Here is a 144,179-nt window from a genome sequence, read left to right on the forward strand (position 1 = left end):
TTTCCGGATAACAGATCGTTCTGTAATTTGGATCTTCATACCTTAAGTCTACTAGAGAATCATGTAAACATTAAATAAACCCAATAGGCTGGTTTTGCCTCCAATAAGGATTAATTATATCTTAGTTGGGATCAAGTACAAGATACTGTTTTATTATTACAGAGAAAAGGGAAATAATTTTTAAAAATTTGGATTATTTGGATAAAATGGAGTCTATGGGAGACAGGCATTCTGTAATTCGGAGCTTTCTGGATGATGGGTTTCCAGATAACGGATCCCATACCTGTACCACCAAGGAGAATCTCAGGAACAAAAAAAAACCTCACATGCATAAAATATTGTGGCTGATTGAGTTTAGACCAGTCGTGAGTGAAGGTGAGGGCAGGGCATTGTGAGAATCGTGTCTGTTAAACTCATATAGAGAAATGGGAGCAAGACACACAGCAATTGCTGCAGCACAACCTGGATTCATGTGAAGCTTCACAGCAGGTTGTCATATGCCAGAAAGCTTGTTTCCTGCTGCAAAGACGGCAAGATAAACCAGCATATGCAGGAGACACATTTTATGGGCTTGATATATCCAGTGTTAATGGTTTATACTTGTTATAATGAAGCCAATTACAAGTGTATTTAGAAAAAGGAATCCACTGTAGGAAACAAGTATAAAGGATTTCAGGTGCTCCCGTTACATTTCAAATGTAACAAAAAAGGAAAACCAGCACATGACATTCATTGTACTAAATGGCAATTTAATTGTATGGCAGAATAAACCTGTTGTGGTTCGATACTATCAACTCAAACCTTGATCATTCCCTCATCTCAGGCATGAAGATATTTCACATGGTGCTTGATGTGATCATTTATGAAAGTGGTGATAAAGAAGTAGCTGTGATCATATCCCTGCAATGAGAAAAAAAGACAAAATATATAAACCACACACATACATTGAAATCCTATCTGGTTCTGGGCCTAAAGATCTAACAAGCAATGTGTTAATTCTTACCAGGAGGGACACGATGTTGAAATGAATAAAGAGACAGGATCAGAACTAATATCACTTGCTCTGTCAGCTCTGGGGTTGTGTGTTGCCTTTAAACCAGCAAGAGCTGCAGGAAATGATATTCCCTAATTATGTGATCTGTGTTCTGTTTGATGGAACTCATCTGCGGTAATTAACAGCACTAAATAAAAGGCTTTTAAGGAGAATTGAATAGAGAGATTTCTGCTGACATTTTCTGAAATCTCTGCTTTGTGCAGTTGTCACTGAAAGGCTCTTTATTTGGAGCTTTGATGTTTAATGGAAAAGCTAAAGCTATACATTGAGTACATATGATACAGAGGGAAAACCATTCATTAAAAGATGAATGGAAAATGAAATTCACTGCACTTACTCTTTATTTGTTTGGTGGACGAATTTGAGCCTAATATTGCTTCTAGCTGCTGCTTGGCCTTTAGGTCAGGGACCTCAGGTGTGTTATTATTGGCCCGCCTGTCTTTTTAGAGCTTCTGAGTGAAAGGTAAGTGCAACGTGGACTCAGCAGTCAGATTGCTGCAGGACTAATGGTTTAAACTGCACTACAGGTTAACCGCAGAGACACACGCTCAGATTCAGGGAGATTTAGTCGCCTGGCGATAAATCTCCTCTTCTTAGGGGCGACTCATCTCTCCGAACTGCCTTCCACAGGCTAGAATCGAAATCACTGGGGGGATGGCAATTGGTGCGATTCGTTTTCCGAAGTCGCCGGAAGTTCCCCTGTGAGCCAACTTCGGGCGACTTCAGAAAATGAAGCGCACCAATTGCCATCCCCCCGGGGATTACATTTTAGCCGGCAGAAGGCAGTTTGGGGAGATGAGTTTTTCCCGAAGAAGAGTTTTGTGGCTGGACGACTAATCTCCCTGAATCTGAGCGTGTGTTTCTGCCCTTAGACGTGGCACATGAGCTTACATATAAACGTGTTACTAACACCTTACTGAACCTTTCAATCTTCTTTATAAATGAAACAGTATTTCTGGGATCTGAATGCGTGGTGTTAATTCACACATTAAAGGAACAGTAACACCAAAAATTTTTATTGTTTTAAAGTAATGAAAATATAGTGTAGTGTTGTGCTGCTCTGGTACAACTGGTGTGTTTGCTTCAGAAACACTACTATAGTTTATATAAACACACTGCTGTATAGCAATGGGGGCAGCCATTCAAGCACAGGTTACATAGAAGATAACAGATACGTCCTGAAGAATACTACAGAGCTTATCTGATATGTATCTTGTACAATTTGTCCTTTTTCAGTTTTGAATGGCTGCCCCCATAGCTACACAGCAGTCTGTTTTTTATATAAAATAGAGTTTCTGAAGCAAACACACCAGTTTTACGAGTGCAGCACAACAGTACAAAACTTTAGTTTTTTGGTGTTACTGTTCCTTAGAGGTCAAGAACAGAGATTAATAGGCGAGGCCCGTTGGAGCCCTGCAGTTGCTCTGTATGGTTTAGCTTGTGAATACATATAGAAAGTTAATGGTTTCTAAAAAGGTTCACGCCAGTAAGAGTCAGCGAATGTCGCTTCAGTCAGTCTGGCAGGATTCTGTCCATAAACACAGACTATTCTCCCATCCTCTCATGTTGATTGGTTGGGAGACAAGGGAGTCACTGGTTTACTATCAAGTTCAGGACCCCCAGACTGATGCTTTATAGTAGAACTAATTGCCTACCAAATTGCTTGACTTGGGGATACCACAGCTCTGGGATTCAAACATATATTAAGACAAGATGGCTGCCTCTTGGCAGAGTTTCTTTTTCATATAGTTCATTAATGCAGATTATAAAATATATATATATGACACCGGCAGTTAATGGTCAGTTGAAACAGTTGGTCGGCATCCACTTTTGTATCTAACTATTTTCTTTCTACAGAAATATTGGGATATTTTTGGAGTTTTACACAACATATTGAGGTCTTATATTACAGGGATCCTGTCATTGGAAAACATGTTTTTTTCAAAACACATCAGTTAATAGTGCTACTCCAGCAGAATTCTGCACTGAAATCCATTTCTCAAAACAGCAAACAGATTTTTTTATATTCAATTTTGAAATCTGACATGGGGCTAGACATATTGTCAATTTGTGTGTGACTTGTGCCTGCACTCTAGGAGAGAAATGCTTTCTGGCAGGCTGCTGTTTTTCCTTCTCAATGTAACTGAATGTGTCTCAGTGAGACATGGGTTTTTACTATTGAGTGTTGTTCTTAGATCTACCAGGCAGCTGTTATCTTGTGTTAGGGAGCTGCTATCTGGTTACCTTCCCATTGTTCTTTTGTTTGGCTGCTGGGGGGGGGAAGGGAGGGGGGTGATATCACTCCAACTTGCAGTACAGCAGTAAAGAGTGATTGAAGTTTATCAGAGCACAAGTCACATGACCAGGGGCAGCTGGGAAATTGACAAAATGTCTAGCCCAATGTCAGATTTCAAAATTGAATATAAAAAAATCTGTTTGCTCTTTTGAGAAATGGATTTCAGTACAGAATTCTGCTGGAGCAGCACCAGTAAGTGATTGATTTTGAAATTTTTTTTTTTCCCATGACAGTATCCCTTAAATCAATAAATTCTCTGCATCCGAACATTTTCTCAACTTGCCTCTTGCAGCCTAAAAACAACGGGGATCTTGCGCTCTGTGCAAGCGGCAATGAAGTTGTCTGGCAGTAACTGGCCGGCAGCGAGGAACTGGTCATCTTTTCCTTGATCAATTAATATATCCAGTTTTGGGCCAGAATAATTCTTCACCAGTTGGGTTGCATCATATGCCTGAGGGAGGAATACACAACGGTCACATTGTCTTGTTATCATGCAGATACTGAGTCAGGAATGTGTTAACATGACACCACTTACTTTTGTATATCTATAACAGACAGGGTGTTATTTATTAAATTCCAAATGCCAAAAATCCGAAAAATTTGTTTTTTTACTATAAAATCAGAATTTTTTGTGGAATTTTTTTTTTTGAATTTTTCAGAATTTATTATACCCCAAGGATGGAAAAAGTCTGAATCCGAAAATCCGCATCTCAGAACTGCCGAGGTTGTATAAAAGTCAATGGCAGAAGTCCCGACAATACCTTGATCTGCGCAATAATCCGAAGATTTCTTGGTGTTCTGGCAAAAATTTTGAGTTTTTCGTGTGGAAAATCCGAAGAATTTGTACGCTTGAATCTTTTGTTTTTTTTTCCTGCACAGGAAATTTTCAGGAAAATGTATTGATAAATAAGGGGAAAAACCCCGTGCGTATTTGGTTGGAGTCGTTTTCAGAAAATAATGAGATAAATTCGGACTTTGATAAATGGGCCTCCCCGTCCCACACGTTTAGTTAAGTTATAGAATAAGCCATTGATTACAATTCTCTGCCCCTGGTTATTTCAACCAAACCTCTCTATTTACATGAGGATATAAATATGCACAGTAACAATGTTTGTTGTGTTGTATCAAACACCTTCCTTAACCCTTAAACTAAATGGCCTAAAAAGGCCATTTGAGAGACACAATCTCTCTCTGGTAAAGCCCTACTGATTCCATGTTTGAATGATTTCTATTGATTTCTAATGCGAGTTCCTGTAGATTCCATACTGTATGCAGAGTCCATTATTACGAATGGACATTATTATGAAAAGAACATTTTCAGTGCATCTACCTTTTCAGCATACGTTCTAACATAAGCATTCTAATGGACTAAGCACTATTACTCATCACCTTCTGAGTTCTAATATGCTTTATGGGTCTTTAGAATGTCTGACTGGTGATACAGTTTTATTTTTCAATTGCAGCTTAATTGTTCTTTTGCATCTGTTGCAATCATTATCGCTTTTAAATAACTTTTCTGTCCTTTTTCTTTGTTACTTTTCCAGGTTATTAAAGGGGAACTATCGCGAAAATGAAAATTTGAGTTAAGCTTCCTCATACTGAAGTAAGAAATATTCTAAATACAATCAATTAAAATTTCTGCATTGTTTCTGAAATAATGAAGTTAATCTTCACTATTCCTCTCTCAGCATTTGTTTATCCTCATTCTGTCTTCATGCTGCAGTTGGGTGTCAGATGAATGATCCAATATATCTTAAAGGGGGGCTTCCCTTTCCTAGTAGATATATCAGAGCTCACTCAAATAACTGATTCTAGTACAAACAAAATCTAATAAAATAACTGCCTTTTGCACAAATTCTGCATGTAGAGAGACATTATGTCTGGTGATTTTAATAGAGTGAGCAGATGCTGAAAGGAATAGTGAAGATAAACTTTATTATTTCAGAAACGGTACAGAATTTCTAATTGGTTGTATTTAGAAAGTCTCTTATTTCAGTATGATGCAGCTTATATTAAATTTTCATTTTTTGCGATAGTTCCCTTTAAAATGAAATTTTCGATATAAATAATACTATATGATTTAAATGGCACCCTGGGCTGTATTTAGGTCCGTTGCTGCCTAAGCACCACATCTCAGCCCAGCCTGTTCCTTTGGTGATTGGTCTTGCTGTACTGTGAACACACAGATCAAAGAAGATCAAAGTAGCCCCCATCCTCCTCAACTCCACCACTGGATCTTGTCACAAGTATAAAGCAGCAGGCTGGGTAATTTTTGTTTTTTAAAGCAATTCTTTATTTACCATATAGCCACTCGATGCCTACCCTCTAAATCTGCTTCTCTAGGCACAGGCGCTTATATGGTAAATACGGCCCTGAGGATACCTGTACTCATTCAGGGCTTTAATCTAATAATTAAATTTAAATAAAGTGTTCATGGTTCTACATTATAGTGGCATTCTTAAAGCTTGTCCCAATTTCTATGCAAAAGTAAGTTCCCTTTCTTTTAAAGTTAAGTAAAACTTTTGAATTTAAAGTTAATTATTAAAGCAACAGTTCAGTGTAATAATAAAGGCTGCACAAAATAAAAAATGTTTCTAATATAGTTAGTTAGCCAAAAATGTAATGTATAAAGGCTGGAGTAGATGTGTAACATAACAGAACAGAAATCTACTTCCTGCTTTTCAGCTCTCTAACTCTGAGTTAAGCTGGCCATAGATGCAAAGATCCGATCGTACGAATCATCGTACGATCGGACTCTCCCATCTCCCGACCCGCCACTCACCATTCAGATCAAAGTCTTACCAGTCAGATTAGTAAAAGAACAGATCAGCAATGTTCTGCCCCTGACAGCAATCATATGATATCTATGTCCAACCAAAGCTAGTGACAGTCTCCCACTGAAAATCGTACGATCGGCAATACACGCAGAGATATTATCGGCAGCCGACAGAAATTTTCTAACCTGTCCGATCGACCAAACGACCGATCTCCGCCGGACGAAAAATGTCTGGACTCTCCACACACGTTCCGAAAATCGTACGAATCCTCGATTCGTACGATCAGATCTTTGCGTCTATGGCCAGCTTAAGTGAGTGACTTGAAAGGGGGTCACATGGGACATAAGTGTTAAGTCACTGATTGGTTACTAACTGGTAACCAATCAGTGGAAACCAAGAGAGCTGAAAAGCAGGAAGTAGTGTTCAGGCTATTATGTTACACATCCAGTCACTCCAGCCTTTATACATTACATTTCTGGCAAACTAACTATATTAGAAACATTTTTTATTTTGCACATCTATTTACCCAGTTTTTATTTCTATACTGAACAATTCCTTTAAAGTTACACATTATAAATGCTAATCCAGACATGAACCCCTGTTTTGTTGTGGTGGAAAAAACAAACAGTGACTGGATTACCAGTTCTCCATGAGAGCAGAGTATTAAGTAACCTACTTTGTATTATATCTTTGTTCCACCCATCCCCACAAACAAAACACATTTTAAGCAAGTATTTTAGTAAAATGGATAGAAGAAGAGTACAGAGGAGGCTTCTCCAGCACTTACTGTGACTATTAGCGTTTAGTTGTAGCCGGCTTGTGTTACCCATGACTAAAGCAGCAGTGAAATGCCAAATTTAGTGTGAATCCCAAATTTTAAAAAAAAAGGTAGTTAAATAAGAAGGGCTGTTACACATCCATTAATTATTTTTAACCTTAACCTCAACCTGTTACTGTGGTTTGAGAATGAAACAGATGAAAATTCAGTTAATGATAATACTGATGTTACTTGCCTCCCATTTGCCGGTGTCTGGTCCCAGGTAGCCGCTGAATGCTTTTTGGCCCCACGGGCACTGAATGGGATTACAGATGGGTGCAAATGCTGACACGGTCTGATAAAAACCACAAAAGGAAAGGAATACGGCATTTGTTATCATGCACAGCATATGTCTGTTAAACATGAAGATTATCACTTTGGTCCCTAATTCCACATACAGACGTCAAGCTTTCACTTCTAATTTGCCTTTGGAGCCTAATTAACAATAATAGAAAGCAATTGGCACATTTGTATAGTACGCATCATGCCGAGCTGGAAATGCAATTAGCACAGCTGGTGCTTGAGGCAATTTGGAAATAAGAAGTGAGATTCCATGAATCAATTATCCCTGTAATAGAGTTCATGAAATAGGAGGCAGGGTCCAACAAAGTTCCAGTGAATCATCATACGCTTAATTATATTTTCTGATTTTACAAACACAGAAATGACGGCTCTTACAAAAGGCCCAGGGAGCGTGCAAGGTTCAACGGGTTCATTTCCTTCCTTTCTGGGAAAGTAGCGCAGCGGTAAAGAAAAGCTACATGGAAAGACAAATGGAAAAGTAATGCTACAGCCAGACAAGACTGGGAATTAAAATGTATAAGGACAGCTATAAAGTATAAATCAATTTCTACACAATAGAAATATCATAATAGGGAAAAAAACCTTAAAGCAAAATAAAAAAAAGTTTTTTTTGTTTTTATCTATTATCTGGAATGTTTGGGACTGTGGATTTTCCCATTTTATTGCAAGACCCAATAACATAACATTGGATAAATTTGACATCACCATGGGCATACGCCAGTCTATTTCTCATCAAGTACCAGGCAGTGGAAGGACCAGGAGAATGTTATGACTTTCCACCAAATCGATTCTTGGTCTGCTGACCCTGATTCCTGTAGCTGCTAAACTATTTCTATTTTTCTCATGACTTTGATATTTTGTGTTGGTTACACCATTGTTTCCTTCTGTAGGATGGGAAAGCACTCTACACCCTTCAACTCTGATTGTTTTAAGCTCTGCTCTAAAAGGATATCTATATGAGAAGGTGTGGGAGGAGTCTGCCTGAGCAATGTCTGAATGGCTAAAATATGGGCTGCTAAATAAACAGTTTCTATTGCCTCAACCCCCGAGGTGCTGAGAGATTGATTAAGGCCATATTAAGTCTTCAGTTATCATAATCTCTCAGAAGCTCCAACTATCTTAACCTAGCCTGGTAGATGCAGTTGATGGTCATAGCATTATAGTGCCATTGCACACAGTGTTCCCACAGATTGTTCTCCATGTTATTGTCCAAAGCATCTCTGAAGGACATGGGGTGTTGCAAGGGTGGTGGTATACTGAGGTAGAGGCGGTGTTATTTAATTGTATTTGTCAGACTTGACAAATTTGTAAGTTGTGAAAAATGTTCTGACCAATATGAACCATCAACCCCTGCGTGTCAATTACGTATTGATTAATCAGTGTACTTTAACATTTTCCAGTGACTAAAGTGCTTAGACTTTTCTAGTTCCCAAAATCCAGTCACCCTTTGATGGCATAATGATTTGCTAGCTGGAGAAAATCTCCCAGACATGTTCATTCCACAGAACCCTCAACATTTATAGGAGATAAACAAATGCCTGTCTTTTCCTTTTGGCTGAAGCTGTTTTGAGCTCTGACCCAAGGATTGTTGAATGGATAATGAATCCAGACTTTTTCTTTTCCATTTTTCTTTCCATGAAGAAGATTGTAGCTTTTCTTTACCGCTTGCGGTACTTTCCCAGAAAGTAATATTCCCATGCAATTATTGTCTGATTCCAACGTTGATTTCTAGATGTGTCCGGTGTAGAGGCAGGTGTAGCAACAGGTTGTAGCAAAGGGGTTCTCTGTGGAACATTTGGATTAAGTGGTAAGTTTTCCCTTTTACTTAGCCTTATGCATATGTTCAAGCAGCACCAGTAAGAATTCTGGTAAAGACATAATGACTGCCTCTTAAACGCCAGGAGATAAAGATCCTGCTTTTGTATGGGCCCTGACAAGCCCTGACAAACAAAGGCCTGATGCAGGATAGTTGGCTGACGTGCTGATGCTGGTATTTAATAACAAGGTTCTATGGTTTGATCAGGCAATCGTGCATCAGTCATACAAAAGAGATGGGTTTGATCAATGCACAATCCCAGGTCCAGTTTCAGAAGTTGACAAGCCACCATACAGCGTCACAATAAACCCCATATGGTGCTCCCTATCTATTTAGCTCTGGTCATATTCCATAGGCTGGCACCTCACTGCATAGTAGCATTTCCCTGGTCCCGTTTCACTATTCATTTAGTATCAATACAAGTGCATGTATTTTTACAAAAACAGGGGCTTTCGGTTACAAAGTTATGATCCATTTATTAGTAGTATTCTGTATAAGCAAATTATTCTTTAAAGAGCAACAAAATGCTTGCTTTATAATGTGTGCCACTATATATCTAAACTATAGGTCTATAAAACATGTACAAGTATTTCTCAACTGGAATACACAACCCTTCTCTAAAGATGTATAGCCCACATAAGAAATATTACCTTATATTTCCCTGGGTTTTTTAGCGCACAGATTAATGCACCATGCCCTCCCATAGAATGGCCAAAAATGGAGGCCCGATCTGGATCCGCTGGGAAATTACCATTTATAAGATGTGGAAGCTGAAATAGAGAAATGTTATACTTAACACTATCTATATAATACACTTATAATTAAAGCTACAAGCCACAATTGTCAACTGACTGGCAAGAAAACATAGAAAATAGTTAGCATTTTAAATTAAATTTACACAGCAATTGGTTTTTTTTCTACAGCTAATCTGTAATAATTTACAGTGACTAAGATTTAGGGGGTTATTTATTAAAGATCAAATTTTTGTGGTGGGGCTTTTAAAGGGGAAAACTCACTTTTTTGAGGGAAAAAACCTTAAATTTTTATACCTCGAAGCTCGTAAAAGTACGAATCCTAAAATACTCCATCTCAAACCTGTCAATGTCCTGTAGAAGTCAATGGGAGATGTCCCCTAATTTGAAGATATCACTGTCTGTGATGGGTTTCGTACACCAATAACTCAAAAAAAAATAGAGCGAGTCAAAAATTTTAAATTCATACTATTTGAGTATTATTACAATTTTATTGAGACTTTTTCTGAACCTAATTTTTTCGAGTTATTTTATTAATTAATAAGGTAAAATCGTAGATGGGAGTTTGGTTGAGTTTGTTTTATTTAAATTATGAGAAAAATATGAGCTTTAGTAAATAACCGCCTTAATAATGACATGATTTGACTCTCAATATGACAGAGCCTACAAAATGTGCTGTTCTTTTTATAAAACACTGTATCTCCCAGCACAAACACCATCTGTTCCCCCTTTAAGAACCCTGGAGCAATATCTCCTGTCTATATCTGCTGAGGGGCATCTATCTGTCAGTCACTGTAAAGTCAGCATTCAGTGTAGATTCTCAAAAACTAAACATCTCATTAAGACAACTTGATATACATTAAGACCATCTCCCCCTTATCCTTCTGTTCAGTTTTGTAATATTTTAGCCAGTGCTAATATTTATTTAGCATTACGTAGGACAATAAATGCAAATTGAGATTCTTATGTACTACACAATCTCATGCTCATACATACAATCACTATGCATATATCCCCACCAAAACAGAAAGAGCCAACATTAGCTAGTCACAGCATACCTACCATTTGCACACATAGTCCTTATTAGTTTATTTACTGTAAAGCCCCATTTAGGACTATGGAACAGTGTGTATCCTTTGATTATCATCTTTTCATTCTAGTATATTTTCAGCATCAACTTTCCTCAACTTACCTCATCTACTACATATGAATACATTCTGTAGTTTGTTTTCCAAATATCTTCAGTGGCATTGACATAGAAGCCAGCTCCTGTACCAAAATCCCAGCTCTCCTCTTCTCCATCTATATTGCAGCCACCTATAAATCAAATCATGGAAAAAAGACAAATGTGTAGTTAACCTACCTACCTGGAAGGCAGCCTATTTGAAAAAAAACAAAAAACAAATTTGTTTGTGGGATTTGTGCAATATTGCAATTTGCAACCATAACGGACATTTAAGCTTTGCATAATGCTCCAGCATATTAAACATTTCTTTGAAAGTTGATGATAAACTAAACATCAGCAAGGATTAGGCTATAAATACGATAAATTAGTTTACTGTGGCGGAGTGAGGACCCCTCATTTTTATTTGTATCCTCATGCTCTATGGGTCTGTACCCAGAAGAGTTGACTTCAACCGTAAATGCAGAATAACACACAGGAGGATGAATTAAATTGAAACTTGTGTTAGATTGCCACATAATGTGTGAAAATCTACTGCATGTAAAACAAAGGGGACAAAACTGCAAAGCAAACTCAAAGTCCTTTATGTGGATATAAAGAGGAAAAATTATGTTTTCATCCCAGGAGACAAAACTTTTAATGCAAGACAATCCTTGTGGACTGACTAAGTCTAGAGTTACAGTATACGGTTTGTTATCAACAAAAATCCTTCTCAATTAAGAAGACCCCCAGTGTATTTATTTAGTATTCTACCGAAGTGCGTAACCTTGAATTTTTCAATATTGAACCTCATTTGCCAATTTGCTGTTCAATTCTGTTAGAAAATCAAACTTCCCTGAAAAGCAGCAACGTCCTGCATGGAATAAAGTCTGTGTATTTTATTTTTGAAGTGATGATACGATATATGTTTTGATTTTAAAATTAAACACCAAAGAAAAACAAGACACATGCCACATAGCTAACACAAAGATCAGATGTGCATTGTATGGCTGCAAATTATTTATATTATTTTTTACCTAACAAAAGTAATTGATCACTGTCCTGTTAAATCTTCTGGTGAGGCTCAATAGACATGGTGGTTCTTGAGTTAAAGGGGACCTGTCACCCTTAACAATAATTCCAAATCCTTTTTTATGATGTTAAGTCAAGCAAAATAAACTTCACTTACATTAATAAATTATTTAAATATTGTTTCTTTTAGTCTTGGAATTCACAATCACTTGAAACAGGCAGAGACATTTTGTGGACATAGTTATTAAGACACGCTTTATATCATGCCAAAATCTTGTTTATGCACCAAAATGGGGCACCTGATGCCCATGCCCATGCACTGGCTACAACATTAAATGATGGAGATGGAGGGGAAAATGTAAGGAATGCAGTGACATCTAGATATTGCAGAATGGAAAGTAAAAGTAATTGCCTGCCCATCTCTATGCCTAAGGCATAGAGGCAGGGCAGGCAATATGATTGACAGCTGAGAGTTTTAAATGAGTTTATAACCAGCATGGTTGTTTTAATAAAAAAATGAATTTGGTTTCATGATTCATTTTAAAAGGACTTTTCAGGTGTGGGTGACGGGTCCCCTTTAAGACATATGGTGAATTTTCATACATTCCACTACACAGCGTGTCTGCTCTGTGGGTTTCCAGTCCCAGAGAGAAAGAATGCTCATGATGTCAGTTTGGCTTTTGAGGAAGTGGCTATGGCCACAAAACACGTTAAGTGTGTTAGTAGTTTGTGCACTCCATATTTTTAAAAATGATCCAAAAAAGAGATGGTTTTAGTGCCGCTGGTGCTTCCTGTAAAATTATTTTGTTTGGATTGATTACACTTTGGGGGCAGTTTCACGTAAGCAGCACAGCGGAATGGCACTCTTGGATCAGTGAGTGATCCCACAATTGCAACCATGATGCCTGTTTAGTCTATATTTCAGAAGCCACGCTCACTGCTTATGGGCAGTTCCAGTTGGTACACACAGTGATTTACTTTAAAGGCTCTTGAAAATGTTTATAAAACAACCTTCATTTGTCTATTTCTACTGGATTACCTTATGCATTTACCATACAAATAGTCCCACAGCAAGAGACCCATCTGCTATCTTTAGACATTTTGCAATTATTATATCCAAAACATTTAGGCAGGTACATTTTGCTCATTTTAATAGCAACACCCTAAATATTTACATTTTTAGGTAACAATTCTATGACTACCCACACTTATCAATAGATTGCTATGCAACATAAAGGAAACCTTACGTGGGCTGGTATCAGGTGCTACAATGATAAGTCCATGCTCTGAGGCAGCTTGATGAAAAGCTGCTTTTGTGATAAAATTTTGCTCTGTACATGTTAATCCTGTTGGATAGAAGAGGAAGAAAATTATTTAATGGAAAATACTTCAAGATAAACATCTGTTAAAAACTCTTTATGTATAATATATATATATATAAATATCCACAGCAATGACTCAGCACTCACAGAACTTGCTTACAAAATTAAAAACACCTGAATATGGGACTGAAATATTGATTTTGTCAAAAACAACAAATTTATTCTCAATGTTTCGGCTCTAGTTCTTGAGCCGTCTTCAGGAAAATTGTGCATACAAACATACAGCATTTAAATACCCAAAAAGACCGCCAAAGGATCAGTGACGTGTAATATAGGGGGTGTGGATTTAGTGACACGCAAAATGACGTAATTAGGGATCCATCCAAGCCTATTCTGTGTAAAAACACCAAATTTGCCTAAACATGCTATTGTCAATAAAAATAAAAAATAAATAAATAAAGAATGGGCAGTAAAACCGGGCAACCGCCCGATCTTTTAGTGCATAAAATTAAGGAAAGAACCTTATAGACTAAATTGCCGTGTCCATCACTCGTCCCTCTTGCAGGGGAAGTGAAGCTACAACGGACACACTCCTCCGTGGACCGGACTCAAGCTCGCACATACCTGTATATATATCGCCCCCACTGCAGGTACAGAATAATGTATGAACAATATATACATATAACAATTTTTATAAACATTAAGTTGCGGTGCAATGAGGTTGTGACCACAAAATTCACATAGACAAATACAAGAGTCCTCTACACTCAACCCATTATCAATATATTAAGACACCGAAACATTTTGTGCCTTAAGCTACTAAAAATGCCTTACCCTTTAAACAAAACAAGGATTGTTTGTCCATATATTGCAATATATTTAAGCTGGCCAACTACGTCAAAATCATCCCATATCTGGCCAGTCCTATGCTCAATTTTATCTGATTCATTAAGAATTGTATTGCTTCATTTTTAAACATTAGTGGTGAGCACAACTTTCCCTTGTTTGTTATAGTTTATACAGGAGCAGTGAAACTACATGGATCACTCCTACAGCAATTATCGGCACAGCTCACTGATGTACATGTAACTACCTTAAAAAGGCAAAATCACAAGCTGGAATTGTACCATTGTTTTAGTTTTCCTCCCAGATGTCCCCTGTGCTAATTCTAGGAGGGCACATATGCAGTACAGAAATATTGGAAAAGTTTTGCACTGTGTTTGCTCACCCAAGCCCAAAAGGGGGCGTCTGGAAGACCACAACACACCCTAAACTGTACCCCTAGCTGGTGCATTTTTTAAAGCAGAGGAAAGTCAGCCTGTGGCAGCTGGTAAGTGCCTAGAATCACTAGAGGTGCCTAAGAACTTGGAACCCCTCCAGTGAATTTATATTTCCTTCAGATTCTGGTAAAGTGTGAGATCCCCATAAAGGCATATCACATAGTAAGTTAGCTCCAAGGGAGCATGCACTCAGCAAGGGAGCATGTTCAGCAAAGGAATTATGAATTCAGATCTTCAGCTTGAACGTAATATACCCTTATATCATTATGTAAACGTATGCAAAGTATGCTTTTGCAAGCGCAGCCCAAATTCCTTTTGCACCACTTTATTTGCACATCTTTGTATTTTCCTACTTCTACACTCATTACGTAAAATGCCTGGAACTTGCTTAAAAGGGATACTGTTATCACATAATTACACCCTTTCTTCATTAATCCCATTTAATTATTTACACAACCTTAAATATGCCGTGTTATTCTCTGTAACAGTTCTGTTACAGATTTCATCTATTTATATATTTTAAAATGTCAGTATTCCTGTCTCTGCAAAGTGCCTCTCATAAATACTGACACGCAGACCTCTGCAGACAGCAGCGCCGTCAGTTTTTAAGTGCTTAATTGATGCGGACGAGTGAGACACTTGTTCTGATGTGGATTGTAAAAGTACAATCTCCGCCACAATGAATTTCAGGACAGCTAATCATTTTGTGATGAAAGGGAGGGAAAGAATCATGAATTCAAGCATAACATTAGAGCACAAGAGCACAAAAGTGACTCCAGTTTTGTTCTGAAGTAGATTCTTTTAGCAAAACTGCACTACTTTAGACAATATTTACACATATAGACACAATAAAGCACTTTTTATTTCTATGATAGTGTCCCTGTAAGCTGTATATAAACAAAAGATATAATGTCTATGTGCAGACAGTTTGTTAACACAATAGTACAGCCCTATGCAGAGTAACCTTCACGGATCTCATATTAATAATAAATTATAGGTCCAGTGGCTGCTGGGGGGGGGGCACTAAGGGTCCTGACCAATGCTCAGTTTCAGTACAAGTGTGAGGGACAGGGTATTAAATCTGTTGTGGGGCTTGTATTTCTCAGTTAAACAACTGGTAATTCTACCTAAGTTATGTGATAAACTGCTTGGCTAGCAGTGGGTTAAATGATACTGCTGTGTTAGTTCAGGTGAAGCAGTCAGACAAGCTCAGGAACTTTGGTACAATTACTAGAACATGGCAGGTAACACTGCCCTGCTCCTCACCTGCGCTCAGCAAGACAGGAAGAGGGAAAACAGGAACAGGAAATGAATCATAAGGCAATGGCAAAACAGCAGGAATGCCCTTAAATAAAATGTCCACAAAAGCTGGTTACTATATTCCTCCTTTTTAGCAAAAAGTAGATCTAAACAATAGTGTATATAAACAATCAGTTATACAGTAACTCAATTCTAAAAGATTTTAAAGGAGAAGGAAAGTCTTCTTGCACTTGGGGGTGCCAAATGTTAGGCACTCCCAAGTGATTATATTGACTTACCTGAATCCCCGTACCGGTGCTCCTATCAGCAGAAAACTGCACTTGCCCAGGGTTCTTCCAGTGAGCACCACGAAGCGATCCTCTTCTGTCTTCCTCTTTCTTTGTGCGGCTGTGCATGCGCAGTAGAGCGGAAAGCCAAACTTTAACTGAAAAATCGGCTATTTTGATCAACTGCGCATGCGTCTGCCCGAGGAAATTTGAAGAAAGAAGAAGCTGGAAGAGTATTGATCCGTGCTGCTCACTGGTATAAGCCCGGGCCGGTGCAGTTTTCTGCTGATAGGAGCAGCGGCCCCGGGGTTTCAGGTATGTAAATACAATCACTTGGGGGTGCCTAACATTTGGCACCCCCAAGTGCAAGATGATTTTCCTTCTCCTTTAAGGCTGGAAATGTCCAAGTTAGCAATAACATAGTGATGTTATAGGTCCAATCTCTCAGGAGGCTTGCGTGCATGTATTGAAATACCTCTGTTCAACCTCAGGGACTGTAGCACTGTTTGGACTGGGTAAAGTGTTGGCAGCTTCACCCAGATGCTGTGAGGGAGCTACAGGTGCTTGAAAGTCCATAGTAGAAAATGAATTATTTCCCATGCCAATGTAGCCCATGTCCATGGATGAAGGGGTGCAATGGCTGGCTGATTTTGTACAGAAGCACACTGACTTACAAACATTTCTATGTCCTGATCCAGATCTGGCCACCAGATGTAACCACAAGCTTGTGCTTTCATCCTGTTTACACCTGGATGGCCCTCATGGAGTTCATACAAGGAACTGAATGGGTCGCACACCCTTGCTCAGATAAGCCTGCTGCACAATATTAGAGGATCCAGCACCCTCATAATCAGTATAGGAAGGAAATATCGGCACACAAGTCATTCAAGTTGCAGGAGTGCCCTGCTTGTTTATTGTGCAGAAATGTAACGTTTCGGGGACATGCCCCTTTGTCAAGCATCCTCATGGAGTTCATGCAAGAGCCTCTGCTGATATTTTGGAGGTTTGACAACTTGTATTCCCCATAGTATGCAACCTTGATCTATGGAAAGCTCATCTCTCTTTTCAAAATATGGCTTAAGCATTTTGTCAGAACTGTAGTTGGGCCAACCTTTGGAAGTAAAATTCCATCCATGTCACCACTGTGAAAAACTGCTTGGCTAGCAGCGGATTAAATGATACTGCTGTGTTAGATCAGGTGAAGCAGTCAGACAAGCACAGGAACTTTGGTACCTTTATTACAACATGGTAGGTAACACAGCCCTGCTCCACACTTGCTCTCAGCTTAGACAGGAAGAGGGAAAACAGGAACAGGAAATGAATCATAAGGCAGTGGCAAAACAGCAGGAATGCCCTTAACCAAAAAAAGTTATAGCACCCTTTATGTTTCATATAACAGCACAGTAAAGCACTGCACTCGCTCTGTAAGGCTTGGGACTTTTTAAGGTCAGCAGCATTGGAAGGCCTTCCTATTCACACACCGTAGCAAAAACGTAACAGTGGTTCATTTCTGAGATTCATAAGAGAGTGCTCAAATAGATCTGTTCATATTAGGGGATTATCTGCAACAATAGGTCTGAGGCACAGTAATACATACCTGAAAGCCAGTAAACAACAGGACATTTTGTGCTTTCAGCTTTCTGAGGCAAATAAATTCCAAACTTCATCTTGCATTTCAGTTCAGTGCTGGTAAAATAGAAGTAATTTAAGTGTAAGAGATATGTTGATAAAAAAAGTACTATGATATCCTAACACTTTGCATATTTATTCGCTAACCCTTGTCTCAAGCCTTGTACCTAGATCTCCCTCTCCGAGCAAGAGCTAAGAGCGTTTATCAAATGCACAAATATTTATACACTGATTTTATCTCCTGACATATTTAGCAGCATCTGCATATTTTCTGGAGACACAAACATCCTAAAAACCATGGTTATGAAAATTCACTACAGTGCACTACCTGAGAAGCAGGTTAACCGGAAACCCATAGGCCCAAAGTGACCTGCAGGTGTGTGCTTGATCAACTGGCAAGAAAAAAAATTGAAGCAAGGTGTCTAGCTGTGAGAAGGTTACCTGTGGTCTAGTGGGGCGCCGTGTGACGTCAATTCACAAATCCTGTTCTATATTGCGATATCGGTGTGTTTGACCTGGCCTGTGACCCCGACTAATCCTCTGTTCCTGGATCTGTACCGCATTATCTAACTGTTACCAACCCGGCCTGGCTTTCGATTACACTTCTTGTTTCCCGTTCTACTACCTCATGCTCGGTTCCTTCGCTCGCTCAGAACTCTCTCCTTGGGCTTCTCACATTAAGACCTGGCGGCATCCAAGTAGCGGAGGGCTTGTCCCGAAGCCAAAGGCGGCTGTTATAGGGAGAAGGTTGAACCGTGGAGTCTGTTCTGAGTTTGGTAAATCCTGCATTACACTAGCGTTTGGTGATGTTGCGCCAACCACTCCCCTAAGGTGGCTTATCTCACCCATCTATAATGTCATTAAAGGAACGTTGGGGCGATTGCAGTTCATAAATAGGAAGGGGACTTATCCAGAAGGTGCAGGGTGGTGTTTAAACAAAGATTAACCCACAAGTCCACCTGCCCCAGCATCACTAAAACCTGTTCCACCCCATGGCCATTGATTAACATGCACAGACCTGACCCCACAGCAATGCATATCTGTTAGTAAGCATATGGTAGTGTGGTAGGTATGCATATTATGGAAAAAAATAATAACACAGATGATACTGGGGAGGTGAAATAAATACTGTAGAATTAATGACTGTTTGCCCAGAGCAGATGTACATGTCAACATATATATAAATCAGCAGCATACATTGTATTAAACACTGCCATGCAGATCTGTTTGAGGACCACGGTTTCCCATGGAGTCAAATGTGCTGGATCTTTGGTTCAACCTCCCTACTGTTCGTAATCAAGTGTATCATTCCAATGTAATTTAACAAATTCCTGCCATATGGGCTAATCAGCCAAGGGACCAGGCTTTCTTATAGATCCATCAGCAGTTATGCCAGTAAATCTTTTACCAATGCATAGTTTATTTTTCGAATTGTCCATAGCCACGACAAGCCCTTTTCCCCTAGCAAAAGTAAGTGCACTACTGTAAATCATTTTCTTATGTTTAAAATCAGTGGTACATTCCAAGCACTCATCACTGTGTGTTATTCTCAAACATGACTTAGTTCTCAGAAATTTGTACACCAGGTATGTTAAAGACTTCCTTCAGCTTCTCCAGAATATCGAGGTTCCCTATTGAATAAAACATCAGTTGTCACTGGATATGATGTGCGACATTTTCAAAGCCTTCTTGGTGAAAGGTATATTAAAAGAGACATTCACCTTTACATAAACACCTAGTATAATGTGGAATAGGCGTAATTTAGGCAATATGCCAACTGTCTGATTTTTGTTTTCCTTATATGCCATCAGTGGCCCCAGCAGCCAGAAAGCTAATTATTTGTGAAGCTAGAGTTTCACAGTTATTTTGTACTAGTTATGTTAGTAATGCCTGATTTCCAGCGACCCTAGCAACAATGTGTAGGGGCCCCTAGGGGTTAATCTGCCCTGCAGCTTTAAGGCCCCCACCTTTTTCTTAGAATGATCTGCCAGGAGAGGTGTGACAGCTTCCTGCTACAGTGCACTATAGTGTGTGTGAGGAGTGGCCTCTTCCTCTTTCACCTCTGGATGCTGATCCAGCTGGGTGTGCTCAGGGGGACTGAGTACAGAAGGCCCAGAAGAAGGCATGTGTCCAAGTCGGGACCAGGCAACCCCGTGAATGGGTATTGAACCCGAAACGTTGTGTTTACCACTGCCTGGAATAAAAAGTTCCTCTTCCTTCTCCTATACTTGGATCGAGTGAATGAGGAATAGACTATAGGGCAGACATGTCATTTATAAAGATGATATTACATTTTAGCCCAAATTGAAACCAGCACCATATATTATTCAATTTTGCCTACAATATTAGGATGGGTTTTTAGCTACACCATATGTCTACTTATCACAGAATTTCTTTTTTCTGTAATAAGTTAATTTTCCCCTGAGTTAATATGTTTTAATGTACATAAAGTCAATGCAAAACTATCAATATCCAGAAAAGCAGAACCACATTTTTGGCACATCCTTTTCATCAAAAATGCAGGATACAGAAATATACTATGCACTTCTATTATGCAAAAAAAAAAAAAAACACTGTTTTTCCTAAAATCTTAACATTTTGGGTAGTCTGGTGTATATCTCTTGCAGTTGTGAAATTCTACCTGCACCAAATCCTATATCAGCACCAGGATGTCAAAGCAACAACATGCACAATAGTGCAAGAGAAGTATTTGGTTCCTGGAGATTTTTCATTTTCATGTGTTTTGGATTATTTGTATTATATTAAATAAAGAATTCATATTCATAATGATTAATTGACAAGTAACTCATGTATAGTACATTTCATTTGGTGCAATTCATTTATTAATTTTAAATTCATTCACGTTTAACCTAGGTCAAACAGATGATCACATCAAGATGCTGCAGAGTAATTCTCAATAATAAAGGGACTACACTATTTAATGTACCCTGAATAATGTGCGACTCAACAACGCTGTCAAAGTAAGGGCAAACCGCTTCCCTGAAAGATAGGAGTGAAGCAGCAATATCAGGACTTCCACCAGCAGTATCTAACAGGAGCAGCGAAAACAGGAAGTGACCTTAGAAAGGCACTCGTGAATCTCGCGGCAAAAAAAGACGCCGGTCACTGGCCTATTTAAACCGTGGACAGCGGCACGGTCCTCACTTATGCCCCTAACAAAGCTGTTTTCACCGCGAAACGCATTGGGCGGTGTAGGTGGAAGATGGTGGGGATAGCTCCCACTCTTCCCAACGTAGACAGGCAGAATTGGCACAAAGGGAAGGGAGGTTACTGGTGGCGACATGACTGGGAAACATAACCCTAAATTAGCCTTGATTTAATATGAATTATGAAAGCTTAGAGACAACCAACGTCTCTATCCACCACCTAGCCACTCTACGCTACGTTTTTTAAATATGTGTTACGTTTTAGACACATTAAGATAACTATTTCCTGAACTAGTTGGCTTGCTACATTGTAGATGAAATAGTGGTCTTATCACATTTCAATCTAATTTGTTGCAGTTTTGTTTCAATTCAGTATTATGTGTTATGCCAACCTGCGGTATATGGTTTCTAGATAATTTACCTTGCTCTATATACCAGTTTATATTTAATAAAACCAGATAGGCATGAAATAATCTGTAAAATAAATATTCAGTTACAATTTCTTACCTGTCATGTTCAAACACCTTTTGGAATCCCTCAAAACACTTGTTGCTTGAAATCTCCTTTAAGGCCATTTTAAACCCTGCAGAGACAAATGTATGCAATTAAATAAGCTAAAAAAAAAACATCGTTTAGATTTTGAATGAATGATGTAGGTTATATCGTGAGGAGGAACATGGTGAATTCAATTTTACAAATAAACTTAAGAAGAAAGATTTTCAAGCTGTGATTTCAGTTTGCCACACGGTATTGTGGCATTTATTGACAGTGGGGCAGATTCACTAAGGGTCGAATTTCGAAGTTAAAAATACTTCGAAATTCGACCCTCAAATTGAAATCCTTCGACTTCGAATATCGAAGTCGAAGGATTTAGCGCTAATCCTGCGATCGATCGATCGAAGGATTTTTCGTTCGATCGAATGATTAAATCCTTCGAACGATTAAATCATTCGAACGATTTTAATCCAACGATCGAAGGAAAATCCTTCGATCAAAAAAAGGTTAGCAAACCTATGGGGACCTTCCCCATAGGCTAACATTGACTTCGGTAGCTTTTAGCCGCCGAAGTAGGGGGTCGAAGTTTTTTTTAAAGGGAAAGTACTTCGACTATCGAATGGTCGAATAGTCGAACGATTTTTACTTCGATTAGTTCGATTTCGTTCGAATTCGAACGAATTTAACCAATTCGATGGTCGAAGTACCCAAAAAATACTTCGAAATTCGAATTTTTTTCATTCGAATCCTTCACTCGAGCTTAGTGAATCGGCCCCAGTGTGTTATCTTGTTGCTTGTCTGCTCAACAACATATCCACATGCTCTCGCTGTAATTCTTCAACTGAAACACATGATTTATACTACTGTAAATAAAGCCAAATTGCCAAAAGAAACATGTAAATTACAGTACATTACTTTTGTGGAAACAGAACATAAACTCCAAAGCTCTGTGCATTAGGTTAGCAATATTGTTTTGGCCTCAAGTAATGTCCCAGATCTGAGGCGTCAAATGCAGTGTCAAAAATAACTATAGATGTGGCAAGTCTACATGCATGTCCAATAAAGTACATTTTATATAACTAAACAATACATTGACTGCTGAAACATTTTAATTCATCTCCAAACCAAAGACATTGATCTTATTTAAGATAAATACTGATTTCTTAGTAACATAACATAAAACCCAACATCTCCTTGATGTCAATTGCAGAATGTTTGCTTTTGCTAAGAGTTGTAAATCACGCTCAAAGAACTTACATTCTGGACTAGCAGTTTTTACATTCAATTTCAACAAAACCATATATGATTTTTTAAAATACATTGGCATACATTATTTTGCATAGGGAGCAACTTGCGCTTTTACAGTCATGTGGAAAAAAAACACAATTATACCTCATGTATGAGGTAGAATATAAAGATAAAGGTGATGCATGCCTTATCCTTTTGTGGAAAAGGTAAGTATACCTGTGGTTGTGAAACTTGGTGTTTCTTTTAACTGCCAGTCTATGACAGAATGTTTCCCCTTTTCTTCACGCAGAACTTTTTCAGCTGCTTGCATGCACAAGAAGCCCCCTACAAAATCTCAGTTCCCCTCACAGCATCCCAATGATATTTTGATTCAGGCTTTGGCCATTCTAGAACCCTCCCTTTCTTTTTTTACTGAATTGTTCAGGGCCACTGTAATGTTGAATGGACAACGTTCGGTTGAGCGTCAATCTTCTGAAACATGGTCTCAAATTATCCTCAAGAACCCTCTATAATAAAAAATTCAAATAAGATTCTGTTCTGGTGAGCTGCCCAGGCCCCGATTCAACAAAACTGCCCCAAACCATAACATTTTCACCACCATGCTTTATAGGTGGTATCAGGTTCTTCTAGCAAAATGCTGGTTTTTGCTAAAGCATATCTTCTGGTAGTGTCCAGTGCCCCATACAGCAACATTTTCTGGGCCCCCTGGTCCCGCCCCAAGGCCCACCCCACCCCAGATCCCGATCACACCACTGTAAAAAGTCCACACAGACATCAGCGCTAAAAATAGTAAACCCCCCCAACTCATAAGTTATAAAAAGTCATTGGTGGTCGGGGCCACCTTAAAAGTTAAAAATAAAATTGGTGGCCAGGATCCCACATAAAAGCTTTTAAAAAAAACATTGGTGTTCAGGGCCCCCCTACAAGTTAAAAAAAATCATTGGTTGTCAAGGCCCCCCCTACAAGTTAATAAAAAAACATTGGTGCCAGGGCCCCCCATAAAAGCTTTTAAAAAAACATTGGTAGTCAAGAGCCTCCTACAAGTTAAAAAAAAATCATTGGTCGCCAGGGCCCCCCATAAATTAAAATAAAAAACATTGGCGCCAGGGCCCCCCATAAAAGGTTTAAAAGAAAAACATTGGTGGTCAGGGCCCCCTTACACTTTAAAGAGAAACACTGGTGACCAGGGGCCCCATAGAATATTTTAAATGAACACTGGTGGTGTCCAGTGGAACTTACCCTAGGTTCTTATTCAGCTTCTTTGGTGGCTTAGGGTCTTTTCATGGTTTTGGGTCTTTTTACAGCTTCAAGATTTCAACTACAGGTCTTTTCATGGCTTCAGGACTTCCAACTACAGGTCTTTTCATGGCTTCAGGACTTCCAACTACAGGTCTTTTCATGGCTTCAGGACTTCCAACTACAGGTCTTTTCATGGCTTCAGGACTTCAGCTTTAGGGTCTTTTCGTGGCTTAGGCTCCTTTTGCAGCTTCATCGATTCAGCTCTTATGTGACTTCGGTGGCGCATCACTTCGGCACTGTTAAGGGGGGCTCAGCTAATTTGAAAAGTGCAGCAGAGCCAGGACCCCTTTAAGCCCAGTACAACTATATTCCCTGATGGCGGCCCTGGGTACTGTGGCCAGATCACTGTATGTTTTTCTTGTCTGTCTAGAGGACATTGTTCTAGATGTCCTGGTCTTTGCCAAGGTTTTCATGGGCAAAGTTTATTTCTGCTCTGATGTTCTAAACAGCAAAAGTTTCCTCCTGGAACTACCAAATATTTTATCAAAGATTTCAGAAAACAAAGTGAAAGTAAGCCCTAATTATGTCTAAGAGGGTACAAGCGTTAAAGCCTGCATTTTTGGTTGAAACAGTGCTATACATTTTCTATTCCCCCACTAGAAGTGCCATCTTAGCGCAAAGCACACGGCAGATTTTAGGCCCATGGCTGCAATGAGTTGTGTATATTGTCATCTGCTGAACAGTCTATGAATTAAAAGGCCAGTCTAGACCACTTTGAACAATACTACACTGGTCACATATAAATTTAATTTGATGATAGATCTAAACACCTAAAACATGTCAGAAACACTTCTAGCTCAGTGCCTACACCAACAAAATGGGGAACCAAAGAAACAACTTTCTACTTTATATTAACAGGAGGGAGTGTCTGCTACCTACAGTCATGCTACCATAAACTTGCACATGATCCAATACCCAGATTGCAGGTTTTGGACAATAAATCCATTGCATTCTCTCTCTGAAAGAAATAAAGCAAAGACTCTAGCTTTTTATAGAAGCATTTTACAACATCTCTAAACTTTAAAGACATAATCCCACGCTCCACATGGCACCATGACACAGAATTGACACATGAAATAATTCTTTCATGTGCAACGGTGCAGTATAGTGAATGTTAATTATACCTCAGCTGTCTCAATATATTAGATAGAAAGCATAAATTTGGGGAAAATGCCTCTTAAAGTGCAATGACATATGACATGCCTTTACATACCATAATCATTACATTTTACTGATACAGGTCATATTATTATAATGTTGTTAGAATAACACCCATATATTCTAAAAGTAGAAGTATGTGCAACTCCAGTGTAATGTCAGTGAATATTTGTTCATCTCCTGCATGAAGATGAATTAAAATATGTTATAAGACCAATTTATAATTTGGTAAAAGTAAATGTACAAGATCTTAAAAAATCTGACAAAATATTTGTTGAATCTTAGGAAAAAGGGCCAACAAACTCATGTGCTCCTATTGATAGGCTGCTTTAGCCACAACTGACCACTCTAAAATTATTAAGAAACCAGGGAAAAGAAGCAAAAACACAGAGCCGGCCAAAAATAATATACGGCTTTCAAAGTTTCACAAATTCAAACTGTGGGAATGCAACATTCTTTTAAACAGAACCAGTGCATAATGTAAAAGTAATTTTATTTTCGTAACAGTTTAAATTAGCATAAATATGTTTTTACTCTGCGTTTTGCTTGTTTTTGATTTGTCTACTTTTTTTCAATTTCACTCTGCTAGTAATTGGCCAAGCTACAGTAATTAAAAGTGAAAATACACCGGCTCAATAATGGGGCTCATTTTACAGGAGCTAAGATTTCACATGCAGTAATGCTAGCATAGCTGCCTTACTGAATTGCATCACAAGAAAATATTGATTAATGCACCAAAGAAGAGCACAAGTTAGCTTTATACACAGTGAGTAACCCTTCAGAACTTAAAAGACAAAATTATTCTTGAATTTTCTTATTTGTTCTCATCAATGAGAGTCTGACCCAGAGTACAGAAAATGATAAACAAACCTCTTTTAATTGAAACTGTCAAAAGCCATTGGTAATTTTAAAATGAAATGGAAAATTTCTTAGAATTTTATATTACAGGTATGGGATCTATTATTCAAAAACTCATTATCTAGAAAGTTCTGAATCTCCCTTACACTCCTTTTTATCCAAATAATCCGAATTTTTAATAATGATTTCCTTTTTCTCTGAAATAATCAAACAGTACCTTCTACTGAATCCAATCCAATCTAAGATATAATAACCCTTACTGGAGGCAAAACCAGCCTATTGGGTTTATTTAGGGGCAGATTTATCAAAATCCAAATCACAAAAAGTTTGTGAAAAAACACTGAACAAGAAAAAAAATGCTGACTAAACTCATGCAATTTTTTTCTCAAATACTAGCTTATTTATGAAAAAACGCAACAAAATATTCCCCATGTGTTTTTTCGTGGAAAAAAAGTTGCATGCCAACAAGAATCTCATTGTCTCAATCTTTTTCAATGAGGCTGAAAATCTCGAATGTTTTAATAAACTGGGAAAATAAAAAAAGTTGTCAGAGAACATGCCCATTGACTGCTATACAACCTCGCCACCTTTTACTTGCCATGTTTTTTCTGGAGACTTTTTGTGGTTTATTCATTAATAAATGGTGACTATTCGAGGTAACAAAGAATATTCCCGAGTATATTCATTGGATCGTGTTTTTACCACTGCATTTTTTTCTCGAATCGTGAAAAAAAATCCAACTATATTTTTAAAAAAATCAGCCCCTTAATGTTTAAATTATTTTATAGTAGACTTAAGGTATGGAGATCTAAATTACGGAAAGATCCCTTATCTGGAAAACCCCAGTTCCCGAGCATTCTGGATAACAGGTCCCATACCTGTGTTTCATTACATCATTGACATAGATGTCTATAGTAATGTAACTCAAGAATTCTCCAAAACCCTTGAGAATTAACGAGTAAATGTAATTGGGAAATATTTCAATGCAAACCTATGCTCATGTGATCATTTGTCTCCCCAGCGGCCAGGGAGGTCAGGGTGTTGTTCAAGATGTCGCGGGGATCACCTATGGGTCAGGGCCCACTGGATTTTTTCCTGGCATCCCACCAGTCCAGTCCGACCCTGCCTTCCTGTAATTCAGAGGTTTCTGGATAACGGGTTTGCCTATATCAGCCCTGTGGCATCAGCGACAACTTCAGGATCCCAATAACTCTTCATTCACTAGTACTGAAGTGATGACAGGCAGAGAGGGGCGTTATGTTAACAACTATTTTCCACAAAATGGCAATGGAGGACACACACCCCGTGTGCCATTGTCTTTGCAATAGCGCTAACAAGTTACGCAGTGCTTTACCTTAAATTATAACAAATAGGGATTAGATGGTGAATAACAAATTATGGTTTACAGAGTTCAATAGGATTAGAGGGACCTACATGCAAGAGTTTACAAACTAAATGTTAGGGTACAATTGAGACATAAGCATTTTAGAAACAATGATTCATGATTGGCTAATTAATGTACACTGAATAAGCTTCTTTATACAGGTGGGTCTTTAAGGAGCGTTTGAAAGTTTGGAAGGAAGAAGAAAGTCTGACAGCTCGGGCCAGAGAGTTCCAGAGACAAGCAGAGGCCAGAGAGAAGTCTTGAAGACGAGAATGGCCAGAAGTGATGAGAGGTTGCTTGAAGGAGTGTACTTGGAGATCAGAGATGAAATATAGTGAGAGGCGTCACTGTTAAGGGCCTTGAATGTAAGTGTGAGAATTTGATTCTAGAGGAGATTGGGAGCCAGTGAAGGGATATTCATATGGGAGCAGCTGATGTTGAGCAGTGAGATAGATGAACGATAAAGAATGAGTCTACCAGCAGCATTTAGAACGGATTGGAGTTGTGAAAGGCGACTTGTTGGAATACCTGTGAGAAGTAGGTTGCAGTAATCAAGGTGGATGATGATGAGAGACTGAATCAGTGTTTTGGTTGAGTTGGAACCGAGATATGGTTGTATTCGGGCAATGTTGAGCAGCTGAATAAGTGAAAAAGACAGATTTGAGTCTAGGATAACTCCTAGGCAGCGTGCCTGTGTGGTCCAATCAAAGTCGTTGTTGTTTACTGTAAGTGATATCTGAGGGACAGGGGAAGATCTTGGTGGAAATATAATCAATTCTGTTTTTGGAAGATTGAGTTTCAGGTGGTGCTGTGAAATCCAGGAGTAGACTGCAGAAAGGCTGTAACTTGGGCAAGGACAGAAGGAGAGAGGTCAGGAGTAGACAAGTAGAGTTGGGTGTCATCAGCATAAAGGTGATACTGAAGTCCAAACGACTGAATACGTTTTCCTAGAGAAGTAGTATCCACTAAAAACCTGCAATGTAACTGCTGTTGTTGGATCCTGAGGGTGAGTACTGTAATCAGAGACATTTCTCGTTTAAAGTGATACTGACACTAAAAAAACTACTTTTTAAAATAAGAATGTATTAAAAGTGACCTATAGGTCATGTTGATCGTTTTTTGCCGACAGATCTGTTTTTGTAAGTTATTGTTAGCTGAAGTTTCTAAACCTGACTGTTTTGCCAACCTGATTGTCACATCTTAGCCTGTCAGTCAATGTTTCTAATGCTAACGGACTCCAGCTGCACAAATATGGCAGCCCCTTCATACAGGTACATGGGGCATCAGACAGGTAATGTAAAAGCATTATGCAAATACTTAATGGCAAAGTTATAAGTAGCTTTCAAAGGCAATATTATGATAGATGTAAAGAAAGAGTTTAATTTCTGTTGTCAGTATCTCTTTAAGTGTTGCTGCCAAAACTCTACTGAATTGTAACTTAATCCATATAAACTGATTAAGAATCAATGGCTCCCATCTGAGTTATTTTAAACACTGTGCAGTGCATACCTTCTTTCATAATGCACGAAGTATTGAGCATGGCTAATTTGCATATAAACATTTGGCATGCTGACAATTTCTTGTCGTTCTCTGCTCTGTTTGTGGGGGGCTTGAATAGTAAATGTATTCTACCCTCTTGGCAGCCTGGATTTTTATGTAACAGCCTCTAGTACCTACTGTATTATAATTCTCTTCTTCTCAGATTGAGGGCTCCTGAGTTTACAGACTTATTGACAATCTCATTTGTTTTCTAAGGGGTGAGTTTCATAACTGAAATGAGTGCTTTTTTTTGGATATTGTATATATAATGAATGTTGTCTTTTTCCAGCACCCCCTGTATTACCACAGAATCTACATGGTATTAGATCCTGTGATTATAGACCTCTGGATGGTGTAGAAAATGTTTGGAAAAAGTTACTGGAACTTTATCTTCAGCCGATTAAAAATACAGTAGATGCAGTCCTCCTTTAAACTATGGAATCTCTCGTTTCTGCTGCTATTCTCCTGAAAATCCCTCTGCACTTCTTGTAAATAATCATAGAGAGCAGTTTCAACTTAAATCAGATTTTGAATGAGATTTTCAGCCCCTGGTGAAATTCAGCATAATCCTCTTGATATATTGATATAATATTGAATATTGATCTAATGGAACCACTCATTTCTGATTTGAGATCTGCATTAGAATGTGACTCTCCTGGTGAAAAGAAGGCTAAGAAAACAAGTTATTCAGTTATTTTTGTTACCTTTGCCTGAGTTTCGGAAGAATGAAATCGAGGAGGACTGAAAATCAGCCTGCTAAAATAGGTTAGACCAGCCATATCCATCATTTGTTTAGCTAAGGCTTCTCATGATCTGGAAAAGGCACTACAGAGCAAAGTGGATAGGAAATTTATCAAAATTGATTTCATGTGGATGCAGTCTTGGAATCTTTCATCTACATCCTTGTAGATGCCTTATAAGTCTTGGCTTTAGATGGTATTTTAAAAGAGGTTGAGCCTGGAAAGTGGCCACGTTATTCTTTTTAGTAGCAAAAATAGATGGGTGAAGTCTGACTCCATTAAAACCTGCTGAGACATGGCAAGCCAAGTTTTATGCAGCAAATTAAAAAAAAATCATATTATACTTACCAGAATTTTTTTTCATGAACTGAAACATAGCAGTAGGCATTGCACCCTCATTTTCTAGGTTTTAAAACACACAGAAGGGAAGGTGTGGGTAAGGAAATTCTTAAATAGCTTTGTAATTTCCTTTCCTGGCATGGGATTACCCGATGCATGGCCATTATCAAGTTTCAGTTCAGGAAAAGGAAATGACAGTTTGTATATAAAATGTATCATATTTACAATAAGAACCATATAAAAAAGGGAACATATATTTTAGATGTAAGTTATTACAATGGTATAGAACTTTAAAAATACTTTAAAACGGGTTGTTCCTAATCAGAGGACACAGACAGGTAACATAGTAATCCAATAGTTGCCCAAGAAGCAATAGGTTATATAAACTTGAATGATCTGTACAAGAATATGTTCTGTCATGTAAGTAAGGGAAGTACAGGTTACATATTTACTATTATATGTGAAAGGTCACCATAGTGCAGTAAATGTTTTTAAAATAGGGCTAAAGACAACCTTGGACTCCATTTGTTGAAAACTCCCATTGTTCTGGTCTGTTTCTGTAGGAATGTTGAGAGCAGTTATAATATATTGGAGTTGATTTACTAATTTAGGTGCTAAAGTGTACAAATATGTTGCCTGTATCAATCAGTTATTTGCTTTCATTTTCTAACCTGCAGTAGACTTATTGCTGGCGGAGGCACTTGCACAATTAAGGACCCACAGTATGTTGCTAAATTAGCCCCATGGTTTCATACATGTTGCCTATCCCTGATAAAGGTGATGGCATATGGTATGTTTTGTCACTGTGCTAAATCATCTCCAGTAAAGGCAACAAAATGGCAGAAAACTCCTTTGTATAGATGTCAATGTGGATCTCTGAATTTTGATTCCTTCCTCACCTCAACCACTCCCAACCTCCGAATGCAATTTACTGCAGTACATTATGCACCCATACGGTCTTCTTTAATGACTGCACTGAATAAGGGGTATGACACTTTTTCCCCAGCTGTGTTACAAGAATAATACCCTGTAGTTTCTGGGGTATGGTGTCCCTTTTAGAACATCCTTCTGCATTTTAGCACTGCTCCTTGCACCCACCTCCCAGTCATTCGTTCTGCGCACACAGCTTTATGCATCCTCCTCTAAACTGCTTTTCATACCTCCACAGTGGACAGCTTTACCACACTGGTCTCCCAGTTTTTATCTTGCACGTTTCCTAGTCCATGTGCCTTTACCATCAGCTGTAGCACCTCCTCCTCATGCCTATATGTGCCATCCACCTTCAGTTGTCAGCCATTTTGTCTCATACTTCATTCTTGGGGTCCCCCCTTTAACTGGCACACTTGCTCCTTGCCCTCACCTTTCAGCTACCCATGAGCCATACACCTGACACACATTTTCCAAGAGAAAAAGACCATAGTCAGGCTGGACTGGAGATCTCTAGATTCTGATAGAGGGTTTGCTGTAAGATCCTATGCAATATCAAAGGTAGAGCGCTTAAACCCCTGAATAAATACATTTTGCAGTATCAGGTGCTATGCTGAAGGACCCACTCCTGCTTCCAGGGTCAGACAATCCAATGAAGACAGATGTCAGCAGCACACTGTAGATTTGAAGAAGTGTGAAGTTTATTGTATCAAAAACATTCAAAACAGGGTGTTTCAGGCCACCTGGGCCCTTTATTAAGGCTTGATAAAGGGCCCAGGTGCCCCGAAACATTGCCCTGTTTTGAATGTTTTTGATACCATAAACCGAAACGTTGCCCGTCTTCAGATCTACAGTGTAATGCTGACATCTGTCTTCATTTGCTGTAAGATCCTAGACACACCATTTATTGGGCCTACTTTGAATCCAAATCCAGGCCTGATACAAAACATGGTTTTGCCACCCCATGTACACTATGACTGGAGCATTTCATAACACAAAGGTCGCCTCAATATAACACACATATATGGGCCTTTATATCAAGCTGTGTAGAAAATTATGCCCACAGCAACCAATCAGCAATTATATTTCAACAGTTAAATGGGACCTGTCACCCAAAAAAATTATTCAAAATACTATTTTATCACATCAGTCAAGCAAAATGAACTTTAATTACACTATATAAATTATTTGAATCTTGTTTCCTCCAGTCTGGGAATTCATAATTACAGCAAGCAGGCAGGAGCCATTTTGTGGACACTGTTATTAAGGCAAGTCTTGTATCATCTCAGAATCTTGTTTGTGCACCAGAATGGGGGACCTGATGTCCATCCCTATGCCCTGGATACACAATTAAATGGTAAAGAGAGAGGGGGCAATGTGGGGAGAGCATCAATTTCTAGGAAGTGCTGAATGGAAAGTGAAAGTAATTGTCTGCCCCACCTTTATGCACAGGGCATAGAGGAGGGGCAGACAATATTTGATTGACAGCTGAGATGTTGAAATGAACTTACAACAGCTATGAATGCTTTAATAAAAAATAGAAATTGGATTTCATGTTTAATTTGAAAAGGACTTTTATTATACAGCTTTTTATGTCTGGGTGACAGGTCCACTTTAAAAACAAAAGCAACAATCTGACTGGTTGCTATGAGCAACATCACCGGTAATTTTTCACTCCACTATTGACGCAGAATATTAAATAGAGCCCTTAAGTACACACCAACAACTGTATAACATGGAACGGCATAATCACCTACTGTAATATCACCTTATTGTCATATACACTATATTGCCAGGGGACTTGCTTAGACGTGATTGGCTGACAGGAAAAAAACATCTGCAACCTTCTATTGGTTGCTGATTAGACCGCCCTCTGGACATCGCTGAGGAGATTGGGAGTGGGGCATGCCATTGTGACAGGAGGGGGGAGCAGGCGGGACGGAATTGATAAATGTGGGCAGAACAGCGCTAGACACGGGAAGACATGATACCGTTGTGCGGATATGTCCAGCAGACAGCTATCTTTAGCTCGCGGAGCATGGCTCAGCCGGCCCATTGGTTGCTCGTTGCACCGTGCTGACACGCCCCCTCCCTCCAGATTCTAGAACTTTGTGACCCTCAGATAAATGCAAGAAACTGTCAATCGCAAGCGTTAGACGGCAGGTTATATTATTACTGTGTCTGCACATAGGCGCACGGTGTCTAATGAAAGAGAATTGGCACTCTCTAGTACACCACGGACTCCATTTACTACGCGCCTAATAGGTTACAGTAAAGGACGCGTTCTCTTATTTGGCGCCACAGTGTGATCTCTTGCCAACGTTCACTCACGGCTTCTCATGTCAGTTACATAAGTTACCTCACCTGCTGCAAATCAGCTCCACACTCTCCCAGAACTCCGTGCGACTAGTGAGCCGAGGAAACCGAGAGCCGAATCTACTCTCCACTGACCCCTTCAGGCCGGGAGGATCGAATTAAACAATGACAGATTCTACATGCTGAGGAGAATGCCTGTAATCTAGACCTGAGTACTTTCTGTATTTCCAAAGGCAAATAAATCGGGTCGCGTGTTTTTAAATGGTCAAAAGCACCGTGTTCTGGGCTTGTGTTACACAAAGAAATAACCTCAGCACGACGCTCAACTTATTGACTCACCAAACCAGCCGAAAGCCATTTCCAAAGTATCCCAAAATTAGCCCAAATGTGAAAAAAAGTAAATAAAATAATGTGTGAAAATAAGCCCAGACTTCTGATACTCCGAATCACTGTACTTCTCCATTGGCCACCCTCCAATGACACCCCTGGTGTATGACATTGTGTATTAGGACAACTGATGTTCCCTGTGGCTAAACAAAGCATGCGGCCTAAGGAAAATCTAGAAAAACACTTTAGCCAGATCTGGATGAACTAGACATGCCATAAACTTTACACTGTAGAAAGTAGCCGAACACTATAGAAAATGGATTCAGCATAATACATTACAAAACATTCAGGTGTAACTACTAGGGTTGCCACCTTTTCTGGAAAAAAAATACCGGCCTTCCTGTATATTTATCTTTTTTGCCTATTAATAACATTGGGATCAAACATAATTTTTACCGGCCAGGTGGCAACCCTAGGGTGCAAGCAGGCAGGGCCGCTCCGGGCATGAGGCAAGGTGAGACTCTTGCCTCAGGCGGCACGGAGTGGCCAGTTACCAAAGACGGCAAAAATCCGCCTCTGGTAACTTTAAGAGACGATTTTCCATTTTTTAAAACGGAAATTCGGCTCTTTTAGTGCAGCGAGCGCAATAGCGCTCACTGCACTAGCGATGTGGCCGCTCCGATGCTGGAAGTTAGAAGAGCGGAGCAGGAGGGGGGCGGCATTGGGGCTGCTGCCTCAGGCGGCAGCAGCCCCTGAAACATGCCCACACCCACTTTGGGGTCCACTGGCGACGGCTCAACGCAATTACAGACAGAAGATTAAAGTTATTCCACGTGCGCAGGTAAAGAGGGGAGACATGTAGGGGCCTCGAGGACAAATTCTGCACCCTGGCCCGTCCAACCCTAGCTATGCCACTATGTTAAAACCAAAAATAATTGCTGTGAATAGGGTTGCCTCCTGGCCGGTAAAAATGTTGCTTGATGCCAACGTTATTTATAGGGAAAAACCATAAAAATAAAGGAATGCCGGTATTTTTTTCCAGAAAAGGTGGCAACCCTTGCAGTGAAGGACAGCAATATACAAGTTAAGTGGGGGTTTTACTTGATTGTAAAGCACTCCCAAAAGGTGATGATGCCTCTGAGGATGGTTATGATTGGATTTCTGCATCCTCACTCAGTCTGAGTTGGATGGCTGGCGCTGACTACAGATCCCTGTTGATATTCATTTTATTATCAGAATGTGGGCTTAATTAGGGGTGGCCTCATCCAGGACTGAGTCAAATCCTGGCACTTACTGCAGGATTTAGATCTTTCTCTGAAACGACTTATTTTGGAAATCATGATCTATATTGCTTTTGGGAAGGCTCTGCAGCCCATAGTTGGATTTTATGATTCTTTGTTACCTTAGGCGAAAATCCTACCATCAAGAGTAGAATTGAAAAGCCACCAACCCACATCGAAGTTTTGATCTCTGCAGGGGTTAACAAAGAAAAATAAACTTTTTAAGCCCTTCCAAACCTTTTTTTCTTAAAAATGACTTTTTAAAAACAAAATGCTCAAAATAGGAATTAATGTATATTTACTTTACATTTTCTGAAGCGGTTTGTTGCTGAGCTAGCTACAACATGCCCAGCACTACCTACTACTGTCAAACCCTGTGTTCCTGCAGATCACTATTATCCCGAAATGACCAAGCAGTTAGTTTTATTGCCAATGGAAAGTGTGACTGTTTGTTTTGCCTTTTTCCTTGTAAATAGCTACCTTTCAGATAGTTAGCCAGACCAGCATGACAACAGTCTTAGTCTCTTCATCCTGGCTCCTGCTGGGGCCCAGACATTTATGCATCATGCAGTGGAATGTTGTCTGGCTGCCATTGGCTATTGCTTGCTAGTACATAAACCGCCTCACTGCTTTACATTCACATCACAATCTATACCGGATTGATTGACATTTGGGAGGTGTGCTGTTTTGCCTAAAGGTACTTTCTGTCATTTATCGGCCCCAGATGTACATTATGTCAGCCCATGACTTTTTTTCCCTTTCTAAGTAGCATAATCAGCAATGTGATTCAACTAAATAGGTTTGGGAAATCTAAAATTAAGTTACAAGTCAAGCAAAGGCATTATAAGAGGGTAAGGTACACAGTGCCTCCATGCTAAAATGGTGCTTAAAGTAGTGATCAAGCAGTTCTGGGATGCTTGTAATAATTTCTGGGTTGCTTGATTCATTTTAAATGAAATGCAGCCAATGCAGTCTTCTAGCTGTATTATCTAAAACCGTGCCTGATTTTCCACTTGGTCTGTTAACTGGATACAGTCTCCTATTAAGCAGTCCAGTTGGTTTGTAACTGAATAAGATGTAAGTGTAGTATGAGTATTCATGTGGGAAATTGCCTTCAAGTCAATGTCATTTGTAGACACCAGAAATGGATGTTGAATTTAACATTAAAAATTATTCTGTTACATTCCTTTAAAAAAAAAAATGATTCTGTTACATTCTCCTTGCCTGTGTCTATGGAATGCATGTCAGGAGAAAATACAGTGCTAAAGAACATTAGTCTAATTATTTGTATGTACTTTCTTATTTTTAAAAGCTCACAATTATATTCTAGAAGTATTATTTCTGTGCCATGCCTATTCTGCAAAGAGCCCTCTTTCCTCTCTTCAGCTATGGCAGCACACAACTACACTGACATTTTGTAAAGATACTGTACCACTTTTTTTACTATAAAGTTGCAACTCACCTTGTATTATTTCTTCTTATTTTCACTATATTCTTTTTCTTCTGTTCTCCATTTTGACTTATTAGCACCCTCTATAGTTTGCAAAGTGTTCTGTAGGGGTTGTTGTAAGTTTTATGTTATTTGCATCATTATATTGTTATGTTAAAATTTCTTTGGAGGTAGTTGAAGAGTGGATCAATCTACACCAAAGGACTTATTTGCTATGAACATGGGAACTACAGCTCATTTTGGTGCTGAATTTTAGCAGCAGCTAGGTAGAGAAGAAGCACCTTTTTTAAAATGTCAGTTGTCTGTTCGGTAAGTTTAAGGTTGTTCACTTTTCAGTTAACTTTTAGTATGACGTAGAGAGTGGTATTCTAAAACAATTTGCAATTGGTTTTCAGCTTTGTATTCAGCAGCTCTCACTTTGCAATTTCTGGGTGCTAGGGTCCAAATAACATGAACAACAATGCATTGATTTGAATAAGAGACCGGGATAAGAACAGGAAAGGGCCTGAATAGAAATATGAGCAATAAAAAGTAACAATAAAAATAAATTTGTAACCTTACAGAGCATTTGTTTTTTTAGATGGGGTCAGTGACTCCTATTTGAATGCTGTAAAAAGTCAGAAGAAAGAGGCAAATAATTAAAAAGACCAATTGAAAGGTTGCTTAAAATTGTCTGTTCTACAACATACTAAAAGTTACTTAAAGGTGAACCACCCCTTTAAGTTGTTTGGCTGGGTATTTGTAATTAAGATGTTCATCCCTGCAAATGTAATTGCTATGATCATTTCTACAATTCTACAATTGCCTTCTAAAATCCATACCACTAGCAACATTCTGTCATGATTGGTTTCTATTCTGTCAAATATTGTAGCTTGTTGCAGCGATAATGGGTTTTAAGCTGATTTTGGTAGATATTAAATCCAGTGACCAGCAATAACTAGAGTAGACATAATGTGAACCAGACTAAGGTGACTGTTAAAACTAATTTTCAAAATGAAATTGGCCTGTTCTAAACACACACTGCATGACGTGTCATGGGATTATTATTCACACAACATTATCCTTCATGGCAGGATGTCATGGGGATGGGCTCTGTGCACCAAATGCATCAATATTTCTCTCTTTTACACACATATACACACATATATATATATATATATATATATATATATATATATATATATATATATATATATATATATATATATATATATATATATATATGAGAATGGAAAGATAAGCAGTGATTTTTGCTAATAGTGAGACTTATGGGCATAACTAATATGTTTAATTAAAACAGAGGTGACTGGTGAATAATAATAAGAGCATTATTCTTTTTATTACATTTTTACAGAACACGTATTTTTGTCAGATGCTGTGATTATAGCTAGACTAATCAGGATTTTATAGTCCTTTCAGTGAATTAACCAAATATTCTATTTTCCCACTACAAAATCAGTTTGAATCAGTGCTTTATCCATGGAAACCTCAATATTGCAGCATAAAACTGAAAGTTCAGTGGAAACTAGCTTTCACAACACAGAAAGGACAGATATAGGGTGTGCCATGTTATTGAGCTGCCACTGTACATTTACTAAAACATCCATTACTTTCCATTTCAATTTGGTCACACATCACTTTCAAGCAAGGAAATCATCACAAAACACATCAGTTCAAAACAATTCTTATTTATGTCTCTGCAATAAATACACTTGGAAGTGAGTCCTACAAGGCATCCCTACTACCCAGCTATTGCCATCTGCTGTACCTTGTCACTACAAATGAACGGAGCGTCTGTCAATTTTTTATCTTGGGATTCTTCCATCAACACGTTTACAGTGCAATCATCTATTGACTCTAGCAGAAACATTTATTATAGATAATAGAAGTCTACTCAACGCTTCTTCTGTTTTACCTGCCAGAGATTTAGTCATAAAATTCTAGTTTTAAGCCGAAAAAGTTGAATTGGCATACATTTTTTTTTTAATTGTAACAAATTAGAGTGAATTTTTGATGTTTGCAGAGAAAGAGATGGAGGAGAAGAGACAGAGATAAGTATATGAAAAGAAATAAGGATAGGTACTGGGGCATTGACAGAGATAGGGGATGGGGGCACCAACATGTATAGTAAAATATGGATAGATATATGGACAGAGTTAGGGATGGATATGGCTAGTCATAAGGAACAGAACGATAAGGATGAAGGGAGGAGAGTTGGGACAGAGGTGGGGTGATAGTAAGTGACAAAGGGGACAGTGAGAGGAATAGAGGGAAAAAATTGTAATAAGGAAACCAGGTGATTGTGTTTTAAGCATTGTCACATATAGTAAACACCAGTAACAAATTTGATTAGGGCCCTGGCTCAAGGGGAAGAAGTTTTCAGGATATTTGTTTTGTTTATGAGAAGATGGAATTATTTATACTGGATTGTTGCCATTTGGCCCTACCCGTGAGGAAGGTTGATGCCATTTGATGTTTAACCTGGTCATCGCCAAGATATTTGCCACAACATTAGAATGGATGCCATTCCCATGACAATAAATTACTAACAGGAATTGATGTGCAGTAGTCAATGACTGGTGAGCAAGAGTGGGGACAGTATAGGCAATTTTTATGAATTGAAATTACTTGGTAAAATAGGGATAAATTAACTACAAAGAAGAGTATGGTGCCTTCTAAACGAAAGGTTAGGCTTCTTGTTCATCTGTGTTTTATACACAATTGTAGGCATTCTGAGTGGTTACATATTAAAACTTCACGAGTGCTTTCAGCGTCACCAATTTGGAGTCTCAAACATATTGTAATTTAACAATTATGTAATGTGCAACACACCAAAAGAGCTGACTATGCCTATAAAATGCAAATGTAAATAAGGTTTTGTGCAGTGGGGCATTTAATCAGGAAGTAGAAGCCCTCACATCAGGAGGTCAGTTTTCGACATTAATACATAACATCCTGGGGACATCTGACAAAAAAATGCTTACCTGCCAAATAAGTTTCTTGCTTCCTCATTGCCGAAATAAAATTATGATTACTCCATAGCCTGCCAAGAGGTTTTCTACTCTTACGTAATAATGAGTTAAACATGATTAAAAATTATACCCTCAAAAAAATCCCTCAAAGTTTTACTTTTATCTTTAGTCACCCCCATTCTTTTGCCCTCCTTAGCTGCAAACGTCAAAAAAATCAAGGAAGGTTACTTCCCATTTTATGGGACCATCATTTCAAAAAAGTTTATATTTTGACATAGGAATTTGTTGCTGCACCTTAAGTTTTGATAGTGTCTACTCTACTGTGAAAGAATAATCTGGAATTCTTTACAAGGTATACCATAGTGTGAAATGCAAAGAACCTGCTTTACGAAATGTTATAAACAGAGGCATTATTATAATTATTAAAACAACAAGGGTCAAATGTTAAAAATATCACATATGTTCAAGTTTAATTATGTCTTTTTTTATGTCAAAATGATTTCATTACAGCACATATGAAACATTAAGAAAAATAACTGCATTGATTTAATTTATAATATTGCTCAAAAATATACAATGCACTTTCCCTCCGTAAATGAATCATCTGAACATTTTGAAAATGAGAAACACCAAGAGATTTAGCAGATGGAAAAGAGAAGACATGTTGTACATTCAAAGTTTATGTTTCAATCTTAAATTCAATTCAATAGTCTAATGGATTTTTGAACAAATATAGCTGTAATATTACAATTAACCATTTATCCAATTGATCAGATGCGCAACCTTTAATTTTCCTTTGCTATAAAGTTGCAAGAGGCTTATTGTATAGTTACACATAATTTTACCTCCAAGTGCTATGGGCTAAGATTTCACATGCCTTAAAGGGAACATTTACTGGAAAATAGTATAAGCTGACATTCAATTTATTTTCATACAGGTATGCCAGAAAACATATAGGAATAAGATATTCTGCTCAAGGAGCCTTCGTTATCTGCATATTTAGTCCTGTGAGCTACCATATTCTTTCTCATCAGATAAATCTTTTAAATCTCATCAACAGACACCTATAAAACGGGCAAAATAAACCTATAATATGGGAGAATACTTGCTTCTCTGTACTAGAATGGGTTTAGGAAGTATATGATCATTTGGAATTCCATAGGACCTGTTTACTAACCTGCAATGCCATCCATTTGGTTCCTTAGCTTTGCTTTTACCATGTAAATAATTGTAAAAAAAATATTTGCAAAATATGTGAAAAATAGTATATTTGTCTATGGTGGTAGGTTTGAGCATGTGACATTTAGTTTAAAAGTTAGCTGCTAATTTCACTTTTACAGGTCTTTTTACAATAGTAAACGTGCAATCAAATTCCTTCCTCAGAAATTGTCAAACCAATCATATGGAGAAAATGCTCAATGAAAAAAAGATCATTGCTACAAAGGGATTTTCACCAAATGTTATGCCGATTTGACCATTAATAAACAGACTGAATGATGTTGAACTATGCCTGATATCTCAGGAGGAAACTGAACTCTTCTCCACAAAATATCATGCACATTTGTGTGTTCTCAATGTTCAAAATAAAATACATAGGGATTTCCACATTGTCATATACTCTCTAGATCCACATTTCCTTTTAATTTTGTTGCTAATTATGTGATAAGGCAAGCGACCAAAAGGGCCCATTAACCTAGACCCACTTTATACCTACTTTATAACTGTGTTTACCTGTACAAAGGTATCTTAATATCTTTATGGGTAGCTTTTTATAATAATGATAATATTTATAGTGTCCCTTAGAAGTGGCATACCAAAATGTGGCCTACTGAGGTACCCTCTATTGTACATTATCCTATGACAGCGGTCCTGCGCTGTCGGGTGAAGAAATACCACCCAGTGCTTCAAATTGTTATCTCAGCATGGGCATGAGTTTCTTTCTTCCAGCACCAATTGTATTCATGTGTTCCTTTTAAAGTGCTTGTTGACAGTAAAACAATTGAGTGTTTTGTAGTAAGACATCTACATGCCTTAACCATAACATCAACCTGACTGGCTTGTTTGCAGCCTCTTTTAAAATAAATATACCACTGATGATAATGCTGTTTTCTATATTTACATCAATCTTTACCCTGTTTTCCGTAAAAACAAAAACAAATGAGTATGCTTATATATTAGATGTCCCTTATTACGCACACTTTTTTATTTTTAAACTATTTTTCTTACACTCCCTGACCATTGCCCTTTCAGTGTATGTAACATATTTGTTGTCATTTTCTACATGTGCCACAGTCACAAACAACTAACATTTTCATTTAGTGGTGCCACACCAGTCTTAGAAGCTTTATCTAAAGGTTGTAACCCAATAGTAACCAATGAATAGTCATTGGTCTTCATTTTGCCTTTCTTTAAGCTTTTCATCTGTGCAAGCTGGAGCTGACTTGAGTTGTAGGCCAATGCCGGGATGGTGTTCACTAAGATTAACTGTAAAGGCTTCTTTTCCTCCCTGTAGCGACACTGAATGTAGCGTGAAAACGCAGAGCGATAGGTTTGGTTGAAAAGTGTATACACCAGTGGGTTAACGGCTGAAGACAAGTAGCCAATCCAAACAAAAACCTTCAGCAGTTCCCCAATTATATGCTCATTGCAAGATTCCTTGCAAAACACGGCCATCACATTAGTGATGAAAAATGGACACCACATAATGACAAAAAGACAAAAGACAATTCCTAGGACCTTAGAGGCTTTTTGTTCATTACTGATAGACTGCATAGTTTTTCTCCCATAAGGAGCAAGTTCCTTTTGCAAAGAGCGCTGGAATAATTTTTCTGAGGAAATTGAGCTTTGAGGGAGGAAGCTAAACAAAGCCAGTTTGCTCTTAGCTCCAAGGTTGTTAATACACAAAGTAGCTTCTTTCTGGAGTGATTTTATTGTTAGAAAGTATGTGATCACCATGATGATTAAAGGTATAAAAAATGCCACAAAGGAGCCAATGATGATGAAATTTTCATCTGACAAGGAACAGTTTTCTTGGTCAAATACTTTACTGTCATCTTGTAGGCCAAACACAGGCACCGGCATTGAAATACCTGCAATAGATGAAAAAAAAAATATGTAGAACTGTTGTTTTTAAACTTGTGCAAATAATTTACATGGGGAGAGCAAACTAAAAGCATAGGGGTAGGCTGATCACATTTGACATTTTGACATTGCAATGAGTAGAAGAAGAATCCCTCCCTCCAACCTTGGGCCCTCCAATAGCCTCCCACCAGTTAGAGTTGATCTTGGAGGATCAAAGTGCCAAAAGATGGTGTCTGCCATCTCGCTGAGCAACTCCACTTCTGATATTAACAGTTACTGGGGAGAGATAGGCTGTTGGAGGGAGCCTGGGGTGGGAGGGTTTTGTTCTTAAAGTTTTTTTTAACTAGCAATAATGTTATTGTGTAGCATGTGGAAGTATGGGGCTTCTACTAGAAGGAAATAAAAGATATGAGCTTTGACTGGGTAAGGAGGGAATATATATCTCAATTTGATGGTGTATTTTCTTGGGTAATATGATGCTACTGCTTAAGTGAGGGTTGCTGTATTTGAAAACTATGCTTTGACTCTGTCCTTGTCATTTTCTCTTATGGTAAATTTGGATTTGCTTTTTTACATGATATCATTAGAATAAGAACATTCAGAATATCTAGCAAACAGTATATGAGATGGTTAGGTATACATACTTATGTTATCATTACACAAGCCAACAGACATTGCAGGAATTAACCTGTCATGCAACAAATATGTTGCATGCCTATTGCCCACTGCCCCATCAATACAGTGGTCTGCACACATAATTTAATACAGAAAGACCAGCAATACATGTCCTATGGCACGGTGTAAAAGCATTCTTAAAGAAAAAGCACTTTATATTAAATGTGAATGTATATTATATTTCCACTTCAGCTGGAGAGTCTGGTGTTATTTTTTAGTATTAACACCCCACATTTAGCCATGACAATAAAAAGGAGCCTGCAATCTAACAACAAGTTTCTAATTTCTCAGACACAGACCAACATATTTTTGGTTTTTTGTAAGTGGGAAATCTGAAACCAAATTTCATTAAATGAAATTAATTAGCAAAAACAAATTAAGCTAATTGAATTATTGTGCTAAGTAAGTTATATTCCTCAATGTCATGCACACTTTGCCATGAATAATAATTAACATCAATGCATAAGTAGAAAATATATCTTTTTAATGACTTTCTCTATCAATAGCCTATAATAAATATTAAACCAGGGCTTTATTCAACATCTAAAAGCTGATGAGTTCATGTAGAAGTCAATGGGAGCTATATTTGCAAAATTCAAGCTATTTTTTAATTCAAGTTTTGAGATGAATTTGAAATTTGTCAAAATACATTTTCAAAATAAAGTATTGAATTTGATTTTGATACAGAGGAGAACAAATCTTGTGAAACAGTTGGTAACAAAGTCTTATGCAATTTTATGTCATCAAATTTATATAATTTATAGATATATACAATGATCAAAATAGCTTAAAGGGAAATCATAAAAAGAGGTGATTATTTTTGTTTAAGTTTTATTTTTGCATATATATATATATATATATATAGATTTGTTCATAAGGATCCGCACACCAATGTTTTTCATCAAAATAAGTGTTTTATTCGGTACATAGATCCGCCGTTTCGGCCCACATATATATATATATATATATATAGATAATAGATAGATAATTTGTTTCAGGGTTTTCCTCTGGGAGATATATACACCACTTGTTAGTTAGCAAGTCTCAAAGGCAACTTTGTTTATTTTGTGAGAAACAGAAATGGAAGTGAAAATTGAAAGAAATTTGAATTGAAGCACCTGGGGATAAAAAAGCTATTTTTATCAGCCCATGTAAGGGAATGCTTCTCGGTAACTTATAATATCGGTAACTTATAATATCCTTATATTTTACAAAAGGGGGGAACTTTATTCACTATATAATGACTTGGAACCTCAAGAAAAATATAATGGTATGTGTTATATACAATGTGTTTGTATCTCTTCAACACCCTCAATTCCTTATAAAAATAGCTAAAGTAACTATAATCGTGCAGTTATAAAGTAACACCAAATCTGCATAGAAATTTTAGGGGGCAAATTCACTAAGCAGTGAAAATGCGCTAGCGATGCCTTCGCCGCACTTCGCCAGGCGAATTTTCGACAGGGCGCTGCTAATTCACTAAAATCCGAAGTTGCGCTCAGGGAGGCATACGGTAGCGAATTTGCGCAAGCGTTAATTCGTCATGCAAAGCGAATTTACGCTAGCGATGCCTAATTTGCATACAACGCCAAGTTAAACTTGAATGGACGTATATGTAGCAGCAAATACATTACATTACACTACACAAGCCTGGGAAACCTTCTTAAAATAAAATAGAGTTGTTATTTTGCCCTACACATGTGCCCACTGTATAGTTTAGGTGCCATATGTTAGGAAATGTAGGGGGGAAGGAGGGTACCCCCCAAAAAAATGACGATCTTTTTCAGCCTATCATCCTTAAAAAAGGAAAAAAACGCCAGCGTTTATTGGGACTTAGAAAAAATTTCAACTATTTTTGAAGCAATCCCTATCTACTCTATTGCACTTCACCTGGTCTGAGGTGGCGAAGGCAAGTCTGGCGCAAGAGGTAACGTTCAGTAAAATGCGCAAGTTAGTGAATTAGCGTAGTTACATTGACCCTTCGCCAAAGCGCAACTTCGCCTGGTGTAAAGGTGCGAAGTAGAGCTAGAGTAGGTCCACTTCGCTAGCGAATTTACGTCAGCGCCCGTTAGTAAATTGGCGAAGTAACGAAATGAAATGACGCTGGCGAATTTACGCTAACGTTAGGCGCTTAGCGCTTTTAGTGAATTTGCCCCCTGGTCTCTTATATAATTAAATACACCAAAACAATCCAGGCAAGAACTACAATTTGTAGCATAGATAACACATTTTTATTATTATTATTATTATTCACTATTATTTTTTACTCTAGTTGAAATAACATTAAAGACAGAGCAAAATTATCAGTTTTTCATATTGTATGATTGGAGCCTTTACAAATAACAGGTAAAACATTTCCACATTTGCATATTGCTGACATTTTACCAAGAAACAAGGTTAGTAATTAAAACAGGACTTCCCAATTAATTTTTGAGGACTTTAACTGGACAGGTATTTAAATTATTTTCAGCTAAGAAGTGGGTCAGACAAGATAACTGATTAATTAACTATATACTATTTATACTTAAATAGATGTGGATTTAAATTTTGGCCTATTAGGACACTTGAAATTTGAATCAGCCCTAATTCATAGAGATCAATAAAGGCAGAGATCATAGAGTCAGAATAGAATAATAATAGAATAGCATAATATACTTATTTTGATTAAAGGGATCTAGGTCTGCTAAAGAAAGGCCAAGCTGGCATGGATGTGCTATGGTTAGCAGGAATCCAGCATGGCAGTGCTGGGTTCCTGAGTTTCATTCCAACGAAGGCACGATCTGCAGGGACTTAGCATGTTCTCCTCATGTCTGTGTTTTCTCCAGATGTTCAGGTTTTCTCAAACCATCCAAAACAAACCGGGAGCTTAACTGACTACTAATGAAACAGATGCCAGTGTGCATTTGTTCATGTGATAAGACATTAACCCCCAATTTGTAATAAAAGCCAAATTTGCCAAGTAGCAGTTACCCATAGCAACCAATAAGATGTTTGTTCTTTTAAATTAGAGACCAGTAAATTGTTCATGCTGATTAGTTGCTGTGGGTTACTGCTTCTGGGCAAATGTATGCCTTTTATTACATAGCCCTAGATTTTAAGCTCTACCAGAGTGGGAATATTGAACAAACTCTGTAAATCACTATATAAATAAAACATAAAAATAATATTTTGGAGATGGTAAAAATATACAAAACAGTGATATGGCTGAATAAAGAATGTCAGATTCAGTGTTCGTGGCAATTTTGTTTCAATCCTATATGTGTTAATATTGATGTGACTGATGGAGTGGGCTCTATCCATCATTCAGCCTAGTGGACGGCTTTCAATGATGACCCATGATCCTCTATTTTAAATGGATTTCAATAATCAAATATAACTGGGAATAAATAAAAATTCCTAGTTGAAAACTTCAGAAAAATAACAATTCATGATTTACCTGATTTCCATAATTATCTTTATTTCACCAAATGCCCTTTTTCTAGCTTTTTTCCTACTGATTTCTCACAGTTCATCATTCTTGTGAATGCTGAGCCTTTTGCACAACCCTTTGACATAAACAGGCTATTGCGTCTGAATGTGTTTGTTTTAATAGCCTAGCCAACATGAAAGTAATAATAAATAAATCCTTAGGAAAATAGGCGACTTTGCTAGAAGCAATCAGGTAACCGCCAAAAAAAGGCATAAAGTATATACTGAAGCCAGGGCCATTTGGTCACTTTAAGCATAATATGTTCCATACTGATACTGCCAGCTCCTCTTAAATGTGAAATAAACTAAATTAAAATAAACATAGCTATAAATGCTGTATTCTATGTACTGAACTCAATATAACGACCTAGAGGTTTAGCAGCCTTAAACCAGTAATGATACAGGCCTTTAAATTTGTCCACAGGAGAAACCTTTCTTGGATCTTGATAAAAGCATATTTTAAATGTCAGTGGCAACACACATGTTCAGTGTGTTTAGCGCAGCTGTCTGAGTTTCTAAGCTTGGACATTGTAGTTAATCATCAAGCAGAAAATGAAGTTTGTATGAAATAAAAGCTGATGCTGCAGAGCTGATATTGGCATGGTATCCCCTATCTGCAAACCCGTTATCCAGAAACTGCCAAATTACAGGAAGAAAGGTTCAGACTGGGCCAGTGGGACACCAGGAAAAAATCTAGGGGGCCCTAGCCCAGAGGTAATCCCCACAGCATCTTGAACAATACCCTGAACACCCCGGCCGCTGAAAGAAATTGGTAGGTACATCAGCTATAAGTAATCATTCTGGACACTCACAAAGATGAGAAGCATTTAAATTAGATTTTTTAAATTTCAGATCACAATTTTTTAATGGGTTTGAAAGTTTGAAAAGGGCAATTAAAAAAGGTCAACAGCTAAAAGCTGAAGGGCTTTTGTATAAGTTAATGTGAGGTTTATTTTCAGACCGAGGAAAAACTGCAATCAAGTTCAAAATTCAAAATTCCTCAAGGCTCTGTTCTGGGCCCTTAATATTTTCTACATATACTTCCTTTCTTTGCAAACGAATCAATTTATATGGTTTCCAATACCACCTCTGCTGACGATACTCAACCCAGAGCTCTTAACTCCAGTCTCATCAAGCCTGTCTGCTATCTCTGCTTAGATGTCACAACGCTATCATAAAGGAACAGTAACATCAAAAAATTTAAGTGTTTTTAAGTAATACAAATATAATGCAGTGTTGCCCTGCACTGGTAAAACTGCTGTGTTTGCTTCAGAATCACTACTATTGTTTATATAAATAAGCTGCTGTGTAGCAATGGGGGCAGCCATTCAAAGGAGAAAAGGCTCAGGTTACAGAGCAGATAGCAGATAAACTCTGTAGAACATAATGGTATTGTCTGTTATCCACTATTTAACCTGTGCCATATAGCCTTTTTTTTTTAATTTCCACCATTGCTACACAGCAGCTTGTTTATATGAACTATAGTAGTGTTTCTGAAGCAAACAGGTCAGTTTTACTAGTGCAGGGCAACAGTACATGATATTTTGATTACTTTAAAACACTTTCATATTTTCATTTTTGGTGTTACTGTTCCTTTAAATGAAACCTCTCTAAAACTGAAAACTGAAACAGTTCTCTTTCTCCCAGCTAACACCCATAACATCCCTTATCTGTCATATTTAACAATTCCACTATCACCCTGTCTCCCAAGGCCTGGTGCCTTGGGGTTATCTTAGATTCTGCCCTGTCCTTCACTCCTCACATCCAGTCACTGATTAACTCATGTCACTTTCACCTAAGGAACATATCCAAATTAAGATCATTAATCACCCAATCGGCCAATTTCTTATTCACTCTCTTATCATATCGCATATAATTGGCCATCCGTGACAGAGACTGTCACTTGCTTCAGTCCATAATGAATAATGCTGCCAGGTTTATGCCACTCTGTCAATCCCTGCACTGGCTTCCGCTACCTTTCACAATAATTTTTTTACAATACTCTTTGTATTTGTTTGTTTTTTTATTTGTTATTTTTCCTTATAGGAAGCAAATCCACCCTACTGGTTTTATTTAATGTTTAAATAATTTTCTAGTAGACGTAAGGTATGAAGATCCAATTTACGGAAAGATCCATTATCCAGAACACCCCAGGTTCTGAACATGCTGGATAACAGGTCCCATACCTGTACCACTGTGCACCAAGTCGAGAATCCTGGCAGAAACCCATGGCCAGTTCCCTCTTGCCAGAGCTGCCTTTAGGGTAATGCAAATAGCATTCTGGATAACAGGTTCCATACATGTATATGCAATATCTTACATGTATATGCAAAAGCTTGTGCTTACTTCTGATCTTGCCCATTAACCACACCGTGGGGCACATTTACTAAAGAGAGAATATTGTTTTTCTGACAAATTTTCGTTAAAAATACAATTTGCAACATCGCCTATTTACCAAAAGACGAGCAATACACTTAGCTAGCAAATTACCTTGTCACTAGTGAACTTTTAATGCGGTGTGCCGGGCAAAATTTTGCTCAGACAAGCAATCATAAATCCACTAATTTATCAATTTTGACCATTTTGGTTTGTTACTAGGGATGCACCAAATCCACTCTTTTTCGGATTCGACCGAAAAAGGGAAATTGCGTGATTTTTTGTCACAAAACAAGGAAGTAAAATTTTTTTCCCTTTCCCACCCCCAATTTGCATATGCAAATTAGGATTTGGAATTCGGCCAAATCTTTCGCGAAGGATTTGGGAGTTTGGTCGAATCCAAAATAGTGGATTTGGTGCATCCCTAATAACAAACCAAAATGTTCACATTGGTTTCTGCCAGGCTTCTCAACTTGGTGCACAGTGGTACAGTTATGGGACCTGTTATCCAGCATGTTCAGAACCTGGAGCGTTCTGGAAAATGGATCTTTCCGTAAATTGGATCTTCATACCTTACGTCTACTAGAAAATTATTTAAACATTAAATAAACCCAATAGGGTGGATTTGCTTCCTATAAGGAAAAATAATAAATAAAAAATCGAACAAATACAAAAAGTATCCTAATCAAATTAGGATTTGGTTTGGCCGGGCAGAAGGATATGGCTGAATCCGAATCCTGCTGAAAAAGGCCGAATCCTGTGGAATCCCAAACCGAATCCTGGATTCGGTGCATCCCTATTTGTTACCCTTTTCACAAAAATCTATTTTGCCAGGTTCTGACTGGCAAATTAATTAAATGAAGCTACATCCTCAACATTATGTTTTCAGTGACATAATCTCCTGTATTCCAAAGAAGTCATAAGCAAAAGTCAAATCTTTGCAGTTTTTTCATACTGACGTTATGTTTACAAGTTTTTTTTAACATTTGAAGCTCATGCCATATTTGTTTTAGGGTGGGCTCATGACCTTTATATACCAACTGAATTTAAATTGACTTAAGCATAAGTTAACAAAGTTTTGTTGGAAGGAAGTAACACTAGAGAAAATTTATTATGAAATTTTCACGCTAACAAATGATCGCTGATGAAAGCACGCCAGCGTTCTCTTGTAGAGATGTAATTGCGCATTTTGATTAATATGCGTATTCGTCACAAAATAACGTCTGACGTAGTTGCACAAACTCTGGCGGAGACTTCCAAGCGAAAATTTGCCTTTTAAGTAAATTGCCTTGTGTCTCAACCCCTTCTCCTCTTTGTATTGTAAGCTCTTTTGGTCAGGGACCGCTTCACCTTTTGTATTGGTTACTGGTTGATATGTATGTAAGTAATGTATGTTCTTTGTTTAAACCGATTTATTGTACAGGGCTGCAGAATATGTTGGTGCTCTAACATTGCACGTTAATTAATAATAATAATAATGTATTCTTATAACGTACATGCTCATAAAGAATTCATGCACTTTTTTGTTCCTCTAAGATCTCAGAGATTTTCCTGCATGCAATAAAACAAAGCCATTTAAGGCATTTTTATACTGTAACTGTACATATAAGGCAGAGATGCAGTAGATGAAATTGTTAGATGGCAGGCATGTTGTTTTTCAATTTTTCAAAGAAATGGAGAAATGGCATGTTTAAAATTCACACTATAAAATAGTACTATTGATATTTTGCTTTGCTAAAACTGAAATTTTGCGCTGCAATTTTAGGTTATAAAGATCCTACTTTGGATACTTGGAAATCAGTATTAAATAAAACAGTACAGTATTTTTAAACTCAAACTTTTGACTAGGAATTATAGTATCATTGCATGTGTGCATCACTGGGGGCAATCAGTTTTTGAAGCTAATGATTAAACAAAATGATTTAACTGCCAGCCATTTGTTGTAGTAGTGTTTGAAATTAACAATTTAATTAACTTCTCTAATAGGAGTCAGAGTTAAAAATAGAATCCACCACTGCCTGTGGTCATGACTGCTCCTTTTCAGTAGCACCACTGCTGCTGCTGCTGCTTCTACAGCCTGTAAGAACATAGCAAACATGAACATTTTACCATTTAATTTATATAATATCATCTTTACTTGTTGGCCTCTCTTAGAAAATGTTATAGTTCCTTTGGAAAAATCTGTTTATAGATATAGTGATATATAACAATGAGATATATTTCAAATGGTAGAAATTAAGGGGCAGATTTATCAAGGGTCGAATTTCGAAGTGTAAAAATACGACCATCGAATTGAATCCTATGAAATTCAAATTCGTAGGATTTTTAGCATCGTACAATCGTATTCCGATCGTACTTCGAATCGTACGATTTGAACTATTTTATCGTACGATTTTCCTTCGAATGCCAAAAACTTAGAAAATTGCTCTGGAAGGTCCCCATAGGCTAACATAGCACTTCGGCAGGTTTAAGTTGGCGAAGTATTGAAGTAGAAGTTTTTTTTAAAGAGACAGTACTTTGACTATCGAATGGTCGAATATTCAAACGATTTTTACTTTGATTCGAAGTCTAAGTAAATTTGAAGTCATAGTATCCTATTCGATGGTCGAAGTATCCAAAAAATTACTTCGAAATTCAAACTTTTTGTACTTCGAAAATTCACTCGAACTTAGTAAATCTGCCCCTTAAAGTACAAAAGTAAATATACTACAAGTATGGGATCTGTTATCCTGAAACCCATTATCCAGATCCGAATCTCCCATAGACTCCATTTTATCTATTGAGTAAATTCAAAGTCATAGTATCCTATTCGATGGTCAAAGTATCCAAAAAATTGCTTTAAATTCGAACTTTTTGTACTTCGAAAATTCACTCGAACTCAGTAAATCTGCCCCTTAAAGTACAAAAGTAAATATACTACAAGTATGGGATCGTTATCCTGAAACCCATTATCCAGATCCGAATCTCCCATAGACTCCATTTTATCTATTGAGTCTATTTAATGTTTTCATAATTTTCTAGTAGACTTAAGGTATGAAGATCCAAATTACAGAAAGATCCATTATCGTGGTCCCAAACATTCTGGATAACAGGTCCCATACCTGAAACCCATGGCCAGTTCCCTCTTGCCAGAGCTGCCTTTAGGGTCATGTAAATAGGGGGCGCCTTTGCTAGACAAAATGGTGACTTTAATGATTTATTAAATTGTCTTTCTGAAAATAAGGCTTTATTTTCTCCAGTCTTAACATTTAACCCATGTTCAGCTTTCTCTTTATGGTTCCCCAAACTGTGGGGCTTATTTTTTTAATGCAATATGGTACAGAGTGGTTACGTTTGTTCCAGCACAGAAAGCAATTTTCATAATCCTTTTCCCCACATTCGATATGCATCAGGGAATCAGCATTCTGATAGGTGAGCAGCCCATGGCACATAAAGGCATACCACTGGTTGAAGCAGTACAAGCCATTCTGATGAATTGACATCGGTATCAAACTTGATAAGTGCATCAGTTTTAAGCCTTCCTGATGGTCAGGGAAGTGATGTTAAATGGAAAAAATATTGAACTGCTCAAAATGTTTTTAGATTCCCCAGTTTGATTTCATAAATTTCTGTGCATCTTGGCAAGGTTGGGCACAACCTGAAATACACATGGGGCAGATTTATCAAAATGTGAGATTCGCATTTACCATGGAAAATAATCGCCCACTTTCTATTCATTCCTAGATATTGTTGAACCACAAAAATTCCAAAACCTCATGCTTTGCACAATTTGAAAAATAGCACGGAATAACAGCTCGGTATATCTGTGACCTAGATAAACTTTTCTTAACTAATAACTGGTTTGAAACAGTACATACTTTAGCTATTCATTAATTTTAAGAGACAACAGATAATTTAGCTCAAAGATCCATCTGGCTTCTTTCTGCAATGAAAGCCAAGCCACGTCATGTTCTATAAGAGACTCTCTTTCCCAAACATTGTCAAGTTTTTATGGATCCCATATGGTAGGTGTTCAGTTATAAAGTTATTTTGTTTTCATGTTCTGTATTCAATGTTCTAAGCATGCTGCAAAACTTTCGTAGACAACATTATTACAATATCACATCACAATAATTAATAGAAAATAAAGGGATAGCATTGCTCTTACAAATTAATGTAGCTGTAGTGGATGTTTAAAAACTCTAACAAATTTTTTTATAACTTTTTTCAGTTTTCTATATTTTTCACAATTTATTTTTGTGTTCCTCAGCCTACACATGCTGTGAATCAGTAACAGATTTGACTAAACTGGCTGAATGCAATAGTTCCCATAATACAATTCACACCTATAAATTTCCATGCATATGGATTGAGGCAAACTTGGTGATATCATTCCCTTAGATTTAGAAAATTTTCTTCAATTTTATGCAGGGGGAAACACCTCCAGAGAGCTTTATAAAAGCAATGTATTGATAGTACCAGAAAGTGTTTCAATGTAAACCTAATATTGTCTGTAAATCAAAGTGATATGCTTACTACGCTTAGTTTCCTAAGCATTTAGCTCTGGGAGGCACGAAAGGCGTAGGGCCACAGAGAGATATTGATCTTTTAATGCAAGAAATACTTGTTTATGCTAATTTTTGCAGCTCTTGTGGAGTTTTTAGGTGCCTGGATGCTCCTTGTTATTTGCTGCTAGTTATCTGCTCCTCAAGCTGAGAGTCCTGGACCACATGTTGTGTTTCACATAATGGGACAGATTCAATTCAGTGAGAAAAAGGTTTACCACGTGAAAAAACTCATGGATTAGATTCAATTTGAGATGCAATTCAATAAAAAGAACTTATATTACGGTTTATCACGTGAAAACCGTGAAGTCTAAGGGAAAAAACTGTAACTGAATTAGGAGAAAAGTTTTTTATCCTTGAATTGAATCTTATCCATGAGTTTTCACGTGATAAACCAAGAGATAACTTTTTCTCACTGAACTGAATCTGGCCCCAATTTCTCTTGTGCTCCTGTTTGTTGTTTTCTTATCGGAAACCTACAAATCACCCCATCCCTTATCAGCCAAATTGTGTTAAAAATTAATAAGCCAAGATTCTTCCAATTCTTTGCAATCCATGTGAAAATCTGTACTCATCTCTTAAGCTCTAGTCTAACAGGCTATTGGACATAATCACTTCCTAAAAAGGTTCAGCTGTAAACTTTTTATGTGTTAAAATGAATGATGCCAGCAGGCGTATATCATCAAAATAAACAAAAATCTCGCTGAAACAGCTAATGCAGGTTTTCTATAACAAAAAAGAGGAATGCAGCAGGTTTTTCAGAATATTCACTGAGACACATTGTTCTAAATATAGATGTACAACTTAACTGACATAATTATACTTTCAGATATCGGCAAACAGTAAATCTCTGGAGCTGCTTGCAAAGTCTCAGATGCATATTGGATTTGTGGGAAGTGTCACTGAAGAAAGAAGGAAGTGACTTTTAGAAATTAAAAGTACCGCAAAAAATAAGATGATGTCTAAAACATCAACTTAAAGCTTCCCTTCTGCAAATCGAGCTGGGAAAAAAAGATAAGCAGCCTGAAAAATGTAATAAAAAGGACAGTCCTTGGTTATAATTATATAACTTTGTACATGTTGTATAACCAAAGATATGCTATGTATGGATATGAATCACTGATTTATACTGAATGTAAACTTATGTACGAAATGTTATGTAACCTTTCATATTAATATCTAGCATGACTAAGTGCATTTAAAAAACAAAACAAAAGAAGCTTGAAAATTAATAAAATGTATTGAAAGAAAAAAAAAAGGATAGCCCTTTAGGCTCTTTTATTTATATTTTATTCTAAGGGTTTATATGGGTAATGTAATAAAAAGTAATGCATTTGCTCACATCTAGTAACCCATATCTGACCAAAAAATGCTAAACCGCTGAATGGTTGCTATGGTTACTCAACAAGTAGCAAACTTGAGGCCATTTATTACATTATCCCTTATGTGTCTGTATACGTGTGGGTTTAAAAAATATAGTGTATTGGCTCCTCAAGTTCTTATATAGTTAAAGATCGTATTGACCACAACTTTCACCACAACCTGTGTTTTCATTAATACATAAATTAACAAAGGTTATAGGCAATCCCTCCTAGTTAGTAGGAATGGTTTACCACGGAGTCCTCAGGAAACATATTTGCTCCAGGGCACTCAATGTAAAGAACTTGTAATATTTAAGCTTGCTGCTCAGTTTGAGGAGTCCCACTAAACTGGTCCCTAACTATGCCCCTATTTATTTGTAGACAGGAGGTTCAACAATGGGAAGCTTGATTGCACATTTCAAGAGAAGTTGGTGCAGGTTCAATAAATAGTATGGTTAGATTCATCTGGATACTACACCCAACTCATACTAGAATTGCAACTATAATCATCAGAGGCCATGTAAAAAATAGAGAAATTAGTCAAGATGGAATAGCTGAACTTGCCGCATGGAGACAAAGAGAATACTCCTTGGAACACACCACCATTTCTCCTTTTCACACTGAGCAGAGGTGGAAATTGTCTCCAGAAGGACTCAGAGCAAACCATTTCCCATTAGAAACTTCCTTACTTCTGTTTTTTTAACCTTGTTCTCTAAGTCTAACAATAATGAAAACACAAAGCTCTTTACAAGGTGCAATAATAATTCCATATGATCGAGAGATTACTGCAAATAACAAGATGGGGGGGTGCGCGTTAATCATTTCACATAGATGGACAGATTGACACAAGTCTGCTCACATGAATTAATTTAGAGTGGGTGGAGAGGAGACAACAGAGGTTGAATTGCTGAACTATAAATATAAACATTTACCATACTGTACTGATACCAACCCATAAGTGTTCAGAGTCTTTAGATTTTATTAATACAACAAATCATTTCAGATTAAAATCATATATAGGTATGACAGTGTTGATGTGGACGACCTATGGATATGTGGGAGAGAAGAAGAAGATTTAAGCTTATTGTCATTCAAGGGGAAGGGAATATGTGTGCACAAGGGATAATGAATTAGTAACACCACACCCTGAAGCATGAAAGGATATGTGATTAAGATATTATCGTGTGTTCACATTTTCTGACATGCTCTTTTCTTCTGTATAATGGAAGGAAATTGATATTGTGCAGTCTGAACTATCTATTCAACATATAATTTTTGCTTCTGGTCTAACAGAAAAATAAATAAAGAACCCCTAGCAAAAACAGGTGGGGTTGATTATGCAAGCCATGCTGAATACAGAGATAGTTTACATTTAACAGTTCCCCTGTCAGCTTAACTTGCGAAGACAATATGTTCCCTGTAATATTTTTTAAACAGTGGCACTGCAATTATTAGTGTAATTATTAAACAATGGTGGTGTAGCAGTATCTGAAGAAGGGGTTGTGCTGTTGTAAATTCATGTTGGTGTAATGTACCTGCCATAGTTAGTACACCTAACGCTTTCGGGATTATCTCCCTTAGGCTATGACTAAGTGGCAGATTCACTAAACTGGCGTAAATTCGCTAGTGTTACTTCACACCCTTACGCCTGGCGAATTTGCACAACGGACGTAACTACTCAAATTCACTAACACGCGCATTGTACTGAACGCTACCTTTTACGCTAGACTTCCTTCGCCACCTCAGACCAGGCGAAGCGCAATAGAGTAGATAGGAATTGCTTCAAAAAAAGTTCAAATTTTTTCTAAGTCCCAAAAACCGCTGGCGTTTTTTCTATATTATGGGTGATAGGCTGAAAAAGATCGAAATTTTTTTTGGGGCTCCCCTCCTTCCCCCCTACATTTCCTAACTCATGGCAACTTAACTATACAGTAGGCACATGTGTAGGGCAAAAAAAAATTTTTATTTGATGTTTTGAAGGTTTCCCAGGCATTTGTAGTGATTGTACATATTCCTCCATTGAAATTTGAATTTGGCGCCGTATGCAAATTAAACATCGCTAGCGTAACTTTGCTTCACTTAGCAAATTAACGCTAGAACAACTTTGCAACCTTTTGCTACCCCTGAGCGCAACTTCGGATTTCAGTGAATTTGCGGAGCACTGGCGAAGTGCGGCGAAGTTACGCCTGGCGCAACTACGAATCTTAGTGAATAAGAGAGATAATCCCGAAATGCGTTAGGTGTACTATCAGCACTGCTACAATAAAGCCTTTTTCCAGAGGTACAGTCCAATGAGTTTGCTATGTTAATACAGTATGGACACTGAGCACCTGGCTAAAGGAAGCGTGGTGAGCTGGAGCGGTCTCTTATGGTTTTGTTTATTTATAATGTACCTGCCACTAGCCTTAGACTGGGTCCCTAGGAGAACCTTTAGAGGAGGCTGAAATCCATACAAATCACCTACAGGTGTCAGACTGGGCCAGCGAGATACTGGGAAAAAACCTGGTGGCAGGGCCGGATTTACATAGTGGGCGCCCCTAGGCCCACTGCCGTTTGTCGCCCCTGTCCCCTCCCCTTTTATCATCTGGACCGGAGCAATGGGGATTGGCGCATAGGAAATTTAACAAAATGGTTGTATCTCCAGCACATTCCCACTGTTTTTGAATCAATATGGGTGTGGTTGGGCAGCATGCCGCCCCCCTAAAATCCTGCCACCCTAGGCCCGGGCCTAGGTGGCCTTTCCACAAATCCGGGCCTGCCTGGTGGACCCTGTCCCTGCTGGCCCAAGCCTGTTCCCCTAGATCGTGGCAGCAATTAAGGAGGAGGAGCAAATAGCTTGTAATCTGTACATGGTGCACAGAGGGGGAATGTGCTCTTGAATGCAGTGAGGAGGTTGTACACGGGTTTGGGTAGTGGGCCCTTGATGTTGAAGCCCAGATGGACCAAGACATCCTCAGTCTGACACTGCCTACTACATTATAATTAAACAGTACTGTGTAACCAGGGACCATGCTGTGAGAGCTGAATTTTCTTTGTTATCAATGCGGGCACTGCTGTCACTCCTGTATTTGGAGGTGCCAGTACCTACTCCCTCTCTTTGTATATAACTTTTTTGGGTTGCTAATGCCCACTCCCTTTCAATGAACATAATATGCCTGAAGTGCCACTCCCCACAGCCTCTCATTGTATATAATGTGCTTGAAAAGAGTTATTTATTAACAGAAGCTCAAATGGACTTGATGCTATTCAAAAGGTCAGTGCGTCCATATATACAGTACTCCTTGGCAATTGTGGAAAGCAGCAATTTGCTGAATTCATGTAAGTGCATATATAGACATAAAGGAACCCAATAATTACTGTGAGCCTGGACCTGCCGGTAATACCAGGGTTCAGTGACAGAAATCAAACACAGATGCAGGTTGAAAAATGGATTTGCATGGGTTTCGTAAATACGATTTTGTGTCAGTACATTTTCCTTCTATCTGCGTTGAGTACAACTAAGTTATGTGCACATTGTTCTAAAATTTACTCAGATTTGCTTCCATTTCAGTAAATCATGAAAAGGTTTTGGTGCATTTGTGCCTGAATGCTGTCACTTCAACCTAACAGTTGGTTGCAGCTAGTGATGCATCCCCATAAGGGTCCCTTGGCATTACAGGCAAGTCAAGGCTGACAGTAATTGCAAGGTTCCTTTGTGTTAATGTGTGCTTAATTTTGAGCTTGTTTAAGTATGCAGTGGGTACTTGCATCATATGCATAATATTATATAAAATTAAAAAGAGTGGGTATCCACAGTGCCAGTATCCACTGATTGGGATACCATTACCTGCCTCCGTATATAATGTATATTGTGGGCCAGAACCTTTAATTATATAAAATACCTAGGGTTCCAGTGCCAATGCTTGGTGTGCCCATTGTTCACTGCTGGCAACTATATTTATACTGTATATATATATGCTTGGGTGCCAGTGATAACTGCCATTTACTGTATTATTTTCTTAAGGTGCAGTTCCCATTGCTCTCTTACAAAAGGATGATGAAGATGCTATTTCCTATTGCTATCACCCATTGCTTTTCGTGAATTGAATATTATGAGTGTCATGTCAGTACCCACAGTTCTCAGTGTATAATGTACCAAATGGCAAGTTGCCATCTTCTGCTAGATCAGGTTTTAGTAGCTTAAGGATGTACTCATTTCATTGAAACTGTCTGAATAAAGAAAACATGACAAATTCACCAACATACAATTCTCTGTGCTGCTCTATCTGGTCTGGGGTCAGGTTTCCACTTCTAGTCATTGCACTATTAGGGGGTAATTAATGTCAACTGGTCAGAGTAAACCAAATATTTTTAATGGTAGGTCACCAACCCTATCTTAAAATCAGGGAATGGCTGAACCAAGTGAAAATGTATAATTGTAACGAACCTATGCCTGTGAGTACAGCTACAGAGATGGTGTTGTTTGGGTTATTCTCTAACCCCCTGGCAAGTGGTCAGGGGTTTGGGTGGTCATAAGGGTAATGTAATGACTCCCCCCCAGAGGTTGGCATTGGAGGTCAGTATTGACCTGCAATATGTCTATATACAAACATTCTCATTGTGTGTTCTGCATCTAATCTACTTACCCACAGAAATTGTCCATACAGCTATTATCTTGGCAAAAGCCTTGGTCCTTGAGTTAAAGCGACTGTGATGGATAGGATTTCTTATTGCAATGTACCGGTCCAGAGAAATAGCGCAGAGATGCATGATAGAGGCAGTAGAGAAGAGTACATCCAAATAAATCCATACAGGACAAAGTTTTCGGGGTAAAGGCCATTCATAATCTACAAAAGAGAAAAACATTATCAAAAAGGCCAGATTCTAGTCTGTGCATGAATAATTATTCTTGCAGACTAGAATCTGTGTTGTTGAATAAATATGCATATTGCTACATTCTTTGATGTAATGACTGTTTCTTATACAGAGGAATGTTTTAATGATTCCTTTAAATGGCTGAGAAACTACTCACTAGGAATTCTACATAATAATAAGAATTCTATTTTATAAAATCCATGGCTTGACGACTGAATAAACACAGAAGGGCAATCCACTGAGCGCATATCTGATAAGTCAAGAAACCTTGAATTTATAATTTTTGGATTGTGGCTGGACTGAGGTAAACAGAAATGCAAACTCTGTATTACTGGGGCACAATCAAGGTAGAGCAAGTGAAAAAGTTAAGGGAAAACTGGAAAATGCTCTAGGCTATAGAAGTGCCAAAACAGTTTTTAAAACAGAAAAACGTATTTATAGCTATAGCTTCTGATAAAAATGTAATTTGGTAAAATTTCAAGTACCAGCTCCATCTGCTGATAATCTATTCCATGTACTTATTAGCCTTTCTATGCTATCTGAAATTACTGTTTCATTTTCACTGATTCATTTCCTTCTCTCCTCTTGTTCATAAAATGCACTTTAGATTATTATTTCTGATCCTACCCCTGTTACCTAAATCTTTCTGTGTTATAACTTCTCTTACTTTTTTTTTACATGTTAAGCTACTCAATTCCTTCTTGATTAGTATTGCCTTACACTATGCCAGCAGCCCCTCGCTTGTAGTGTATTAATGTATTTATGACATACAGGTTGTAGAGCTGGAGATAATACTCAGGGTCAGGTCTCAACAGTGACCTATAACAAGTCAATATAACCTCCCTTGAGTGCTGCTTGCTGGCTCCTTAGCAACCAGGGAGATATCTTGTAGTACTGTTGGAAACAAGACCTAGAACTGTGGGTCCTCAGTCCCCAGTAGATTACTAAAACTAGGGAAATATTGCACCTTCATTTAACCCATTACAGTCCAAGAATGATTTGATATGTAACTGTTCTTATATACATCCACTATTTATATGCAACACTTAATACATTATTTTGCATTCCCAGATGTGCTCATTTATTTTGCATTCATTGTTTTCAAACATGCTAGTAATACATTCCCAGTCAATACTGTACTGAGCACATACTGCCTGCTGCTCATCAGGTAGGACTGCCAATCCCAAATCTTAAAGCACATCAGGACACAGTAAACATTTTTATTATCCAAAAAAATGCTGATTTTTTTTAAACAGCAATACATTTTAAAAAATCCACAACATACTATGCATCCACAACAAACAAGAAAAAAACCCAGTTCACCCTTATTGATCATGTTCCGTTGTCTAATAGAACATAACAGAATAACCAAAAGTAGAATAAATGCTAAATAAATCTATATTATTTTAAAACATTGCTTTATTCACTGTGTTGTACTTAGAGTCTTATCTAAAAATCCCTCAGCCCCCACCCATTAATTACTTGGTTGCCAGATGAAGAACTTGTGAAATGTTCTGAATAAAATGAAGGCAAACAATAAGCAGAGTCCAGATGGTATGGATCTGAATGTACTTTAAAGAATTAGCCAAAGTAGCCTGCTGTGGGATTGGTGGAAAACATTAATAACATTGTGAAACTAAAACTGTACAAATACATGTTTACTTGTACATAAAAATAATATGAAATATTCAATAGAAAAGTTCTACAAATTGATTCATTTTGTTCTGAAATTGTACAGTCAATTTTTGTCTGGGCAGTCTTGGTTTATGGCAGATATTCTACATACAGATTAATGAATGGCTCATTTACCTGCCTGGATATTCTACATACAGATTAATGAATGGCTCATTTACCTGCCTCTGATTCATATGTATAAGAGGGTAAGTGATAAAAGAAGATTGGTTTTTAAAGAAACAGTGGAATGTTTAGCCTAGGCATATGAATCACATCACTATTCACAACAAAAAACATTTTTTTTAAAAAATATAGTTTTATCCTCTGTGTGTTATACTCCTGCCTTGTTGTATCTATAATATTGTTACAAACTAAAGAGTGTCTGAGCAGATACTGGATAGGGGCTTGAACTAATCTTTAATGGGCTTTTTAAACTTTAATGGGCTTTTGTATGTTTGTATTAGCTAATAAAACATTTCCAATCCCTCTGCAGCATTGACATCACTCAAAATGTCATTTTCGTTTTTGCAAAGAAAAACAGAGTATTTTCATTATTTTATTTGTGTTTTAAGAAGTTTTCCATGAAGAGTTACACTCTTAGAGGCATATAAACAAATACAGTGCAATGTTATGGTACTTTTTTTTGACTTTACATATAAGGGAATCATGAATGAGTTTACATAGAAAGGAATCATAAATGACAGTACCATTAACTATGTGTGCATTAAATCAACATCCAAGCCATTTATGTATAACAAGCTGAAAACGTGAAGGAAGATACATTGCTGCACTATAAAAGGATTTGTGCAGAGGCAAGTACACAAGTTGCTAACAACAACATTTATCTATTTCTACTGTACTAAGTAGAATGTCAACTGCCTTCTAGCAAGAGGATCAACGTTGCTCCCTTGTTTTAACTCAGTGGTAGAGAGTCTAACTCTGCAGAAAAATAGCGATGGTTGTATACTGTGCCTGTATTAATAAAATAAATTTTTCCTGACTTGAAATCCCCATTAAGTTCAGCAGTGGATAACATGGAAAATCAATAAGTAAATTTTAATGAAGTTTACAAAATCCCCCACATCTACGCGTTTCCGTTCTCCTTGAACTGTCATCAGGACAGTTGATGCAGTAAAAAAGTATTTATTTAGGCAAAAAAACATCACAGCAAAGAGACTTACGTGTTTCGTGCCTTAGAGGTACTTAATCATAGGCTGAACAGACATAACAACATGTGGTCATATTTAAACACAAAGGAACTAATCACCATCATGCATTGAACTGCCAATTGGTAAAAAGGGGGCAGTGGTTAGATATAGACCAATTAGACACATGTTTAGAAGGGCCAATCCAAAGCATGATCGTAGATAGGGTATATCTAACAATATATACACACACACACACACACATATATATATATATATATATATACTTCCAGACGAGTATCCTAACTCCAAGGCAAATAATTTCAGCAAAAGGAGGGGTGCACGGTAATTATGTATACACCAATTATTCTTAGTCCAGCACTCCCTGTTATAAAAGTTTATTGTTACATCGTATCAATGCCCCATATTGACTTTTTTAACAGAGTGCTGGTCTGAGAATAATTGGTATATATATATCTATATTATATTATCTGTTTTAGACAAAGCATGAAACATTGTATTCCAAATTCATACCATGTGGCTGTCTAGTTTCCAAAAAGAATATCCACTTTGCTTCTTGCTTTAGAAGTTTGTCTAGAATGCTTCCCCCTCTAATTTGTGTAGACACTCTTTCTATAAGAATTACGGAAAAAAATGAAAGAGATCTGTCTGTGCATGTGGCACATTATATATATATATGTGTCTATATTGTTAGATATACCCTATCTACTATCATGCTTTGGATTGGCCCTTCTAAACATGTGTCTAATTGGTCTATTTTTAACCACTGCCCCTTTTTTCCAATTGGCAGTTCAATGCATGATGGTGATTGGTTCCTTTTTGTTTAAATATGACCATTGTTATGTCTATGTTATGCCTATGATTAAGTGCCTCTAAGGCACGAAACGCATAAGGCTCTTTGCTGTGATGTTTTTTGCCTAAATAAATACTTTTTTACTGCATCAACTTGTAGAGTGTGGTTCGGATTGTGCCAGCATTTTTCTATTTTGCAAGGGATTGTATTGTGTTTTGTAACTTTAGTGATTCTACAGTAAAAATTCTGTATTTTTGTAAGAACTGATAGTGCAGCTTCCCCTTAGGAATATTGAGTTCAAAGTTTCTTTAACCTCCCACCGTATGCAAATTAGCGAACGCTAGCGCAACTTTGCTTCACTTGCCACAGTAACGCTAGTGCTACTTTGCCAGCGTTTGGCACCCTGGATGCAACTTCGGATTTTAGCGAATAAGCGTTGTCCTGGCGAATTTACGCCTGGCGAAGTGTTGAGATGTGAGCGAAGTGGACGCTAGCGCAAATTCAGCGCTTAGTGAATCTGCCCCTAGATCTACAGGGTTAACAAACCGTTGGCATCTTTGCTAAACCTTAATATTACTGTAATGCCTGCATCAAAACTGTGAATTCTTCCATTATCCATCTATCTATCCATCCATCAGAGCATACGCTTTCAACTGTTGATGTGCAGGTCAGGAAAAACTCAACAAACACTCAACACACAAAACCTTAACCCGCACATGACCCTAACCTGCAAAATGATGCAACTGTATGATCCGCCCCCAATCAGTACCCACATCTTCTCACTCTGTATTCTACTTATGCATGCCCCTTTGGTTCCAAGACAGGGAATCTTCAGATACAGAGCAGAAGTATACTTCCCTGTCCCTCCCGCACCCAACCCTAACCCGCAAGGGTCATCCAAATTTTAACATTATCCCACCCAAACAGTAGTCAACACATGGGTCCATGGGTTTCTGGTCAACCAGCACGTCACTGCTTTAAACCATTTAATAAGTCCAAATACAGCCCAGGATGAAAGATCTAACCTGTCTCAACTTTTGTCTATCACCATATTAAAATATTCCTTTATCAGTATTGGAGCAGGAATAAGAAACCTTTTTTTAAACATTCTATATATTGTTCAGGGTATATCTATCTCAAAAACCAATTAAGATGGACAAATCTCTTAAACTGAGAAACTAACTTGAACAGTGGGATGACTCATTTTTTTATGAATCCTGTTGAAGTGTTTCCTGTAAACAAGAGGGCTCTTTACTTTTATATGATTTAATTTCTCCCTGTTGAATTTTAACACAATGACATTGCACAATAGGTACCTAATCCCTATAGTTTTAATTTTAGTTTGCAAGCCTAACACCTAAAATGTTTCCAGTACTCTTTTTAATCTTGTTGTAGAAGATAGAATAAAGCCCTTATCCTTAATAAGATTCACCCAAAAAACAGTACATTTTCCCTCCATTTTCAATCTTCATAGAAGATTAGGGATGTAGCGAACGTCGGAAAAAAAGTTCGCGAACATATTCGCGAACTTGCGTCAAAAATGCGAACGGTTCGCGAACGTCGCGAACCCCATAGACTTCAATGGGAAGGCGAATTTTAAAAGCTAGAAAAGACATTTCTGGCCAGAAAAATGATTTTAAAGTTGTTTAAAGGGTGCAACGACCTGGACAGTGGCATGCCAGAGGGGGATCAAGGGCAAAAATGTATCTGAAAAATCCATTGTTGACACAGCGCTGCGTTTTGTGCTGTAAAGGGCAGAAATCACACTACGTCACTCAGGTGATGTTTCTGGACACAGAATGTGAAAAAGCTCACACAGCTAGGTGGCACTTGGTTAAAGACTGGGCAAACAATGCCTGCAAGGGCAACGTATACAGTAGTGGATACGGAATATATTATTGCTGCTTGAAAAACGTCACTCAGGTGGTGTTTCTGGAGACGGTATTATTATTGATATTTAGACAGAATGTGAACAAGCTCACACAGCTAGATGGCAGTGGTTTGAAAATGAAGAACACACTGGGCAAATAATGCCTACAAGATCAACGTATACACTACAGCAGTGGTGGATACGGAATATATTATTGCTGCTTGAAAAACGTCACTCAGGTGGTGTTTCTGGAGACGGTATTATTATTGATATTTAGACAGAATGTGAACAAGCTCACACAGCTAAGTGGCAGTGGTTTGAAAATGAAGAACACACTGGGCAAATAATGCCTACAAGGTCAACGTATACACTACAGCAGTGGTGGATACGGAATATATTATTGCTGCTTGAAAAACGTCACTCAGGTGGTGTTTCTGGAGACGGTATTATTATTGATATTTAGACAGAATGTGAAAAAGCTCACACAGCTAGATGGCCACTGGGCAAATAATGCCTGCAAGTGCACTACTATTGGTGCACTACTATGAAGAACAGCAAACAGCACTGGACACCTTAAAGAACAGTAAGATAAGTAAAATAAAAAAAAAATTATATGTATATTAAAAAAAAAAAATATTCTCGGGTTGGTGCTGCTGAACTACTAGGAGCAGCACAGTAGCACACCAGTCCCACTCCCCAACACAGCTAGACTAATAGCACTTGGCTGTTAAAGTAGCAAAGTAAAACAACAAAAAAGAAAATAAAAGCAGTCCTTACAAGGACTATTGGGTTATTACAGCAGTCAGCAGATGAGATCAGAAGAGATCAGTGCCCACAGCAGGCAGCTACATACAGAGCACTGCAGTAGAAGGTAGATTACTAGCCAGCAAAGCTACCCTAAAATGTCCCTCAAATCCCTGCAGACTTCTGTCCCTCCAATACAGAGCAGTATCAAGTAGATTACTAGCCAGCAAACTTACTATCAACTGTCCCTCAAATCAGTGAAATCACTAGCAGCTCTCTCCCTACACTAGCTCTTCCAAGCACACACAGGCAGAATGAAAAAACGCTGCAGGGCTTCAGTTTATATATGGAAGGGGAGTGGTCCAGGGGGTGTGGGGGTGGTCCAGGAGGGAGAGCTTCCTGATTGGCTGCCATGTATCTGCTGGTCTGGGGTGAGAGGTCAAAAAAAAGTGCCAGGTAAGGCGAACCCAAAATGGCGAACGTCGCGCGACGTTCGCGAACATTTGGCGAGCGCGAACAGCCGATGTTCGCGCGAACAAGTTCGCCGGCGAACAGTCCGCGACATCCCTATAGAAGATAGCATTATGTCCTCATCCTCACAATCACCCCATATACAATATATTTTCTCTCCTGAACTATCCCCCCATCTTTATCCTTCCTACCCTAATCAATCTGCACCCAGTGTATGGGAATATACTACAGCAAACATAAAATGGAAATATTAAGGTCACACTCCCTTATCACTATCACCCTAAGAAGAAGTCAGTGTGGTGGCCTAACGTTAAAATGGGGCATAGCCAACAAGGGCTGTAATGGAGCCTCCATAGCAGGTACTAGTCTTTAGGGTTTCTCATATCCTGTGATATTATAAAACTGCGGAAACAAATACAGTGCCCTGAACTCATCACAATTCTGCAGGAACATTTTAAGTCATTTTTTATGAACAACTAAGAGGGCAAATAACATCTTAGTCTGTTTTTGGAGATCAAAGAAATTGCAAAGGAACATGATTCTGTTAAAAAAATGTAATTTAAAAGGGCAATTTATAATCAATGTGACTGCAAAGACGTCTCCCATAACCCAGAGACATTAAATAACATTACTAATTCTCTATAACTATAGATGGGGCACCTTAGCTATCATGCTATATAATGTTTCAATCATTATATTTAACAGAGAGATCTTTTGGGAAAATAGAGCATTATAAATAATTTCTTATTGTGATCTTAAAGGTACATTGTTCATCATAGCTCGCTCATGTGGTGACAGTTTTCATGCTGAGGTTTTACTTAAACAATATAGTGCAACTTAGCCTTTGTCAGGACTTTGGCCTGAATAGGTGCATCCTTGCCTGCCAGTACACAGGTTATACAAAGTACTTACAGTATATATACATGTAATATATATATATCATCTATCTCTCTCTCTGTCACTCTGGCGCAACTACGCACTCTAACGCCAGACGAATTTTCGCCCTTGCGAAAGAGCGTTACTACGCAAATTCACTAAGTTTTTGATTTTACTGACCGTTACCTCTATCGCCAGACTTGCCTTCGCTATCTCAGACCAGGTGAAGTGCAATGTAATAGATAGGACTTACTTTAAATTTCGTTGTAATACTCCCAAACAACACTGGCGTCTTTTCCTTTTAACAGGGTCATAAGCTGAAAAAGATTGAAAATTTTTTGGGGTACCCTCCTTTCCCCCTACAATTGATAACATATGGCACCTAAACTATCTGTGGGCTCATGTGTAGGGCAATATAACAACTCTATATAATTTTATTAAGGTTTCCTGGCCTTATGTAGCATATTGTATTTGCTGCAGCATATATGGGCATTGTACGTCGTATGCAAATTAGCCAACGCTAACGTAACTTCGAACTGCTGAACGTATTTTCGCTAGTGCAACTTCGCCAAGCATTCAGTAACCTGCGTGCAACTTCGGATCTTCGTGAATTATCGTTGTCCAGGCGAATTTAAGCCTGGCGAAGTGTTGCAATGTGCGCGAAGCCAGCGCTGGCGAATTTTCGCTGGTAAGTAAATGTGCCCCTATCTGTTTCCAACTATCTATCTATCTATCTATCTATCTATCTATCTATCTATCTATCTATCTATCTATCTATCTATCTATCCAAGATAACTACTATTTCCCTCCAATGAGTTCAGAGACATGAAGCAGCCAGCAAGGGGAGCTGTATCTCTGAGTTTTGTTTTACTCCAATATATCTATTCATTGTTGATCACTGCATGCCACTTGCATCACCCCACTTAATTTGCTTTTGAATACACAGCAGTGTCCGTATTAACTCAGGCTTGCTATTGCTTAAGATGATGTAAAATGCACATTTAATTGAAGTCTCTGCTTGATGTTAATCCTCATGATCTCCCAATTCAATGTTATGTTAGGATTACAGTACAATGAAAAAGCTCAGGCATTCTGTATTTCATCACACATGACTGTAAAGAAAAGAAAGAAAACAAGTGACGGTTGTGATGTTTAAATGCTATATTGTGAGTCAACTAAAGGTTTCAAAAGATCTTGCTGGAGACTTTACCAAGTAACTATTGCTTACAGCAACCAGCCCTTGTAAGCTCAAGTAATAAACCTCTGCTCTAATTTTGCATATAATTACTGCTTAAAAAAGAGAGAGAGGCAAATGTAGACTCTAGAGAGAAAGGGGATAAGATAAGTACATATTATCTGTTTTATGTATTTTGTATTAAGTAATTATTATTTTTGGTTATTCTTGTGATACTCAGCTAATAGCAAAGTGATATGCTTCAGAACAAAATATTAAATGTTTATAAACACATATGTCTTGTAACCCTTCTTAGAAATGGCATGCAAAATGCTACAAATATATAGGGCATCATCAACCTCCAATAGAAATTACATTATTAACTGTTTTCAAGGGAAATCCTGGGGCAGTGCAATACCTTAACCCTGTCTCTGCTGACAATCATTGTATTGATTCACTTGTAGATTTTGAATAAATAAAATGGTGTAGGGTCTTCTTGCAAAGAAACAATGGGTGAAACATCACTGCATACTGTATAACAACTGGTCCTGTACTTACCATTCAATATGTTCAGCATAGAAACAGGCATGACTAGAAAGCCCAGAAGCATATCAGCTATAGCAAGGGACATGAGAAAGTAATTGGTGGCATTTTGTAGCTTTTTCTCCAGAGACACTGCCATTATGACAAGAATATTCCCAACAATGGTAACCACTATAACAGTGACTGTCAAAAGGGCTGGCCAGTTCTTTTCCAAAGAAAATTTGCTTCCTTCTGTAGTGAGATGTGTTAGGTTTTCTGAAGCCATAGTCCAGTTTAATATATCGGAAGTATTAACTCCTGTTGCTAACATGTCACTCCTGTAGAACCTTCTGTCGTGGTTTATTTCGAATAAGGAGCTCTTGGTGATATTCACAAAGTTCTCCTTATTAAGCATATCCATGTTTAAACCTGAGTTCTGCAGAGAGAAAATCTGGAGGAAGAAGAGGGAGTAACTTTTTTCCAACATTGGTCTCTTTTGGATCCACAGAGATAAAAAACAGAATTATGGTCCTGAAAATACCACCAGATCCCCAAGTGTTCCATGCCATCTGCTGTGATTTGTAAGAAACATTCCCCGAGGTCCACTCTTATTTTGTCCTTTTTTTTCTCCTGCTTCTGTGTCATGCAAACAGAGAGGAATTCAGTACATCACAGTACCTATTGCTGATAGCAAATGATGCAGGTCTGGATCGTTAAAGTGCAAATGTATGTCCAGCAATGATATTTCTCCTTGTTTTTCCATATTTTACTTGTATTCCTGGCTTGTGATCCACAAACTAAAATAAAGATAGAGTGGTAGAATGAAATTAAGAAAAGCTTAATAATAAGAGTAATTAAGAGTAATATAACCCTTTAAAATGTCTATAGTTACTATTAAGCAAACAATGTATGTGCTTCATACTGTACTGAGTATATCAACCAGTTGTTTGTAAAACTGATCCAAACCAATAAACAAACATTCCCATCTGTAAATAGAATTGCAAACACTAACCTGTAAAGCATTATTTACTTACTTTACATATTCCACAGAAGACAATAAGTGAATTCCATGTTCCACTATGTTCCGTACAAAGCGATGTTACAGCTTCCCCCTGTTCTTCATAAATGCCTTCCAGCCAGTTTCATCCCTTCCAAACGTATGTCAGGCTGAAGCTGTATGGATTTTTTGGTCTCCCCTTGCAGGGCTGCTTGGCTTTTGCTTTCTTTCTTTAGAAGCTGTTAGAAAGTGTTTTACATGCAGAAATTCCAGTTTTTCTTAGGAGGAAACAGACATGCCAAAGGTTTTACACGGGAGGAAAAGCAGCCCTCACTAGAATACACACTGATTGAAACAGGGCTGTAATTTTTTTGCAGAAAGCCTGCTTCAGTTTTTTTTCTTCAGACCTCCCACTATATACATGCTGGGTAGCAACTGCATAAAGGGGGATTCTTTAACATCTCTGCTGTTTGCCATGTTTAGCAAACAAAAAATCTTTTCTCTTAATAACGATGGTGGAAATAGTGGTTTTCTCATATACTAATCAACTGTGAAATGAACTTATGTATGCTGGGTGCTTCAATTAATCAGAGGTTGCCCTAGCTACATTATCACAGTTATCTTCTGTCACTCTAATAAGTGATGGCTGCACAGTTTAGTCTCCAATTCGTGTCTGTACCCATCCGAGAAAACTGTACACTGTATGGGGAAGGGAACTTCTTCCTTTCTTGTCTCGAGATGCATTGCACATCTTACATGTACTTGTATACAGATGTATAATGTGTGTACTTGCAATGCTATTCCCCCAGCTGTACTAATAATGTATTGTAAGAAAATTGCAATGCTGCATAAACAAGTTGTTCTATATATAAAAATATACAAGTACTTTCAAAGATCTTTCATTATTTAAGTACAGAAGTTTAAAATAATTTAAAACCTCAATATAATCTCACCAAAACTGAAGCACCTATAGTACATGGAATTAGTATCTGGTGCACAGAGAGGGAAGAACATATTGGGGTTTTCTAATCACCTGTCACAACTGCACTTTGCACAGACAGTGATAGCCAGATTGGCACATAACTGTTTGTACTAGCGATGTGCGGGTGGAGAAAAACTCGTCCCGCACCTGACCTTGCACACAACCCCGCCTATTTATATACACGTGCCCACCCTGCTGTGATGTCATGGAAAGGTTTGGGGCATGTCGGCACGAGTATATAATAAGGAGCATGTCCAAGTGGAAGTGGGGCACTACTAAGTTGCAAGTGTTGTGCGGAATTCGTCCCGAACCTTCTCGACCCACAGGCTTTGGATCGGCCCGCACATCACTAGTTTGTATCCATAGCCCTGGAGATTTTAGGGGTCATTTACAACTGCTAGTTCAATTGCGGTTCCACAAATTTCCCTGCAGTTAGTTGGGCCGAAAGAAGAGGGTGCACATGTCACCTTCACGCTGAATGCCGGAAATTATGCCAACCGACTTCAGTCATAGCTGCAATTCTCCCTAGTGGCCACTTCTGGGGAAAAAAACATGCCTCACTGCACTTGCGGTCGTAAATTACCTCCTTTATCTCAAATTTTTTTTTGCTTTGCTTAAAATGACTTTTACAGTAAGAAGTTTTAGTTATACAAAAATCTTGGTACAAGCTAAAATTGCTGCATATGTGTCACATAATATTTTCCTTGTCAGAAAAGATATATGTCTTCCCAGTGTCTGTGACTGAATATACAGAATACAAATCAGCATGGACAATGTAAGTGTAATCTGTGAAATAGAAGTTAGAGGAGAGCACGCATAGACGCAGATACTGCTAAAACATTTTATTATTGACTACAAATCACACGACATGTTTCAGGCATGGCCCTTTCTCAAGTTACACTCAAGTTGTAGTCAATAATAAAATGTTTTAGCAGTATCTGCTTCTATGAGTGCACTCCTCTAACTACTATTTCACGAATTAATATGGGATTGTGGTAACCCTTCATTGAGGATTGAACACTAACAAATTTATTCTTGCACCGGCAGAGCGAAAGAACAATCTCCCTGTTGTTTACAATGTAAGTGTAATGTAAGTGTATAGAGTCTTAATAATGTATTTATGGTTCTATAGTATGTTGCTTTCTACTCAGCTGCCAAGCAAATCAAAGGTTTATCGTTTTTCTCTTTTCAGTGCTGCTGAAGCTGTAGAATGGTTAGTAACTCTTACTCAGAGACATAATGGCTTCCTCTGCCCAGCACCTTTTGTAATGCGCCAAGGTGTTTGCGCTGGACCTGCAGAATTAGGTTATGCTTTTTGTTTTGCTTCTATGCTGGAATGAGAGCTCTTTGCCCCCTTCTACTGTAGAGGTGTAATGTGTGCTGCATCCACTAGATGTCAGGGAATGCTGTTTGTGTCTTGCTATAGAAACTCATAGTTATAAGCTTTGCCAGTGCACTCTCTATCTGAAAACAAATCTAATTAATATAAATGGGCCCTGAGAAGAGCTGGTTTAAATAGAAGGGCTACCGCTTCAACGTGTATATCATTTATGTCTCTTACCCATTAGCCTAATACCAATGCCATAATTGCTTTCTTAGATTTCCAACATTGCTACCCCTTCTAATTTTCCATGGCACATTGGTCTTACATAGTGGTCCATCTGTGACATGAGGGACTGTAAGAGCATTATATAATATTTACTATTTTATGTGGACATACCTCTGTAATTTGGTAATTAATCATTAATATATTTAGTTTATTTCTGACTTTATTTCACTCCTGCTACTCTTTAGGCAGAGTGGTGGAGTTAAAGGATCTCCAGGTTGACCCATTATTCTGACACACTTTTAGAAATCTTGGGTGCTGGTCATAAAGTCTAGAAAGTGTCTGGAAAAGCACAAAGGGTCACCAGTGGGGACACATAGAAGTCACGTAGATAGATGGGTCAAAGAAGGGGGCCCAGGCTGTGTAAAGTGGGTGTATTTGGGCAGATGATGACACAATTTGTGCGGATTGGGTGTGGGGTTGGCTGGGTTGGGGTCAGAAAAATGTACAAACATCCATTTTTGCTTCTATCTATCTCACAGTCTAAGGGGCATATATATCATGCTGTTTAAAATATTAAAGAAAACATCACTGGTGATGTTGCCCATACCAACCCAAACGATACAGCAATTAGATTTCAACAGTCATCTACAAGTTAGAATACAAAACCAAATTTTTTCACGAGAAAATATAATGAAAAAAAGAGTTCTACATTTTTTACTCCACAATTTCTGTAACTTTATAACATTTAAAGATTATATCAGTTATCACTAGACCACTACTGTGATTTATTGTAATTTGTGCTTTGTATTTCTTTCATTTACTGTTACTTATTCAGGAACACACAGTTTGGCTAATATCATACATAGCATAGCGTTTAGCATTACTAATGTCGGGAACTGATCAATGTGTTCCCATTTATAGTGCATACCCTAAGGTTTTTTGCCAGCAGCTTCCCCAAGGGAAGGGAAAGAAGTGGAACCCAAGGTAAACCTGTGGTTCAGGGAGTATAATTCAGCTCTTTTAACAGGTCTCTCTAGGAGAGATAGCCAGGCATAGGGCTACCTATATGAACAGGTCTTTGCTCCACCAATAACTATAGCAGGGATTAGATTCCCAAGGGCATTGTTGCCTAGTCAGGGAACCAGAGACAGGTTATAGGGACTAGATAGATTCCCACCTGGGTTCCACTTAAGATGTGTCCCTCGAGGAAACATTTTGAGTTGTACTTATTAATCAGTGTCTGTGTTATGCACCGTTGCAATATTCTCCCTTGTGGATCCGTTTTAATAAACTAGTTCTGATTATTGTTCAAAGAACCAATAGCACCCTTTTATAATACTACTGACTACAGTGTATTACACCCTGCCTCCCCACCATTGCTATAGCTCACTACATACGAATTACATGTCTCATCCACAGCAAATATTGGGGTATAGCTCATAGTGCTGCTCCTTTCACAATAGTCTTACACCAATATTCACATCCTATGCAGAGTTTTAAACAATCCCTCAAAACGAAGATTTTTTAAGCACATTATTTTAAAATGGCATGAACACCTAACTGGACTAACCATCTGTAATTGATTTAGTAATGTTTTTATACCAGCCTACAAGCCTGTTAGCCCCTTTGCTATTGAAAGAACTTAAAATAGAACAACAACCCCTCAACAGTGGGGTCATAAGAGTGAGGCGAAACTCTAAGGAGACAACATGCTATTGACAAACTCATCCACAAACTGGAGATTCCCTGCTAGATTCCCTGCAGTCTTCATCAATGCTTTTTTTGCTGCAATGCTAACAGGGAACCTATTCACTTTAGTGATCTAACTAGCAATAAGTACAGAAACAAGTCAGAACTCAGGCAAATGGTCAGGGCAGGCAGCATGAAACATAAACAGAGGACAGACAGGGTTCAATGACCAAAAAAAAACACATAGAATAACAGATTTGAGTAGGAACTGATAATTTGTAGTCAGCTTGGGAACAACAGGATGTCATGCAAATGCTTCTTTCCAGGCAGCTGTCTTTTTTAATTCATGACTGGGTTTCTAAACAGGGAATAGGGATAAGTGCATTCATTGGCACAAAACCAATGAAGTGCAATTATGCTAACTTAACTTTTGATTTAATTTGACAATTTTTAAAAACATTTTAATAAATAATTTTCCAAGAAAATGCAATATCAGATAGTGTAAAGTATATTAAAGAGATTCTGCCATGGGAAAACGTGTTTTTTTTTTTTTTTTTTTCAAAAAAAAGAATTCTGCACTGAAATCCTTTTTTTCAAAAGAGCAAACAGATTTTTAAAATCTGACATGGGGCTAGACATGTTGTCAGTTTCCAATGTGCCCTCATCATGCTCTGATAGACTTCAGTCACTCATTACTGCTTCATTGCATGTTGGAGTGATATCACCCCTCCCTCTACCATTAGCAGTCTATCCTCAGAACAATGGGAAGGTAACCAGATAACAGTTCCTTGACACCTGCATTGCTAAGAAAAAATGCTCCCATGCCCCACCTAGTGATAGATATGAAAAATAGTAGAAACAATAGCTTATCTGAAAGTAGTTCCATTGTGAGGTGCTGACGCTTTCTGAAAACACATGACCTTAGACGGCTGCCTACCCACCAAACAACTAAAATACATTTATTGTTACATAAATAAACTTTTAAATGGTAGAATGAAGTACTTGCAATGTATTCAATGTAATTTAGTAATAAACTATGCCATACAGATCATGACAGAATGGATTGGAACAGATTAAAGATTAATTAAAAAATTGTCAGAAAATACACAGCTCACTTTGGGATATATTAGGGAAAAATCCTGATTTCAGATGACAAAAGCATTTGCAGCTAAATTGTTTTTATCTCAGCAGTTTAGATTAATTGTTAGCATTTGCCCTTTCTTAGAAATCAGAACTGAATGACTGGCGTACAGTCCGTTGATATGTCTCTGGAGTCCAACTTTGTATTTATTTATTTCTGATTTCTTTAAAGAGTCTTTCAAAAATAAATATTTTATAGATGAACATTGTTTATGACTGACGTGTATGCACGGTTCCCTAAATGTATACAAAAAAAAGATCACATGGGATTTACTTTGAAGACAGAATTTTTTATTTCAACAAATTATAAAAATGAAACCACTTTTTCAAGAAACCAATACAAAGAAAACATTTGTGTCGTTGTAAAACTTTAAAAAAACAAACAGAGTCTCTAGGAGGCAACTTGTCAAATTGCATACTTCTGTAAGGCATCTGAAAAGGCACTAACCATTTAAAGGCACTAAGAAATTAGGACTGGATATGCAGAATTCAGTAGGGTTCTTTGCAGAATGGAAAGAATATTTTTCAGAATGCCAGGAGATGTATGCCCACTGCACTCAGATACTGAAGACACACAACATTTGGGAACACAGTGCTCTCTGCTCTACAATACAGTATTAATACAAACAGCTGGCAGATACTACAATAAATACACACAGTAACAAATATTAATTTGCACGTTAAGAGGCACAAAAGTAAGAAAGTCCATACCCCTTAGGGTTTATAAGGTCTAATTTGTTAATTTGTAGATTACATACAAATGGGTGCAATTTGCACTTTTAAACGAAGGGGCAGAACACAAGTGTGTCATGGATGTACACTTTTACACTGTCTTCAATTGTGCGAGATTCAGCTGATTTTGGTGAAACATCTAATGGAAGTTATTAAATCTTACAGTCAAGGAGGCAGGATAGCGATTTTGTAGTGTATTAAAGGAAAACAATACCCTCTATACAGATATATCACATAAAACAACCCCTATATAATTTATTATTTGTTATTTATATAGTGCAACATATTCTCATTGGTGCCTGCCTTAATTCCCAAATTTTTCACACAAACTATGGTCAATATTTTTCAGGAGCCACTTAACCTGCCTGTATATTTTTGTTTTGAGTTAAAGGAGACTGCAGTACCCAGAGGAAACCAATAAAGGCTAATCGGACAGAAAGCTGGCCATGCACCAGGAGATCTACTCCTTTAGCAATGTCAGTTTCATTTTGCAAGGCTTTGAGTGGAAAGGCCACTGCTTAGACAACAGATAAACAATGACTTGAAAGAGATAAGGCAGGTATGCTAACTCCATCATCTTATCATTTTTATTTATAGTGTTAACAGTTCTTTAAATTTGTAATGGAAAAGCAGCGGTGTATAGAATAACACTGCAAAATGGCAAAGTTTTGTTTTTCTTTCTAAATTGCTAGGGCACGGGCTACAATGCAGATGTGGATGTTGATGTATGATCATGCTTTTTTCGATTGTTCCTCAGTCTAGAGTGAAGCACTACCAGCTAATAGAGACACTGTGCTGAGTGTGCTCACTGCTAAACATTTATAATAATAAACACAGGGGTGCAATGATGGGGTAACTGCAGAATTCATACAGATAGCCATAGTAATAACAAGTGGACATAAACACAATTTGTGCATAAAGCAACTAAAAATGCTCTTTCTCCTATAAATAAAAAATGTATTGTTTGTCCATACATTGCAATAATTTCAATATGATCAACAACATCAATCTTTGGTCCTAGACTAACTTTCATCTGATTTATTTAAAATGTCTTCATTACAATGTGCATTTTATAATGTAGTGGTGTTTAGTGCTGAGTATAACTGTGCCTTTTGCTATTAATTAGCTAGACTGGGATATCCAATGAAATCCTACAATAATAAAGAAAAGAAACACATGCACATAGTAACACAAAGAAATACTGAAAGGTTGCTTTTGCCTAAAGGGATTCTGTCACAGGAAAGCATGTATTTTTAAAAACTTATCAGATAATAGTGCTGCTCCAGCAGAATTCTGAAATCCATTTTTGAATCGGGCTAGTCATGCTGTCATTTTCCCAGGTGCCCCCATTCATGTGACTTGTGCTCTGATAAACCTCAATCACTCTTTACTGCTGCACTGCAAGTTGGAGCCCCCCCCCAGCAGCCCATCAGCAGAATAATGGGAATGTAACAAGATAACAGCTCCCTGACACAAGATTACAACTCCTTGGCAGATACGAGATTAGCACTCAGTAGGTAAAATCCAAGTCCCACTACGACTCCAGTTACATTGAGTAGGAGAAACAATAGCCTGCCTGAAAGCAGTTCCATCATGAAGTGCTGGCTCTTTCTGAAAGCACAGGATCCAGCAAAATGACCTGAGATTGCTGCCTACACACCAATATTACATCTAGAAATTAAAACTATACCATAGAAATCATGACAGAAACCAACAGTGGTGAGACTTTCTTTCAGTTCCTTGAAGGTCCAACTTTAGTCCAGGGTAACCCTGATATCATGAAACCAGTATAGAAATCAGATAAAAAATTGTAGAACAGCAAGTGCATGCTCACACACAGTCTCAACCTAACTGACCTAGGCTCCAGGTATTTCTAGGAAAGCAAATTGCCATTCTCCCCATTTCTTCCCATAACTGGCCTTTATGCCTTCATATTGGAATTCTTGTATCTTAAGAAAAGTTTTGACAAGCAAACCCAGAGAATTGTCACACTTTGCTTTTATTTCTAATAAAGTGGAGTTTGAGACCACTCAAAACTATGGTAGAAAGTGTTTTCAATAATCACCGGTGATTCCCATAATGAGTAGCAATAAATAGAAAAAAAAAGACCCACTTCTGACATTATCCTAAGAAAACATTTTCATTAGGGATAATGGGTCAAATGTGTTTCAGTGTGTACAGCGTACACTATTCTTTAATATATGTGTTTTTCTTATTCAGTTGCACTTGATTTGTAGCTGAGTTTCCTCATTCATTGTACAAACAACACTATATGAAATAACTTCAATGCACATTACAGTTAACAATGTACCCTTTGTAATAGCTTGTTAGTTTTCGAAACATAAATAAAGACTGACGTAGAAGAAATCAACCAATTTATGGTTATTTATTAAGAATCTTATAAAAATAAATAGGTTATAGATTAATATGTATAGTGATTGAAATGTATACACTTATTTCCTGAAAAGCACAAATGAAACATCCTCCCAGATTGACTTAGAAGAATGTGTTTTACATTTGAGCAGGATATCATTATGAAAACATGTGGCAGTATACTGTACCTAGCCATGATAATGATACAAATAATGTACTCATATTATAGAGGAACAACAAAATAAACAAATGAATCTGTAAACGCAAAGCCCTCAGGACTCATCTTCTTCCTCATAAACATCCTATAAAATTAACAAATAAGCGAATCAGACAACATGATTCTAACAAGACTTTTTCATTTAGGGGACATATTGTATAAAAAACAAGAATGTATTATTGCATTACACTCCTATAAATAAAGAATAACTGAGTTTAGAAAAGTTATGCTTTGTCCTGCTACAGTTTCCTGCTGTATAATAAGCACTCTGCATTTTGTGATTTTTCCTATGAGAAATCATAGGAAAAGTCATAGAGAAATCAAATTGACATAGCACAATTAATAATGCTGTCTTGTGCACAATGCTTTGTTGGTATCTCCCTGAAACATAGACACTACCTGTTTATTGGTAGTACTGCTCATCTTAAAAGACATTTCAGCAACGAAGCCATATGTGCCATTATGGAGTCCATACACTGTCTGACCTTCAGGGCATCTGATCAGCCCACTTTGTAAACAAATGGATATTTGCCATAGACGGGGAAGGCTGAATGCTATTAGTTTGAACCAACAACTGGAACAATTGGAAGGAAGAGAAGAGAGCATCACCAGCTGATATGGTGCATTGTGAGATGAAACCTTTTAGCATAGGCTGTTCAACAGGTTTGAAGGAAGGTCTTTTGAACCTGAACCTTAAAGGAGAAGGAAAGCTCCAAGACAGTTTATTGCCAACATATTAGCCACAATAGTGCAAGCTAGAATGCTATATTTATTCTGCAGAATGCTTAACCATACCTGAGTAAACAGCTCTAGACACTGTCTCTGTTTGTTTAGGATAGACGCTGCCATATAACCTTGGTGTGATATCACTTCCTGCCTGAGTCTCTCCCTGCTCACTTACAGCTCTGAGCTCAGATTACAGCAGGGATGGGAGGAGGGAGGGGGAGAGGAGCAAACTGAGCATGCTCAAGCCCTGCCCTCGAGGTTTCAGCTGAAAACAGGAAGTCTGATACAGAAGTCCATGTGTACACAATAGAAGGAAAGAAATGTGGTGTTTCTTTTAACAGAGGACTCAGAGCAGCATTACTCTGAGTGTTTACTGGTGTATTTATATAGACCTTTCTGATAAAGCTTACTTAATTTTAGCCTTTCCTTCTCCTTTAAGCTGACATGCAGAGGGTTAGGAAGTGTAGTTGATATCAGTCAATCTGTCCAAAGAAATGTGTTTGGCCAGTTTTAGCCTTAAAGCCATAATTATATATCATCAGCACAAATTTATAATAACATATATAGAAAGCCAAATTACTTATCATCAACAGTTAACGTATCACATATTTGTACTTGGAGAGAAAACTGTCTAAAGGCTAGATTACAAAGGATGCTGGCAAATGGATCATTTTTTAATTGGACCAGTTTGGATAGTGGAGAACCACAGGGGGGCTATCCATTTTATTTATTTAACATATCTCTGTTTATTGGTTTTCATAGTGAAGTATACATGTTTCAACATTGAATAAAGGAGGTAGAGTATCAGCATCGTATTACAAACAATATATTTTGACAGTTCACATGTCTGATCAGCTGAAACAATGTTGATAATATATTGTTGTACATAACCTTTAAACTAAAAAAAATATATATTATACAAATGTGGCTTCATAACTTTTGTTGAACCATAATCTCAAACAGTTGTACTATTATGTTCTGGTAATATGGAACACTGTGTCCTATACGCATCAACGAAACAATAAAAAGTGTACTGAATGGCCCCATTGATTATTATCGTATGGGTAGGAGGTAACATTATCTAAGTTGTAATGGGAAGGAAGAGGACTTTTTGAAATCTTCCCAAGGTTGCCATATAGTGTTATGGTTCTCTCTTTTGTTCTCAACTATCGCTGTTGCATTTCTTGGATATAGTTGAATCGAAATAGAAATTGAGACACAGAGGGGCAAATTCACTAAGCGCCGAACGCTAGCGTCAATTCGCTAGCGTTGGACATTTTCGTTACTTCGCAAATTCACTAACGAACGCTGGCGTAAATTCGCTAGTGTTACTTCGCACCCTTACGCCTGGCGAATTTTCACTTCAGACGTAACTACGCAAATTCACTAACGCGTGCAGTGTACTGAACGCTACCTTTTATGCTAGACTTCTTTCGCCACCTCAGACCAGGCGAAGCGTAATAGAGTAGATAGGGATTGCTTCAAAAAAAGTTCAAATTTTTTCTAAGTCCCAAAAAACGCTGGCGTTTTTTCTATATTATGGGTGATAGGCTGAAAAAGATCGAAAAATTTTTTGGGGCTCCCCTTCTTCCCCCCTACATTTCCTAACTCATGGCAACTTAACTATACAGTGGGCACATGTGTAGGGCAAAAAAAAAAAATTATTTGATGTTTTGAAGGTTTCCCAGGCATTTGTAGTGATTCTACGTATTCCTCCATTGAAATTTGAATTTGGCGCCGTATGCAAATTAACCATCGCTAGTGTAACTTCGCTTCGCTTAGCGAATCAACGCTAGCGCAACTTCGCAAACCTTACACTACCCCTGTGCGCAACTTCGGATTTTAGTGAATTTGCGGAGCTCTGGCGAAACTACGCCTGGCGAAGTGTGGCGAAGTGCGGCGAAGTTACGCCTGGCGCAACTACGAATTTTAGTGAATTTGCCCCAGAGAGAGTTGGAGAAATCCAATTAAGTGCTATAACCCATCGTGCTGCTGACCATATTTGCCACAATAAATAATTAGGCGATTTGTCAAGACCAGGGAATGGATAGTTCAATAAGATGTGTTCTGGGGCTCGTAATATTGCGCTGTGAAATATCTCCGATGCTATACGAACTATGTCATTACAGTATTTTTCTACAATCAAACAAGTCCACCAAGAGTGTTTATAATCTCCGCACTCTCCACATCCTCTAAAGCATTGTGGAGTTGAAGTGGAACAAATGGCATGTTTACGTTTCGGTGTAAAATACCATTGTGAAAGTACTTTCTATGCCATTTCACGTATAGCAATATTAGGTGATAATTTATGTGTTGAGTGCAATGCTGTAGACCAATTTTGTGGAGTCCATGTGAAAGCGAAATCTTTTTCCCATGCTTGCATAAAGGTAGTGGAAGAGGATGATGGAACCTCAATTACATCGAGTAGATTGTAGAAATATTTCCTTTAGTGACTATTGCATTTTTACAAAGATGTTCAAATTGGGATCCTGAAAGGGAGGGTTTACGTTGCAATTGGGAAAAGTAGATCCTTGGTTCTTTTTAAAGGAGAACTATCACGATAATGAAAATTTAATATAAGCTTCATCATACTAATATAAGAAATTTTCAAAATAAAATCAATTAAAAATGATGAACTGTTTCTGAAATAATCAAGTTACTCTTCACTCTCCTCCTCTCAGCATATGTTTCTATTAATTCTGGCTGCCTACAGGAGTTGGGAGTTAAGTCTTATACAGCCTTTGGGGCTTATTTTGCCTAGAAGATTTCTGACAGCTCACTCTTTTAAAATCACCAGAAATCTTGTTTCCCCCACATGCAGTTTTTGTGCCAAAGTCAGTTATTTTGTCACATTTTGTTAGTGCTGGATTTGGTTATATTAGTTAGTTTTAATACATCTACTACAAAAGGGAGCCCCCTTAAAAGATATTTAAGATCTAACTGTCAATGAAAATCTGACACCCAACTCCTTCATGAAGACAGAATGAAGAGAAACAGATGCTGAGAGAGGGATAGTGAAGATAAACTTGATTATTCCAGAAATGGTAGATCATTTTTAATTGGTTATATTTCTTATATAAGTATGCTGACACATATTGAATTATCATTTTTCGTGATAGTTCCCCTTTAAGTTTGGCATTGTGTCTCTATTTTTGCTCCTGTGAAAGGAGCCGTCTGAGGCCCTGCAATGCTGCCCCTAGCGCATACCTTTCTTGCTCCAGAGGGGGGTCCAGGGGGTGCATCTCTAGTGTAGAGGGCTCAATTGCACTCTCTTGCAGTAGAAAAGCAGTTCCAGTTTAAAAACCAAAAATTTGGCTTTTAAATGTTCTCTATGTTCTCTCAATGTTGATACAAGGTTATTCATTTGGAAAGTATGTTGAGGGCCTTCTTAATTGACTGGGTGTTTTTATGGACATCAGTCTGTGCAACCCTAGGCAGTGTCAGCCTGGCATATAAAATGGCACTCACTCTAGCAATGAAAACATAATTTCCCTCTCTATAGATCCCTGTTAAGGCTTTACCTTGAGTTTTCAATGCAAGTCAGGGTTCCAGTCTTTAAGAAAGATATTAATGAGCTGGAGAGAGTGCAGCAATGTTCAACTGGATTGATAGCTGGAAACCAATAGAAAAGGCTACATTGGGGTTGTTTTCTTTGGACAAAAATCATTTTATTTAGTCTTTTCCCAAACATAGTTTTTGGAGTTATTTTATTGATAAATAAGATAAAATCGTAATTGGAAGTTTGGTCGAGCTTGGTTTAATAAAAAGATGAGAATATTTGCGTAGTAAGTAACCTCCTTAGTGTGATGACATGGTCATGGAAGAGAATAGCATATTCTTTTATACCTCTTAGGCACAACAGTTTGTAAGGCAGATTTAGCAGATGACAATCCTGTACACTATATCAAGAAAATAATTTCTTGCGCTATTTTTATGTCAGCTTTATAATATAGAATTATTATTTTCATTATGTTGTATTTATATTGAGAGTAAGGCAAAATGTGAAGGAAATGTGAATTTTAACTCAGAACTTAAATTATATTATCTATTATTCACAATGTAAGACATTTGGATGTTTTAGTAACATATTTTTGCTATTCTGTTAGAGTGAATAAGAGCCTTCATCTCATACTCACTTACGCTTGCAACTGGTTATAGCCTTTACAGTAAGGATTATGATCTTCCTATCATACATGATGTATAATGCATAGTCTATTATCTATATGAGAATAGAATAATAAGCCCAGGGAACAGCAGGTTTCAGAAATCCATGTGAAATAGAATTCAATTAATATCCTATACTAACGAACAACAGGTCTCTACTAAAAGAGCAGTAGAATGGGGTGGAAATTAATGAAAAAATGGTCTATAATGGGGATCTTTTTTTACTCATGAGCAACATTCAGATGTAAGATTTGGAGAGCAACAAAAGCATGAAAATATTCATGAGTGGTGCAAATAAGTGCTGTGATTTGGTAGCCCCTATGTGGACTAGTAGCCTACAGGAGGCTCTGTTTGGCAGTACACCTGTTTTTATGCAACCAAAACTTGCCTCCAAACCTTGAATTAAAAACTAAGCACCTGCTGTGGCTAAAAATACCGTAATGAATCAAAATCCATAACAGTTGTAATGATACCTCTTGTATGCTTCCATTATATTTAATGCATGCTGAGCTGCTTCAAGTTCAAATGTTAGCACTCGGTTAATTGAATACAAAGCTTCTGCTGGAATTGCACGTGTGTAAATAGGCACCATGTGTTATGCTGCAGCGTCAGTGAAGTTCAAAAAATACTTCCTTATATGCCATTTCTAAGTTGCCATAAAGAAATGTTTTTAATTCAACAGGATGAATTCCTTCTTTGAGGTAAAGCTAACTTCCTGACAGAATTTTGTCAGCCTCTGTTCAGAGATATTTTGCTGAAATTTCAGAGATCTCTGTATTTGAGTAGACAATCATACTTGTTTGATTTTTAAAACACTACAGCGATACATATTTATGAATCATCAGGTAACTAATGGTACACAATCATTTGAAGGCACCTCTGGGTGCTCCAGTTTCGTTCCATACTCCAAAATCATACAGGTTAATTGGCTTTTTATAAAAGTAACCCTATTGCTTGTAGTTTGTTGTGTGAATGTCTTAGGGACCTTAAATTTACTAGCTTCACCAAGGCAGGTCCTGATGTGAATGTTAGAGTCTCTATAAGGCTCAACTATACTACATGTTGGTGAGAAAATATAAAGGGCAATAATACAACTAATAGTTGGTATATTCCATAAGAATGGACACTGCACCCAATGACACTGCATAGGTAACTGACCCTAGAAGGATATTTTTAGGCGTTTCAAGAGAAAGCACCTTTTTTGGGATGTGCCCTCTATTGACAAGTGTAGACTTTTGTTTATTCCCACACTAGGGGGCTGATTTATTAAGGTTCAATTTTGGGTTTTTACCATGATTTATGTTTTTTTGCACTAAAACTCACAAACTTGAATTATAGCTTCAAATCAAGCATTTATTGAACTAAAAAAAACTTGAATGTAAAATGTCAGCATCTAAAAGCTTGCAAGGTCACGTAGAAGTCCATGGGATCCGTCCTAGGCAAAATTTATGCTAATTATTAAATTTGCGTTTTTCCAAAAAAAATTTGAGCTTGTAAACCCACAAATTCAAGGTGTTCAAGTTTTTTTTCCATGATTTTATTCAATTGAGTTTTTTTATATTTAGATTTGTAATAAAAAAGCTAATTGTATTTTTCTAAAAATTTTATTTAGTTTATTCAAAGTAGAAAAAACCCTCTGTTAATTACACAAATTCAATTTTGATACACAGGCTTACTATTTAGCTTGTATATTTGTTGGGCCAGCTATGTCGTTAACATATCTCTGCAGTATATGTAGGACTATATAAATAAAGTGAGGATAAACTCAGATGTAGAAGATCCCTATTAGTGATGGGCGAATTTCTCCCGTTTCGCCGAAAAATTAGAGAATTTCCAGCAAAATTCGAGAAACTGTGAATATTTCACAAAACTTGTAAATTGAGGTCCGTGTCAATTTTGACGCTTGCGTTAAAGTCAATGGGCGTCTGAATAGTGTTTTGACGCAACCAACTTTTTGTGTGTCCAAAATTTTTTGACGCCGGCAAACTTTTGCCGGAGTTTCACGAGTTGAAATTCACCGCAAATTCGCAGCCAGCCGACAGCCGAATTTATTCACCCAACACTAATCCCTACATAAGATAACAGTAACATCATACAATGACCTTTTAATAGTATTATTAATTTCAAGTACTGTCACCTCTTTTCTGAGCCATATTCGACATGTATGGATACAAATCAGTTGCTGGACAATTTAAATCCCTTTATGTCTTCCCTCCCTCCTCTCCTCTGTTTGACAGAAGTGTCAATCTTTTTCTTTACTTGGCAGACACTTGAATTTAATTTCTGCTTTACTCGCAGTTATTTGCACAGTACATGTATTTTTTTTCTTAAAATGCTAGTTTGTATTGCCTACTTTATCTAGCGATTGCCAGAGTTGGACCAAAGCCATTGCATATAATATAGTCTTTGAACACATATTTCTTCTCTATGGTTGATTTCTTGTAAATTTAGCAGAAAGGAGTTTATGAGGCAGAGGAATGCTTACTTAATCGGTAGGTAATGGAAAATATTTATAGCCTCTGTGTGAGGAACACTTCAGACAGGGGATTATATATACTTATTTTATATTTACTAAATAACAGCATTTTCTGTGATATATTTTTATTTCAAAGCACTGAACCTTTTTTTTTTTCATTTGTCTTGGAAAACACTTTTGAATAAAGTATTGAAAGATGCCTAGCTGTTTAATCCTCCCAGTTTAAAAAGATGAGTCATATTTTGCAGAAATAACAGCTTTTAAGTTTTTTTGGGCTGTACCAGCTTTACACTCAAATAATATAGATGTGTTAGGATCATGCTGTCGGACTGATTCTTCATCAGCAGGGACTGGGAATGTTGTTATAATGAAAGAAGGTTTGGTGCAAAATACAAGTTAAATAGTAGAAGTGGACATGTTTGAGCGGTAAAAAACTGAAGCTTGGTTGAAAGTTCATCTTTTGGCTGGACAGTGATTATAAACATACAACCAAAACAACAATGATATGGCTAAAGAACAAAAAAATGTAATGGTCTCCTGATCTCAGTCCAATGGACAATCTGTGGCACCATTTGAAAACCGATATGCACAAGCTTCATCCATCTTACCTAAATGACCTGGTGCTAATCTACTTTGAAAAACATGCCAAAATCAGTTTTCAAAAATGGTACCTACCCCAGTGACTTAAAGCTGTATTACTGCAAAAGGTGATTTACTACAAAAAAATTGGGGATTTAATGCTTTTGAGCATTTTAGATTTTTCTTGGCATAAAACAGTGTCACATTAATAAAAATTAAATGGAGCTGAATTTGAAACATTAAATTCGAATTCAAAAAGACCAACTGAAATGAAATCAAAGAGTTTTTTTTGGCCGAATAGGTTTGTTTTCGATCGAATAGGTCCGTGTTCAGCCACATTTGAATCTTACGAATAGAAGTAATAATGCATTCGATCAAATTCGAATCAAAGTTTTTCCCAAAAAAACCTTTGATTTTTCAAAGTCCACGATTGACTCCAGATAGGCTCTAGGACGTCCCCCATAGCCTAAAACAGCAATTCGGCAGGTTTTAGATGGCGAATGGTCAAAGTCGAATTTTTAAAAAGATGTAAACAAAAATAGCTCAAAATGCGAATTTTCGAAAATTCACCTCGACCTTTGATAAATCTGCCCCTAAGTGCTTTAAAATAAAAAAATTCTGTGTAAATCTGAAGAAATAGTAACTCTGATCTAAATACATTTGCTAGACACTGTTTTTCAGACCTAAACTGAACATGAAGGGAAGTTGAATTAATTCTATTCCTGGTTTCATCAAGATTCTGTATACTCTTCACTAGGAGGCAAATAACAATATGCAATTCATCTGGTGTGTCACTAGCTGTGCTAAATCATTTCAGTGCACTCTCTAATCAAATGGAATCTACTGCCAGCAAAGAATGAAATAGAATAAAATAGAATAAAATCAGAGCATTAAAGTGTCAATGGTATTCCTAATATAATGGATGTCATGGATTGCTCCTATGTGACATTTCTCAACCTACAGGTAGAGAGTAAAACTGAAAACACTTTCAGTCCATGGTCCATTCCACTGATGTTGTGCTAAAAATAATGAGCATTGGGTCGAATATTTAAGATGTTATAATAAATTAGTACTTCCCCGTTCTATATGAGAACCGGTTTTAACATCATATGAAAAAGTTTGGGAACACCTCTCAGCCTGCATAATAAATTACTCCACTTTCAACAAAAAAGATAACAGTGGTATGTCTTTCATTTCCCAGGAACATCTGAATACTGGGGTGTTTTCTGAACAAAGATTTTTAGTGAAGCAGTATTCAGTTGTATGGAATTAAATCAAATGTGAAAAACTGGCTGTGCAAAAATGTGAGTACCCTTGTAATTTTAATAATTTGAATGCATGTAACAGCTCAATACTGATTACTAGTAACACCAAATTGGTTGGATTAGCTTGTGAAGCCTGGAACTTCATAGGCAGGTGTGTCCAATCATGAGAAAAGGTATTTAAGGTGGCCAATTGCAAGTTGTGCTTCTGTTTGACTCTCCTGTCAAGAGTGACAGCATGGGATCCTCAAAGCAACTCTCAAAAGATCTGAAAACAAAGGTTGTTCCGTATTATGGTTTAGGAGAAGGCTACAAAAAGCTATCTCAGCGGTTTAAACTGTCAGTTTCAACTGTAAGGAATGTAATCAGGAAATGGAAGGCCACAAGCACAGTTGCTGTAAAACCCAGGTCTGGAGGCCAAAAAAAATACAAGAGTGGCATATGTGGAGTATTGTGAGAATGGTTACAGACATCCCAAAGATCACCTCCAAACACCTGCAGATGGTGTATCTGTGCATCGTTCTACAATTCAGTGCAATTTGCACAAAGAACAGCTATACGGCAGAGGGATGAGAAATGTCAGTGATATTTCAGTGGCTATACTTAGGGGCATATTTATTCAGGGTCGAATTTCGAATTGAAAAAACTTCAGAAATTCAAAAAGACCAACCGAAATGAAGTTGGACTTTTTTTTTTGGTCGAATAGGTCAGTTTTCGATCGAATAGGTCCGTATTCAGCCGAATTAGAAGCGTACGAATCGCAGGAATATCGTATTTGATCGAATTTGATTCAAAGTTTTTCCCAAAGTCCACCAATTGACTCCAAATAGGTTCTATGAGGTCCCAATAGGCTTAAACAGCAATTCGGAAGGTTTTAGATGGTGAATGGTCGAAGTTAAATTTTTAAAGAGACAGTACATGATAAATTTCGATATTCGAATTTTCGATTTTTTTTTCAAATTCAAATCGAATTTGGACTATTCCCAAATCAAAGTATACAAAAAATAGCTTGAAATTTGAATTTATTTCATGAGAAAATTCACCTCGACCTTTGATAAATCTGCCCCTTAGTGTGCACTACCATAAAGAAAATAGAATGATAATGTAAAGTTTGTATAATTATATAGCAAGCTAATAGTTCAATCATAGGTTAACTGGAGGCTGTGTTTCCATAGCCAGTGGGGAGAGAATCCTCTCAACATCAGTAATTGAAATAAATGAAAAACTGCAAAGGAGAACACTCCAGAGCCACCAGTTTCTACAGCACATAATCTGATCTGATGTACTTATGCTATCCTTCTGTGCTAAATAGCCAGTGACATGCAATCAATTTTTCCAAAGCTTACTGTTACAGATAACTCCTGCACCTTGTATCATTTCTACTCTAACATCTTCAGTAAGCTGGCAGTTTTCTAATAGCATAGGAGAGTATGTGAGGACTTGAATCTAAATATATTGGCACAACTAGTTCATGGATGTCTGTTATGGAACAGTCTTTTTCTCCATTGTTTACTCCATGAGTATCATTTGACATTTCACATACTCTGGTCTTTCTGGAGAAAATGTTTTACATTAAATAATTGGTTGGTTACCCATGTGGTTGGAAAAACTAGTACAGGGCCATACCTGGTCAGGAATCTGCTAGTTTTGACACATTGGAAATTATAAGTGCTTCATATTTTGGATTAAGTTGTTTTACTTAATGGAAAATTCTATAAATTCTAAATTCTATAAATTGGAAAATTTGTGTACATTTTTTGGGTTTGAAAACCACAATGTTTACATAGACTTATTTTCTCATACATTACAAAGCTGATTTTAGGTAATTAATTTTTATCAGGCCGATTATATACTGTATAGGGCAAAAGCTCATCATGGGGAAAATGCAGATTTATCAAGGGTCTTATTTCGAGTTCATGGAAGTTATTTAAAACTCCCATTAACTGCAATTTATAAAAAATTCAAATTTTTGAAACTCGGGTGAGTGGGATCGACCCACAAATTGGAATCCCTATTCGAATTTGACAGTTTTGGCATAAAAAACACAAAAATTAGAATTTGAACATTCAAATTTTCACTTCAACCTTTAATAAATCTGACCCTTAGGGGCCCTTAAAAATTAAAATGTTTAGCTATTTTTGTGTACCTCAACTAGGGAATAGTCCAAATTCGATTTAAAAAAATTCGAAAATTGAATATCGAAATTTATCATGTACTGTCTATTTAAAAAAAATCAAATTTTTTTTTGGGGGGGAAAACTTTGATTCAAATTCTATTGAATGCGCTATTACTTCTATTAGTACGATTTGAATTCGGCGGAATACGGGCCTATTCGATCTAAAATGGACCTATTCGGCCAAAAAAAAAACAGACTTCATTTTGGTTGGTCTTTTTGAATTCGAATTTCAAAGTTTTTCAAATTCCAAATTCGACTCTTGATAAATATGCCCCTTAAAGTATAAATATATTAGTCAAACTAATTTGATGGCACAGCCAGTGTAATGAAAATGTATTCTTCGGTTTCATCTGTAAAAACATACTTAACATTTTTGCCGTTATACCATTAACATTTCAGTTTTCAAAACTGTTATACACCCCTTCTCGAATTGCGGCCAAATCATGTTGATTTTGATTGGTGTTGCCTGTGATCTGTGCCCTGTAACAGTAATGGTTCAAGACAGGTACATTTCTGCTTTTGGACAAACAGTTTAAACATTAGTTAGTCTTCAAAACATTGAGAAATTGTCTATAAAATCAAAGATTATATAGGAATTGTATTAATTAATTAATTGAAAACAATGATCAAATGAATGGTGAAACACTAATTACATGTGCCGCATATATCGGGGGCCCCAATATCACACACCATTTCTATATGTTTTTAAGAAATGGAAACTTTTTTTTAAAGTTGGAATTTTCTGGTCCGAAACTAACACATGCCAAAAAGTTATATATTTCCTGAAAAAGTACATATTAAAATACATTAAGAAAAGTAATGTGTTTATCACATTGACAAGGAGTTGTCTCAACAGGATCACTTTTTTACAGTCCATGGAACACTAATAACTTACCTTCTTCCAGGAATTGTGTATGAAAGTAATTAAAAGAATTTCAACATTGGCTAGAATGGCAATATGGAGCACATATTTTTCCGTGGTGCAGCATAAACTCTATATAAGGATTGTAAATGTAGGATCAGAAATATGAGCAAAAAAACAATCAATACGGAAACGTATTGTAGATGTGTGAAACACACAAGGAAAAATCAATGAAGGGATACGGCTAAGCAAAGGGACACAATTTGATCTGTAGATATGCTTTATTCATATGAATCACACACTTTGTGAGAATTTAGTACAAATCATTTTACATAAAATACATCAAGTAGGTTTTTTCCACTTGTGTTGCCATGACTTTCATCACAATAAGAGTTTCTTGCCAATGCGTGTACTTGAATTAGGAATGGATATATCTCAAAATCACAGTGGGTAATAGACAGTTTTCTTTTGCATGTTGCTATTCGAGAAGCGCTTTAGAATTCCAGTCTTATACTCTCAAAGTCATTGTAAGACCCCTGCCATTGCATAAAACACTGCCAATAATTTGCAAAATACAACTCTTTAGGGAGGGAAACAATTTTTCCCCATCCAATACACTATAACTAAAAACCATTTTACTGGTCCTGCTTAAATGGGTCACAGTCCTCTTGGATCTGTGTTTCTGTATTTTATTTTCATTTCTGTGCTTTTGTCTTTCAAATACATCTGGAGTTAAAATATGTAATAAATCTTTTATAATGGAACATAAATGAGTCACTGCAACTCCTTGGGATAAATTACAGTGCTCTGTTGATAAGTTTAGTCAAAGGCTTTGGATATGACCGTGATGCCTGCTGAATCCTATTTCTCATTTGACTATGAACTATTAAAAAATGTCACTGATTTTCTTGCATAGTAATAAAATTGTTTAGTGACTGGCAATTTGTAATTGCTTATTAGTATGCAATTAAGCAGGGGCATTTCGGTAAGTAACGCCGCCTGGGGTGGCGTTCGCAATGCCGCCCCCCCTGCCGCCCGTCACGCTTACCTTTATAGCTGACGAGGGGTCTAGTGCAGGCCGCATTAATAGTGCAGAATGCGAAATTGCGCTCTCTGCACTAGAAAAGCCGAATTTCTGGTTTAAAAATTGGAAATTCAGCTCATTAAGTTACCAGGAGCGGCTTTTTGCCGCCCCTGGTAACGTCTGCGGAGCTGCCGCCTGAGGCAAGGTGCTCATCTAGCCTCATGGCTGAAAAGCCCCTGCAATTAAGACATCATATAGTTTCACTGACACCAATATTAAAACAAGACATGTCAATCATGTTCAGTCTTTGCAAAAGGTATAGCCAAATGGCTACTGGGTTGGTAATTTCAACTCTATTAGGGGCAGATTTATCAAAGGTCTAATTTATTTAACTTTAATAAATTCGTATGTACTCACAACTCGAATGGGAGGTTATTTATGAAAAAAACATCAATTTCTAATATTTAATTGAATCCGAATGACCAGAAAATTCGATTCGAATTTAAATCGAGTTTTCCTCCGAAAAACTTGAATGTCAGGAAGGCTATTAACATCTACAAATGGTTCAATGCTGACATAAGTATATATTTGGGGGAAATATTGTGGATTATTAGGTGCTGTTGCTGACACAGATACAGATTGGGGGTAACAATATGATGGATATTTTGGGTTATGCTGGCACAGGTACAGATTGGGGGCAATCTGATTGACTGCCATTGGCACAGGTACAAATGGGGGCAACATGATGGCTGCTGGCACAGGAACAGGGGGCAATATGAATGGTAAGGTGGGGGGCACTGATTGAAGCCCTTGCCTAGGGTGCCAAATTACCGTGGCCTGGCCCTGGCTAGTGCATCCAGGGTTTGGTTTAAAATCATGCTTGAAATGTGTTTTTTAGTTGGTTGACTGTGTAGGTTCTCTGTCGTGTTTTTTTCATTGCTAACATCACACGTGTGCACTACAAGTTTGTTAATTGACAGACATTCCCGTACATTGACAGATCTCATTATTTCCTGACTGAAATTTTCAATCCTGTTTATTTGATTTCCAGGCCAATGTTATAGGGCTGATTTTAGCATTTATTGTTCTTTTTTTATATGATTAAAAAGCCAACAAAATGTAGCGGATATTAAATAAATCATTTTCATCGAGATTCTATTATTCATTATCATCCCTTAGACATTTTTTATTTTTGTAAATTCTTTATTTACTTTTCAGTTTTAGGGTCAGGGCACAAACTCAGATTGGGGAAGATTAGTCGCCTGGTGACAAATCTCCTCTTCTTCGGAGCAACTAATCTCCCAAACTGCTTCCCGACAACTAGAATGTAAATCGCCAGCGGGATGGCACTCGGATCGCTTCATTTTCCAAAGTCGCCCGAAGTTTACATTCTAGCCAGTGGGAGGCAGTTTGGGGTGATTAGTCGCCGGGCGACTAATCTCCCTGAATCTGAGCATGTGCCCTGACCCGTATGGGAAGGGACTTACAGAAAGGAAGGGGAGGGGTATGGGGGGGTTATACTGTATACATGGCAATTGTCAGTATACAATTTTATTGCATTCCATACATTACTAGCTCAACATTCAATAATATATGTCACCTTATTCATAAGGATGAGGGGGGGGAGCATCAACTGGGGGGGCATCCCTGAGTTATTTACTTGATTGCTTGAAAAAACTGGATTGCTGGAAAAAAACTGGATTGTTTGAAAAAAATGTAAACTTGATTTTTTTTTTGCTGTGCCTTTTTGTAGCTTGCTATCATATTTAAGGAAAACTCAAATCACATCAAAAAACAACATTATTCTATTCATTTTTAAAGATTACTTTTTACAAAAGTTCAAACTATAAACAAAATAGACACATTGAAAATACATGACTTATATAAAGCTCCACAATTTATAATTACCAAAAATATTTCACTTGTATTAAACATTTAATACATCTTTCCATTGATATTTTAGTTAGGGATCCCCTTCTAACAATTATTTCCTGCTGCAAACAATGCCATGTGAGCCCAAGGCTGACAGTAGGAGCAACTGTACTTGTTGAAAATTCTAACCTTGAAATAACAGGAATGAGAATTTTCAACAATAAAAAGCAGATTCCTTAAAGATTGAGCAATTTAGAAGTACTTGAACAATCTCAAAGCCAGACAGTCTGTGTTCATCTGCTTTGATTGATAAGCAGCTCCCTGTAAGCCTATAGGTACTTCATGTCTAAGGTTTAATGGCACTTGCAGAGCTAAGGTAATTGTACCACTGAAGACAAGTCGCAATAAATTATAGTCTGTCTGGTTTTGGAATTGTTCCTTTGCCTCCAGGCAATTATATAGCACTCTATATGTTCATTGTATACTGTTCAGGAAGCCCACCTATGTTGGTAAATACACATAAAAAACATCCATAAAATAAATAAAACAGATGGTAAACTGAATATACTGTATATTTTTATTACAATGCATTTAATTACATACAAACATTCATACAATAAAAACATTTTACACACAACTAGTGCATGCTAGATATCTGAAATTTCTGAAAACAAAAGAACTTCATAGTTTGGCATCAAAGTAACAATAGAGATGTAAACTGATTGGTCTTTTAAATTAGCATTCACGTCACCCAGTATCACGCAAACCTTCTTATGGTGGCCGTACATGGGCCGTGAAAAGCTGGCAACAGACAAAGTCAGCGGCTTATTGGCCAGGATATGGGGCCCTCCGATGGGCTTCAGTGATCGATATCTGTTTGAAAATCACCAATCTGTTGATTGGTCAGGTTTAAGAGTCTTTTCGGATCGAGGATTACATCAGTTCGTGTATGTGGTCCTCAATCGAACCACCTGCATCCCTAGGTCCCATGTTTGGATCAGCACAATATCGCCCTCTCAAGGTAGGTATATCGGTGCAAGATCTGCCCTTTTGGCAACCTCTCCAAACAAGCAGATCTGCCCTTGTATGGCCACCTTTAGATATTGGAAGCTGCGGTTCATAACAGATATGAAGACATTCCAAAGCCGACAGACAGGGTAATTGGTGATGAACTTGACCCTATTCTGTTGTGTGACTGTGATAAGGACCTAAGATTGAAACCTCTACAGGGACAGGAATTGATGTGAATGCTGAGCAAGCTATGTAAATGTGCCAATAATATACATTGTATATATATATATATATATATATATATATATATATATATATATATATATATATATATATATATATATATATATATATATATATATATATATTTATAAAGGATAATACATATACTGTACATTTATAAGGAGAAACTTTCTGCATGAATAAGGTACTGGCTACATTAGTACATACCAATCTGTGGTTTGGATGAATGACTTTGGAGTTCATCAGGATTTGGATTTTACCATCTGTAGCAAGATAGCCCTTAATGTCTTTTCTTTCTTTTTTTAAAATCAGCTTTTAAGGCTTTACAGATTTAGGCTGGCAAATATGTAGTCTTAAGCTGTATTTATAATAATATTCTCTGCTTAATATTGTGCCATTCTGTCCCTATTATATAGCACTGTCATTCCAGACAAATATGCCACAAAGGGATTTTTTACCCAAAAATATGACATAAAGTGTTGTTTTCCTTGTAATGCAGGTTTTATAGCAGTCCAAGTGAGAACAGATTACAGATGGATAATTTACACGTGTGTTGGGAGCTTTCTCTTGATTTAAAGGCAGCGTGCTTTCTGTGCGTCATTTGTGATTTGTCTAGATGCTGTTTTCAAGCCCTGAGCATATTTTGCACCTAAATAGAAACATAAATTCTACATTGAATCGATACCTGTAATCAGCTTCCCTGCTGAGCACTAAGTGCAGCTTGCCAGTCCCTGGAGCATCAACATCATGTGTTTTATGATTCTGTACATTTAGCTTAGAGATAGTAGTGAAACAGGAATATACAGTGAATAACTGTGGTGTTAAAGGGAGATTAATGGCCAGTTTTACTAACATAGATAACTAACTTACTAACATAGATAAACATTTAGAAAAGGCTATAAAATGAAGAAAAATTATGTAGGTAACGTTGCAGTTTTTTTGTAAGAACAGCCATCGGGCTCGTTTTCCAACACACGAGCATATTTTGAGCTCAGCACCAACCCGTAGAAACCAATCAGTCATTAGCTGCTGTTAAAACAATAAAAGAAAAAAATTCATTGGTTGCCATTGGTACTGCCCTGGTGCACATTTGGGGCACAGAAAAATAATATAAATATACAGTAATGTAAATATACAGTTAAAGAGTTTAGAGTATGTGGGGGTGTGTGTATGGATGCTGGGTTTTCATTTGGAGGGGTTGAACTTGATGGACTTTGTCTTTTTTCAACCCAATTTAACTATGTAACTATGTATTTTTTAAAGGGTTGCAACATTCTGTGAGGTGTTAGTCTATTATTATTATTATAATTATTATTTACATGTGTTTTTTTTAGAGCACCAACATATTGCACAGAACTGTAAAATAAATGTGTTTATACGAAATAAGAAATCACATGAATTACATACATAGAACATACAGAGTTACATACATAATGACCAGTACTGGTACAAAAGGTGAGGAAGGCCCTGTGCAAAGAGCTTACAATCTAAATAGCTAAACAGAAGAAACAGGGTAGACTTCTCTAAATAAGTGTTTTAAGAAATCTTTTGAAAGCAGAAAGGTTGGGAGAAAGACAGACTGTGGAAGAGAGTTGCAGAGGAGGGGTGCAGCCCTTACAAAGTCTTGAATGCGAGCATGTGAGGAGGTAATGAGAGAAGAATTGAGGAGCAGATCAGTAGAGGAGCAAAGTCAGCGGTTGGGTAAGTATCTACAGATGAGTTGAGAGCTATATTTAAGCAGGACTGCTGGATGCTGTGAAGGAAGTTCTATTCACAGTATGACCTTACTCCCTTGACCACTTTGGCATGTGTTGGACCATGACATGTAGGAAGTGGGACTTTACTGCAGTTGGGACCGTGAATGTTGGGGTGTGTCTGTGCATTTATATATTCACAGCTTTTAATTTTGGTATTGAAAGTTGTGGAGTCTTCCACAATTTAGCAATTAGTTGTTTGGCTGCTGTGAAAATAAATGTGATTAATTTTCCGGAATTACCATTAATATTGGGTATCCAGTTGTTAAATAAAGCTATCAATGGGTCTTCCTGAATTTTAATCTGAGTAATAGAATCAATTATTCCAAAAACTCTTGACCAAAATCTCTGTACTAGAGGGCATTGCCACCATATATGGGCTATCGTTCCTTCTCCTCCACAATTCCTGAAACAAACCGAGGATTGGGATGGAAACATTTTATGTAGACGTGAAGGAGTTAAGTACCATCGGCTAAGGACCTTGTAAGAAGTTTCAACTTGACCTAAATTAATGGAACATTTACTTGTTCCTTCCCACATCTTCTCCCGCGCTTTTGGGTCTAAAGTTTGCCATAATTCCTGCTCCCAGGTTTTTGTCCTAATAATATTTTCATTCTAATTGTGTGAGCTTCCAACTACAAGCTGACGTAAGATTATACTTATATTTTATGTTGCAGCTTACTACTCTGTACTTTTCTGACCTTTACTGACTAATGTACGTTACAGTTACACATAATCCACAATAAGTATGGTTCGTCCTTAAGCAGCAAATTGTGACTGATGCTTCAATAACAAATATTATGCTGACCAAGCTGAACAACCAGCTGTTTCATGCAGACAGCACTGTATATTCCCTTTAGGCTGTTTTCTGTAGCATTAAAAATCATGTTCCCTTAAGGAAACAAGTTTTGCATTGCTTGTTTTGCTCTGGAAAAAGTAATTAAATGCTGATATGTTATCAGATCTCTTCATGCAGAACAATGTGGTATGTGGATATACCCAGAAAACATCTCTACATATATAAATCAATTCACAATAAGATTAAAGGACAAATAAAGTATAATTGACCTAGGGGTGTCAATATATTAGGCATACCCCAGTGAGTTTAATATCTAACATTTGTCCCTAGGCTGAGGGGATCCATTGCACATAGCTAGATTTTGTGCATGCACAGAATAGTAAAGTATTGATTATTTATTATGCTGCTAATGTGCAAGTATAGTTAAGCTCAAGGGATTCTCTGCTTTTTTTTCTGGCTGAGAAAATCCCAGAATTGGCACCATTTTGTTGCAAAACCATTCAGGCAGGCTGCATTTTTTTTCTTTCCTGGATTTAAAGTTTTCCCGGAATTTACAATGTTTTGATGCGGCCCCCTGGGAACTGAAATGGAATTATGCTGTCCTCGATCTTTAGGTTTCCTGAATTGTTGGGGGCTTGAAGTGTAATGACTATTATATACTATTGAATAGGATATATTATACAAAATGCATTGAGGGTCGATAAGGGGTAATGCCATAATGGAGCAACATGTTTTTAAAATAATATTTATACATTAAAAACACCAGTAGAATCTTTTTGACATAGATTTACAGTATGAAAGCAGAGTACAAGGTACAATTTTTATGAACAGGACACTGAAAAAAATTGGTACTGCTGTATTTAAGAGCATTTCTCTCACTGGGGTGGGTATTCAAGCTTTTATAAATTTTTTGAAAACAACTGCATTTTTAGCGGACTGAGTTTGTAAAGACTTTACAGTTAGGGAAGTTAATCTCTGACTGATTCGTATAGGCTATATATATCTAAACATACTTCATACACGTCTAATCCTACAAACCTTATTCACATAAAGCCAGCACCCTCTCTGCCTTTCTCTCCTTCACTTCTTTTGAAGTCCACAGCATACGTTTGTTCTCTCCAATCTCTCTGCGTGTTGCTGTCATATATCGCCCCCCTGGTCCCTACTCTACTTTCTTGGATAACTTTGCTGCTTGGCTTCCATACTTTCTCTCCAGCGAGACACCTGCTCTCATTTTAGGTGACTTCAACATCCCCTTTGACAACTCTGCTTCTCCTGCCACCTCTAAACTCCTCTCTCTAACAACTTCATTTGGTCTCTCTCAGTGGACTCTCTTACCCACATCGAGGGTCATGCTCTTGATCTTATATTCTGCCACTCGTGTCGCTCATCCAACCTTACTAACTCTCCTTACCCCCTATCTGACCATCACCTACTCTCCTTTCAGATAATACTTTCATGTGCACTATCACAAACATCTCTCTCTACCCACACATACAGAAACCTTAATGCCTTTGACCCACAACAATTATCAACAGTATCAGCACAACCCATCTCTCATGTTAACAATCTTTCCTGTCCCAATGTGGCAGCTACAACGATGCCCTTTCAACGGCTCTTGACTCCCTTGTACCTTCTACCACCCGTCACAGCCGACCAGCTAAACGCCAACCCTGGCACACTGGTGTAACTCGGTACCTCAGAAGATATCGTCGATCAGCTGAGCGACGGTGGAGAAAGTCACAAACTGATCCTGACTTCATCCACTTCAAATTCATGCTCTCCTGCTACAATCGAGCTCTATCATTAGCTAAGGAACAATACTTCTCTTCTTTAATCTCCACTCTGTCCTCTAAACCACAGTGACTGTTTGCCACATTTAACTCACTCCTATGCCCCTCTCCACCCCTCCACCAATTAATGTAACTTCCCAAGATCTTGCTCATTTCTTTAATGAAAAAATCATTCTCATTAGGCTGAGCATACCGTCTGACAACAATCTCAGACTAACATGCAGTCCACTCACATCCACTTTGCACTCCTTCACCCCTGCAACTCTAGATGAAGTTAGCAAACTTGTAGCCTGCTCAAAACCCACAACCTGTTCCCTTGATCCCCATACCCTCTCTCATCCAATCTCTGATACACTCTCTCCTGCACTTACCAACCTATTTAATTGTTCACTCTCTACTGGTACTTTTCCATCCTTATACAAACAAGCACTAATCACTCCTATCCTCAAAAAACCTTCCCTTGATCCCAGCTCTCCCGCTAACTATCGTCAAGTTTCCCTTTTTCCAACCGCATCCAAATTACTAGAAAGTTGTTTACAAACGCCTGATCCAGCATCTCACTCACAACTCCCTTCTCGGTATATATATATATATAGTCCAATAATTTTATAATGATGTAAAGCGTGAAAGTAGCTGGGTGCCCAATGTAAGAGGGCTACCAACAAGTCCCCACAATCATACTGCCAAAAAAGTTTGAAGAACAAGGCACTCCAGCAGAAAGATATAGCAGAATCTTTTATTAAAAATCAAAAAGATGTAATCTAACTCAATGGGTCTTCATCAGAGACACCTGTATTTGTATTTTTTTTATGCATGCGCCCCTGACGAAGACCCCATTACTGGGATTGAAACGCATTGGGGTAATATCTTTTTGATATTTAATAAAAGATTTTCTATATCTTTTTGCTTGAGTGCCCTGTTCCTCTTAATATATTGGCATAATGATGTATGGAGTCACAATACTGTGTTGACTTCATGAGGTTATTGCATAAGCTGTCATGGTGATGTCACTGCATTGCTCCAATTGCAGAGATCTGTGCAGGCCAACAGCTACAAGTGTAGTTCAGGTCCCCAATTTTCTTGCAGTCAGTTATGCATAACACCACTTTCAATAAAGGTATTTGCAACAAAATGTGCTCCTTGAACTTCCGTATAGTTATGTTGCTCACTCCTTCCTGCCTTCTGGTCTGAATTGAATGTTGCTGAGCCTATGAATGCAGGGGAACTATGGAGCTACCACCATAGTGCCTTGCACCAATCTACACAGTTTAAAACAGGGAGCACACATCACTTGCACACGGAACACTGTTAATAATGCCAGACAACTGAGAAACTGTGAACTGTCCATTAACAGTTGCACTCACTTTGCTGAAATTACGCTATAATTCTGGGAAAAACACAAGGCAACTGAGTTTGCAATTGCACTTTACTCACAGCACTTGCAAATATGGCTTCAAGACTTTTCTCAAATATAATTGTAATTAATATTTCAAGCATGACTGTACTTTGTTTAATATATATGAAAAATTGTTTCTAACAATGAACTGAATATCATAGGACATAACAGCTATGTTTTATGGGCTCCTTAGTAGTCACTTTGTTTTGTAAAGGAAAAGAAAGAATGAATTTATCTATTAATGAGAAATTTTGCTATTCATAACCATTTTTAGCGGTTTCTGAGTTAATAGCAGGTTTAGACTACAAATTCAATGCTTTTTGCTCACAGATCTCACTGAAAGTTAGACTGTCAGTGATCTTAGGGGTAAATTTACTAAGCTGCGAAAATTCACCAGTGACTGCTTTGCAGCCAGCGCAACATTTCACAAAGGTGAAACAAAGCCAAAAACTGACATTGCCAGTCTGAATACGTTTACATAAATGAATTCTTTGGGTTTATATCCCCTTTAAAATATGTCCTGTCTATCTGAGTGCTTTTGAGTCTTTATATATAGCAACATGGTTACTGCTTTGTAGTATACACAGGGGCTATACCTATGCATGACTCTCATAGCAATGAAAGTAAATATATTGGATATGGAGTCAAACAATCATAATGACAATAGGTGGTCAGAATATTCAATCGAAGGTTGCTGCTGTTGGATGAGTCACAAAAAATGTATGACTTGCATATGAATTAAAAAACATGGATGTCTTACAAGAGAAGATGAGGGCTAATAATTATTGGTACACAGAGTTGAACCAAGTAAGTATATATATATATATATATATATATATATATATATATATATATATATATATATATATATATATATATATATATATATATATATAATTTATATAATTAGGGTTGACCAACATATAATCCTTCAGTTTGCCTACAATTCTCAGCCCCCACCGATAGTCTTCAACAAATGAGGGCAACCTGAAGCTCCCCATTAATTTTGTGAGAAAATACATTTTCCTTTCTTTGTTCCCCCTCTTGGAAACAGCTGGGCACCTGCTGCTAAGCAGTTGCTTTTATTCTGTGAATATTATTGTGTCAGTTATGCAGTCGAAGGTTTATTTGCATCACATAACTAAAATGCTGCTGTTGAACTGTTTAAAAAAATCCTGTGATGAGTTCAACTGAAATAAAAATGGAAAGAGAATTCTTAAATAAACATGTTTGCTCTTTCAGGCATTTGTTCTTTAATTCCACAAAAGGACCATATGCTTCTGTTTTAGCTGCATGATGTCAAGAGGCTTCAGGGTAAAGGAAAAAGAGGAATGTTCTTAACTCATTGAGCAGTTTCTTTCAGCGTGTTCATCTTACACAAATTCTCAGTGCCATGCTGTGGCTTTTATTCAAGAATGTGCACAAAGACGCTGGACATATTTATGTTGGAATCATTATAAGTGGAGCATTGATTTTGTCATAACAGAACCAGTCCTGCACAAAACGATCGCTTTCTTCCAGTTTTGTGTAAATGATTTACATGACCGCTAATCTCAACTGTTAAGAAGAGGCTTATACGTCTTTTTGATTCATAATTGCACTTGTTTATACAAATTCCAATCTTTTTCAAACTAATATTTTTTAGTAGACATTTCAATTAAAGCAACAGTTATACATAATGTAGATTATTTTTATTATATTGATGCTTTACAAATAGCAATATCAATTTGACTAGCTTGTCTTCCTATGAACACTGATCCATGTTTAATAAATACAGCAAAATGAGTAGACTTCTCTGATACACCTACTGTGGAGAGACGTCAAGGTGCACGGCTGGGACTGCAAGATTTTAAGAATAGAAGGGGAATGGACTAGGTTGTGGAAAGTATAGACTCAAATTCTAGCTAGTGTCCTGTATAGATGTGCACTATTCATTCTAGGGCAGAGGTCTTCAGTCTCTGTTGGTTTTCATTCCCTTTTGTGGTCAAACATTGGATGACCCCTTAGCTCATAAGATGGGTCCAGATATAGGAACACATGGTCATAACCTACACTTCCAACAATATTCATGACCATAAATAAGTGTTCACCCTCAAACCTTCCCCTAAGTTGCCTATAGTCTGTGCTAGCCCTTCCCATCGCTTAAGCCACCCCATCAGTTTGGGAGCCACTGATCGATGGTATAGGTGCTTATATTGCCCTGGGTCATAAACTATTGGAAAGGTATCCAAACTTGTTGTGCAAACAGGAGCCTGCTCAAATGCTGGAGAGAAAGTCTGAAAACCGTTGGCTTATGGCAAGACTCAGGCAATATATGCTTACACCCACGCCAATCAGTTACGGTACACAAAAAAATGAGAATGAAAATACCCTTTAATAAACATTTAAATAAATGGTAAAATGTATATCATATGAAAAGAAGAATAGATGGATACCCTTATTTACTTATTTAACAGGGATAATATTATCCTGATAGTTACTGCTAAGGTACACCTGAAAGCCACAAATCCACTGCCCCTTAGAAATGTTGTTGGAGAAGCCAGAGAGAAAAGATAAGAGCAATGGCCACTTCAACCCACACCCGCAAGGACCCAGACCAAGCTGATATTGACAGATAATCGCCAACGCAAGTTTCACTTAGAAGCTTTCTCAAGGCGAAGTGTAATGCATGATATACTAAGGGGCTGATTTATGATTATTTGATCTTCGGGTTAAGGTAAAACTAAGAAGAAAACACAAGCAACGTTTTCCTGTTTTCTGGCATCAGTTGCTTTATCTCCCCATCATGTGGGATTTCATTTCCACATCTGAATTTTTTGACACAATTGTTTTTTGTTTCTTTTAAATATCTTTTTATTTATGAAAATAAAGGCAGTACATGTCACAGGCAGTATATCTCAGACAATGGCATTACAATAAATTGTTAATAAAACACAGTTCCATGCATGAAAGGAAAAAAAATTGCGCAGTATCTTATTTGGTAGAGATCGCAGTACAGTGAAATGCATTACACATTCTTAAAAGTACTTTACATTCCCAGGGGTTATCAATATTATATTTTATCATTTTAGATAACGGTACAGCAATACATTTTTATAAATCTCTTGCCTAACTAAAAGTAGAGGGATTTTTCAACTCACATAATACAGATCCTGCACTATAAACCCACTTTATTGATTTGTTAGTTTCTCGACAATACTTTCTGGTGGCTCCTATTTATCAATTGGTGGGTCTGAAGAATCATTTTTTTCGTATACCTAGAGATTCCCTGGAAGCAATGTACCAGCATTTGTCATTGTCCCATTTCTCAAAAATGTCTCTGACTCATTTCTCTTTTAGTAGAGAGTCTTTAATCCAGCACAATTGGCTTTTTTAACATAATAAAAAGCTTGGCGGTAATGACAGGACTATGCTGTGCTTCCTGAGATTTCTGCACCAAGTGCTCTTGCGCCCCTTAACTTGTGCCTCAGGGAATTATCAAACAATTAGGGGGTGATTTATGAATGTTCAGATTCTAATTATTTCAGTGATTAGAATTTGTGTGAGCTAAAACGCATGAATTCAAATTATGCCCTAAAAATTCACGTGCGATATTTATTAATTATTATTAATTAATCCTAAAAATTTGTAAAAATTCAAACTTTGATAAGCAACCCCATAAAAGTATTCATCAGTAGAGGATACCAGATTATTAAATAAAACATCCATAATGTGCTTTTAAATCCCATAATAAAGACTATAAATGTATGGAGATAAGAGCCTTAACATTACATAAGGAACTGACAGATTCAATGTAATCCCATAAAATCCAATAAATGATAAAAACGTCATCTATAATCCTACCAGATACACTACTAGATAGAAGTCCATAACCATTGTTACTATAAATAGGATATATTTTCTCTTTATTCTGTATTTTTACTTTGTTTGCATTGTCTGTTTTTGAAAATAAAGATATACATGGTATTTTTATGCAAATCGCATTTACATTTTCATTTCTATAGCCAGCTGGCTTCAGAATCTCCTGAAATGTATTTTCCTTTTGCTCATTAGCATGAGAAAGGCACAAGTGGAAAAAATACTGCTCCTTTAGTGTAAATCTGTTTATTTATACTCTGAATCACTTGGGGACATGTATCACCTGATTATTACAGAGTTTAAAGTAGAAAATATAGATCCTAAACTAAAGAAAAATCAGCTTTCATCTGTTGATCCATTAAATTGGGTTATATTACATGTAAGGATGTGACTGCGAAAAACACTTTTTTGGCCATTGTAAGACCAATGATTAGGTATGATACTTGCATTTTAATTTATGTGCAGTACAGTAGACCCCTTGTAGTGAAACATATCAGGGGTCATTTACGTTCACGAGTACAGTGAGCAAAGTGCAATTTTTGCCATGTTTTCCTCCCATAATGCAGTATTTTTTCCCATAATATGGCAAGGAGGCATTGTGACTGATGCAATTGAGGTGTAATGAACTTACCCTGGTGGTCTAGCGGCAGCGGGGTCCACGCCGCGTCCTCGGCGTGCACGGCCGCTGTGCTGCCTTCTTCCTCCTATGCCGGTTCCTCTAGGGCGCGGGCGCCGCGCGCGTGCATTATTTAAAGGCGCAGTCGCGCTGGCGTGATGACGCCAGCGCGCAATTGGCGTGAAATTCAAATGTATAAAAGGGGAATTTGGCTTTCAGGTATTGCCCGTTGTTAGGTTCAATTTGCCTTGTTCCTGGGTGTTGTAATTACCTCTTCTGACTGATCTATTGTGTTTGACCTTTGCCTGCCTGAATTCTACTCTGAACTCTCCAATCCTGATCCTGCCTGTCTGTGATTTTTCTGACCTCTCCAACCTGACCTTTGCCTGGCCATCGACTATTCTTCGCTCTCGATCCTAAGTCTAATCTGTCTATTCTACTGCTTGGGCTGGCCCGGCCTGCCTGTTCCTATGGCTTCCTATCTTCTAGCATCCTTGTAGAACAGTCGTGCCCCATTGCCTGCCAGAACTTATGCCTTGCACCTCTCGTTAAGTCCAGGTGGCATCTGAGTACGCCGAGGGCTCCTCCCGAGGCCAAAGGCGGTCACTTAACTGGTGAAGTCGAGCCGAGACCAAGGTGCTTGGCATCTGTTCTGGTGTAGGGTGCCGACCGTGACATGAGGCCATGCATCAATATTAACATAATTGCACTTGCACTTCACCATGAATTGGATGCAATTAATCTGAAAGTTTTCCAAGTCCGATTCTTTAAATTCAAGCGAGCTGCACTAGTGCTGAGCAAAACTATACAGAAGTGCAAAGAGTTTCAACATGAAACTGGCTGCAATTTGCTGGAGCAGAACTACAGTAGCGGGCTTAAACGACACCAAGCATGTTTATTATGTTTGATTCTCATAGGACATTGTAATAATAGGACTTTTTTCAATAATAGCTCATGATAATACTCTAATTAAACCCAATAGCTACTAGTTAGCTAAGATAAAATCTCTGTTTTGGATGTGCTTGTTGGGAGTCTGACCAGATCCTGATGAGCGCATGGGAAACAAGATCTGTTATTAATTGAATCATTATATGAGTTATTGACTAAATCACTAAATGAGCTTACTGCATTTGAGCATATATAAATTGGGGGTCTCCATTCGGCCAGTTGAGATTAGCCTGTGGGGTTTACGTGTGCAGCACAGGACCTGTAGTCTATCCATAGGATCTTTGGAACCATTTGAACCTCGATCTGCGGACTGTTTAGGGATCTCCCAGTCGTACAGGCAGAGAGGGGTTGCTTGCATACTGTGCTCACTCGGTAATGTATATCTTTTCATTCTACGTATGTAATAAAAATCTTTGCTTATACATAGCTGACGTGTTTCAATTATTTCCGAGAGACTCTCAGAAGCACAATTAAAACAGACATGCTGAAAAAAAAAGTTTTCAGTTTTTAGAAAAATGCTTATTTTAACAAAGCGTTCTAGTTTTGAGTTGGAAAATATATTAGAGCTCAATTACTGACTGTGGAGCACAGTTAAAAAATGCTTTTAGAATGAGCACACATTTTTCAATTGGCCCACTTGTAGGCATGGGGCTTTCCAATTCAGCTGTAACTTAGCACATATAATAAACATACAGTAAAATAATGTTGTTTCCTATATCATAACAAATGTGATTTTAGAATTTTTTTTTCAAGTCAAAAATATTGTTTCTGGAATACACAAAAATTGCTTGTTTATAAAGTTTAGGTTGTCCTGAAAATGACCCTAAAATAACTTGGTTTAAAACCCAGCTGGCACTAAACATAAATGAAGTGCAAAACTCATCCGTCACTGAAAAGGCTTAAGGATGTCAAAATGTGATCAGAATGTATCTTTTCCTTTGATGTTTATCAAAAGCGAAATTTTATACAATATATTCTCAGAATACGAAACAGCAGCCAATTAAGTGTATGTTCATTACATTTTACTGTTGCCATGGAAACAACAGAGACTTTACACAATTAAGTTTTGCATTATTTCATTGTCAATGCACAACAGTCCAAATATGTTATAAAGTAATCATTTTTCTTTTTATAAATGTATTGTAGGAAAAAACAGAAGTACCCGCGAGAAACCCACAAACCCATGGAGAGCAATCAAACTGCTTCCATATAGTGCCCAGTGAAAATTGAACTCAGGACCACAGCACTGCAAGGTAACAATGCTAAGCAATGAGCTCCTGCACCACATGATGGCTTGTTTTCTTTTTATTTTTTTTTTGCACAATACTATTTTTTCTCCATTATACAGTTATTTTTGGAAATGAATGGGATGAATTTCATAAAATACAAATGTTTTTTAATTTTTTTTAGACCTTGTAAGCAGTCAAAGACATTTAGACACATATATGTTGGAGTGATTTGTCAAGGGTTATTGGGCTTGAAATTAGAAAAGAAATATGAATTAATAATGCATTTGTTTTAATGGTACCAGGATTCTTTGCAGCTGTCAAGTCAGTCATACTAGAATCGAGCAGCCATGTTTATGAGGCACATGAGCTTTTTGGATGAGCTGCCTGATGACGAGGTTGTGAGGATGTTCTGGGTTCAGAAGCCCTGGTTAGGTAGGACTACATGTAGTTTTGTACTTACTGGACCTAGCAACTTTTTAACAAGTCACCTCAAGTCTCATCTGCAAAGATGTTAACAAATTACACCGTTTATGCCGGCAGGAGACAAGAGTTTCAACTTTTAAACAGTCCTACAAATATCCAGTATCTTAATCACTGAAAAAAAGAATTGGCTGTAAAGAATTGATGATGAAATAATCAAGTGAAAGATGGAGTGAGCCATGGATGCAGGCGGGTGAGAAAAAGTGAATTAATGGCGCATGTGAAAAACAGAAAAAGTTTAATGTCATTGGCAGAGAAGAGAAAAGAGAGGCAAAAATAGTGTACTAGAGGACAGGCAAAAGTGAAAAAGAATGGCACGCTCGGAAAAAAGAGAAATGAAGGCGAGTAAAGAAAAAAACATATACATATGAATGGGAAACACATCTCTCAATCTTTCTCCCTATATAAAATATATGTGTACTGTAACTGTATGATGGGCAATGTACATATAAAAAGAGCCATAGTAGCCTCATTATATGCTAAAGAGATCCTGTAACCTGTAAAAGCTGGTGCTCACTAAAACTTTATGTGCTAGGGTCTGTGGACATTTATATGGTGGTGTAGAATAGACTTACATGCCAGTGATTACTGCCTTTCACTGTTTATAATAGGGATGGGAATCCAGTGCCCACTGCCTCACACTGTATATAATGTCCCTTGGGGGTTCCCATGCTTCTCACTGTATGTGCTTGAGGTTTCACTACTCACTGCCTCTCACCTTATTTAATGAGCTTGTTGTGCCATTACCCACTGTCTTTTAAAAGGGGCGTTTCACCTTTAAAGTAGCTTTTAGTATGTTATAGAATGGTCAATTCTAAGCTACTTTTCAATTGGTTGTTATTATTTATTTTTTATATTTATTTGCCTTTTTCTTCTGACTCTTTTCAGCTTTCACATGGGCGTCGCTGACCCCTTCTAAAAAACAAATGCTTTGTAAAATAAAAAATAGAAATACCCTACCCTTTGGAACAAAACTCACAAAATTGTTATCCTATCTTAAAACCAAAGAAACTAAAATTCCATTTGAGTTAATTTACTCAGGACATACAGCTTCTGTGTTCCATCAGCAGGCCCATAATTGTGGCAAGGCCACATAGGCCCAGGCCAAGAGTGGCCAGATTTTAGGGGCAGCATGCCACCTAGCCGCAATCTAAGGAGCACCTTCGGACAAGTACGTGTAATCCCCAGTGCTCTGGTACATGCGCGTTATGTAATTGTAATTAGGTTGTGAATTTTAAGACACGCCATGTTTTCCCTTAAAATCTTGTGAAGACAAGAAAATGCTTTAAAGTGGGTGGGTTTTAGAAAAAAAATGGGTGTGAATTAAATTTTTGCTACATCCCACATAACCTCAAGCTAGACTTTTTCTAAATTGCAGGTTTTTCCTGCTGTTTGGGGTACAATAAATTAACTCTTGTTTTGCTCAGACCACCTAGATATCAACAGAAGCAGTGAAGCAGCAGGAAGAGGCATTTGTAGATTTCCAGTTGAGGATTTCCAATGACAAATTGAAGATTGACTGAACTCCATTCCATTTGCAACCTCCAAAGGAAAATCCCCATCATACAGTGTACATACAAGATAATACATTCCAAAAAAGCCTATTTTGTTCCTTCAACGACAATGTGCCAAGATCTGTCAGGTTAGGTCAATAAATTAACATGATTAATTTTAAAAGGTAAGACCATTTAAAGGACCATAGTTAAAGACCATTTACCCAAAAAGTGTAACAAAAGCAAGATTTGTAATGAACAGTGATAGATAACTCCATTGAGTTAGAAATTAGCAAGGCAAATCTCCAAGATCATAGGATTTCTATTAAATTTCAAAAAGCCTATTTGGTCATAACATGATTAAAAACCCCAATTCAGATTATCGTATGAAAACCAGTGCAGATCACGACATCTTTAAATTGTAAAATATCTGCCATTGACTTCTACATGACCTCAGCAGGTTTTAGCTGGAATATTTTTGGATTTTTAGCTGTTTGGGGTATAATAAATCTCTAAAAAGTCAAGTATTCTTTTCCTCTAAAAACTTTTCTCATTTAAAAACTCAACCAGAAATAAATCAAGGTTTAATAAATAGGCCCCTTATTGTACCAAAATTGCTTTTTTTTTGGAGTTTATTTTAAAAGCATACAGTATTGGACATCAATTTTATTTTCAGTTCAAAAGAAAAATATAAATAAGTGGCTTTTTTTGCAGAAAAATTAAACCTACATGATAATGATTTCGAGTTATGAGGGGCTTGGTTTAAAAACTAGTGGTGAGCACAACTTTGTCTTGTTTATTATAGTTTATACAGAAGCAGTGACCAGCTCCTTGTTGTAGCTCCCACCCTACCCAGCTATAGTCAGGTGATCCCAGTGGTGGCCAATAAAAGGGCAGCCAAGTTTGGGAGTTTTAACCTTGAAAGCAGGAAGCAGTCTTGTTTTTGTGTCAACCATTAGTTCTTATTACTGGCATTATAACATTATTAACATTATAAGTGGGCCAGTATGAAAATTAAAGAGATAGGGAAAATAATAAGAGCTCATTAATGAACACGGGCTCCAACTGCTGTCTAACAAAGATGGACTCAGTCATTCTGTGTATTGATGGCAGATCAAAAGAAACCAACATTTTTTTCTGTACACATGTGCATTATGTGTTTATTCTATTTTAGACATGCTATTGATCTAGCTCTCAGAAATGACTGGCAAACAGATGAACTAGGATATTTCCTTTTTCAGTTTGTTCTGTTGTAATAGGAGTCATCTAAAAGGAAAGGTCAGTTTTTCAAAGCTAATCATTTCAAACGTTTTACCCTATAACTGTCTGATAGTGAAGACTCAAATGACACAAACATTAGACATATTTTGGAATATTATGGAGGAAATGTATGATTCATTTTACTGACACTTTCAACATTTTTAGCTATACTTATAAATTACAGAATTGCATATGCATTCGACTTGCACCTAATGAATCAAACACTAATGCTGTTTCACTAATGCTGATTTTGCATGATGCCATTTGCATTATATTTACAAAGAAAAGGATGGTTTCCAAGACAGACACTTAGGGGCAGATTTATCAAGGGTTGAATTACGAGGGTTAATAAACCCTCGAATTCGACCCTCGAAGTAAAATCCTTCAAATTCGAATATCGAACTCAAAGGTTTTAGCGCAAATGCTTTGATTGAACGATCGAATAAAAAACAAAAAAAACAACTAAAAAACAAGACATATCTTAATTTAGCATGAGGACTAAGGGGAATAGTTCATGTTGTAAAATATGTACACGGAGAGAGTAATAATAAAGATGAGTAAATGCTCAAATTCAGTCTAAAATAGCTTGTAAAATCCCATGTCCAGGTAAAAAAATAATGACTGATACCAATACCCAGGTAACAGGTTGCACAGCAATCTAGACTTGCTAATAGAAAATATTTTGAGCTTATTGCTTCAACACTATCACACATATCATATCAGCAGTTACCATCCACATATAATAACAAAATAGCAATATGCTCGCATTAGCATTTTCATTTTTCTCAAACAGGTTGTAGCCCATCAATTAGCCTTTTAAGTTAATATGTTTGTCCTGAACCAAACACTTGAGTACCAAATGTGCAGTTTGTCACCACCTAAAATGCTTCATATTTTTTTTTAATTTATTTACTTCGAATAAATGATCATGGGCCCAAAAAGTTTACTTTGTGTACTTGTGCTGTACTCCCACTTCCATTTATGTTGCAATAATTTATAGTTTGGGGCAAAGGTTCCAGATCTTTTTTATTATAAGTCGATGTATCTGCTATATAGAATTTCGCACGCAACTCACCCTTATACTTTAGACTTTTATAGATCATTTGTTGTCTGCATGGGCGGTGTTTGTTCCTGCGGTCCCCATTGGTGGAACGCAAGAAGAATTAACCATACGAGAAAGCATGAACAAACACCCATGTGTAAGGGCCCTACATGTGACCCATATCTTTGCTAAAATGTCTTATTATATCACCCTGAAAATTAAAGAGGGAATTCAGTGTAAGTGTCACTTATATTCATATAGCGAATTACAGGTCAACATATGCAAAATTTGTCATAGCCTAGTGACCCATATCAACCAATTAGATGACTGCTTTGTATGTTCAGACTGCAAATAGTGTTCATTGGTTGATCTGGGCTTCTGAGGCCGGTAAAAGGGTTGCCTGTTTTCTTATATAGCTTGTAAAACTGAACCAGGTTATCAGAACACGAAAGTAGACTCACAATATTTCATGGGGGGCTAAGTGCTCATGCCGCAGACCTTCAGCTTGAGGAGAAACACCAGACAATTCTTGCAAACAAGAGCTGGCACAAACTGGACCTCAGTCAAACACTCTTTAACATAGTGTATGTAAAGCCTGATGCATTTCATGCCTACATGGGGCAATAAGTCATAGGCTAATAGCAAACGCTTCATACAAGATTTAAATAAATTTGATCCAATCACAAAGTTGCTAACATGTAGCCAATAGCAGCACAGAACACAAATAAAGGCACAAAATTTAAGTGAACTTCTTCTAATAAAATTGTTAACATATAGCAAATAGCAGCACCGAATACAAAACATGATGTACATAAAACAATATACATTTAGGTGTACAGTTAGCATATATTACAATTACACTAGGATAAAGGTTCTTGTAATTCTGATAACAGTGCACTCCTTATCTCCTTATCCTTTATATCCTTAACTATATTTTAAGAATTTTGTGATTGGAAGAAGTTGTTTACTTTACAATTCCTACATAGCTGCTTATATTCATTACCCGTCTCTATACTATATTTACAGTATTGTTTATATACTTATCTGCTTCTGCTAATATACGGTTTGCTAATATATTTGTTTAGCTTCCCAATGCTGATCCCAGTTTTGCTATGATCATGCTGGTTTTCTTTAGTCATTTGTTATTTTAATGTGCATTACTCAATTCAATGTAACAGGCAGCATGAGTTCTGTAGGCAGGCTCTGAGCGAGACGCTATTATTGTTGAGCTCTGTGCTAAAGTACTGAAGATTATCACAGCCTGAAAACAAATCACCATATTTAGCACTTTTATACTGTAGTACTTTATTCAGTAAATTAAAATATACCGCATCTTGTCCGTTTCAAACCTTGTACCCATTTTTTCAAATGAGATGCAAATACTGAGATGCAAATACTGAGATGCAAATACTGAGATGCAAATACTGGACTTTATAAAAAAAAGAACAGTCAGATAGTCATTAACTAAATGTTGCAGAGAATATATTTTACATCATGATCCAAATCTTGATGCTGTCACTTTGCTGTTATGGTGACTATCAATCCATATGTCCTTAAACTAATTATGTATAAGCTGTATTATTAGGACAAACTCTGGCAGTGCATCCCTCTGTAAGTTATGTGTCTCTGATGGCACACCATAGAATCATTTGCCAAAGTTGGTGTTAATTTTACTGCAGAATCAACTATTACCATTTTCACCATTACCTGCCCTACTATCAGCCCCTTTTTCATACTTCTCTGCATCTTTGAATACTACTATAGAGCAAGTTGGCTCTCAGCTGCTCTAGTACACGTTGGGGGAAGAGCAGTAGGAAGGAAAGATAGGTTGTAATTATAGGGAATTCATGTATTTGGAAGGTTGATAGTGTAATCTGTTGCAAGGACCCTACATACTGAACTGTCTGATGCTTGCCTGGTGCTAAAGTGTGGCATGTAGCTGAGCAAGGGAACAGATTATTGGGAGGGGATGGAGAAGACCTGGATGTCCTATTATACATTGGTAAGGGAAATGGAAGTCCTCAAGAAGTAATACAAAGTTGGAAACTAGTTGGCAAGGTAAGGGCTTCTAGGGTACTTATCTCAGAGATATCACCCAGGTTAAGAAGAAGGAAGGATGTTAGGGAGAATAGTGCCTGGCTAAGAGATTGGTGCAGGGATTTGGTTTTTGGAGAACTGTACTGATTTTATTCATCAGCTACAGGATGTTTGCCAGGGATTGATGGGGTTTTTGCCTTCCTCAACTGCCTGGATCAACTAGCAGTTAGGCAGGTTATATAGATATATAGATAAGGTTTTTTTTTATAGATTTTTCACTTTCATCTTCAGGTTTCATTCAGATGAAAAAGTTGAACTTAATGGACATGTGTCTTTTATCAACCTAAATTACTATGTGACTATAGCTGGATATGATCTTTAATGATTTCAGTCTGATCTTTGGCCTGGATGCCAGCTACATTTTCTGCTCTCTGCTGTCACCTTTACTTTTGGTCTTCTGCTATCTTTTCTATTCTGTTGCTACGGAAATTCTGGGACTTTCACCAATGCTCTAGGACTAGAGCCTTGTTGAAGATTACACAATTTCATCACTCTCACAAGAAGTTACATAAAATAAGGGCCTTCCATGAGGTGGAAGCACTTATATGCACAAATGCGTGCCTCTTAGTGCTCTTCTAAAAAGCATTTGTACTATAGGGAGTGGAGCACAATGCACCTAGTGCCAATTTAAAAATTCAGTGCAAGGACCAGACTACAACATCATTAGTCGCTACTAAGTGCTATACTAAAGAATGTATAATCATAATCACTCCAAAATGAAGAAGCAAAATGCCATGGTATCTTTTATTTCAACTTTTATATAACATGTTCCAAACCAATTCTACAATTTAGGAGTGACACTTCTCTGTGCAGAGATTTATAGAACTTTATCCTTTTAAAAGGTAACATTAACTTACTTTATTTTAGTTTCTATGCCAGGCAGGGGATTTCTAATCTAATATCTCCTTTAGAGTCTCAGACCTTGAAGGTGACATTGGCAGAGTGCATCATGCTGAGTCAAGAATTTGATGCTTTTAGATTCTTCCATCTGTCAGTGTAACCATTGTGCCACTGGTCTACTTTGGTCTGCAACCCAGCATGCAATGTTATGGTCACTGCGGAGAGCACCTAATGTAAACTAAATTGTACTGTGTGTACAGACTTCTAACACAATTAGATGCAATTATTTTTTAAAAATAGGTTTATACATTACATAGATAAAATGTGTTTGCTGTTCCGTCTCAAAAATAAGGATGATTATGTTCTTAGTATTAATCACATATATCAGGCCTCAAGCCAATAAGTGGGAGCTATAAATGGAGAATATTTTCCACTTAATAAATGTTTGGACTTGCTGATTAAGGACAGTCTGCACTAACTTATTTTGCTACATTTGATTTTATCGCTATTATTCTATTTCCAGTGCAAAGTTGAAATAGATGAATGGTATTTATTTTTTATTAGGGATGCACCGAATCCAGGATTCGGGATTCAGCCAGGATTCTGCCTTTTTTAGTGGGATTCGGACAAATTCTTCTGCCCGGCCGAACCAAATCCTCATTTGAATACACAAATTAGGGGTGGGGAGGGAAATCGGGTGACTTTTTGTCCCAAATCAAGAAAAAAATGTTTTCCCCTTCCTATCCATAATTTCCATATGCAAATTAGGATTTAGTTTGGTAATCGCCAAATCTTTCACGAAAGATTCGGGGGTTCCAAACTAGTGGATTTGGTGTATCCCTATTTTTTATGTCTCTCTCTATTATATATATTTATAACCCGAACAACACAGATTAGACGTAAATGAATTAATTTATTAATTAATCAATTAAGGATTTTTAGCAGATGCTTCGTGTCCTCAGGGTCCTCTCATCGCGGCCTTAAAAGGTAAAAATCAGGTGGTGGAGCTCTGGACTAGGGCAGGGGGGTGCGACTGAGGTGTGAGGCCTGCGACTGGGCTGGGGGTCCCCTGAGGTGGCCTCGTGGGCCCTGGACACCCCAGTCCGACACTGCCTGTCTTGTGATAAAAACACATAAAACAGAGCTGACTTCCATATTTTATCCTGCCTTATTTGCAACATTATCCTGCCAACTGAGGGCACAGCCAGTGATATAAGGCATTCTACTCTGTACACAAGTGTAAATGCAGCACACTCAACTACGGAACAAGAGGCTAAGAATAAGCAACACATTAGATATCTAAAGAATGTTCTATTTAATTTAAGAACACTATGAATTATACATGGATGCAAATGTAAATGCCCAGTGAAGCCTTACCCATGTTAATTAGACATGGAAAAGCACACACACATTTCCAGGGACACTCTCCCTTTTCTGATGTGGTTCCTAGCATTGGGGAAAAAAATGAACAATTTTTCATTACAACTTGACTCCATTTTCCCATTTTAAGAATCCTTACAAGAAAAATATTACAAGAATGTTTCATTATATAGCTACGGGTCTTATGAAAACACTTATTTCATGCTTGATTTATGGCACTATGCTGCTTTCTTTATCGCTCATATCCTGCCTCTGCCATGAAACTACAGTTCTGCTATTAGAAAATATACATTTATATATATATGTGTGCAATCCTTTGATCCTAGTAGCAATCATTTTAACACTCTGGGGTTATTCAGTGCCCATTAAAAAGACAGCAAAGTATGGAAGGATAACATATTATTTCTGTAGGGAGATGAGAGTGCTTATTCTGCAACAGAGCAGCCCTAAAGCAGTTTTCCTTAAAAATCCTGAGCATGTAATGTGTACAATGTTATTTGAATGCAATTTAACTGATGCAAATAGTAGTGCCTATAGGCGCAACAGGAAAGACTGTAATTACTGTTTGCTCAGGCAGATGTAAAGTATAGGTCACCCTTGGTGCAGTGGGATTGCACATTGTGGTGCACATCCCAAGTATGGGTGAGAACAAGTAGGCACAATCACTTAAATGAGAACTAAACCCCCCTAATGTGATAAGCCCCATCCACTACCCTCCATAGTGCCCTGTCCCTGCTTTCTTATAGTGCATTAGTGAAAAACGTATTCCTAATTGTGAATCTCACATATCCATGCAGGGAGCAACACTGAGATACTGTATTTGCCGCATGTGCAATGGGAGCCAGTCTGGTGCTCGTTTCTTGCACCAGAAACTCCATAAAAGGGAAGGAAGAGCTCCGCTGTGCTACTCTGCATGGAAACATGAGATTTACAATTAGGGACACCTTTGCACTACATAGCGACACTAATGCAATGTGGGTAGGTAGCAGGGAGGGTGTTGCAACATATTTTTTTAAACTTGAAACAGATCAAAGAAATCTGAATTAAAAGATCATAGGGTTTAAAGGCTGCTTAAAACTCTTGCACCTAGCCAAAAGCTTCACTTTCAACTCTCTCCATAATTGAGACAGCCCTGCTTATCTGTGCACCTAGTGGGATGTGGGAGGCAGTGGCAGCTGGAGGGTCGTGGCAGCCACAGGTATGCTTATATGTTTGCTGGACCCCTGGAGTAAGGTTCTCTGGTGGGCCCCTGGTACCCCAGTCCAACACTGTTCGGATACTTTTGAACATTTAGTGGAACAAATTGATCATCTTACTTACTACGATCTTAATTTAAATGCATGGCAATGCTGCATCTCTGTTTATGCCCCTCTCTAAAGCCAAGTTTCTGCTAAGTTGTTTATATTTAGAATTTTAAACAACACCATCATGGTTATTGTATTGCTCTTTGTCACCCATGAAAATTTCTACTTAAATATTAAATATTGCCATTAAGCCCCTTTTTATACAAGGCTTTAACTTGACGGACTCTCCCTCATTGGCTCAGCCTTTGTAATATTCTTCTTTTGATAGGGCTTTACAGCAGCACTATGGGGCAAATTCACTATGCGCCGAAGCACTTAATGCTAGCGTCAATTCGCTAGCGTTGGGCATTTTCGTTACTTTGCAAATTCACTAACGAACGCTGGCGTAAATTCGCTAGTGTTACTTCGCACCCTTACGCCTTGCGAATTTACGCAACGGACGTAACTATGCAAATTCACTAATGCGCGCATTGTTCTGAACGCTACCTTTTACGCTAGACTTCCTTCGCCACCTCAGACCAGGCGAAGCGCAATAGAGTAGATAGGGATTGCTTCAAAAATAGTTCAAATTTTTTCTAAGTCCCAAAAAACTCTGGCGTTTTTTCTATATTATGGGTGATAGGCTGAAAAAGATCGAAACATTTTTTGGGGCTCCCCTCCTTCCCCCCTACATTTCCTAACTCTTGGCAACTTAACTATACAGTGGGCACATGTGTAGGGCAAAATAAAAATTTTATTTTATGTTTTGAAGGTTTCCCAGGCATTTGTAGTGCTGCTAAATATACCTCCATTGAAATTTGAATTTGGTGCTGTATGCAAATTAAACATCGCTAGCGTAACTTCGCTTCGCTTAGCGAATCAACTCTATCGCAACTTCGCAACCTTACGCTACCCCTGAGCGCAACTTCGGATTTTAGTGAATTTGCGGAGCGCTGGCGAAACTACGCCTGGCGAAGTGCGGCGAAGTTACGCCTGGCGCAACTACCAATCTTAGTGAATGTCCCACTATGTGTCAATGCTCTGTGAGCACTTACCTGATGAAAAGCCAGGCGTTACACTCTGTTCTATTACCTCTTACACCTTATTAAGTGCAAAGTGATATAGGTGGTATAGAATCAAGCAAGGATCCTTTGCCTGCCTCTATAACTGTAATGCACTCAATCCCGTATTGAATTTGGCTCACAGTGTTAATTACTGCTCCTGACATGAAAATGCAGTTTTTTTTATAATTACTGGGTTAATATGAACAGTGTTATCTGTGTTTAATTAAGAATGCATGTCGTTAGCAAATGATTACATTCTAATGGGCATCCATTTATTCTGTATATTTAGATTTACGGAAATTACTAGTTGTATTCAGCGGAACACGATCAGATGACTTTCAGCCAAATCAGTTTATTCCATTTTAATAGATATACTGGCTTATATCCAAATGTTATCAACATGCAACTCCATCTATAAACAGATTTGCTACTGAGAAATATTCCAAAATATTCTCTTATCTATGGAGCAGCAGCATGTTAGGGCTGCATATGTACAAGAAACTTCTGCTCTTTTTTGATAAGCATATTTGCATTTCATTAACTAGAGCTGCCTTTATTTTGTTGTGTATATCTTGATTAAACGTTGTTTTATAGAAATCCTTGATTTTCTAATTATATTCCACTTATTCTTAGTATAGGCGTTCCATGGACTGCTGATATTTCTAAGGTTTGAAGAATGGCACACACATATTCTTGTCCTTGGCGAGAAAATGTTTGTACTAGCAAATCATTGGTATGAATCATGTATTACATCTCTTTTTAAGACCATTTAAAGTACAATGTTGCATAGCAGTCGATAATAAGAGTAACCCTTTCCTTGCACTTACCTGTCTACAGCAATAAGACGGTCGACCAAACATCCGCTTAAACACTCTCCAATACAATCATAGTAACTTCTTCATTGTTGATTAAAGCATTGAAAAAATAATTTTAAAAAGCTACAAAGAACAAGTAGAACCTGTAGCAGTATCAAAGGATGCTGTAGCAAATGCAGAATTTGGTTCAGGAATCTTTTTTAAAGATTCAGATTCAAACAAATACCACTGTTTGTAATAACAAAAAAGGTTACCTAATAAAAATATGTGAGCCCTTTGGAATTTTCATTATAATTAGAACCAAATTTACTATAATTAGGACCCAATTTTGAGTCAAAAACGCAATTGTTTAATGACTGATGAATATTCTTCAAAGTTATATATTTCTGGGTGGCAAAAGTATGTGAATCTCTAGGATTCTCAATTTATTTAAAGGGGAAATTAGTCTCAGGTGTTTTTGTAAATGAGATGATAATCAGGTGTGAATGTGAAAGGCCCTGCCTTATTTATGGAGCAGAAATCTGGGTCTTTACTATCCAAGTCTGATGTTATCAAAACAGGTTTGTAGAAGTATGTCATGGCTCAAACAAAGGAGATCTCGGATGCAAACAGTTCAAAACTATTCCTACAGAGTTTGGACAATTCTACAGCCTCCCAGAAATGGAAACCAACAAAGATCACACCAAGAGTAAGACTAACCCGGGATGGCATCTAAAGAACTAAAGGGCTCTCTTGCATTAGTAAGTGTCATAAGTAGTGATGGGCGAATTTGTCCCGTTTTTACTGAAAATCTTGTGAATTTCCTGTGAAATTCGCAAAACTGCGTAAATTTTAACGCCTGCGTCAGTACTGATGCTCGCATCAATTTTGACACTGGCGTTAAAGTCAAAGGGCGTCTGAATAATGTTGACGCTCACATCTGTGTAAAATGGTGGTGACGGTATTTAAAAGGGTTCAATATCTAAAACCTTATATATGTTATGACCTGGTTGATCACACATGGAGCTGTTTTGCCGATTGATCAAGAGACTGTGTGCACTAAAGCCTTGTTTTGTACAGAACAGCATATTTGAGTTGCAATGCACATCACAGGTCACAAATAAAGGTTCAATCATATTCTATATCAGCATCTATACATACATTGCAGTGCCCGATCTGTCTGTGCACAGGTGACCTCTAGCCTCTATTCCAGAGGAAATATTCAAACTGACAAATAACTCACCTTCTCAGTCAATAACTTCCTGCCCTGGGCTCTTTTTACAGATTCTAATGGTGTAAAAGATCATAGAATCATAAAACTAATTGCTTCATTGTCTGACCTCTGGTGGCACAGTTTGAATCATTAAGCATGGATTCTAAGGAACTATGAGCCACACTATGGAACTAGACAATAATGTTGCTTATTGGTGAGTTAAGCCTGACCTTTATGTCAGTATGAGTAATTCATCAAACAGAGTAGGTGATAGATATAGAAAGACATACTGTACGTATAACATACATAAATAGTTGCATAATGATTAGTGACGGGCGAATAAATTTGCCCAGCGCGAATTTGCATAGAATTTCCACATTTCGCCGCTGGTGTATAAAATCGCGAAAATTCGCCGGCGTCAAAAATTTTTGGACACATGTCCGAAAAGTCGCTCGCCTCAAAATCACCGCGCGTCAACACTATTTGGGCACCAATTGACTTTAACGCCTGTGTCGAAATTGCTGTGAGTGACTTTTCAGACGCACGTCCAAAATTTATGTGGGCATCAATTTTCAAAAAAGAGAAATTAGCCCATCACTAATAATGATGGAAAATTTTATTTTCAGTGCATTTTCAATATATATTAATAAATTATTTTTATTGGTCTTGTTTGTTGTAACTGTAACTTCCACTAATTGATATAGTTTTAAAAATCCCATAGGAATGAATAGAGAGTGGGTGAGGGGTTTGGGAACTCTTGGGAGGCCCTTGTATCTTTCAACATTGATTGTTAAATAACAATCTATGTCATGCAGACAAACTCTGTAGCTGTCCAGATTAGTTTTGTTAATCTGGCTACTTGCAATATACATATGTATGTCCAAAATGAAATTGCAGAATTTTGAAAATTATAAAGATAGTTGTAAGGTGTGTACTTCAAAAACTAGAAATGTTCATGACTATGAACTGGCATATACTAGCACTAGACTGAAAACCAGAAATGTCATGTTTCCTGAAAGGAGTTTAGCACTGACCTATCAAGAGATTGAGCATCTGTTATTTTATGAATGGACTCTAAAGACTAGCCCCACAGTAATGATGTCACTTACACGTAGCTCAGTTAAATCTATAACTGGGCTTTCACTTTGAATGATAAGCAGAGCATGCTCATTAGCATTACCGTAAAATACATTTTCATTTGATTCTGGTAGGCTAAAGTAATGAAAAATAAGGACTATTCATCTCCTCAGTGGCACAAATTAAATCAGACTTGACATGAATAATTTAGGTTCTGCGATTTGATTGATTTCGCACTGGATCGAATGAGCCAATGTTTCATTTCACTTTGCAATAGTCGCACATTTATATTTCGTTAAGATGATGGTTTCTCTTTATTAGTAGAAGGAGGTAGAATTAGATGCTGATACTATGGGGTATATTTATCAAAGAGTGAAGTTAATAGTGAAGTTCCGCCACTAGAGTGAAATTTCGCCACTTTCCATTCATTTCTATGGGATTTTTAAAGGCGTATTTATCTAAGGGTGAACTTTCACTTTCACCCATTGATAAATACTCCTTTCAAAATCCCATAGAAATGAATTGTGAGCTGCAGAATTTCACTCTAGTGGCGGAACTTCACTCTTTGATAAATTTACCCCTATGAGGCAATTTGCTTCTTCTAGTTTTTCTATAGTTTTCTAATTATTTATCTTCCTGTTCTGCCTCTTGCCTGAAATGTTTTTTCTTTATTTTTAAGAGTCTTGTTGTTGTGATATTTATTTACATTTTATTTATTTTTTTCCTGTTCATTTTCATCTTCTTGCTATCTGTCTGTTTCTAAAGGGATTGCAGCTGTTTGCAGTTTACAGCACTAACTGGTAAAATCAATTAAAGCATTTAATTAGTGATGGGCAAAATTGGGGCGTTTCGCCAAAAAAATTCACAAAATTCAAGAAACGATGAAAAATTTGCAAAACGGCGCCGGCATCTCGTTTTTGCCGCACATTTGCTGGGGAATTTCGGGCGGTCTCGCAAATTTATTCGCTGGCCGCAAATTGCGGAAATTTGCCGCAAATTCGCACCTGGCGAATAAATTCGATCATCACTACCGGCATATTTAATGTATAGCTGACTTTATAAGGCTCATGTACAAGTACAAGTTCAGTGTGCTATTTTGGACTCACATCTATACAAACAATATATTGATTTGTATCAAGTTAAATGGTATACTACTGCCATTCCTGACGTCATGTGGAAGAAGAAACTACGACATTCCCCCCCCAAAAACTTGCATGCAATTTCCCAGTGCAAATACTCTGGAATACGTAAATATTTTGTGCCTCTGTATTGGTGAATCACAAGCAATTTATGATTGGGGGGTTTAGAACCCGACTGTAATGCAGCAGCATTGTTGGTAAAATTCATTCCTATTTGCATCAATATTTTGTACTTTACACTGTGTGCTACTTTGGTAAATGAGTGTTGTACTGTTTACATACAGCATTTCTTAAATGTGTCCACAACATGAATAAAAAATAATCCTGAATGTGCTCCACTATACCAAACATTACAGTTAAATAGTTTAACACTGTAATTTATATTTTAAAATTGCATTCAGCTTTCAATAAAGTGTCCCTTGTTCTTTTAGGAAGCTCCACGCAAGTGGCGTGTGACCTTTACATTGCTAGAATGCTGACCTCATAACACACTTGAAGCCTGAAAGAACAGGAACAAATTATAGCATAGCCTTTAAGGCTCTCAACGTGCAGTAAACATCAAAGTACACATATTCCTTGTCAATAGTGAGAACAAATTAATAGTTTTAATAGTTTGAAATAAGCCATTGCCTTACAGGATTCATATTATTATAGATTGTTTGCGTTGGTAAATCGTGAGTGGTAATGAGAGGCAGAGATTAGAGGTAAAAATATAATGGCGTTTAAACGAAATATTTTTTGTTTAATGCTGTTAGTACTTCATTACCTTGCCATTCCTGAATTATTCATTAATGTCCTGTAGGCGATCTAGAAATCTAGCACAAAACCATTATACTGTTTGTTTTTATAGTAATAACAGGGCTCACATGCTAACCTTCAGAAAGATTCTTCATTAACCCTGGAAGTGCTGTAAAATCTATAGTTTCTGTATAAAAAGACCATACGTTTTAATCAGTTCATCCAAGCAATAAATGAGCTCCTACTTATCTGTAACCTGATACAGGTATAGGACCTGTTATCCAGAATGCTTAGGATCTGGTATATCTTTTTATAATTTGGATCTTCATACCTTAAGTCTACTACAAAATCATGTAAACATTAAATAAACCCAATAGGCTGGTTTTTCTTCCAATAAGGACCAATTCTATCTTAGTTTGGATCAAGTACACAGTACTGTTTTATTATTACAGAAAAAAAGGAAATCTTTTTATGAAGTTTAATTATTTGATTATACTGGAGTCTATGGGAGATGGCGTTTCCGTAACCTGGAGCTTCCCGGATAACGGGTTTCCGGATAACGGATCCCATACCTGTACAGGAATGAGCTGGAGAATTTGAGAGGCTAGCTTATGCAGAGCTCATTATTGCATTGACCATGTCGTTTTTGATATTGTTTGTAGACTTTACTATGCCTTTAATTCCTCATACTGTTTACCTATACCTTTACGTTGACTTTAGCCACCTGCTACTTGGATGCCTCCAGGATTTTGCACATGTACTTTTCCTGGTGCTAAAGTAACTGTACATAGGGAAACATAGGAACACGAAGAATATCCTTTAAAGGATTCAGATGTAGATAGAAATAAGCCATACTTAGGAGTAGAGAATTTAGTATAGTATGTACACAACAGACTGCTTGCAGGTTGCTGTCAATAACAGGGATGTGTAAGAACCAGAATTAGGCAGAGGAATCAGGAATCATGATTAACCAGCAGATTGCTTCAGATGCAATCAAGACTCAGTATAACATAACATAAGTCTGGTAATCAGAGAGGCCTGGGTTCTAACCCCTGAATAAGTAAGAATGCCAATTATAAATTTTTTGTCTGGCACGTTATACTGTGTCATAGGATTACAACATCAATGCTAATAGAATAACACATATGCTACCACTATTAAGCCAAATCATATATTTTAAGCTTCAGAAAGAAAGGCTAACTGAATCAAATTCTCAACTTAAGTCGAACATGAATTTAAGCATTTTTGATTCCTTGTTTTGTGCTCTCCAAAAGTTTAGATGAGAGCCAAGCTCTGGCATATTCTACTAAATCTAAATGTTTGCACACTCAAAACAAAAACAATTGGACATAAGGGTGGTTTGGAAAAATAATTTTTACTATAGTTCAAAAAACATTTTACATAGATAATGCCATACAATACATGGCGCAATTTATACAATGTTAAAAAGTAGCATAGAAAATTAACCACCCATTAGTCGCATGCAGCAAGCAAGAAAACAGCAAGGGAGCGGATACACCTACCAGAAAAATGAGAATGGCCCCAACGTTTCGGCACCAAGGCCTTTGTCAAGGGGAATCCGAAACGTTGGGGCCATTCTCATTTTTCTGGTAGGTGTATCCGCTCCCTTGCTGTTTTCTTGCTTGCTGCATGCGACTAATGGGTGGTTAATTTTCTATGCTTCTTTTTAACATTGTATAAATTGCGCCATGTATTGTATGGCATTATCTATGTAAAATGTTTTTTGAACTATAGTAAAAATTATTTTTCCAAACCACCCTTATGTCCAATTGTTTTTGTTTTGAGTGTGCAAACATTTAGATTTAGTATTGACATTGGTTACCTTTGGTAGGGGTAACATTTGTTTTTGCACCTCTAGCCAATTTTTGAAAGTTTTGGTGTGCCCTCCATTCATTATTAACTGTATCTGGCATATTCTACTCCTGAGCCAAAGAATATGTATTCTGAATTAGTCTTCCCCATAAGAAATTAAAAGGGATAGTGTATACCAGTTTCAGCACAAGTTAACTGTGTAAGTCTTGTGTGGAACATATTTTTGAATATTTAGTCAGGAACACTATATTTTTTGTTCATGAGTTCTGCTAAGTCATTGTTTGCAGAGGAGAAGCTAGTAAAGCAAATGCCTAGTCTATAGGGGCAGAGGAGAAATAAGTTAATGGAACAAACACATTTTCTAATATTGCTTTATAATAGCAAATTATTTTAAATATATGAATGTTTGTATTAAATGAATAGGCCAAATATATTTTCTTATATTTATTTAGTGCTTATGTTAGCAAAGTTGTACTGCCGTACTGCCATTTTAATCCATTTCTCAATAAAATATTAATACCCAATCATCTTATTAGGTTCATTGTTAAAAGGACATTAACTTTAAACTATAGGCTATTCCTATATAGTTGGTATTTAATACAATAAGAATCGTTTATTTAGAATACCAATAAAATTACAAATAATATCCTCTGCAGCAAACACCCCTTTAAGCTGTAAAAAACTGCAGAATTGAAGAACATTTTCAGTGAGATATGTAAGATCACTGAAATGAATAGCAAGTGGTTTACTCATCTCTATTCTGGGGAACTAATTGGCTTGTTTGTGTTGATCATTTAACAGAATGTTATATGCAAAATAGATCATCTGAGCAAAGCAATCAGCCTGAACCAAACATTGAATGTACAGTAATGTTAGAGAATGTTTCCCCTTGACATTACTGAAAGCAAAGATGGATATGGTGGTTAAAAAGAGAGTGCGCCCCTAATACTCAGATTTAAGAAAGCACTACCTCCTTTTAAATCAACCAAACATCACACCAACAAACTAAATCATTGAATAAAAATAAAACCAAATTGAGCTCTATGCCAAAATGCCTGAAAGATAGTTGAACTTGTTTTCTGTATATTCAGAGTCAATAAAATATTTATCTTTGAGGATGTACAACTTATTGTATTGAATCCAAAGGAAAAATAGAAGATTGTATAAAGCAATCATAGCATTTGAAACCCATCTCAAAGTGTCAAAATAGATTTTAACATTGGAGCAGAAAGGTTTATCCTCATGAACCGACGAAAGAAGATCAGTAGATGTTGATTTACAGATGTGATCTCTCCAAGGTGCTGAACCTTCACTTGATGCCTTTGTTGATTGACTGAAAACATCATTAGTTGAAGTTGAAGTTAACAACTGAGTGCTAGAAAGGAATGTAGGCATGTTTAAGAAAAGTAAATCAGTATAGATGTTTAGTGAATGTTATACATTAGCAATGAATATAGACAAAGCCAGAGATGGCCAGTATTACTTAGGTACCTCCAAGCTCCATAGGTACTATAGTTGAAAATTGGAACATTCCTATTTAAGGGAACGTTTTTGACCAAAGTAAGTTTTAGTACCATATAGATGTTGATGTTCCAGTACAATGCACAAGTCATATTTTTCTATTTTAAATGGTTTTGGAATTGGACATTTTTTCCATTCAGTAAGTTGTCTCTATGCACTGGTTACTAGTATGACAAACCAATACATGTGTCATGCTCTTGGCAACCCTGCTGATGCTTCCTTTGTGTTAGACCAGTAAGACTGGTAGAGGCAAGTGATGGGCTGGGCATGAGCAGATGGCAGGCACAAGAAGGGTAAACACAATGTTGCCAGTGTCAGGAGTTGCTTTATTGCTCATAGGGCTGATTCAACTCTGGATACAAGATTTTGTTACTGAACTTACAGTGAGATGCCCTTTACATATGTCTTCTATTTCCAGTTTTAAATCTTCAGTGCTGGCATATTATTTTCCAATTGACTCTTATGGTATGAGATATAATTCAGGAAATGTTTGACAGAACTGTCCATGAGAATTTTGACATGTATTTTTTCATGGAAATTGAGTACTTTGAAGCACGACTTTCTGAATTCATAACTTAAATCAGCAGGGACACCAGTGCTGTATGGAACATGAGTATTCATAATAATTTCTGCTTATTTGATCTTATGCATTTTAACATAATCTCCTCTGCATACAGATAGTTCTAGCTAAAAACTATGCAGGCTGCTAGAGTCTGTGAGCTGCAACCTGTATAATATATGATGCTGTTTATCATCATTATGATTCATCCATGCCAATCAGTATCATGTTGCAGAGCTGTCAAATGTATATCCTGATTTGTAGCATGTTATTGCAAACCTACATATTTATCAGGTGATATCTTACCTCTATTTGCCCAGACTACATTGCATAAAGGAGTGAATTATTGTTATAGACAATAAATGGGAAAGGCCTGCTCAAGCATATACAGCAATCAAATATATAATAAGCTGGAAATGACAACTAGAGCCTGGGGTTGTAAATAAGACAGGATAGGGCAGATGAAATAGGTCAAGAAGTTTGTTCACTGTCAGATCTTGTAGCTGTTTCTAGGTGTATTGCGTTAACAGTGTGAAGCGAGTTGTCAATTCCACACTTCTTATTCTTGTTCTAAAGAAACCTAACGCTACTTTAAATATTTTACTATCCGTATGTTAGGCTAACGGAATTTCCAGCATCCTTCCTACTACAAAGGATTCTCTAGTGGTGTTTCTAGCTCACAGATCTACTAATGCTGATATTTTCAAAGAGGTACACTTATTTTCGGTAAAATAACAGCCTGTATCAGGGAAATTTGAGGAAGGTCTGAAAAATTAAGCCACTGTCATCAGATAGAAAAGGTCCTGATATTTTTTTAGAGATTAGTAACATAGTTTTTAAGGGGGTTATTTACTAAACTCTGAATGCAAAAATCACCAAAAATTCATAATTTTCATAAATTTATAAAATCAGACTTTTAAAAAAAAAAGGCAACCTTGACAGGTCTGAGATGCCGGATTTTCAGATTCAGACTTTTCCATCCTCAGGGTTTCTGATTTTCTAAAAAAAATAAATTAAAAAAATCACTACTTTTTCATGATTTTTGCATTCAGAGTTTAGTAAATAACCCCCTAAGTGTTGAAAATTTACACTATTTAACATTATTAATTAGATATTATAATATGATACTGTATATATATATATATATATATATATATATATATATATATATATATATATATATATATTTATACACACCTATATATATAGTATAATCCCTAAAAGTTGAAAAAGCCCCTTTTATGTACACATTTTCTTTATTATGATTGAAAAGTACATTACAATTTACTATTCTATTAATTGTCAGAATGCAACTGTATATGGATTTCAAACCTATGACAAATATCATCTGGCAGTTAATCCCAGAGGGAAAGTGAAAAAAGAGCATTTGCTGAACTAAAGTAAAGTATCTTGCAGATCCTAGGCTAGATATGACCATCAAAGAGATTTTAAGGCCCTCAGCCTGCAGTAGGGCTACTTTGTATAAAATCATCATGTAACCCTTTCGACACCCCTTTGTCAGTGTTACACTCCACGTGTGGCGCTTACCTGATGTCATGGGACAAACCTGAGCCACTCCGCAATGGTATGGGGAGAGACTGGGTACCTGGTACTTACTAGCACAGTGCCTCCACCTAGTGGGACCCAGGAATGTAACTATGGTTGGCCCCACTAGGAATACAGTAATAACACACACACACAGTATTGGTTAAACTAAATAACGGTTTATATAAAATAACTGGCCAACTAGTACATGCAGCACTCCTAACTTGTGGCAATAGGGCCTCACTAACTAACTTGCTAGCGCCAAGCTGTCTACCTAACTAAGAAAAGGCAAAGTCCTTTGACAACAGTTTCTTTATTCTTCAGCGCCTCTTTTGGGTACTGTCCCTTTAACCAGGAAACTTACAAATCCTCTTTGGAAACTTTAGAGCTCTCTTCAGGCGAGTCCAGCACATTCAGTCATACAGTGCGACCTCAGATAGGAATCTCCTGCTGTTTGTTCCTCCAGTCTGGATTCCTTTCACACTCTCTGTCTCTCCAGGCACAGTATGTGGCTTCCCTGTGTCAGCCCGATCCAAATGAATGTCTTTGGTGCAGCCTCTCAGCTCTCTGGGCCCACCAGCAGCTCTCTGGCTTCCTTCTCTGTCCACCATGTGGCTCTTTATGCCAGGCTCTCTTCTTTTGCCAGTATCTGTGACTTCCTCTTCCTGCCTGCCACTCACTGCTGCTGTGTTACTTCCTACTGCACGGATTCCCTACAATCAGTTAATTACAATTGTGCTGCATAACGGTTTGTAAAGTAGGTAAAATATCAATTTGATGCTGGCTGCTGGAAGTGACGCCATTATGACACAAAATGTTTTGGATGCAACTGAGACCATTTTACAGCAAAAAACATCAGCACCAATTGTGCTGAAAGCAAAACTGTGAGCAGACATAATTATGCTGGCATTGTGGGTAACAATGCTATATTGTGGGTAAAAAAAACATGCCAAACTCCATACAAAATTGCACTGTGCAAACTGCACTTTGCATAATTTTCTAATTAAGCCCATACGGTTCTCTGTATATTTACTGGTTATTTCATATTATTTAGTCATAGTTACAGTGCTACAGAATGCTACAATGATGGAATAAGCATAAGATTATGGGAGAAACGGATTATTTTAAAGGAGAAGTAAACCCTAAAAATGAATATGGCTTAAAATATCATATTTTATATACTGAACTTATTGCACCAGCCTAAAGTTTCAGCTTGTCAATAGCAGCAATGATTCAGGACTTCAAACTTGTCACAGGGGGTCAACATCTTGGAAAGTGTCTGCGACACTCACATGGTTAGTGGGCTCTGAGCAGCTGTTGAGAAGCTAAGGTTACCGGTCGTCGCAAATTATCAAGCAGAAAATAGGGTTGGCCTGTAATATAAGCTGATGCTACAGGGCTGATTATTTGAATATATTGGTATAGTTGCACTGATTTCTGTGCTGCCGTGTAGTAATTATCTTCAATAATTATTAATCAGTCTTATATTGTGACATCTATATTCTATATGTACTGTATATTTTGAGTCGGTCCCTAAGCTCAGTAACTGACAGCAGCACAGAGCATGTGCAGTGAATGAGCAGAAAAGAAGATGGGGAGCTACTGGGGCATCTTCAGAGGCACAGATTTTTACTGCTAAAGGGCTGTGGTTGCCTTGGGCTGGTACAGAAGCCCAAAACATGATATGCAAACATTTCTAGCCTACTTATTTAGTTAGGCTTTAGTTCTCCTTTAAGTATCTAGAAATTATATCTTAGTGGCAAATTTAAAGGTGGGAATATTTACCTTTACAATGTGTAGGCCATTTGGAGGTTCATCAACATTCTCATTTTAGTGGTTTAAGATGTTTTTGAAACCACAAATAAACTAATTGTCTCTAAAACCATGTAATTGAATGCCATGCAATGTATTAAAAGATCGAAACATAAAAAGCATGAATGAAAAAAAATTGAACAATGCGCTAAAAAAATATGAAAATCCTCTAAAAATATTAGTTTTTCCAATAGTTACTAGCGAAAAAAATCAGAAAACCTATAAAATCCGAATGGCAGTTTCCATTGACTTCTATAGGATCTCAACTGCTTTTAGATGCTGAAGTTTTGTATTAGCATTTTTCATGGTTTTTACACTTCATAAATCTAGGATTTTTAGAGTTATTTATTTTAAGTTATTTGTATTTTTTTTTTTTTAGAGAACTAAAAAAAACAAATTTTTAGAGAAAAAAATTATTCATGAAAAAAATAGAAATTTGAATGTTAGTAAATAGGTCCCTTAATCAACTGTAAGAGACACGGTGGTTAATTTTTTCTGTTTTGGGAGATTCTCAACCCAACATTTTTCCAAGTTTTAGTAGCCGATTCTAGCAAGAGCCTGTTATATGGAATTCCCAGTTGTCAAACATGGGATTGACATGATTGAGTTGGATAAAAGATTGTTTGAAGAAAAAAATGTTGAGTAGGGAGAATGCAAGAATAAAACATTAGTATATCAATCTACAAGAAAAATACTAAAACCGATTTGTGAAACATCTACTACAATTTGGGTGTATGTTTATAACTTTGAAAGTTTCCTTTCTTTAAACTTATTGCTTGATATTGCTCGGTTTCGCAAAAAAAAAATTGTTGAAATTTTTTTGTGGCGAATCCATATTTGGTGAAAATTTACTTAATTTCGACTGGATTCACTGACACTGTAAAGCCTGTTCAAATCAGTAATAAGTGATTGAATAACCGCACATCAAATAGTTAAGACTCTATTCACAGACACAGAGATATTAAAAGCCAAATGGCAAATGAATTATTACTGAGCAATTTGAAACACAACCCGATTTACATAAAATACAATAGAGTGCAAACCTCTGTGCAAAGGTTATTAAAAACAATTTAATTTTGAGATGAGAATAAGTGATGAGGTATAATCTTAATTTCCAGTTCTGATTGTGATGCTAGTAATTTTAGTAGCTGGCAAATACAGATGGTCAGAGAAGAGTGCAACAGAAGTTCACAATGTACCAAAAAGAGCCCTTTATTATTAACCTGTTTTCTTTCTGTGCAGTTACCATAGCATTGACATTTCAGAAAGATAATCAGTAGTGGAAACCATCTAATGGCTGAAAGATGGAGCAGTTTCCAGTCTAAAAGTATAGGCTATACACCTTCATGTTGGAAAGTACTGCATCTGTTTAATATACAGTCATTTCACAGATGTTGTCTCATGTGAGATATACAAAAAATAAGACTTCTGTGAGTAACTGATATAGATAAAGAGAAGAAAAAGGCAAAGAGGAAATATATGGGGATTTAAATAATAGACTAGAAAATACAAATATTCAGAAAGCTTGCTGCTTTTTTAAGGTATCTTTCAACAGTGTACAGCTTTGTTGTGGCATAAGAAGACATAAGAGCACAAGTGGGGATAGAAATAAAGATGCAGAATTTGTTTAAATGAAGAACTTGGATAACATTGTTATCTGTAGCGATTACACTTCATGTCTAGTACATCTGTGAAAGTGTGCATATGAGTAGTGATGGGCGAATACATTTCCGAATTTCACACAGGCGAATAAATTTGCGAATCTCCCGTGAAAATTCCCTGCGTCAAAAAAATTTGCTCGAAAAGTTGCTCACGTCAAAATCGTTGCGCGTCAACACTATTTGGACACCCATTGACTTTATCGCCAGCGTCAAAATTTACGCAAGCGACTTTTTTGAGTTTCACGATTTTTCGGTAAATTCGTGAATTTTTCAGCGAAGTGAAACGGGAGAAATCCGCCCATCACTACATATGAGGTCTAGTTAGGAAGTTGCTGCCTTCATATCTTTCATGGATATTTGAATGATGTTAGTTGATTAGATGCTATATTGTAGTTGCCATCAGGGACATGTCAGCCTTAAAGCAAGGTAAGAAACTCACCTTAGATGGCACTCACATCAGTGCAGTAAATAAATGCTGTCAGACGAAGTTAGCTATATGGCTGGGGAAGTTAGCTATGCTCCGCTGCAGCATATGGGCTGCAAGTACATTTTTTCCATGTTGCCTATGTGTCAACCCCTTCCGAACTACAACATTTTTGACCTCCAATTTTATGTCTGAGACATAGACTCCATTGCCTTTTCTTTGAGGGCCGCTGAGAAACTTGCAGCTAATCTTACACTTTACAGCCAGAAATGCACATTTGCCAGCTTAGATACTCACCCACACCAGATGAGCCTAGACCTCAGTGCCCCACAAACTTCAGAAGCGGCTGGGTGGCATGTCACCCCATAATATGTGCCACCATAGGCCCGGGCCTTTGTGGCTTTGCCACAAATCTGGAACTGTCAGGATGATCTCATTATCAGACTTGGGCAACTGACAGAATTTAAGGGTTAAAACGTACACTGCTAAGGGCATCATACGGAAATACGGAAAGACATCATGTGTTCTAAACAGATAGAATGGAATATGTGTTGGTGGACTAACAATATACCTGGGAGAGGAAAATAGAAAGTTTTAGAACTGTGATAAAATAAAATGTCGAAAATTTGTTTCAAAAGTGCAAAGAACAGAGTTTGAGCTGGATATACTTTTTGCCCATTGTTTTAATATTGAAAATTCCATAGTTTTTATTTCTTAAACTTAACAGGGCAAACAGGACAACTGAAGCTACTCCATGTTTGGTCCTTTGAGATAGAAAATTAGATAACCCCCCTGCATAATGTGCTCCTGCTTATCTGAGCACTGGTAGCATTGTTAATCTGATTTACAAATATAAGGAATAAAAAGCAAAACCTACACCCTAAATTGTTTAGATTCCTGCTAATTTGCTAAAGTTAGTGAATTATCAGGGTACCTTTCACTAAAGAATCAACTGAGTTGCAAATTGCTTTTGTAAATTAGCATTTTTGGTTTTAAAATATTCTAACTGTGCATTATTTCATACATTTCATAAAGCGTATGTATTTGTAGGTTTAGCTTGTGAATGTTAGCGACACATTCAAACAAAAAGCTGGCTTATTATAATGTGAAGTTTCTGTCATTGTTTCTTGATTATTTACTGTATAGTATGTGCAAAATAGAAAGTCTGGATCTCCCTTATTCCCAGTGTTATTGTGACTGTTCATTATTATTATGTAAAGTATTTTGTTTGATAAGAATGGCAAACGAAAGGAGAACATGATCTAAAGGACATGAATGGGAAGGATTATTTTCTGCACCAGTCCATCTTTTTTTAACACAAAGGCATCAGATACAATGCTTGCTGAATAAAATGCAAATGAATGTTGATAAATCTGATATAAATCAGAATCTGAAGACAAGGAGTCGCACACCAGTTTTAAATGTTTATTTTACAATATTTGTTTACTGTATACAGCATGATGGTGTACAAATATCTATTTCCATTTTTAAAAAGCCCAAATAAATATTTATATATATTTAATTTTACAAGCCATTGTCTTACTTCCCCACTCCCCTCAGCCATGTGACATGTACTTTGATTAACATCAAACTGCTGCATGGCAAGTTAGATTTTTATCAAACCCCGATCCTCTCCCTCAGCAGACTCTCGACAGAACAATAGGCACGTAATATAACAGCTCTCTGTAAAGAATTTAGCTGCCTAATCTTCTTTGGGCTAAATCTACATTTCTTTGGGCTAATAGCATGTGCTGGTTGAAAAACATCCCATATATTAGCAAAAAAACTGCCAAAACTGCCCATAATGCCTTCTATTATAACCATTGGAAGCACAATGGTTGGTTTCAGACACTTATATTCCAGCTAAAATACTGTAAAGCAAACTGTTGGTCAGATGCCCTCTCCTATCTCCATTCATGCTGATGACAGTTACACTCCCAGTCCTGCAGGCTTCTGCGTACATGTCATTGTCCTTGTCAACGCTGTAGGGGCCATTTTGCCAATTGTTTTGCCCTTCTTCCTCTAGATCACTTCTCCCTGCAGTTTTGGCATCAAATCTCCCTAATTTAAACCCCTTCTGTCATTCCCTCTTTGCCCAAGCTGGCTTCTGGTTGTCTCAGATCCTGCTCAAGCCTTTTGGTGTGTTTTTATCCTGTTTTTTGACGTTGGCCTGTCCTTGACTACGAATCATTTCTAATACTTGGTTGAAAACCCTTTGTTGCCAATGACAGCCTGGAGTCTTGAACTCATGGACATCACCAGATTCTGGGTTTCCTCCTTTTTAATGCTCTGCCAGGCCTTTACTGTAGGAGCTTTCAGTTGCTGTTTGTTTGTGGGCCTTTCTGTCCGAAGTGAAATTCATGCTCAATTGGGTTCAGATCAGGTGACTGACTTGGCCATTCAAGAATAGTGGAATCACTTCTTTGCTTTAATAAACTCCTGGGTTGCTTAAGCTGTATGTTTTGGGTCATTGTCCATCTGTATTATGAAATGCCTCCCAATCAATTTGACTGCATTTAGCTGGATTTGAGCAGACAGTGTCTCTGAACACCTCAGAAGTCATTCGGCTGCTTCTGTCCTGTGTCACATCATGGATAAACACTAGTGTCCCAGTGCCATTGACAGCAATACAAGCCCAAGCCATCACACTGCCTCTGCCATGTTTTACAGATGATGTGGTATGCTTTGGATCATGAGCTGTTCCACGACTTCTCCATACTTTTTTCTTACCATCATTCTGGTAGAGGTTGATCTTGGTTTCATCTGTCCAAAGAATGTTTTTTCCAGAACTGTGCTGGCTTTTTTAAGATTTTTTTAGTCCAATCTAGCAGTGAGTGGCTTGCACCTTGTCTCTGTCCAAATATATATGGACCTAACTGTATTTTAAAAAATGTAGTCAGACTCATAGTTACATAGTTAAATCGAGTTGAAAAAAGTCCATCAAGTTCAACCCCTCCAAATGAAAACCCAGCATCCATACACACACTCCTCCTTACTTTCACATAAATTCTATATACCCATATCTATACTAACTATAGAGTTTAGTATCACAATATTAGCCTTTGATATTATGTCTGTACAAAAATCATCCAAGCCATTCTTAAAGGCATTAACTGGATCCGACATCACTCAGACTCATTCAGTATGTTAACAAGTGTCCAAGGGCACTTTCACTTAAGCAGTCGCATTTGTTCACCAAAATCCACAAGAAGTAAATGTATACTTTATTTTACCCACTAACAAATTATTCTGGAGCTCTTTATATTCCCTGAAATCAAAATATAACCCAGCTCAAGCAATTCTCCAGAACCAGCCACCTGTTGCCCTTATTTTTATTACAGGACTTCTGGGCTTCGCTCCCATTCGAAGGATTTTTATACCTGATTCAATTAGACCCTCCCCCACTTAACATTTCATCTTTGAAATGCTCCCTAAAATACTTTATCATAGAAGCCTGATTATTTTCATTCTGCTTGATCTATTTCCTAGGCACGATTACTACACTATTACTACAAATCAAACTCTCTCTTCCATTTGAGCACATAGTCTGTTTCATTTTTGCTCTATGCTAAATGTTTAGAACCTTCTGAATAAATGAAAATAGAAACAATTTAGACAGGTAGCAGACTATGGTGACCCAAACAAATGAAATAAGAAATTTATATTTCCCCTAATAATGTCTCTTTTAAGGTAAAACTCAAGTATCAGCCTATTTTGTATCACTTGCCAGCTATTTTTTCTATAGAAAGTGCAAGCGTATTCATTTTGGTAGAAATAACATAAAGTTATACACTAAATGGTAGTATTTTGTGTGTTTCCTTAATTGAGAAGGATCTGGTGATTTTTGTGGATAATAAGCTGTGTAACTCTAGTCAGAGTCACTCAGTGGCTACTAAAGCTAATAAAGGACTGTTGCATGAGGTAACTTGAGGGATGAAAACATTATTTTGCCTCATTATAGATCCTTCGTTAAGCTTCACCTTGGGTATGGAGTGCAGTTTTGGGCTCCTGCCCTTAAGAAGGTTATTAATGAGCTGGAGAGAGTGCAGAGACATGCAATTAAACTAGTAAAAGGGATGGAAGAATTAAACTATGAGGTTAGACAAGAGTCAAGAGTGGGGTTGCTTTCTCTAGAGAAGAGGTCTTGTGTGGTGACATGATTACTCTTTACAAGTACATTAGAAGACATTATAGATAGATAGTGGGGGATCTTTTTTCCTTTAGCAAACCAGAGGTTGCCCATATAGACTAGAGGAAGAGAACATTCATTTGAAGCAGCATAGGTTGTTCTTCACAGTGAGGTTGGGAACTGCCCTGCCGGGTGATGTTGTTATGGCTGATTCTTTTATTTCTTGAACAAGCATAATATCCAAGGCTTTAGTGATCTCAAGTTCTACCGTTAGTTTAATATAGGTATCAATGTATAAAGTTTATATATGTGACTCTATAAATATGTTTGTTTAGGTATGTGTAGGGATTTTAGGTCGAATTTTAGTGGTATTAGAGCTTTTTGCAATCACGATTAAACTTTTTCTCAAACATCACGAATGCCTTGTAATTTATTAAAAGATCCAAATTCTAAAGTATGAACGAAAATAGCCAGTGCAAAATCTTAAAACCCCAATATTTTTATGAATGAAAGAAAAATTTGTACGGCAATAAATGTTTTAATCTCCGAAAAACAAATGGCTGATCTTTGCAAGAAAAGAAAGGGAACTTGCATTGACTTCTACGTGACTGTGACAGCTTTTACTTGCCGTACTTTTGTACTTTTTGTATATGGTAGATTTTATGGGTTTTACACTTGATACATTATGAAAAAAATGTGAATTAAGTAACTATACAAAAAAATCGTAAAAAACAGCATTCTAAAAACTTTCATAATTCGGCCCCTATATGTGTACTGAGGTTCATTTAATGAGGTTGATAGACGTTGGTCTATTTTCATCACAAATTAACTAGGTAAAAATTTTTACAATATAGTTTTTAATACTTTGTTGACTTTGTTTGTGCCAGAACTCCCTACAAATGTGCAGATTTTTGTTCCATACTGGATTTATTACACTCAGAATATAATCATGACTGAAATACTAGGTAATCTTAAATGATGATATTTCTGTGAATTCTGAATCCTGAGCCTCATTCTGTTATACTACGTTAAATATATTGTATGTATAATATATTTTTGCCATCTGGTTTAAACCTACCGTTTTGAATTAAACTTTGACGTTTTGGTGTCGTTTTTACATCAGTGTTTCTGTACATTGATCTCCTCTCAGGGGACTAATGGAATGAGGATTAAATTGTTTGCAAGAAAAAGGTATCCTAAACCCCTGTTAAGATTTTATTTTAAAAGACATTGGTATTTACAATTTATGGCCACCCACTTGATATACAGTATGCACATCTGTCACTCATAATTTAACATTGTTTAATAGTCAAATAGCAAGTCTCATAGAAAACCACTATCATATACAGCCTTTTTCTTGCCGTGAGAAAATGTCAACCCCTTAGGCTTAAACTAAAATAGACCCAGCGTGTCCAACATATCTTCTTATGGTGTATGAAACCTAATGAGTAGAAGAGTAGAACAGGGAAAACAGAAGACTGAGAAAATAATTTTAAATATGAGTCGGTAAGTATTTCTACAAAGTTTGTAGAAACTGCAATTGAAAGTTTCTAATCTATTACTAAAAAATATTCTTTTGCCTTTTCAGCCTGTCAGAAAACAATATTAGCCAGTGCATATGCTGTACTTAAAACCAAAAAAAATGGGCTGAAATCCATTCTGTACCAGTGGTGCCAGGTGCTTTCCTTTTAACTTATAGGCATAAATATTAGTATATATCAAATAATTTAAAATTTTAATTCAACAACTGTGGGGTCAAAGAGAAGTGTATTTTCTTTATCATTTTAGTTTCTTGACATCTCACCTCTTGATACTCAATCTGCCAACTTCTGCCTGTTCTATACCTTTAGATTTATGGTCTTGGCCATAAATTATTCAGATGACTTCAGCTACTGGCAATTCTCTCCTGCTCTGCCCATAAAGCACTTCTAACTATCACTTGTCTGTATTCCCTGTTATGTTTTTTTGCCTATCACAGCCCCATCTTTGGTTGCTAGGTTTTTATTGGGAGATCACTGTCCATCAGTCATTCTTGGGCCAGATTTTCTGCCTAGCTGGGGATAGAAAGACGAGTCAGATTTTGATAAAAAGATTAAAAAAAAGAAAAAAGGGTCAGATATTGCATGTAGTGCAGTACCACTATTTATTTTCATTTCTTGGGAATGTTCCATACATAAATTACATGCCCAGCCCAGTATTCAAGTCACTCAACTATCCCAGACTTAGCACTGGCACCAAGAAGTGATCCTCTTTTGCTTTTTCTTTCTGCAATGGGCCTGGGCTGACACATGTGCAGTAGAGTAATAAGTCCATTTTTTTTAAAGGAACAGTTCAGTGTAAAATGAAATAGATAGGTTGTGTAAAATCCTTGTTTTCGTAAACATTTTCTTATGCATAAAAGTGGTCAAAAACCCGAAAACAGTAAAATCACAAAACAAAGAAATATTTTGCAATTGAAAAAGGACAGCTCCCATTAACTTCTCCGTAACCTCACCAGCTTTTAGATGGCAACATTTTCTATTAGTGGTTTTTGTTTTGTTTAATACATTGCAAAGTTTTCATAGTTTTGAGTAACCATTATATCCAAGATTTTTTTAAGAGTAAAAAAATACAAAAGTTAATAAATTGGCCCTTAAGTCTTTGCCCTTATGTACAGCTCAGTAAAATGTGTTGCTCATTCTATAAATAAAATGGAATGTTGAAGATCAAGATTTGTATCATTATATGAGGTTCTGGTGACATTTATAAAATAATGTTAGTTTTACAAAAGAGTTGATAAAACATACACAGGTTAAAGAAGTAGCTATCAAAATGAAAATCTGGCATTAAAACATCTGAAGGAGTGTTTTTTCTTAACATATTTATGTAATGGCTGTGATGTCCGTAGTGACAATACAGTGTAAACTTTTTCTCTTGTGGATAATTTAAAAAACTGCAACTTTCAGCACTGCCTTATGGAATAAATCAACCGGAGCTATAACAGCTGCCATGTCTACTGCCAAATGCTAAGCCAGGTGTGATCACTTAAAGAGGCTGATTTTCATTTTATTTTGTGGAATGCTGAGATGTAAATTCGCAGATAATCAAAATGCCAAAGGGCCAAAAAGTTTAAAATAAAACTTTCTGTGAATGTGAAAGAAGTAGACATTCTTATGATTACCACATTTGTTCTGTATACATTATTCTGTATTGTTTGTGTACAGATTTCTTCTTCTTTCAGAGGCTTTCCTCTTCTGTCTTGACAATCCGGCCTCTTCTTCTCATTAAATTAGACACATTAGTCAATGCAAGAACTTTTACCTTTAGTGTTACAATCTTTACCAAATATTTACATGTACTGTACAGCTCATCTAACTGATTAATGCAAGGCACTTGTCATATTTCATTTACTCTGAATGTAAAATATGTTTGAAATAGAGCTTTTGAAATAAACGTTTCTTAGAAATATTCACCCCATTTTAAAATGCAGCTGTGGCTGCTCTACAAAATTTTGCTTCTTAGGAGTTAGCAATACACTGTTTTGTTTTCCTGCGGAATTGAGTTGTTATCAGTAAAATGAAAGTTTGATGGTAGCTCTTAAAGGAGAAGGAAACCCCCTGGGCGCAAAACCCCCCCTCCCCTTTGTTGTAAATGTATCCCCCATTTACTTTGCATTTCCACACAGCTTGCCCAAGGGGATCCCTTAGTCAAGGGAAGGAGTTATTCCCCATTTCCTAAGTCAAAGCATGACCCCTAAATTTCCCAGGTTTAGCCACTAGATGGTTATGTGTTATACTATAAAACCTGAGCTCAGGGTTCATTTTGTTAATTCCCTTACCTGAGCAGACAGGAAGGGCCAAGTGGAACCAAGACAAGGTCAGGTCGAGTAAGGATAGGCTAACTCACTTTCATAGGTTACTCTGGGAGTGACAGATAGTTAGGCTATTTAGCCGAACAGCTGAGGCTCTACTGAGGAGTGTGAGTGGGATTTTGATCCAGGGTACCAATGGCCCAGAAGTAGGGACAGGGAGGCAAATTTATTAAAGTTCGAATTTCGAATTCAAGTGAGTTTTTTTTAACTCTAATAAATTTGAATATACTAGAAATTCGATTGGGGGTTATTTGATAAAAAATTTGAATATCTAAAACTAGCACAAATTTTACTGACTCAAAAACTCGAATCGAATTCAAACTGAATTAGACTAAACTCATTTTGAGTTTTTTCTCAGAAAAAACTCGAATGTCAGGAAGGCTAGTAACATGTCCAAATTGGACCCTGGACCTCTCCCATTGACTTATACATGAATCCGTCAGGTTTTAGGTGGCGGATAGTCTAATTCGAATTTTTAAAGGGCCAGAGTTTGATAGATCTTAAAGTTAGAATTATAATTAAAATTGTAATCCAGTTTGGATAATTCACAATTCGAATTTGAGAGTTTTGACCATAAAAAAGCCCCTGAAAATTCAAATTTCCAATTCGACCCTTAATAAATCTGCCCCCAAGTGTTAAAGTGCGCTCGACTTAGGGTAAAGGCTGAAAGCCTGGTGTACCTTCGTAGACACTGTGTATGCTATTGTCCCTGTGGGGACTTTACTGACCATTAACAATGTGAGTATATGCCTATCCACTGTTGTTCCATGTTCCTGTTGATCTCTAATGGAACACCTTTGTGTATACTGTTCTTTAATTAACACGTTCCCTGTTTAAGTTGCAAGAACCACTGGCACCCAATTATTGTGCACCTATTTACAATTGTACAACACCCTGCCTCCACACTGGAACACATTATTGGGATAAAGCTCATAATTAGAGCAATAATACCACTCAGTTTTCTATAGGCTTACACAGGTATTATATTATTACAGTTTATACTTAAATACCCAGTTAGTTCTTGCAGGGGAATTATGGGCCTTATTTCTAAAGTTGTGATCCCCAACCAGTGGCTTGTGTGTAACATGTAGCTCTCTGACCCCTTGGATGTTGCTCCCAGTGACCACAAAGCACAGCAAGTGCTTATTTTTGAATTCCAGGCTTGGATGCAAGTTTTGGTTGCATAAAAACCAAGTGTAATGCTCAACATGGCCTTCGGCAGGCTGCCAGTCCACATGGGGTCTACCAATTGGTACCCCAAAAGACATTTTTCATGCTTGTGTTGCCCCTCAACTTTTTTAACATTTTTCTTTTCTTACCAGATGTTTGAGCTAACGCAAATGATCAACTCCGACAAAAACAAAATGTTAACAAAACAACAGACTTAAGCATAAATCCTGCATCTAGAGAGACAGGATTTCTGTGGTGATATTAATAGAGTAAGCTCTAATACACCTTCTAAGCAAAAGGAGCCCCCTTAAAACATATATTGGTCATTCAAAATCAGACTCTACATAAAAAATCAGACTACACTACATAAAAAATAAAAGAAGAGATACAGATGATGAGAGGGGGATAGTGAAGATAATCTTGAATATCTTAAAAACAGCTTAACATTTATAAATGAACATACAGTATTAAAAACATGTCTTATTTCAATATGATGAAGTTTATAGTAAATTTAATATATAGTGAATAATATAGTCTCATGTGCATATCAATTTAAAAGAAAACAAAACATTTTTTCTGTATGCTATATGCATTTGCGTGTTACTTTTTAGTGGAGAGGTGTCTTCATATATAGTAATAAACTGTAAAACAAGGCAGTCCATTTACAATGCAAAACTGGATTTTAATTTACGTATCCAGCCAGCAGAACCTTTTGCATTCAAGCTGGGGGCCCCCAAAAGTTTGGAACCCGGTGGGCCCCCGTGTTCCAGTCCAACCCTGACTATACATGTGCTTTAGCATCCCATCATTTGTGTCTCCTGTATTTATTGTGCTGGGAAAACCATAAGCAAGAGTAATTAAATCGTTTGCAGATGTCTGATGTTTAGTGATTCATTCATTAGGTCATGTCATTTTTAATACATGTAAATAGGCTGTTTATGCAAAATTAAATTCAACGTGACATTGTTGGATCGTTTCTTAATTATGTAATTAATAAGTAATAAATGCTTTGAAAATAATGTTACGGGTTTCATCTGCAAGAAATCATTTGATCATGGCAGTGAGGTGTAAGGGTTTATTTCTGGAAACACTCAGTGAAATATGAATATCGGCTACTTTTATACACAGAACTTTTTAGTTTGAATATTTGAATTTAAATAGTAGTGGAAGCTGCTGGACTATATATTCTGCTGAGATAAATGAAATACTATTGATATACCCAAAGATTACTGTTTGACTCTAAGGGGGTTATTTACTAAACTCAGGCTTTATTGGGGCAAAACTCGAATTTTTCGGGTTTATTTTTTTAAACTCAAATTTTTCAAGATTTATTAAAGCCAGATGCAGTTTGGATTATAAAATTGGACTGAAATCTGACCTTTTTAGACAAAAATCTGAAAAAGTCAGGCTTTTCTGGAAAAAGCCCAGAAAAAAATTAAGCGATTCAGGAAAACCCTGAAAAAAAATATACAATTCGGGTTTTCACTCAAATTCATCAAGTTTTTACCCGAATCGATTAAATTGAGCTTTTTTTAATAATACATAAGGCCAAATCGAGTATTAGAGTTTGGTTGTGGATTTTTTATTTAAAAAATTAGATAAATTTGGATTTTAGTAAATAATTCTCCCTGTTTCTGGAGTGAAGCTGGGAGGGCAATGCTGGGTATTTCTGAATAAAGAATGACCAATAACAGCCTAAAAGAAAGGTTGTTGCATATGAATAAAAAAGACACTTCTCCAAAGAGTGACTCATCCACCAGAATGATGATGATGTTTATTCATTAAAATGCATTGATTATGCCATTTCATGGTCACAGATTTCCGCATGTACTGCTTCCCATTATACATGTTATAGACTTCAAGATAGTGAAACACAGATTGAGTCAAGGTACAAATCCAAGGATAAATTGTTTAAAAAATGAATTTTGTACTTTTCTGTAACTCAAAAGGAATGGGGAATAGGTACAGTAGGTATTTCTTTTACCTTGTTCTGCTTCATTGTAACTGGTATGTAAAGTACTGTACGGGGGTTATTTATCCAAATCCGCTTGGTTTTTTTATGCTTATTTACTATTACATTTTCCCAAAAATTTGATTTGCAGGACAAAATCAGATTTTCACGTTTTTTTCGGATTTTTCATCTGATTTTCACAATTTTTGTAGATGTTTCACACGAAAACTTATGCTTTTTGCCCAAAAACTTCGGGTATTGCAGAAAAAGCGGCGCACATCAAAAAATCAATGGGACTACTTCCATTGACTTATCTGACATGCCGGATTTTCTAATTCTGATTTTTTCATGCTCGTTGTTTAATAAATCCTGAAAAATTCATGATTTTTTAAAAGTCCGATTTTATAAAAAAAATCACGAATTTTCTGTGAGTTTTGCAATCG

General features: G+C 37.2%; 2 protein-coding genes across 2 annotated transcripts; both read right to left on the reverse strand.

The window, feature by feature from the left end:
* Positions 1–728: 728 nt before the first annotated feature.
* On the reverse strand, positions 729–33,321 carry esd.L (esterase D L homeolog). Its single transcript, NM_001094291.1, has 9 exons — positions 33,285–33,321; positions 21,441–21,516; positions 17,735–17,823; positions 13,257–13,355; positions 11,008–11,132; positions 9,714–9,833; positions 7,141–7,239; positions 3,634–3,801; positions 729–900 (listed from the first exon to the last, which is right to left on the reverse strand). The coding sequence occupies exons 2-9, from the start codon at positions 21,506–21,508 to the stop codon at positions 820–822; spliced, it is 849 nt and encodes a 282-aa protein (NP_001087760.1). The 5' UTR covers positions 21,509–21,516; positions 33,285–33,321; the 3' UTR covers positions 729–819.
* Positions 33,322–39,702: 6,381 nt separating this feature from the next.
* Positions 39,703–70,285, reverse strand: htr2a.L (5-hydroxytryptamine (serotonin) receptor 2A, G protein-coupled L homeolog). Its single transcript, XM_018245538.2, has 4 exons — positions 69,949–70,285; positions 68,951–69,711; positions 59,396–59,596; positions 39,703–42,354 (listed from the first exon to the last, which is right to left on the reverse strand). The coding sequence occupies exons 2-4, from the start codon at positions 69,399–69,401 to the stop codon at positions 41,558–41,560; spliced, it is 1,449 nt and encodes a 482-aa protein (XP_018101027.1). The 5' UTR covers positions 69,402–69,711; positions 69,949–70,285; the 3' UTR covers positions 39,703–41,557.
* Positions 70,286–144,179: the final 73,894 nt, after the last annotated feature.

This window comes from Xenopus laevis, chromosome 2L, assembly GCF_017654675.1.
Source record: "Xenopus laevis strain J_2021 chromosome 2L, Xenopus_laevis_v10.1, whole genome shotgun sequence".
NCBI classification, from domain to species: domain Eukaryota; kingdom Metazoa; phylum Chordata; class Amphibia; order Anura; family Pipidae; genus Xenopus; species Xenopus laevis.

Excerpts from the sequence above, each read along its gene's own strand:
- htr2a.L (XM_018245538.2), bottom strand. The coding sequence starts at position 69,401 with ATGTTGGAAAAAAGTTACTCCCTCTTCTTCCTCCAGATTTTCTCTCTG. Across the intron at positions 59,597-68,950 it reads TATGCTGAACATATTGAATG|ATTATGAATGGCCTTTACCC; the intron begins GTAAGTACAGGA and ends TCTCTTTTGTAG. Across the intron at positions 42,355-59,395 it reads TGTATGGACAATTTCTGTGG|GTATTTCAATGCCGGTGCCT; the intron begins GTAAGTAGATTA and ends CATCTATTGCAG.
- esd.L (NM_001094291.1), bottom strand. The coding sequence starts at position 21,508 with ATGGCCTTAAAGGAGATTTCAAGCAACAAGTGTTTTGAGGGATTCCAA. Across the intron at positions 11,133-13,256 it reads AGCACCTGATACCAGCCCAC|GTGGCTGCAATATAGATGGA; the intron begins GTAAGGTTTCCT and ends TTTGATTTATAG. Across the intron at positions 7,240-9,713 it reads AAAACCCAGGGAAATATAAG|ACCGTGTCAGCATTTGCACC; the intron begins GTAATATTTCTT and ends GGTTTTTATCAG.